This window comes from Petromyzon marinus, chromosome 64 (genome assembly GCF_048934315.1).
Source record: "Petromyzon marinus isolate PM22_M1 ecotype Great Lakes invasive population chromosome 64, UKy_Petmar_22M1.pri1.0, whole genome shotgun sequence".
NCBI lineage: Eukaryota > Metazoa > Chordata > Hyperoartia > Petromyzontiformes > Petromyzontidae > Petromyzon > Petromyzon marinus.
This window is the reverse complement of record NC_133730.1, coordinates 8,585,432-8,712,931: the sequence shown is the minus strand read 5'-3', so window position 1 is coordinate 8,712,931 and position 127,500 is coordinate 8,585,432. Positions and strand designations below refer to the sequence as shown.

General features: G+C 51.8%; 1 protein-coding gene across 1 annotated transcript; it reads left to right on the top strand.

The window, feature by feature from the left end:
• The first annotated feature begins 39,558 nt into the window (after positions 1-39,558).
• LOC116937870 (diacylglycerol O-acyltransferase 2-like) lies at positions 39,559-116,258 on the top strand. Its single transcript, XM_076054210.1, has 8 exons — positions 39,559-39,729; positions 66,278-66,469; positions 67,970-68,077; positions 80,596-80,666; positions 100,405-100,609; positions 106,541-106,724; positions 110,460-110,662; positions 112,241-116,258. Exons 1-8 carry the CDS (start codon positions 39,684-39,686, stop codon positions 112,393-112,395), a joined length of 1,164 nt encoding a protein of 387 aa, XP_075910325.1. The 5' UTR covers positions 39,559-39,683; the 3' UTR covers positions 112,396-116,258.
• The last annotated feature ends 11,242 nt before the right edge of the window (positions 116,259-127,500 follow it).

Genomic DNA, 127,500 nt, shown 5'->3' with positions numbered 1-127,500 from the left:
TGAGGCTCTTTGGCTGCCCCCTTGAGGCTCTTTGGCTGTCTCCTTGAGGCTCTTTGGCTGTCTCCTTGAGGCTCTTTGGCTGCCCCCTTGAGGCTCTTTGGCTGCCCCCTTGAGGCTCTTTGGCTGCCCCCTTGAGGCTCTTTGGCTGCCCCCTTGAGGCTCTTTGGCTGCCCCCTTGTGGCTCTTTGGCTGCCTCCTTGAGGCTCTTTGGCTGCCCCCTTGAGGCTCTTTGGCTGTCTCCTTGAGGCTCTTTGGCTGTCTCCTTGAGACTCTTTGGCTGCCCCCTTGCGGCTCTTTGGCTGCCCCCTTGAGGCTCTTTGGCTGCCCCCTTGAGGCTCTTTGGCTGTCTCCTTGAGACTCTTTGGCTGTCTCCTTGAGACTCTTTGGCTGTCTCCTTGAGGCTCTTTGGCTGCCCCCTTGAGGCTCTTTGGCTGTCTCCTTGAGACTCTTTGGCTGCCCCCTTGAGGCTCTTTGGCTGTCTCCTTGAGGCTCTTTGGCTGCCCCCTTGAGGCTCTTTGGCTGCCCCCTTGAGGCTCTTTGGCTGCCCCCTTGAGACTCTTTGGCTGCCCCCTTGAGGCTCTTTGGCTGCCCCCTTGAGGCTCTTTGGCTGCCCCCTTCAGACTCTTTGGCTGCCTCCTTGAGGCTCTTTGGCTGTCTCCTTGAGGCTCTTTGGCTGCCCCCTTGAGACTCTTTGGCTGCCCCCTTGAGGCTCTTTGGCTGTCTCCTTGAGGCTCTTTGGCTGCCCCCTTGAGGCTCTTTGGCTGTCTCCATGAGGCTCTTTAGCTGCCTCCTTGAGGCTCTTTGGCTGTCTCCTTGAGGCTCTTTGGCTGCCCCCTTGAGGCTCTTTGGCTGCCTCCTTGAGGCTCTTTGGCTGTCTCCTTGAGGCTCTTTGGCTGTCTCCTTGAGGCTCTTTGGCTGCCCCCTTGAGGCTCTTTGGCTGCCCCCCTTGAGACTCTTTGGCTGTCTCCATGAGGCTCTTTGGCTGCCCCCTTGGGGCTCTTTGGCTGCCCCCTTCAGACTCTTTGGCTGCCTCCTTGAGGCTCTTTGGCTGTCTCCTTGAGACTCTATGGCTGCCCCCCTTGAGACTCTTTGGCTGCCTCCTTGAGACTCTTTGGCTGCCTCCTTGAGACTCTTTGGCTGCCCCCTTGAGACTCTTTGGCTGTCCCCTTGAGGCTCTTTGGCTGCCCCCTTGAGACTCTTTGGCTGCCCCCTTGAGACTCTTTGGCTGTCCCCTTGAGACTCTTTGGCTGCCCCCTTGAGACTCTTTGGCTGCTCCCTTGAGGCTCTTTGGCTGTCTCCTTGAGGCTCTTTGGCTGCCCCCTTGAGACTCTTTCACTGTCCCCTTGAGGCTCTTTGGCTGCCCCCTTGAGACTCTTTGGCTGCCCCCTTGAGACTCTTTGGCTGTCCCCTTGAGACTCTTTGGCTGCCCCCTTGAGGCTCTTTGGCTGCCCCCTTGAGACTCTTTGGCTGTCTCCATGAGGCTCTTTGGCTGCCCCCTTGTGGCTCTTTGGCTGCCCCCTTGAGGCTCTTTGGCTGTCTCCTTGAGGCTCTTTGGCTGCCCCCTTGAGGCTCTTTGGCTGTCTCCTTGAGGCTCTTTGGCTGCCCCCTTGTGGCTCTTTGGCTGCCCCCTTGAGGCTCTTTGGCTGCCCCCTTGAGGCTCTTTGGCTGCCCCCTTGAGGCTCTTTGGCTGCCCCCTTGAGGCTCTTTGGCTGCCCCCTTGAGGCTCTTTGGCTGCCCCCTTGAGGCTCTTTGGCTGCCCCCTTGAGGCTCTTTGGCTGCCCCCTTGAGGCTCTTTGGCTGTCTCCTTGAGGCTCTTTGGCTGCCCCCTTGAGGCTCTTTCACTGCCCCCTTGAGACTCTTTGGCTGCCCCCTTGAGACTCTTTGGCTGTCCCCTTGAGACTCTTTGGCTGCCCCCTTGAGACCCTTTGGCTGCTCCCTTGAGACTCTTTGGCTGCCCCCTTGAGACTCTTTGGCTGCCCCCTTGAGACTCTTTGGCTGCCCCCTTGAGGCTCTTTGGCTGTCTCCTTGAGGCTCTTTGGCTGTCTCCTTGAGACTCTTTGGCTGTCTCCTTGAGACTCTTTGGCTGTCTCCTTGAGGCTCTTTGGCTGCCCCCTTGAGACTCTTTGGCTGCCCCCTTGAGGCTCTTTGGCTGCCCCTTTGGGGGGCAGCCGTGTTAAAAATAAAAATGCATCTTAAACGTAATTTAACGCAAAGATAATACATGCAATATGGCAGGGAAATTGGGGTCACTGTGGAATGTCTTAGGCAGTGACACACAACATTTACAGCCGTCAAATTGTACTCTGAAACAATAACTAAGCGAGGAGAAAATGAAACGAAATAAACGCAAGTTTAGTAAAGTCACCACGTAGAAGGGAAACAATAAAACAATAAAAATATTAAGCAATAAAATTCTCACGACGTTTCGACTGCAACACGAGCAATCATCATCAGGTGTGAAAACCACAACAAGAAAATTTGAACAAAGTGGCGGTTTTTTAACGTTAGCACCACGAAGAGCGTTTTGACAGTTTATTCAGATGGACGAGTCCATCTATGTTCGGAAAAGAGGAGGGGGAGAAACGAAAATTATGGATGCGGTCTGAAAACCACCTCAAGCGCGATCAATCAATTAAGACCCGAAATGGTTTATCAAATCTTTCCAATGATTGCTAAGCCAGAATCCATCTTCTCGGTTGAAATTGTCTCTGTGTTTGTATATGTGGATAGCCTCATGAACGAATCTCTCATGGTAGCCAGATGGCTTGCAGAGAACCTCTGTCTTGGAGAAGTCAATGTTGATAATTTACAGTCAGAACGTGTTGTTGTCGTCTTGCTGGATACAGGGACTCCTCGACTTACGAACGGGTTAGCTTCCAGAGTTCTGTGTTCGTAAGTCGATTTGCTCGTCAGTACAACGTTACTCCTGTCGGTTCCAAACACGTTATATGGCGTGTTCACTAAACACGGAGGAACGGCTTTAAAAGTTGTATAATCTCCTGTAGATTTAAATACCACTGGTTCTTGATGTTATGGAGATGTAGATGTCACTGGTTCTGTTCTGTAGATTTAGATGCCAGTGGTTCTTCACGTTCTGCAGATGTAGATGCCGCTGGTTCTTCGTGTTCTGCAGATGTAGATGCCACTGGTTCTTCACGTTCTGTAGATGTCACTGGTTTTTCACGTTCTGTAGATGTAGATGTCACTGGTTCTTCATGTTTGTAGATGTAGATGCCACTGGTTCTTTATGTTCTGTAGATTTAGATGCCAGTGGTTCTTCACGTTCTGTAGATGTAGATGCCACTGGTTCTTCATGTTTTGTAAATGTAGATGCCACTGGTTCTTCACGTTCTGCAGATGCAGATGCCACTGGTTCTTCATGTTCTGTAGATGTAGATGCCACTGGTTCTTCACGTTCTGCAGATGTAGATGCCACTGGTTCTTCATGTTCTGTAGATGTAGATGCCACTGGTTCTTCACGTTCTGCAGATGTAGATGCCACCGTTTCATCATGTTGTGTAGATGCCACTGGTTCTTCATGTTCTGTAAATGTAGATGCCTCTGGTTCTTCACGTTATACAGATATAGATGCCACTGGTTCTTCATGTTCTGCAGATGTAGATGCCACTGGTTCTTCACGTTCTGAAGATGTCGATGCCACTGGTTTTTCACGTTCTGTAAATGTAGATGCCACTGGTTCTTAATGTTCTGGAGATGTAGATGCCACTGGATCTTCACGTTCTAAGATGTAGATGCCACTGGTTTTTCATGTTCTGCAGATGTAGATACCACTGGTTCTTCATGTTCTGCAGATGTAGATGCCACTGGTTCTTCATGTTCTGCAGATGTAGATACCACTGGTTCTTCATGTTCTGCAGATGTAGATGCCACTGGTTCTTCATGTTCTGCAGATGTAGATACCACTGGTTCTTCACGTTCTGTAGATGTAGATACCACTGGTTCTTCACGCTTTGCAGATATAGATGCCACTGGTTCTTCACCTTCTGCAGATGTAGATGCCACTGGTTCTTCACGTTCTGTAGATGTAGATGCCACTGGTTCTTCACGTTCTGCAGATGTAGATGCCACTGGTTCTTCACGTTCTGCAGATGTAGATGCCACTGGTTCTTCACGTTCTGTAGATGTAGTAGCCACTGGTTCTTCACGTTCTGTAGATGTAGATGCCACCACCGCCATCTATTGCACGGCGGTTGAACTCACGACTCTCGGTCTGAACAGACAACTGGACCCACGGCCCAGGTTTGTTCGTATCTCTGAAAGTTCGTAAGTCGAATGTACGTCGGTAGAGGAGTCCCTTTCCCTGCTGTGTCTGTGTACAGGTAACTCTGCGCGTGAAAGTTCCAGGCACAGGTCCAGATAATTGTCACTGGTGTTGGTGCCAGTGTGCTAACCACAGTGCCACCGCTCCACACAGACCCCCACGTGCCACTTGCACTACGAAACCGGTGACCCAAGTTCGATTCCCGATTTTTTTTTTTACGAAACCAACAACGGTTGCGTAACATTTGAACCCGTCTTTGCCCTCCCCTTAGGTCGACTCAGCCTCAAATGAATACCTGGGTGGGGTGAGCAGTAAACATCGCCACTCGAGGAGACAAAGGCGGCCGGGCGTGGTGCTGGCCACCCACCCCCCTCGTGTGGCCGTGCCGACCTCTATAGCTGCCACTCGCTAACAACACTTGCACCATACAGTCTGTTAAGGCTACACGGGGGACCATTGTCTTTTTTTGTGTGCGCGCGTGGATTGCGGTGGTGTAGCGGTTAACGCGCTGCGCTACGAAGCCCCCTCCCCCAATCACCACCACCACCAGCAGCAGCAGCAGCACCTCGTGCCCGAGGCCACGCTGGGGATCTCTCTGTGATGTGTGGGCAGACACCGCGGGGGACCAGGGGAGGATGAGCGGCGAGTCTCGGACGCCGTCTGCGTTTACGGGAAAACGACCAACGCATCCGGGCCAGTTCCTGCGACTCTCTTGCGAAACTGCGCGAGTGTGCGGGCACGCTGGCTATGAGATGTTGACTACCTCGCGTGGTGTGCGGGAGGTCGTGGGTTCCATCTCGACCCTGACACTGCCTGCTGCTGTATATGTGGAGTCTGCGTCTCTCTCTCTCATCATCATCACGCTGGCTATAAGATGTTGACTACCTCGCCAGGTGTGCGGGAGGTCGTGGGTTCCATCTCGACCCTGACACTGTCTGCTGCTGTATATGTGGAGTCTGCGTGTTTCTCTCTCATCATCATCACGGTGGATAGGAGATGTTGACTACCTCGCCTGGTGTGCGGGAGGTCGTGGGTTCCATCTCGACCCTGACACTGCCTGCTGCTGTATACTTGGAGGTGGCGCGTTCCCCTCTCTCTCTCATCGTCATCACGGTGGATAGGAGATGTTGATTATCTCGCCAGGTGTGCGGGAGGTCGTGGGTTCCATCTCGACCCTGACACTGCCTGCTGCTGTATACTTGGAGGTTACGTCTCTCTCTCTCATCATCATCACGGTGGCTGAGATGTTGACTACCTCGCCAGGTATACAGGAGGTCATGGGTTCCACCCTAACCCCGACACTGTCTGCTGTCTATTTGGAGTTTGCTCGTCTCTCTGTCTCTCACATTTATAATCAACGTCTCTACGCGTTTAGAGTTATTTGGCGACTTTAAATGAATCGATTGGCGGTGACCCGGGTCACCATCGTGACCCGCGGGTGCCAAAACCTCCATAAATCCGAAACCAGAAGGCCTATGAGGACGGGAGATGTCACTGAGCCCGATACGCAAAGCCAAATATGGAAATAAAAAACACAAAACACCCACAAACAGGGGGGGCTGCTGGGGATTTGTGCGTGGCAACGGCTGTTTATTTGCTTGTTTTGAAAGTACATCGGGATGCTGGTCTGCTCATTCCCCCAGCACGTTCTGCTTCCTTACGGGGGCGGCCACCCCCCTTGTCTTTGTGAGCGAGACCACTCGGAGGCAATGGGGCACCAGGTGCTCATCTTGGTACGGCCGGCGGTCACGTTCGTGCTGGCGGGATCAACATCGTCGTCGTCCTCATCATCGCTCCGAGCGTCGCCCTCCGGCAGGACAGGGTGGTAGTACCCAGCGATGCTCCCAGAAAAAAAAACAAAAAACCTTAAACTATGCCCGGCCCACCGATATTTTGCGGTGACCCGGGCTACCGCCAATGGAATCGTGATGATGATGAGTCACTTTGAGATCGCCAGGTCGCTTTCGAAAAAAGCCACAGAACTCAGCGGGGCTTTCCCTGGTAACATAAAGAGTTTAGCTGATGAGTTTAGTCTAAGTAAACCGGCACTTGCTACTTACTGCAGCTTGTACTCACTCGTTCACAAAGACAAAGGCCCCCGTGTAGCCTCAACAGACTGTTGGGGCAAGTGCTGTTCTCGAGCAGCACGTATGAAGGCCGGCACGGCACACGAGGGGGTTGGGTGGCCAGCACCACGCCCGCTCCCTCCACATCTTTTACAATCGCCATTCGCCACTAAGTGGCGGTGACGTCACCACGACGCTTGTGCCAGGCCATGTGCACCTTGAGGTCACGTGAAGTGTCGAACGCCCGCTGGCAGGAAGTCACGGGGCAGACCCAAGTGCCACGGGTCGACTGACTGAGATGACTGGCTGATGCACTACCTTTGACCCCTACTGTGCCAACCTGCTGTGCTTTAGCCACCCGTTGCTCCGCTCGTTGTTGTGAGCGTCGCTCCTCCGCCCTCCGTTGTTGTTGGAGGGCGACTGCCTCCAACTGCTCAATGGCGTCCTTCACGAGCCTCCTCCACAGAGGCCAATCTTGACACCGCTGGTACCAGTCATCGGCAAGTCCACTCAGCTCCACGTCCTCCTGCACCACATCACTCTATCTCTTCTCTAGCCCATGCCGTGCCCGTTTAGCCCCCTCGATCCGGCCGAACAAAAGCTGTTTCGGCATGCGGCGGCTGGGCATGCGGCTACATGACCCAGCCAACGCAGCCTTGCCTGCCGGAGGAGCTCACCGATGGGACCTTGCCCAGATCTTTCAAGGATTTTTGAGCTCCTCACACAATCCAGCCTGGTTAAACCCAGGATGGATCGTAGGCAGGCCAGCCTAAATGTTTCCAACCGGCGAAGATGTTCTATTAGGGGGGTCCACGTTTCGCAAGCGTAGAGAAGGGAGGGAATGACCGTGGCCGGGAAGACCTGAAACTTAGTGCGGAGCGACAGACCAGGTAGCTTCCACACAGCGTTACGCAACCAATGAAAAGATATTGCTGCTCGACTGATTCGGAGTGAGACACCTGCTGTTAAACTGGAGCCGGTCATAAGCACACTGCCCAGGTATGATAAACTCTCCATTCTCTCCACAATTGCCCCATCACCGATTGGGAGTTGTGGGGGTGGAGTGTCCGATGGTACAAAATACCCAGGCAGGTGCTTAGTTTTAGTGGGGCTGATGGTAAGGCCCCATCTCTTAGTGGCACGCTCCAGTCTCAGCAGCAGCGTCTCCAACTCCTCCTCTGAATGAGCAACTATTACCAAATCATCAGCATACATAACGTGGTTGAGCAATAGGGAGCCATCCCTTGACCGCACCCGGGCATCAATCAGCCTCCCATTATATCTGTACCAAATGGAGATTCCCCCGGTACAGCTATTGAAGGCTTCACGAACGACGTGGTAAAAATAGATGTTAAATAATGTGGGAGCCAGAGGACATCCCCGTCGCACCCCAAGGTTAACAGGGAATGGCTCTGACTCCCGGCCACGTAGTTTTACCCGGGCCCGCTCACCATCATGAAGGTCCTTAATGATCGTGAGCAGAGGGTCAGGGACTCCAATAGCACGAAGAACAACCCAGAACCCAGGCCTACTGATGGTATCATAGGCCTTGACCAGGTCAATAAAGCAGAGATGTAGGTCTTGTTGGAATTCCCTACACCGCTGCTGTAGCAGACGGACAGAAAATATGGCATCTGTGCAAGACCGCCCTTTCCTGAAACCGCATTGGGGCTCCGCAAGCCTCTGCTCAGCGTGCCTGGCGAGGCGATGTTGAATAATCCTTGCCAGGACCTTTCCCGGCACACTGAGGAGTGAGATGCCCCTGTAGTTGTTACAGTCTGTGCGGTCCCCCTTCTTAAAGAGGGGGACCACCAGGGCATCCTTCCGATCCTGCGGAACCCGTCCAGTGGTCCAGACTGTTGTTATGATGTCTTATAGGGCAGCCTGTGCACAAACGCCACCCTCCCTCAGCATTTCGCTTGGGAGATCATCTCTGCCCGCTGCCTTTCCTGGTTTCAGGCTCCGGATCGCCTTCAGTACTTCTTCAACAGATGGTACTTCAGCCAGCCACTCACAGGGGGTGACTTCTTCCAATATTTGAGGCACTGCAGCCTCAGCAGGGTCATCCTAACTTTGTGCCACGATGTTTTCCTGGCTGAGGAATTTTCCCTCCCCCAGGATCTCACAGAAATGCTCAGCAAATCTGCAAACCTGTTCCTGGGGGTCGGAGATTGGATCACCATTTTTTCCCCTAATGATGGTAAAAGGTGTGGCGCTGCAGGTTACTTTTTTGATGGAGTTAAATATAGATTTGTGATCGCGGGCCACTGAGGCAGACTCCATCTCCTCAGCAACCCGCGACCACCACCCATCCTTGCAGCGCCTCACAGCTCTCCGAACCTCCGAGCGAAGGCTGAGGTAAGCCTCCTCATTCTCTGACGTGGGATTCTGTAGCCGATGACAGTGGGCCTGTCGCTTTTTCTCAACCATCCTGAACACCTCTTCTGTCAGCCAGGGTCTCTGGGGAGGTCTGGACCGCGTACCCAAAGCAGCCATTGCAGCTGCATGAGTCACAGTTCTAAACCTCGCCCATTTACCCTCGACATCAGGAGGAGTGGGGGACGATGCCAATCCCAGTCGCAAGCGATGATGAAATTCTCGCTTGCAACTTTCATCAGATAACTGAGACCAGGCCACTTTAGGTTGGAATGGGGTCCTGGGTGTACACCCACCACCGGAGTGGAAGAATGGCAGGCGCATCTTACAGATGACTAGTCGATGGTCAGAGGGCATACACATACACACACGCGCACACACCCTCAAACACACACACACACATACTCAAACACACACACATACTCAAACACACACACACTAAAACACACACACATACTCAAACACACACATACTCAAACACACACACACACATACCCTCAAACACACATCCTCAAACACACGCGCACACATCCTCAAACACACATACTCAAACACACACCAAATAAAAACAAAGACCCCCGTATAGCTTTAACAGGCTGTTGGGGCAAGTGCTGTTAGCAAGTAGCAGCATCTATGAAGGCCGGCACGGCACACGAAGGGGTGGGTGGCCAGCACCACGCCCGACCGCCTTTGTCTCCCTAGTGACGATATTTACTACACACCGCACCAGGTACTCATTTAAGTCTGAGTCGACCTAGGGGAGAGCCAGGACCCGTTCAGATAAACGTCAACCTGGTGTTGGTGGCCGAGAGTGGGAATCGAACTCGGGTCGCCAGGTTCATGGCAAAGCGCGCTAACCGATGCACCACCGTTCCCCATAATCCTCACACGACACACACACGACACACACACAGGACACACACACACAGCACACACACAGACGACACACACAGGACACACACACAGAACACACACACACAGGACACACAGACACACACACACGACACACACAGGACACACACACAGGACACACACAGACGACACACACAGGACACACAGACACACACACACGACACACACAGGACACACACACACAGGACACACAGACACACACACGACACACACACGACACACACACAGACACACACGACAAACACACACACACAGGACACACACACACACGACAAACACACACACACAGGACACACACACACAGGACACACACACACAGGACACACACACAGACACACACACACAACACACACACACACAGGACACACACACACACAGGACACACACACACACAGGACACACACACACAGACACACACACAGACACACACACGACACACACACGACACACACACAGGACACACACACAGACACACACACAACACACACAGACACACACAACACACACACACAGACACACACGACAAACACACACACACAGGACACACACACACAGGACACACACACAGACACACAACACACACAGACACACACACACAACACACACACAGACACACACACACGACATACGCGTGACTTTCAAAACGAAAGCACAAACAGCGGGGGTGGATTTCCTGTTCCACTCAGGATTCGCATTCTCGCTCATCTCCACATTCCAATGTCCCCCCTCAACCCCCCCCCCTTAAGGGGCCGTCCATAAATGACGTCACGTACCTAGGGGGGGGGGGCAGACATTTGAGACGACGTCACGTGAAAATGCGCAACTTTGAATGAATATAGACAGCACGTTTATATTCTTTGGTTTTTTCGGTAAAGTCACGTAGAATGAGAATAAAATAATAAATTAATAAAATAAAATAACACAATAAAATTCTCACGACGTTTCGGCCACAACACAAGTGGCCTTCATCAGCACAAGTGGCCTTCATCAGCACCTGATGAAGGCCACTTGTGTTGTGGCCGAAACGTCGTGAGAATTTTATTGTGTTATTTTATTTTATTAATTTATTATTTCATTCTCATTCTACGCGGTGACTTTACCGAAAGAACCAAAGAAAATGAATCCTTGCAGTCACGAAAGCTTTAAATCGAAACTTAACACGTTTATACGAATCTTCTTGGTTCTTTCGGTAAAGTCACCACCACGTAGAATGGAAATAAAATAATAGAAATAGAACGTAACAAAATAAAATTCTCACGACGTTTCGGCCACAACACAAGTAGCCTTCCTCAGGTGAAGAGACATAACTGTCGGGAAGACAAAGCGCTTCAGTGAACACTGCCAAGCTTGGCAGCGTCTTCTAAGCTGGGTGGGAGGAGCAGAGCGCCTTGACGAAGGAGTTTACATATCAACAGGAGGATTTAGCATTGAAATAGCTGTGTTAATGTGTTGGATTAGCAGGGTGTTAAAGTCAGAAATTAGCATGCGACTGGGAGATTAGCACCACGGACAGCGATGAGCTTTGTTCAGACGGACGAGTCCTTCTATGTTCGAGAACGGTGGGAGGGGGCAGATAATTTAGCATTGAAATAGCTGTGTTAATGTGTTGGATTAGCAGGGTGTTAAAGTCAGAAATTAGCATGTAACTGAATTCAATATAATTAAATATACTTCATAATAAATGTTTTCTCATACAACATCGGAGTGCAGCTCCACATTAAATACGCACTACAATGACAATAGTTTAAAGCGATTTGAAGCATTGGTTTTATTTTTTAGGGGAGGGGGGTGGCAGAGCTTTGTGACGTCATATTTGAGGGGGGGGGTCTGACTTTTTGTGACGAAGGGGGGTGGGGGGTGGGGTCAAAAATCGTCCAAAATCGCGTGACGTCATTTATGGACGGCCCTTAACCCCCACGGGGGGTTAAGGGTGGTGGTGGGGGGTGGGGGGTAAATATCGATTTGGAGAGATGTTTAACAACAGCCACCAGGGTGGGCTTAAGATTGTTGAACACGCATCAGGACCCTTTATCGGCCAATATCATCCATTATTGATTTGTTTACCGGGTGAGATCGCGTAAATTGATCAATATGTCGTTAAACCCGCCACCACCCGACGCAGCCAACCAGGAAGGGTTGTCGCTAAATGTGGAGGGGAGAAAAATCCACGCGACCACGGTGGGGGGGGGGGGGGGAGGGAGAAGGGAGAGAGCAGAGCGTGACATCTTTCGTGAAATATTTCATAAAAAAGGGGGGGGGGGTTAACATAAAGCAAAGCGTTAAAGAAAAAAAACCCTGAAATGATGAACGAAGCAAAGTGTCGACTACACCGAGCATCTGATTGTTCCCTCTCTGATCGTAAAGAAAAGAGAGACAACGACAGAGAACGAGAGAGAGAACGAGAGAGAGAGAACGAGAGAATGAGAGAGAGAACGAGAGAGAGAACGAGAGAGAGAGAACGAGAGAACGAGAGAGAGAGAATGAGAGAGAGAACGAGATGCAGCACTTGTCGTAGTTAAACAAAAACAGAGCGAGAGAGAGAAAGAGAGAGCGACATAGAGTAGGAAGAGAGGGGGTAGTGAGAGAGAGAGGGGGGTAGCGAGACGGGGTAGTGAGAGAGGGGGTAGAGAGAGAGTGGGGTAGCGAGACGGGGTAGAGAGAGAGGGGGTAGAGAGTGAGAGAGCGGGTAGCGAGACGGGGTAGAGAGAGAGGTGGAAGCGGTAAGGAGATCAGAGCGTGAAATCTTTTGTGAAATCTTTAATTTAAAGAGTAGGGGGGCACATAAAGCAAAGCGTTGGAGAACAAAAAAAAACTAAAAAAGACGAAATGATGAACGAAGCAAAGTGTCGTCAACCCCACCGGGCATCTTCTCGCTTCCTCTCTGATCGTACGAAGACAAAGGAGAGACGCCAACTCCAACTAAGCAGCAGAAGCAGCAGCAGCAGCAGGCGGCGTCAGGGTTGGGGTTGAACCCAGGCGCTCCTGCGTACCGGGCGAGGTAGTGAGTGACCCACCACGTGACAGATGGACGCGCGTGAGCGGTCCAATCAGCAAGGCGAATCGGCCCAGCTTCTTAAAGAGGAACCTCTTCAGGTCTGGTTTGGGGGGCCCAGATTATTAAGGAGGAACCTCTTCAGGTCTGGTTTGGGGGGCCCAGATTCTTAAGGAGGAACCTCTTCAGGTCTGGATTGGGGGGCCCAGCTACTTAAGGAGGAACCTCTTAAGGTCTGGTTTGGGGGGCCCAGATTATTAAGGAGGAACCTCTTCAGGTCTGGTTTGGGGGGCCCAGATTCTTAAGGAGGAACCTCTTCAGGTCTGGATTGGGGGGCCCAGCTTCTTAAGAAGGAACCTCTTCAGGTCTGGATTGGGGGGCCCAGCTTCTTAAGGAGGAACCTCTTCAGGTCTGGTTTGGGAGGCCCAGCTTCTTAAGGAGGAACCTCTTCCGGTCTGGTTTGTGGGGGCCCTGATCCTTAAGGAGGAATCTCTTCAGGTCTGGATTGGGGGGCCCAGATCCTTAAGGAGGAATCTCTTCAGGTCTGGTTTGTGGGGGCCCTGATCCTTAAGGAGGAATCTCTTCAGGTCTGGATTGGGGGGCCCTGATCCTTAAGGAGGAACCTCTTCAGGTCTGGATTGGGGGGCCCAGATCCTTAAGGAGGAATCTCTTCAGGTCTGGTTTGTGGGGGCCTTGATCCTTAAGGAGGAACCTCTTCAGGTGTGGATTGGGGGGCCCAGATCCTTAAGGAGGAACCTCTTCAGGTCTGGATTGGGGGGCCCAGATCCTTAAGGAGGAGCCTCATCAGGTCTGGTTTGTGGGGGCCCAGATCCTTAAGGAGGAACCTCATCAGGTCTGGTTTGTGGGGGCCCAGATCCTTAAGGAGGAACCTCTTCAGGTGTGGATTGGGGGGCCCAGATCCTTAAGGAGGAACCTCTTCAGGTGTGGATTGGGGGGCCCAGATCCTTAAGGAGGAACCTCTTCAGGTCTGGATTGGGGGGCACAGATCCTTAAGGAGGAACCTCTTCAGGTCTGGATTGGGGGGCCCAGATCCTTAAGGAGGAACCTCTTCAGGTGTGGATTGGGGGGCCCAGGTTCTTAAGGAGGAACCTCTTCAGGTGTGGATTGGGGGGCCCAGATCCTTAAGGAGGAACCTCTTCAGGTCTGGATTGGGGGGCCCAGATCCTTAAGGAGGAACCTCTTCAGGTGTGGATTGGGGGGCCCAGATCCTTAAGGAGGACCCTCTTCAGGTGTGGATTGGGGGGCCCAGATCCTTAAGGAGGAACCTCTTCAGGTCTGGATTGGGGGGCACAGATCCTTAAGGAGGAACCTCTTCAGGTCTGGATTGGGGGGCCCAGATCCTTAAGGAGGAACCTCTTCAGGTGTGGATTGGGGGGCCCAGGTTCTTAAGGAGGAACCTCTTCAGGTGTGGATTGGGGGGCCCAGATCCTTAAGGAGGAACCTCTTCAGGTCTGGATTGGGGGGCCCAGATCCTTAAGGAGGAACCTCTTCAGGTGTGGATTGGGGGGCCCAGATCCTTAAGGAGGAACCTCATCAGGTCTGGTTTGTGGGGGCCCAGATCCTTAAGGAGGAACCTCATCAGGTGTGGATTGGGGGGCCCAGATCCTTAAGGAGGAACCTCTTCAGGTCTGGATTGGGGGGCCCAGATCCTTAAGGAGGAACCTCTTCAGGTGTGGATTGGGGGGCCCAGATCCTTAAGGATGAAACCTCTTCAGGTCTGGATTGGGGGGCCCAGATCCTTAAGGATGAACCCTCTTCAGGTCTGGATTGGGGGGCCCAGATCCTTAAGGAGGAACCTCCATTCACGAAATAGTTGGCTGACAGCCAACCGTGGCTGTTGCCTGACGAAGCTCATCGTCTTCGTCGTTGTACTTACTGGCAAAACTTCACGGCATTAGAACTGTGAATGTTGTAGTGGGGTTTGCCTTCCAAAAACACAACCGGTTAGTGCAGGACTAGCGCAGAGGAGACTTGAGGTGGGTTAAGCAGGATCTTTATTTCCAAGGCAACTCACAGCGTACTTTCAACTCATCATCTAAAACCACCCCGAACCCGCCAACTCTTCTCCCGTATATAACCCTTCTCTCTCCACCCCCCCCCTTTCTCACAATCATTCCCTTCTCGGGTTATCCGCCCTTCAACCCTCCCGGGGTTGTGTTAGTAGTCCTTCTGGGGCCACTCAATAATCGGATTGCGCGTCGTACACTGCAGCCCTCCGGTCACCGTGAACCCGTAGGTTGTGTGGTGTTTGTGGGTGACGACGTCCCGGACATCATCGGCGTCGCTAACGAATTGGCACGCTTCCTTTACGCGATGAATCTTGATGATTTGCTGCGTTGGGTGGTGGCGGCTTCAACGACACATTTCTATTTACGCGATCTGCCCCCCCCCCACCCCCCCCCAAAAAAATACGTATTATGGTCCTTAACTACTATGATACAAAAAAGAGTTTAGTTTCATTTGTATACTTTGAAGCGATTTTTTGTTTAACCTATCTTAGACTTTACACATTCATCGTTAGTTTTTATTTTGTGTTGTTTTCACGTGATGACCCCGTGACCCTACTGGGCATCTGTCAATAAAAGAGCTTTACAGCTCATCAGATTCATCCAGGATAAACAAATATTCTGGTTCGGTGTTGACAGACTCAACACTGCACCTCCTCTAAACGGAGGTGCAGTGTTGAGTCTGTGGGTTAGTGTTGAGTCTATGGGCAGTGTTGAGTCTATGGGCTGTGTTGAGTCTATGGGCAGTGTCTATAGGTTGTGTTGAGTCTATGGGCAGTGCTGAGTCTATGGGCAGTGTTGAGTCTATGGGTAGAGTTAGTCTATGGGTAGAGTTAGTCTATGGGTAGTGTTAGTCTATAGGCAGTGTTGAGACTATGGGTAGTGTTGAGTCTATGGGCAGTGTTAATTCATGGGCAGTGTTAGTCTGTGGGCAGTCTATGGGTAGTGTTAGTCTATGGGCAGTGTTAGTCTATGGGTAGTGTTAGGTCTATGGGTAGTGTTGGGTCTATGAGCAGTGTTGAGTCTATGGGCAGTGTTGAGTCTATGGGCAGTGTTGAGTCTATGGGCAGTGTTGAGTCTATGGGCAGTGTTAGTCTATGGGCAGTGTTGAGTCTATGGGCAGTGTTAGTCTATGGGTAGTCTATGGGTAGTGTTAGTCTATGGGCAGTGTTGAGTCTATGGGCAGTGTTGAGTCTATGGGCAGTGTTGAGTCTATGGGCAGTGTTGAGTCTATGGGCAGTGTTGAGTCTATGGGCAGTGTTAGTCTATGGGTAGTGTTAGTCTATGGGCAGTGTTAATCTATGGGCAGTGTTAGTCTATGGGCAGTGTTTAGTCTATGGGCAGTGTTAATCTATGGGCAGTGTTAGTCTATGGGCAGTGTTGAGTCTATGGGTAGTCTATCATCTGGAGAATGAGCTCTGCATTTGGATAGAATGTTCTTCCACCTCTGATTCCGCCCACCACCGTAGCGCGTATCTGCAGGTGTGTTCCGTGACATATCCCCCAACGCAGGGACGCTGACGGTGATTCTGAGTTTAGTGTTGAACTAGAGCAGGGGTGGGCAAAATCATTTGGGTCTGGCACTGCCAAGGCAACCGCAGGCGGGGCTGGAAATTCAATAAATATAGGAGCAAACCTGGGAAAGCAGTTGCGAGGAGCAGCACCATCATCAATACCAGCTAACATCATCAACAATACCAGCTAACATCATCAATACCAGCTAACATCATCACACGCCTCGCCAAAGAGAAGCAGTTCCAGCCATCGCATTAGGGGCGAGTTAATTAAATGTTTGACCGAATATAAACGGGCATATTTGTAAGTTCGTAATTTTTTTATGGCCCGCGAATGATGTTACATAAATATCCAAATGTGCACTTGGCAGAAAAAAGGTTCCCCATCACTGAACTAGAGAGATGGAGGTCCCTGCCTAGGAACACGTGGGGTAGTTCACCAGCATTGTGGTCAAATCAAATCATCACTCTGCTGATGAGACACTGGATGTCGAAACCGGTCCAGACTTAAATTTTGATTTAAAGCTTTCGTGACTGCAGGGATTCATATTCTTGGTTCTTTCCGTAAAGTCACGCAGAAGGAAAACAATAAAATAATAAAAATATAAAATAATGAAATTCTCACGACGTTTCGACTGCAACACAAGCAATCATCATCAGGTGTGAAAACCACAGCGGTGTTGAGTCTGTGGGCAGTGTTGAGTCTATGGGTAGTGTTGAGTCTATGGGCAGTGTTGGTCTGTGGGTAGTGTTAGTCTATGGGCAGTGTTGAGTCTATGGGTAGTGTTAGTCTATGGGTAGTGTTAGTCTATGGGCAGTGTTAGTCTATGGGCAGTGTTGAGTCTATGGGCAGTGTTGAGTCTATGGGTAGTGTTAGTCTATGGGCAGTGTTGGTCTGTGGGTAGTGTTAGTCTATGGGTAGTGTTGGTCTATGGGTAGTGTTAGTCTATGAGCAGTGTTGGTCTATGGGTAGTGTTAGTCTATGGGTAGTGTTAGTCTATGGGTAGTGTTAGTCTATGGGCAGTGTTAGTCTATGGGCAGTGTTAGTCTATGGGTAGTGTTAGTCTATGTGTAGTGTTAGTCTATGGGCAGTGTTAGTCTATGGGTAGTGTTAGTCTATGGGTAGTGTTAGTCTATGGGTAGTGTTAGTCTATGGGTAGTGTTAGTCTATGGGTAGTGTTAGTCTATGGGTAGTGTTAGTCTATGGGTAGTGTTAGTCTATGGGTAGTGTAGTCTATGGGTAGTGTTAGTCTATGGGTAGTGTTAGTCTATGGGTAGTGTTAGTCTATGGGCAGTGTTGGTCTATGGGCAGTGTTGGTCTATGGGTAAGTGTTGGTCTATGGGTAGTGTTAGTCTATGAGTAGTGTTAGTCTATGGGTAGTGTTGAGTCTATGGGCAGTGTTGAGTCTATGGGTAGTGTTAGTCTATGGGTAGTGTTGAGTCTATGGGCAGTGTTGAGTCTGTGGGCAGTGTTGAGTCTATGGGCAGTGTTAGTCTATGGGTAGTGTTAGTCTATGGGTAGTGTTGGTCTATGGGCAGTGTTAGTCTATGGGTAGTGTTAGTCTATGGGTCGTGTTAGTCTATGGGCAGTGTTAGTCTATGGGCAGTGTTGGTCTATGGGTAGTGTTAGTCTATGGGTAGTGTTAATCTATGGGCAGTGTTAGTCTATGGGCAGTGTTAGTCTATGGGCAGTGTTAGTCTATGGGTAGTGTTAGTCTATGGGCAGAATGTATGTTGAACTTCTTTCACACTCATAATAAAGGTTTTTGGGTTAGATCGCGTTTATTTATAAATACATTACCCCCCCCCTCCGCCTCTAATCACTGCACCTGATGAGTTAAGTGATGACGTCACCCTGCTGCTCTATATAAAACCGGGAGCAAGCGAGGGCTTTACCATTCTGGCGAATTGCCCGATGATGCTGGAAGTATTTACCAGCGAAACGTCGTACTCAAACTGTAAATGTGGATTAACTCTTCAACACACCGGTGGGCTGAAGTAGTGAATTATTTGTCTTTTGTCAACGTGACACATTTTTGCTGATTGGCCGTGTCGGGTGGTGGAGGGTTACGACACATTTATAAATAAACGCGATCTAACCCAAAAACCTTTATTATGAATAATATTGGTCGCGAAAGCCTACGTGTTAAACTTCTTTCACACTGTACGTGGTTTTTCACACCTGATGACGATTGCGTGTGCTGCAGTCGAAACGTCGTGATAATTTTATTGTTTTATATTTATATTATTTGATTCTTTCCCTTCTACGTGGTGACTTTACCGAAAGAACCAAGAATACGGTCCAGAGTTGTCCTTGCTTTGAACCCAATGCAAGCGAGGCTGACCCTGCTGATGCGACAGTGAGTGTCGGAAACCGGTACAGAGATTTCGGTTTTTTTTAATGTTGAAACCAATGCTGCTGATAAGCAGACGCGCCCACTTCCATTTGGGGGGTTCGGGCGTCTGATGCGATGTGTTAAATGAGAACTTAGCGGTGTTTATTGACGCGGAGAGCGAGACGAGAGAGAGAGAGAGGGAGGGGAGACGGCCACTTAGTTGACCACCCCCCCCCCCCACAGGGCGAGGCGACTGTGGGGGAGTCGCGCCCCCTCGAGTTCACCCGGGGTGGTAAGGTCCCAGCAGGTGAACCACCCGGGTGGCAAGATCCCAGCAGTTGTACCACCCGGGTGGCAAGGACCCAGCACGTGTACCACCCGGGTGGCAAGGTCCCAGCACGTGTACCACCCGGGGTGGTAAGGTCCCAACAGTTGTACCACCCGGGTGGCAAGGTCCCAGCAGGTGTACCACCCGGGTGGCAAGGACCCAGCAGGTGTACCACCCGGGGTGGTAAGGTGGCAAGGACCCAGCACGTGTACCACCCGGGGTGGCAAGGACCCAGCACGTGTACCACCCGGGGTGGCAAGGACCCAGCACGTGTACCACCCGGGTGGCAAGGACCCAGCACGTGTACCACCCGGGGTGGCAAGGACCCAGCAGATGTACCACCCGGGGTGGCAAGGTCCCAGCAGGTGTACCACCCGGGGTGGCAAGGACCCAGCAGATGTACCACCCGGGTGGTAAGGACCCAGCAGGTGTACCACCCGGGGTGGCAAGGACCCAGCAGATGTACCACCCGGGGTGGCAAGGTCCCAGCAGGTGTACCACCCGGGGTGGCAAGGTCCCAGCAGGTGTACCACCCGCGGTGGCAAGGTCCCAGCAGGTGTACCACCCGGGTGGCAAGGTACCAGCAATTATCGCCGTCTTTGTGCACGTGGAACACGTTGGGGCAAGCGCTGTTAGGGAGCACCGATGGAGGCCGGCACGGCACACGAGGCGGTGCGTGGCCAGCACCACGCCCGGCCGTCTTTGTCTCCCCCTGTGGCGATGTTTTTAGACCTATGGGAGGCCCCAGGACCGGCTTGGACAATCGTCACTGTGTTGGTGTTGGCCGTGAGCGGGGATCGAACTCGGGTGGCCAGGTTCGCAGCGCGAGCGCCCTGACCGTCACGTCACTGCTCCTCTACGCACGCGCACGAGACAAAGGCAAAGGTCACCCGTACGGCCTTAAGAGACTGTTGGGGCAAAGTGCTGCTGGCGACCAGCGCCTGTGGAGGCCTCCACCAGAATTCTTCTTCGTCGAAAGGCGCCCGCGTCCCTCTGGCGTCCCCTGGCGGCCTTCAGTGCCCCCCCCCCCCCGACACTAAACAAAGAGTGAAGACGCCCCCCCAATCATCACCACCAACACCAACACCATCGTTCTGCTGCCAACCCCCGCCCCCTCCCCCGACACTAAACAAAGAGTGAAGACGCCCCCCCCAATCATCACCACCACCAACACCATCGTTCTGCTGCCAACCCCTGCCCCCCCCCAACACTAAACAAAGAGTGAAGACGCCCCCCCAATCATCACCACCAACACCATCGTTCTGCTGCCAACCCCCGCCCCCCCCCGACACTAAACAAAGAGTGAAGACGCCCCCCCAATCATCACCACCACCAACACCATCGTTCTGCTGCCAACCCCCTTCCCCGACACTAAACAAAGAGTGAAGACGCCCCCCCCAATCATCACCACCACCACCAACACCAACACCATCGTTCTGCTGCCAACCCCCGCCCCCCCCGACACTAAACAAAGAGTGAAGACGCCCCCCCAATCATCACCACCACCAACACCATCGTCGTTCTGCTGCCAACCCACCCCCCCCCCGACACTAAACAAAGAGTGAAGACGCCCCCCCAATCATCACCACCACCAACACCATCGTTCTGCTGCCAACTCCCCCCGCCCCCCAATGGGTTCAAATGTTGTTGCGGTCTTGATGTCTCATGGGCGAGAGTTGCACCCCCCCCCACCCCCCCCCCCCCCCCAGTTCCCTCTGAAAATAATTCTCGAAGAACACGGGGCCTACACGTACTCACGGAACACGTGCATGCGTACAAAGACAAAGACCCCCCCGTATACATGCTTAGTCACCACGTAGAAGGGAAACAATAATAAAATAATAAACATATAAAGCAATACAATTCTCGCGACGTTTCGACCGCAACACCAAGCAATCGTCATGATGATGATGATCGTGATGATCGTGATGATGATTGCTTGTGTTGCAGTCGAAACGTGGTGAGAATTTTATTGTTTCATATTTTTTTTATTTTTTATTGTTTCCCTTCTACGCGGTGGTGACTTTACCGAAAGAACCAAGAATATGAATCCCTGCAGTCACGAAACCTTTAAATCAAAATCCCCCGTATAGCCTCAGGGGCCGCCCATAAATGACGTCACGCACTTCGGGGGGGGGGGGGGGTTCAGACATTTGTGACGATGTGTGACGATGAGGGGGGGGGAGGGGGGTTGAGAAATGTGACGTCACATCAAAATGCGCAACTTAAAAAAAAAATATAGACAACACGTTCTAATCTTCTTTTGGTTATTTCGGTAAAGTCACCACGTAGAATGAGAATAAAATAATAAATTAATAAAATCAAACAACACAATAAAATTCTCACGACAGCTCTGTCGTCCCGACAGGTCTGTTCCTTTCACCTGAAGAAGGCCACTTGTGTTGTGGCCGAAACGTCGTGAGAATTGTATTGTGTCATTTTATTTCATTATTTTATTATTTTATTCTCATTCTACGTGGTGGTGACTTTACCGAAAGAACCAAAGAAGATGAATCCTTGCAGTCACGAAAAGCTTTAAATCGAAACACGTTCTAAATTTTCATTTAAAGCTTTCGTGACTTGCAGGGATTCATATTCTTTGGTTCTTTCGGTGAAGTCACCGCCACGTAGAAGGGAAACAATAAAATAATAATAATAAATAATTAAAAAATATAAATACATTGTTTTATATTTTTATTTTTCCCTTCTACGTGACTTTACCGAAAGAACCAATAATACAACACGTTCTACTTAATTAAATAGACTTTTTGAGAAATGTTTCTTCTACAACATCAGAGTGCAGCTGCACATTAAATTCGCACTACAATGACAATAGTTTAAAGTTATTTGAAGCATGTTTTATTTTTTTGGGGGGGGGGGCAGAGCTTTGTGACGTCATATTTGAGGGGGGGGTCTGACTTTTTGTGACGCCGTGTGACGATGGGGGAGGAAATCGTCCAAAATCGCGTGACGTCATTTATGGACGGCCCCTTAACAGACTGTAGGGGCAAGTGCTGTTAGCGAGCATCTATTAAGGCCGGAACGGTACACGAGGGGGTGGATGGCCAGCACCACGCCCGGCCGCCTTTGTCTCCCTAGTAGCGATGTTTACACACCGCACCAGGTACTCATTTGAGGCTGAGTCGACCTAGGGGAGACCCAGGACCGGTTCAGATAATCGTCACCGGTGTTGGCCGTGAGCGGGAATCGAACTCGGGTTGCCAGGTTCGTAGCGCAGCGCGCTGACCCGCTACACTATCGCTCCCCACTGTATACACACACGTGTACACACATACGCGTGTACACACACACACGCAACAACAACAACCGCCATTCGCCACTAAGTGGCGGTGACGTCACCACGACGCTTGTGCCAGGACATGTGCACCTTGAGGCCACGTGAAGTGTCGAACGCCCGCTGGCAGGAGGTCACGGGGCAGACCCAGGTGCCATGGGTCGACTGACTGAGATGTGTATATACGCACGTGTACACACTCACGTGTACACACACACACACGTGTGCACGTACACACACGTGTGTGTGTACACACACACGTGTGTGTGTGTGCACACACACACACACACGTGTACACGTGTACACACACACACGCGTGTACACACACACACGTGTGCACACACACACGTGTACACACACACACGTGTACACACACACGTGTACACACACACGTGTACACACACACGTGTACACGTGTACACACACACACGTGTGCATACACACGTGTACACGTGTACACACATACACGTGTACACACACACACGCGTGTACACACATACACGCGTGTACACACACACACGTGTGCACACCGCATCTAACACGTGCACACACACACACACGTGTACACACACACACACACACGTGTACACACACACACAGACACGTGTTAGATGCGGTGTTACCGTCTTTGCTGGAGGCGGGCATGAGTCCCGGGCTCTCGTGGTTCATGGTTCACGTCCTTTGACGAGATCAGCGGCGGGGTCACGTGGCCTCATTTGCGGCAGAGCGCTTTGTGGGTGAAAAGTGCGACCTGAACCGCGTGGGAGACCCTGGGACTCCATGTGAAATCCGAATCTTATTTTATTTGTATCGGAGAAATCCGATGAGCCGTCAAGCTCTTGTTCACAGATGTCCAGTTAAAAATAAAAAGAACCCCCCTCCAAACACTCGTGTCATCGTGAGAACAATTTGGTACCAATGTTGAAATCCTGGACACGTGGTGATCACACGATAGCTCTTCACGAGACAGGCAACGCGTTGACGTCTTGGGATATCAGAGGCATCGCAACACAAGCGATCATCATCAACTGAGAAAACCACAGCAAAATATATATATATATTTTAAATATAACCTCTTACCACGGCATGTCTCTTCCACTTCAGCAAAACAAAAATAATCATGTTGTGGTTTTCCCACCTGATGATGATCGCTTGTGTTGCGATCGAAACGTCGTGATTTATTTTATTTTATACCTACTACGTGACTTTACCGAAAGAACCAAAGAGTATGGATTCCTGCAGTCACGAAAGCTTCAACTTGCAATGCAACCTAAACTACATTTGTGTTTTATTTTACAACGTAAGGCCCTCTGAGCGACGCGGCTCTTTGGCCAGAAGCGACCAGGCGACAAAGTAACAGCCGAACGAAGTGGTGGATCATCATCATCATCAGCAACAACAACAACAGCAACGTGTGAATTGATCGCAGCAGCCAAAGACTCTAAACGCCGCTGAAGTTGATTCTAAATGTGGAGGGTAAACACCGGAGGACTCGGAGACAAATCCACGGGGAGAAAGAGAGAGAGAGAGAGAACCCACGACCTCCTGTATACCAGGCGAGGTAGTTAACATCTCCTAGCCACCGTGATGATGATGAGAGAGAGAGAGACACGCGCAAACTCCACATATACATCAGCAGGCGTCAGGGTTGGGATCGAACCCACGACCTCCTGTATACCAGGCGAGGTAGTTAATATCTCCTAGCCACCGTGATGATGAGAGAGAGAGAGACGCGCAAACTCCACATATACAGCAGCAGGCGTCAGGGTTGGGATCGAACCCACGACCTCCTGTATACCAGGCGAGGTAGTTAACATCTCCTAGCCACCGTGATGATGATGAGAGAGAGAGAGAGACGCGCAAACTCCACATATACAGCAGCAGGCGTCAGGGTTGGGATCGAAACCCACGACCTACTGTATACCAGGCGAGGTAGTTAACATCTCCTAGCCACCGTGATGATGATGAGAGAGAGAGAGACACGCGCAAACTCCACATATACATCAGCAGGCGTCAGGGTTGGGATCGAACCCACGACCTTCTGTATACCAGGCGAGGTAGTTAACATCTCCTAGCCACCGTGATGATGATGAGAGACGCGCAAACTCCACATATACAGCAGCAGGCGTCAGGGTTGGGATCGAACCCACGACCTACTGTATACCAGGCGAGGTAGTTAACATCTCCTAGCCACCGTGATGATGATGCTGAGAGAGAGACACGCAAACTTCAAATACACAGCAGCAGGCGTCAGGGTTGGGATCGAAACCCACGACCTCCTGCACACCAGGCGAGGTAGTTAACATCTCGCCGTAGACTAACGCCCCCAACTCCACCCAACACTTTCCAATGTCACCACGCCCATGGCAATGACCGCAAACACTGACGGTGAACGTCGACCCATCATCCCCCCCCCACGTGGCCTCTGTTAAGGTCGCTCATGTTGTGATTGTGTGTGTCTGTTCAAAATGTTTAGCATACTTCCCGACATGCAACAGACTTGAAATTTGCCGTGTGGGTACTTTCCAGACTGTACACCATGCAGCAATTATAAAAATACACTTTTTTTGGGGGGGGGGTGAGCTCAATAATGCATTTATTTTTTGCACGGCAAGTGAGCTGTGACGTCACATCTGTCACGTGACCCGCGCATGTGTAAGCGTAACGCATTGTAGTGTAGTGGTTAGCGTGCTGTGTGCGTGTATCTGTGTGTGTGTGGAAGTGTGTGTGTGTAATCTGTGTGTGTGTGGAAGCGTAACGCATTGTAGTGTAGTGGTTAGCGCTACGCCGCGCTAGGAACCCGCCGACCCGAGTTCGATTCCCGCTTACGGCTACCACCGGTGACGATTATTTTTTACCGGTCCTGGAGCCTCCCCTAGGTCGACTCAGCCTCAACCGCGTAACTGGTGTGGTGTGTGAACATCGCCACTGGGGAGACAAAGGCGGCCGGGCGAAGCCTGGCGGCAGTAAAGCTAGTACATAATCAATGAAGACATTACTTAACATCGTAAGCGTTATCAGGAAGACACTGCAGTTAGATATACTTTCAAATCTAGATGATTAATGTACCTCCGAATAGCACGGTTAGGCTGTGTACGGTGCGAAAGAAGTTCAACACACAGACACACACACAGGCAAATGTGTGTAGTTGTATGGCCGTTGTTCGGCAGGAGTGGGCGTGCGGACATCAGTTTCAGTTTGATTTATTTTGGTATAGCCCTGTGAGCCATTCGGCTCTTGAATCGGGTGCAACCACAACAAACAAAAAAAACTATAAAATAACACAATAAAATTCTCACGACGTTTCGGCCACAACACAAGTGGCCTTCTTCAGGTGAAAGGAACAGACCTGTCGGGACGACAGAGCTTCAATGAACGTTGTTAAGATTAACGTCGTGAGAATTTAATTGTGTTATTTTGTTTTATTAATTTATTATTTTATTCTCATTCTACGTGACTTTAACGAAAGAACCAAAGAAGAGCAAAAATATTCCTGAAAACAAAGCACCGTTCACCACCAACGCTGTGTGCAAAATAATCCCAGTGGGATGCAAGTCAAACAACAACAACAACAACCACAAGAAAACTTAGATTAAGGCCATCAGTCTAACTCCGTACTACAACAAAACAAACATGTCCAAACCAAAAAACTTTTCCAAATCACCAAAAAATAAAGCCATAATTGCAACGTAACAGTGATCACAGGGACTGTGACCGAATTTTTTTATAATAAACTACATAAATAACATGTAACACCAAGTCCTAGGGCCATAGCTGGCTGCATGAGTTACTCCACAACAACAGAAGCATCGGTCGGAGTATCAAATTCTTCAATGCACCTTTAAGATCAGCACGCTAAATCAAAATACAGATAATACTTTGCAGCGTCATCCGGAGCGAGATATTTTATTTTATTTTGATTGAAAGCTTTCGTGACTGCAGTGATTAATATTCTTGGTTCTTTCGGTAAAGTCACGTTGAAGGGAAACAACTTTACCGAAAGAACCAAGAATATATTTTATTTTACGCCAATGAATAGCCAATGAATAGCAGTGGCAGCTAGGGGTGTACGACTCCTGGTGATAGCCTGCAGTCACTCACTCACATCGAGTACATAAACACACGCGCATTTACATTATGAGACCTCCTTTGCCAGTAACAAGATATAGTAATAGGTTTTACGCTTTTAACTGGCACAAAAACTGACACCTTTATAAAGCAAGGAGTATTCAGCATAGATTCCTGCCGATATTTCAACGATGCATGTGTGTGCGTGTCTCTCTCTCTCTCTCTCTGTGTGTGTCTCTGCGTTATCTCCCTCTGCTTGTGTGTCTGTCTGTCTGTCTCCGGTTCTGTGCTTTGTCTTTCTCTCTCTCTCAAATTTAGCAATCGTTGGAAGAACGTCAATCAACCAGGTAGGGTGTTGACTGTTATGTTAGCCGACTCTCTGTGTTGTATTGCATTATATTTCTAAGTTTCCTAGGTTTGTTTCCTCGTTCATTTGTACCTGATGATGATTGCTTGTGTTGCAATCGAAACGTCGTATGCTATTATTTAATTTATTATTTTCTCTTTCTACGTGACTTTACCAACAGAACCAAAGAGCAATTCGTGCAGTCACGAAAGCTCCAAATCAAACAACAACAATCCCAGACCACAGCAAGACAACAACAACAACAGTTCCAGACCACAGCAAGACAACAACAACAATCCCAGACCACACCAAGACAACAACAACAACAACAGTTCCAGACCACAGCAAGACAACAACAACAACAATCCCAGACAACACCAAGACAACAACAACAACAATCCCAGAAAACACCAAGACCACACCACAACAACAACAACAACAATCCCAGACCACAGCAAGACAACAACAACAACAGTCCCAGACCACACCAAGACAACAACAACAACAACAACAACAGTCCCAGACCACACCAAGACAACAACAACAACAACAGTCCCAGACCACACCAAGACAACAACAACAATCCCAGACCACAGCAAGACAACAACAACAATCCCAGACCACACCAAGACAACAACAACAACAATCCCAGACCACAGCAAGACAACAACAACAATCCCAGACCACACCAAGACAACAACAACAACAACAGTTCCAGACCACAGCAAGACAACAACAACAACAATCCCAGACAACACCAAGACAACAACAACAACAACAACAACAATCCCAGGCAACACCAAGACCACACCACAACAACAACAACAACAATCCCAGACCACAGCAAGACAACAACAACAACAGTCCCAGACCACACCAAGACAACAACAACAACAGTCCCAGACCACACCAAGACAACAACAACAACAACAGTCCCAGACCACACCAAGACAACAACAACAACAACAACAATCCCAGACCACAGCAAGACAACAACAACAATCCCAGACCACACCAAGACAACAACAACAACAACAATCCCAGACCACAGCAAGACAACAACAACAATCCCAGACCACACCAAGACAAAAACAACAACAACAATCCCAGACCACAGCAAGGCAACAACAACAATCCCAGACCACACCAAATCAAACAACAACAATCCCAGACCACAGCAAGACAACAACAACAATCCCAGACCACACCAAGACAACAACAACAACAACAATCCCAGACCACACCAAATCAAACAACAACAGTTCCAGACCACACCAACACAACAACAACAGTCCCAGACCACACCAAGACAACAACAACAACAACATTCCCAGACTACACCAAGACAACAACAACAACAGTTCCAGACCACACCAAGACAACAACAACAACAGTCCCAGACCACACCAAGACAACAACAACAACAGTCCCAGACCACACCAAGACAACAGCAACAACAGTCCCAGACCACACCAAGACGACAACAACAACAGTCCCAGACCACACCAAGACAACAACAACAGTCCCAGACCACGCCAAGACAACAACAACAGTCTCAGACCACACCAAGACAACAAAAACAACAGTCTCAGAGCACACCAAGACAACAACAACAACAGTCCCTGACTACACCAACACAACAACAACAACAGTCCCAGACCACACCAAGACGACAACAACAACAGTCCCAGACCACACCAAGACAACAACAACAGTCCCAGACCACGCCAAGACAACAACAACAACAGTCTCAGAGCACACCAAGACAACAACAACAACAGTCCCTGACTACACCAAGACAACAACAACAGTCTCAGACCACACCAAGACAACAAAAACAACAGTCTCAGAGCACACCAAGACAACAACAACAGTCCCTGACTACACCAAGACAACAACAACAACAATCCCAGACCACATCAAGACAACAACAACAGTCCCAGACCACACCATGACAACAACAACAATCCCAGACCACACCAAGACAACAACAACAATCCCAGACCACAGCAAGACAACAACAACAATCCCAGACCACACCAAGACAACAACAACAATCCCAGACCACACCAAGACAACAACAACAACGATCCCAGACCACACCAAATCAAACAACAACAATCCCAGACCACAGCAAGACAACAACAACAATCCCAGACCACACTAAGACAACAACAACAACAATCCCAGACCACACCAAATCAAACAACAACAGTTCCAGACCACACCAACACAACAACAACAGTCCCAGACCACACCAAGACAACAACAACAACAACATTCCCAGACTACACCAAGACAACAACAACAACAGTTCCAGACCACACCAAGACAACAACAACAACAGTTCCAGACCACACCAAGACAACAACAACAACAACAGTCCCAGACCACACCAAGACAACAACAACAACAACAATCCCAGACCACACCAAGACAACAACAATCCCAGAGCACACCAAGACAACAACAACAACAATCCCATACTACACCAAGACAACAACAGTCCCAGACCACACCAAGACAACAACAACAACAAAACAACAACAGTCCCAGACCACACCAAGACAACAACAACAGTCCCAGACCACACCAAGACAACAACAACAACAACAAGAACAGTCCCTGACTACACCAAGACAACAACAACAACAACAGTCCCAGACCACACCAAGACAACAACAACAACAGTCCCAGACCACACCAAAACAACAACAACAGTCCCAGACCACACCAAGACAACAACAACAGTCCCAGACCACACCAAGACAACAACAACAACAGTCCCAGACCACACCAAGACAACAACAACAACAACATTCCCAGACTACACCAAGACAACAACAACAACAGTTCCAGACCACACCAAGACAACAACAACAACAACAGTCCCAGACCACACCAAGACAACAACAACAACAGTTCCAGACCACACCAAGACAACAACAACAGTCCCAGACCACACCAAGACAACAACAACAACAACAACAACAATCCCAGACCACACCAAGACAACAACAATCCCAGAGCACACCAAGACAACAACAACAACAATCCCAGACTACACCAAGACAACAACAGTCCCAGACCACACCAAGACAACAACAACAACAACAAAACAACAACAGTCCCAGACCACACCAAGACAACAACAACAGTCCCAGACCACACCAAGACAACAACAACAACAGTCCCAGACCACACCAAGACAACAACAACAACAACAGTCCCAGACCACACCAAGACAACAACAACAACATTCCCAGACCACACCAAGACAACAACAACAACAGTCCCAGACCACACCAAGACAACAACAACAACAGTTCCAGACCACACCAAGACAACAACAACAGTCCCAGACCACACCAAGACAACAACAACAACAACAATCCCAGACCACACCAAGACAACAACAATCCCAGAGCACACCAAGACAACAACAACAACAATCCCAGACTACACCAAGACAACAACAGTCCCAGACCACACCAAGACAACAACAACAACAAAACAACAACAGTCCCAGACCACACCAAGACAACAACAACAGTCCCAGACCACACCAAGACAACAACAACAACAACAACAGTCCCTGACTACACCAAGACAACAACAACAACAGTCCCAGACCACACCAAGACAACAACAACAACAGTCCCAGACCACACCAAAACAACAACAGTCCCAGACCACACCAAGACAACAACAACAACAACAGTCCCAGACCACACCAAGACAACAACAACAACAGTCCCAGACCACACCAAGACAACAACAACAACAGTCCCAGACCACAACAACAACAACAACAGTCCCGGACCACACCAAGACAACAACAACAACAGTCCCACACCACACCAAGACAACAACAACAGGCCCAGATCACACCAAGACAACAACAACAACAACAATCCCAGAGGAGCCGTACCCCTGGCTCTGCCAGCAGAAGGCTGTACACCATAGTGGAGACGAATCTCCACCTGCTCCAATTGCACGGGATCGAGTGTTCCCCCCTCGCACGCGTGGGGTTTTGTCCGAGTGCGCCGCTTTCCTCCCACGCGTATAATAAACAACTCGTCCGTTGTGTCGATACCACCCCCACATGTAGAGGACTGCAGAGCTTAGGAAGGTGACAATTGTTGGTCGCAGGCTCCTCGTCACGTGGCTGCTGCTGCGGCCTCCCTGATGGTCTGTGGCTCCTCCTCCTCCTGGCGCATCTGAGTCGTCCTCTCTCTCTGAGTCGTCCTCTCTCTGTCTCTCTGAGTCGTCCTCTCTCTGAGTCGTCCTCTCTCTCTGAGTCGTCCGCTCTCTCTCTCTGAGTCGTCCCCTCTCTCTCTGAGTCGTCCTCTCTCTCTCTGAGTCGTCCTCTCTCTCTGAGTCGTCCTCTCTCTGAGTCGTCCTCTCTCTCTCTCTGAGTCGTCCTATCTCTCTCTGAGTCGTTCTCTCTCTCTGAGTCGTCCTCTCTCTCTGAGTCGTCCTCTCTCTCTTTGAGTCGTCCTCTCTCTCTGAGTCGTCCTCTCTCTCTCTGAGTCGTCCTCTCTCTCTGAGTCGTCCTCATTCTCTGAGTCGTCCTCTCTCTCTGAGTCGTCCTCTCTCTCTCTCTCTGAGTCGTGCTCTATCTCCGAGTCGTCCTCTCTCTCTCTCTTTGAGTCGTCCTCTCTCTCTGAGTCGTCCCCTTTCCCTCTCTCTCTCTGAGTCGTCCTCATTCTCTGAGTCGTCCTCTCTCTCTGAGTCGTCCTCTCTCTCTCTCTGAGTCGTGCTCTGTTTCTCTCTCTCGGAGTCGGCCTCTGTGACAGAGACGCCTCTGTCCATCGATATCACTACTATACTACTATTATTATTAGGGGTGTCGCGGTGGCTATGAGATGTTAACTACCTCGCCTGCTGCTGTATATGTGGAGTTTGTGTGTCTGTCTCTCTCACATCATCATCACGGTGGCTAGGAGATGTTAACTACCTCGCCTGGTACACAGGAGGTCGTGGTTTCTATCCCGACCCTGACGCCTGTTGCTGTATATGTGGAGTTTGTGTGTCTGTCTCTCTCACATCATCATCACGGTGGCTAGGAGATGTTAACTACCTCGCCTGGTACACAGGAGGTCGTGGTTTCTATCCCGACCCTGACGCCTGTTGCTGTATATTTGGAGTTTGTGTGTCTCTCTCTCTCATCATCATCACGGTGGCTAGAAGATGTTAACTACCTTGCCTGGTACACAGGAGGTCGTGGTTTCTATCCCGACCCTGACGCCTGTTGCTGTATATTTGCAGTTTGAGTGTCTCTCTCTCTCATCATCATAACGGTGGCTAGGAGATGTTAACTACCTCGCCTGGTATACAGGAGGTCGTGGGTTCGATCCCGACCCTGACGCCTGCTGCTGCTGCTGTATATTTGCAGTTTGTGTGTCTCTCTCTCTCCCCGTGATCGCGTGGATTTGTCTCCAGGTCCTCAGGGTTTTCCCTCCACGTGCAGAATCGACATCTCTGGAGCATTTGCCAGCTGATATAAATGTACCACGTGATAAGCCACGTCGTGAAGCTATCATTCGTGGTCGATTCTACAAACGAAACTAATAGCTCAATGGGCTTTACCTGGTAAAAGACAATAGCTTAGTTGTATTGTATTTTCGCGATTTGTTGACCTATGCTATACTTTGCACTCCCGTCGTGTTTTAAAAAAAAAATGTTTCTCGTTGTAGCATTCTGTCCCGGTGTCCCAACTGGACATCGGAATCTTCCAGTAGAAATTAATATTCTGATTATGATCATGATTCTGATTATGATTCTGAAAAGAGCTACGTAACTCAATTGAGCCTAACCTGGTGGAAGAAAATGTTGCTTCAGTTTAATTTTATTTTAGTATAATCAATCTTGATTTAAAGCTTTCGTAATCACAGCAGTGAAACTGCTGGATTACATTTTTTCCCACCTGAGGACGGCCGCTTGTGTTGCGATCGAAACGTCGTGATAAATTGTTTTATTTAGTATTATTATTATTATCTTTGCGGCACTAATCTGGTACTAAGGCGGCCCTGTGGTATGGCCGAGTGACGCGGGGGCTATCATCTAAACTATTTTTTTTATTTTGGTTTTTATCAGATAAGGCCCCACTGACCTATACGGCTCTAACAAATTATCGCCCCAACGTGGAAATTTGGAGCAGCCAATTAGGAAATAATCGGAGGACCCGGAATAAAAAAAATCCACGCGATCACGAAGAGAGAGAGAGAGACACGCAGACTCCAAATATACAGCAGCAGGCGTCGAACCCACGACCTCCTGTACACCAGGCGAGGTAGTTAACATCTCATCAGGGTCGGGATCGAACCCACGACCTCCTGTACACCAGGCGAGGTAGTCAACATCTCATCAGGGTCGGGATCGAACCCACGACCTCCTGTAGACCAGGCGAGGTAGTCAACATCTCATCAGGGTCGGGATCTAACTCACGACCTCCTGTAGACCAGGCGAGGTAGTCAACATCTCATCAGGGTCGGGATCTAACCCACGACCTCCTGTACACCAGGCGATGTAGTCAACATCTCATCAGGGTCGGGATCTAACCTACGACCTCCTGTAGACCAGGCGAGGTAGTCAACATCTCATCAGGGTCGGGATCTAACCCACGACCTCCTGTAGACCAGGCGAGGTAGTCAACATCTCATCAGGGTCGGAATCTAACCCACGACCTCCTGTACACCAGGCGAGGTAGTCAACATCTCATAAGGGTCGGGATCTAACCCACGATCTTCTGTATACCAAGCGAGGTAGTTAACATCTCATTAGGGTCGGGATCTAACCCACGACCTCCTGTACACCAGGCGAGGTAGTCAACATCTCATCAGGGTCGGGATCGAACCTACGACCTCCTGTAGACCAGGCGAGGTAGTCAACATCTCATCAGGGTCGGGATCTAACCCACGACCTCCTGTACACCAGGCGAGGTAGTCAACATCTCATCAGGGTCGGGATCTAACCCACGATCTTCTGTATACCAAGCGAGGTAGTTAACATCTCATTAGGGTCGGGATCTAACCCACGACCTCCTGTACACCAGGCGAGGTAGTCAACATCTCATCAGGGTCGGGATCGAACCTACGACCTCCTGTAGACCAGGCGAGGTAGTCAACATCTCATCAGGGTCGGGATCTAACCCACGACCTCCTGTATACCAGGCGACGTAGTCAACATCTCATCAGGGTCGGGATCGAACCCACGACCTCCTGTACACCAGGCGAGGTAGTTAACATCTCATTAGGGTCGGGATCTAACCCACGACCTCCTGTATACCAGGCGAGGGAGCCAACATCTCCCAGCCACTGTGATGATGATGAGAGAGAGTGACACGTGAACTCCTGTAGACCAGGCGAGGTAGTCAACATCTCATCAGGGTCGGGATCTAACCCACGATCTCCTGTATACCAGGCGAGCTAGTCAACATATCATCAGGGTCGGGATCGAACCCACGACCTCCTGTAGACCAGGCGAGGTAGTAAACATCTCATCAGGGTCGGGATCTAACCCACGACCTCCTGTATACCAGGCGAGCGAGTCAACATCTCATCAGGGTCGGGATCTAACCCACGACCTCCTGTATACCAGGCGAGGGATTCAACATCTCATCAGGGTCTGGATCTAACCCACGACCTCCTGTATACCAGGCGAGGTAGTCAACATCTCATCAGGGTCGGGATCTAACCCACGCCCTCCTGTAGACCAGGCGAGGGAGTCAACATCTCATCAGGGTCGGGATCGAACCCACGACCTCCTGTAGACCAGGCGAGAGAGTCAACATCTCATCAGGGTTGGGCTCTAACCCACGACCTCCTGTATATCAGGCGAGGTAGTTAACATCTCATCAGGGTCGGGATCTAACCCACGCCCTCCTGTAGGCCAGGCGAGGTAGTCAACATCTCATCAGGGTCGGGATCGAACCCACGACCTCCTGTATACCAGGCGAGGGAGTCAACATCTCCCAGCCACTGTGATGATGATGAGAGAGAGTGACACGTGAACTCCTGTAGACCAGGCGAGGTAGTCAACATCTCATCAGGGTCGGGATCTAACCCACGACCTCCTCTATACCAGGCGAGGTAGTTAACATCTCATCAGGGTTGGGATATAACCCACGACCTCCTGTATACCAGGCGAGGTAGTCAACATCTCATCAGGGTCGGGATCGAACCCACGACCTCCTGTATACCAGGCGAGGTATTTAACATCTCATCAGGGTCGGGATCTAACCCACGACCTCCTGTATACCAGGCGAGGTAGTCAACATCTCATCAGGGTCGGGATCGAACCCACGATCTCCTGTAGACCAGGCGAGGTAGTCAACATCTCACCTAGCCACTGTGATGATGAGAGAGAGTGACACGTGACCTCCTGTATACCAGGCGAGGTAGTCAACACTTAGCTACTGTGACGATGATGAGAGAGAGTGACACGTGACCTCCTGTATACCAGGCGAGGTAGTCAACACCTAGCCACTGTGATGATGATGATGAGAGAGAGAGAGTGACACGTGACCTCCTGTACACCAGGCGAGGTAGTCAACACTTAGCCACTGTGATGATGATGAGAGAGAGTGACACGTGACCTCCTGTACACCAGGCGAGGTAGTCAACACCTCGCCACTGTGATGATGAGAGAGAGTGACACGTGACCTCCTGTACACCAGGCGAGGTAGTCAATATCTCACCTAGCCACTCTGATGATGATGAGAGTGACACGTGACCTCCTGTACACCAGGCGAGGTAGTCAACACCTCGCCACTATGATGATGATGATGATGAGAGTGACACGTGACCTCCTGTACCCCAGGCGAGGTAGTCAACACTTAGCCACTGTGATGATGATGATGAGAGAGAGTGACACGTGACCTCCTGTATACCAGGCGAGGTAGTCAACACCTCGCCACTGTGATGATGATGATGAGAGAGAGTGACACGTGACCTCCTGTATACCAGGCGAGATAGTCAACACATCGCCACTGTGATGATGATGATGAGAGTGACACGTGACATCCTGTACACCAGGCGAGGTAGTCAACATCTCGCCACTGTGATGATGATGATGAGAGAGAGTGACACGTGACCTCCTGTATACCAGGCGAGGTAGTCAACACCTCGCCACTGTGATGATGATGATGAGAGAGAGTGACACGTGACCTCCTGTATACCAGGCTAGATAGTCAACACATCGCCACTGTGATGATGATGATGAGAGTGACACGTGACATCCTGTACACCAGGCGAGGTAGTCAACATCTCGCCACTGTGATGATGATGATGATGAGAGAGAGTGACACGTGACCTCCTGTATACCAGGCGAGGTAGTCAACACATCGCCACTGTGATGATGATGATGAGAGTGACACGTGACCTCCTGTACACCAGGCGAGGTAGTCAACACTTAGCCACTGTGATGATGATGATGAGAGTGACACGTGACCTCCTGTATACCAGGCGAGGTAGTCAACACCTCGCCACTATGATGATGATGAGAGTGACAGGTGACCTCCTGTACACCAGGCGAGGTAGTCAACACCTAGTCACTGTGATGATGATGATGATGAGAGTGACAGGTGACCTCCTGTACACCAGGCGAGGTAGTCAACATCTCCCAGCCACTGTGGAGTCCCTTCCCTTTATTCTATTTGGCAACATCGCCTCTTGCTATTTATATTCATATAGTCTCATTGCAGCCATAGCAAGGGGGACCACTGCTCAGAGCGCTTACACGACACGGGGGGGGGGGGCGGAGGGGGGCGAGTGGGGGGCGAGGGGGGGGGCGGGGGGGGGGGGCGGGTGGGCGAGGGGCGGGGGGCGGGGCGGGGCGGGGGTCTCTGCGTTCGTCGAGAGTCTCGACAGCGTTGGCGCCCGTGGGGAGCGGTGGCGCTGCGGTTAGCGCGCGCCGCTGCCGCGCTACGACCCGACAGTGTACGGCGAACAGGTGCAGCGGTCCAGGCCACCTCCTCTAGGTCGACCCAGCCTGAAGTGAGTGTCCGTTGCAGTGCGCGCGCGTGCGTGTGTGTGTGGGGGGAGCGGTGGCGCAGCGGTTAGCGCCACGCTGCGCTGCTAAACCAGGAGACCCCAGTTCGATTCCCTGCTCGCGGCCAACACCGTCAATGACGATTATCTGAACCGGTACTGGGCCTCCGCTAGGTCGACTCAGCCTCAAATGAGTAGCTGGGTGCGGTGCGTAGTAAACATCGCCACTGGGGGGAGAGACAAAGGCGGCCGGGCGTGGTGCTGGCCACCCACCCCCTCGTGTGCCGTGCCGGCCTTCATAGCTGCTGCTACTCGCTAACAGCACTTGCCCCTACGGCCTGTCGAGGCTACACGGGAGACCTTTGTCTGTGTGAACGTCAGTCCTGGGGAGACAAAGGCGGCCGGGGCGTGGGGGGTGCCGCCGTGCGGGTCCCACGTCACGTGACGGCTGCCCGCGGTGGGGGCGGGAACTTTGTCTGTTGCGTGTGAGGGAGGCGTGGTCACAATTCCGCGCTCCCATTGGTCGACCGCCCCCTCGCCGCCCCCTCAAACCACCCCCTACCCCTCCCCCCCGTGTCCCCCTATCACCACGACGTGCGTGGCGCGCGCTGCACGCGTGGCGAGAGCGTGCGGAGGTCAAGAGGTCACGGTGACCCGGGGGGGGGAATAGTGGGCGGTGCAGGGGAGGTGTCAATTAATCATCATCGTCATCATCATTGGTAGCAGATGGATGATGTGATAGTATCATAGTAATCATCATCATCGGTAGCAGATGGATGATGTGATAGTATCATAGTAATCATCATCATCGGTAGCAGATGGATGATGTGATAGTATCATAGTAATCATCGTCATCATCATCATCATCATCGGTAGCAGATGGATTATGTGATAGTATCATAGTAATCATCATCATCATCATCATCGGTAGCAGATGGATGATGTGATAGTATCATAGTAATCATCATCATCATCGGTAGCAGATGGATGATGTGATAGTATCATAGTAATCATCGTCATCATCATCGGTAGCAGATGGATAAAGTGATAGTATCATAGTAATCATCATCATTATCGGTAGCAGATGGATGAGACGATAGTAGCATAGTAATCATCATCATCATCAATAGCAGAAAGATGATGTGATAGTATTATTGTTACCATCATCAGTACAGAAGGGTGATATGATAACATCATCGTCGTCATCATCATCAGTAGCAGTAATTCCTCGGTTTAAGTCGGGGATGAGTTCCTTAACGGTGCGACGACGAATCTCGGAACGTCCGCCAATCAAATGCTAATTTGTTTATGCTAATTCCGTTGTCAAGGCACCTTAATCCCTCTCACACAGCTTAAAGGCCGTGGTCTGAGCGTGGCTGTGTTTCACTCCAGCGCAGTCTTCGAGACAGCCTGGTCCCTTCGCTTGATGAAGGCCGCGTGCGTTGTGGCCGAAACGTCGTGATTTTTGTCGTTTTATTATTTACCTACGTGACTTTTCCCAATAGAACCAAAGAGTAAGGATCCTTGCAGTCACGAAAGCTTCAAATCTAGAATTCCTCCCCAACGTCCCCAAAACGCTGCGCGTAAATCACAGCATAATGTGCAGTCGACATCGCAGCGCGAGGTGCCTCGTGCACAGGGCTGTCGTGGGTTGCGACGTGGTGGTTAACGCCTGAGAGGCCACGGAAAGCGAGAAAGGAGGGGGACGATGCAAGCGACGCAAGCGACGCGGGGTTTTGGGGGGCGACGCAAATTTGGGGAGCGCGAGACATGGCCACATTTGAGTTGTCACGAAGTGACGACGCATTCGCGAAACGTCGTAGTTTATATATATATGTTAAAAAAGGGGGGGCTTTTCATAGCTCATCGGATTCCCGCAGTGCAAGTCAAACTTCCGATTCTGATGCCGCTGCAAGCGACGCAAGCGCGGGGTTTTGGGGGGGGGGGGGGGGGGGGTGAGGGCGACGCAAAATCGGCTCGCCTTCGGCGTTCGTGATGAAGCGACGACGCATTCGCGGAACGACGTTAACGTGGGAGAGATGTGCACACCTCGGGGTATTGGTGATGATGATCGGATGATGATGATCGGATGATGATGATGATCGTGATCATTATCATCATCAGCAACAGCAGTGATATTCAATTCATCATCGAGATCAGTGTGGGTCTTCTTCTTAACCTGGGGGTGCGAGACATGGACACGCACACGCGCGCGCGCGCGCGCACACAATGCGGTATCGATGTGGTGAGAGTTGTTAGCGAGGGAGTGGAGTTAGAGAGAGAGGGTGGTGAGGGAGTGGTGAGGGAGTGGTGATGGAGTGGTGAGGGAGTGGTGAGGGAGTGGAGTTATAGAGAGAGGGTGGTGAGAGGGTGGTGAGAGGGTGGTGAGGGAGTGGTGAGAGGGTGGTGAGGGAGTGGTGAGGGAGTGGTGAGAGGGTGGTGAGGGAGTGGTGAGATGGTGGTGAGGGAGTGGTGAGGGAGTGGTGAGAGGGTGGTGAGGGAGTGGTGAGAGGGTGGTGAGGGAGTGGTGAGGGAGTGGTGAGAGGGTGGTGAGGGAGTGGTGAGGGAGTGGTGAGAGGGTGGTGAGGGAGTGGTGAGAGGGTGGTGAGGGAGTGGTGAGATGGTGGTGAGGGAGTGGTGAGGGAGTGGTGAGAGGGTGGTGAGGGAGTGGTGAGAGGGTGGTGAGGGAGTGGTGTTAGAGAGAGAGGGGGGTTGAGAGAGAGAGAGGGTAGAGGTGAGTGGGAGGGGAGAGGGTGGAGCTGAGAGCGGTGGAGGGAGCTGAGTGGGTGGGAGGGAGCTGAGTGGGAGGGAGTTGAGTGGGAGGGAGGAGGGAGCTGAGTGGGTGGGAGGGAGCTGAGTGGGTGGGAGGGAGGAGGGAGCTGAGTGGGAGGGAGGGAGTTGAGTGGGAGGGAGGGAGGAGGGAGCTGAGTGGGTGGGAGGGAGCTGAGTGGGAGGGAGGGAGGAGGGAGCTGAGTGGGAGGGAGGAGGGAGGGATGAGTCCCATTATAAACGGAGCTCATGGGGCAGAGAACGCGCGCCGCTGTGATCGAGGCCTCACCTGAACCCCGCTCTCACCTGAGCCCCCCTCCCCGCCCCATCCCACCTGAGCCCCCCAACTCACGTGAGCCCCCCCCCTCCCCTCTCTCACCATGAAGACCATCATCGCTGCTGCGTACAACTCCGTCGACTTGGCAGGTGAGCGGCTTCGCGGGGGCTCGCCGCGGTTCGTCACAAAGAAACCGGCGGGCCGCCCCGGTCAACGCCTGGCTCGCGTCTGTGGCGTGCGCCGTGAAGAAGGGACATTGGCCCGAAACGTCGCCCGTTTTATTACAGCGCTTACAGGTTGCGTCGGTAATCTGCGGCATGGGGCTCTTTGGCTGCTACACCCGCCCCCCCCCACCCCCCCCCCCCCGTTTTAAAGTGAATGAAACTAATCGTTAAACCTTAAAAACCGTAATTTAGCGTAAAGATAATAAAGGTGGGAGTAGGGGGATCACTGTGGGATGTCTTGGTTAGAGACGCACAGAACGTCGGGCAAACAGTCGCACACTGCCTTGTTCGAATAACAAATCGAGCAAGTGTATTCCAGCCTCGGACACGTTTATTGGCGTGAGAGTGTGGCTGTGTTTGTTGTTGTTGTTGTTTGCCAGCGGTGTTTGTGTAGCTCCGCGCGCGCGCTCTCACGAATTATGTTTGCGTCGAAGGCAAACAAACTTTCAAAGCATTGCTCTGCCGCTATTGGCGCTTGCTCTTCTGATGCTGCTGATGCTTCTTCGAAAGATTTCGCCGAACTCCGCTCTACACTTGCGTCCGCCGTTCGCTTTTGATGTCATAGCCGTTTTTGTTGTTGTTGTTGTTGACACGTTGCGGTTGTTGTTGGTTGTTGGTTGTTGTTGTTGGTGCGCCACTGCAAACTCGGTAAGCGGCGGCAATCAACAAAGTAATTCCAGACTTAGGACTTTGACCAAAATGACTTCAAGTATTTAGTCGGCGTGGATCAACACTTACTCTCTCTGCTGAAGCAGACACACACATTGTAGCTGTGTGTGTAGCTGTGTGTGTACCAGTGTGTGTGTGTGTACCAGTGTGTGTAGTTGTGTGTGTGTACCAGTGTGTGTGTGTAGTTGTGTGTGTACCAGTGTGTGTGTGTGTAGTTGTGTGTGTACCAGTGTGTGTACCAGTGTGTGTGTGTAGCTGTGTGAGTACCAGTGTGTGTGTACCAGTGTGTGTGTGTAGCTGTGTGAGTACCAGTGTGTGAGTACCAGTGTGTGTGTGTAGCTGTGTGTGTACCAGTGTATGTGTGTGAGTACCAGTGTGTGTGTGTAGCTGTGTGTGTACCAGTGTATGTGTGTGTGTACCAGTGTGTGTGTGTAGCTGTATGTGTACCAGTGTGTGTGTAGCTGTGTGTGTACCAGTGTGTGTGTAGCTGTGTGTGTACCAGTGTGTGTGTAGCTGTGTGTGTACCAGTGTGTGTGTAGCTGTGTGTGTACCAGTGTGTGTGTAGCTGTGTGTGTACCAGTGTGTGTGTGTACCAGTGTATGTGTGTGTGTACCAGTGTGTGTGTACCAGTGTATGTGTGTGTGTACCAGTGTGTGTGTAGCTGTGTGTGTAGCTGTGTGTGTACCAGTGTGTGTGTAGCTGTGTGTGTACCAGTGTGTGTGTAGCTGTGTGTGTACCAGTGTGTGTGTAGCTGTGTGTGTACCAGTGTGTGTGTAGCTGTGTGTGTACCAGTGTGTGTGTAGCTGTGTGTGTACCAGTGTGTGTGTAGCTGTGTGTGTACCAGTGTGTGTGTAGCTGTGTGTGTACCAGTGTGTGTGTAGCTGTGTGTGTACCAGTGTGTGTGTAGCTGTGTGTGTACCAGTGTGTGTGTAGCTGCGTGTGTACCAGTGTGTGTGTGTGTAGCTGCGTGTGTACCAGTGTGTGTGTGTAGCTGTGGGGAGCGGTAGTGTAGCGGTTAGTGCGCTGTGCTATGAACCTGGCGACCCGGGTTCGATTCCCGCTCACGGCCAACACCAGTGACGATTATCTGAACCGGTACCGGGCCTCCCCTAGGTCGACTCAGCCTCAAATGAGTACCTGGTGCGGTGTGTAAACATTGCCACTAGGGAGACAAAGGCGGTCGGGCGTGGTGCTGGCCACCCACCCCCTCGTGTACCGTTCCGGCCTTCATAGGTGCTCGCTAACAGCACTTGCCCCTACAGTCTGTTAAGGCTGTATGGAGGATCTGTCTTTTTTGTACCAGTGTGTGTGTAGTTGTATGTGTACCAGTGTGTGTGTGTGTAGTTGTATGTGTACCAGTGTGTGTGTGTGTGTAGTTGTATGTGTACCAGTGTGTGTGTGTGTGTAGTTGTATGTGTACCAGTGTGTGTGTGTGTAGTTGTATGTGTACCAGTGTGTGTAGTTGTATGTGTACCTGTGTGTGTGTAGTTGTATGTGTACCTGTGTGTGTGTAGTTGTATGTGTACCTGTGTGTGTGTAGTTGTATGTGTACCTGTGTGTGTGTGTGTGTAGTTGTATGTGTACCTGTGTGTGCGTGTGTGTAGTTGTATGTGTACCTGTGTGTGTGTGTGTAGTTGTATGTGTACCTGTGTGTGTGTGTGTGTAGTTGTATGTGTACCTGTGTGTGTGTGTAGTTGTATGTGTACCAGTGTGTGTGTGTGTGTGTAGTTGTATGTGTACCAGTGTGTGTGTGTGTAGTTGTATGTGTACCAGTGTGTGTGTGTGTAGTTGTATGTGTACCAGTCTGTGTGTGTGTGTAGTTGTATGTGTACCAGTCTGTGTGTGTGTGTAGTTGCATGTGTACCAGTCTGTGTGTGTGTGTAGTTGCATGTGTACCAGTCTGTGTGTGTGTGTAGTTGCATGTGTACCAGTCTGTGTGTGTGTGTAGTTGCATGTGTACCAGTCTGTGTGTGTGTGTAGTTGCATGTGTACCAGTCTGTGTGTGTGTGTAGTTGCATGTGTACCAGTCTGTGTGTGTGTGTAGTTGCATGTGTACCAGTCTGTGTGTGTGTGTAGTTGCATGTGTACCAGTGTGTGTGTGTGTGTAGTTGTATGTGTACCAGTGTGTGTGTGTGTAGTTGTATGTGTACCAGTGTGTGTGTGTGTAGTTGTATGTGTACCAGTGTGTGTGTGTGTAGTTGTATGTGTACCAGTGTGTGTGTGTGTAGTTGTATGTGTACCAGTGTGTGTGTGTGTAGTTGTATGTGTACCAGTGTGTGTGTGTGTAGTTGTATGTGTACCAGTGTGTGTGTGTAGTTGTATGTGTACCAGTGTGTGTGTAGTTGTATGTGTACCAGTGTGTGTGTGTGTAGTTGTATGTGTACCAGTGTGTGTGTGTGTAGTTGTATGTGTACCAGTGTGTGTGTGTAGTTGTATGTGTACCAGTGTGTGTGTGTAGTTGTATGTGTACCAGTGTGTGTGTGTAGTTGTATGTGTACCAGTGTGTGTGTGTGTAGTTGTATGTGTACCAGTGTGTGTGTGTAGTTGTATGTGTACCAGTGTGTGTGTGTAGTTGTATGTGTACCAGTGTGTGTGTGTAGTTGTATGTGTACCTGTGTGTGTGTGTGTAGTTGTATGTGTACCTGTGTGTGTGTGTGTAGTTGTATGTGTACCTGTGTGTGTGTGTAGTTGTATGTGTACCTGTGTGTGTGTGTAGTTGTATGTGTACCTGTGTGTGTGTAGTTGTATGTGTACCTGTGTGTGTGTGTGTAGTTGTATGGGTACCTGTGTGTGTGTGTGTGTAGTTGTATGGGTACCTGTGTGTGTGTGTAGTTGTATGGGTACCAGTGTGTGTGTGTGTAGTTGTATGGGTACCAGTGTGTGTGTGTGTGTAGTTGTATGTGTACCAGTGTGTGTGTGTGTAGTTGTATGTGTACCAGTGTGTGTGTGTGTAGTTGTATGTGTACCAGTGTGTGTGTGTGTAGTTGTATGTGTACCAGTGTATGTGTGTGTAGTTGTATGTGTACCAGTGTGTGTGTGTGTGTAGTTGTATGTGTACCAGTGTGTGTGTGTGTGTAGTTGTATGTGTACCAGTGTGTGTGTGTGTGTGTAGTTGTATGTGTACCAGTGTGTGTGTGTGTGAAGTTGTATGTGTACCAGTGTGTGTGTGTGTAGTTGTATGTGTACCAGTGTGTGTGTGTGTAGTTGTATGTGTACCAGTGTGTGTGTGTGTAGTTGTATGTGTACCAGTGTGTGTGTGTGTGTAGTTGTATGTGTACCTGTGTGTGTGTGTAGTTGTATGTGTACCAGTGTGTGTGTGTAGTTGTATGTGTACCTGTGTGTGTGTGTAGTTGTATGTGTACCTGTGTGTGTGTGTAGTTGTATGTGTACCAGTGTGTGTGTGTAGTTGTATGTGTACCAGTGTGTGTGTGTGTGTAGTTGTATGTGTACCAGTGTGTGTGTGTGTAGTTGTATGTGTACCAGTGTGTGTGTGTGTGTAGTTGTATGTGTACCAGTGTGTGTGTGTGTAGTTGTATGTGTACCAGTGTGTGTGTGTGTAGTTGTATGTGTACCAGTGTGTGTGTGTGTGTAGTTGTATGTGTACCAGTGTGTGTGTGTGTGTAGTTGTATGTGTACCAGTGTGTGTGTGTGTGTAGTTGTATGTGTACCAGTGTGTGTGTGTGTAGTTGTATGTGTACCAGTGTGTGTGTGTGTGTAGTTGTATGTGTACCAGTGTGTGTGTGTGTAGTTGTATGTGTACCAGTGTGTGTGTGTGTAGTTGTATGTGTACCAGTGTGTGTGTGTGTGTAGTTGTATGTGTACCAGTGTGTGTGTGTGTAGTTGTATGTGTACCAGTGTGTGTGTGTGTAGTTGTATGTGTACCAGTGTGTGTGTGTGTGTAGTTGTATGTGTACCAATGTGTGTGTGTGTGTGTAGTTGTATGTGTACCAATGTGTGTGTGTGTGTGTAGTTGTATGTGTACCAATGTGTGTGTGTGTGTGTAGTTGTATGTGTACCAATGTGTGTGTGTGTGTGTAGTTGTATGTGTACCAATGTGTGTGTGTGTAGTTGTATGTGTACCAATGTGTGTGTGTGTGTGTAGTTGTATGTGTACCAGTGTGTGTGTGTAGTTGTATGTGTACCAGTGTGTGTGTGTGTAGTTGTATGTGTACCAGTGTGTGTGTGTGTAGTTGTATGTGTACCAGTGTGTGTGTGTGTAGTTGTATGTGTACCAGTGTGTGTGTGTGTAGTTGTATGTGTACCAGTGTGTGTGTGTGTAGTTGTATGTGTACCAGTGTGTGTGTGTGTGTAGTTGTATGTGTACCAGTGTGTGTGTGTGTGTAGTTGTATGTGTACCAGTGTGTGTGTGTGTGTAGTTGTATGTGTACCTGTGTGTGTGTGTAGTTGTATGTGTACCTGTGTGTGTGTGTAGTTGTATGTGTACCAGTGTGTGTGTGTAGTTGTATGTGTACCAGTGTGTGTGTGTGTGTAGTTGTATGTGTACCAGTGTGTGTGTGTGTGTGTAGTTGTATGTGTACCAGTGTGTGTGTGTGTGTAGTTGTATGTGTACCAGTGTGTGTGTGTGTGTGTAGTTGTATGTGTACCAGTGTGTGTGTGTGTGTGTAGTTGTATGTGTACCAGTGTGTGTGTGTGTGTAGTTGTATGTGTACCAGTGTGTGTGTGTGTGTAGTTGTATGTGTACCAGTGTGTGTGTGTGTGTAGTTGTATGTGTACCAGTGTGTGTGTGTGTGTAGTTGTATGTGTACCAGTGTGTGTGTGTGTAGTTGTATGTGTACCAGTGTGTGTGTGTGTGTGTAGTTGTATGTGTACCAGTGTGTGTGTGTGTGTGTAGTTGTATGTGTACCAGTGTGTGTGTGTGTGTGTAGTTGTATGTGTACCAGTGTGTGTGTGTGTGTAGTTGTATGTGTACCAGTGTGTGTGTGTGTGTAGTTGTATGTGTACCAGTGTGTGTGTGTGTGTAGTTGTATGTGTACCAGTGTGTGTGTGTGTGTAGTTGTATGTGTACCAGTGTGTGTGTGTGTGTAGTTGTATGTGTACCAGTGTGTGTGTGTGTAGTTGTATGTGTACCAGTGTGTGTGTGTGTGTAGTTGTATGTGTACCAGTGTGTGTGTGTGTAGTTGTATGTGTACCAATGTGTGTGTGTGTAGTTGTATGTGTACCAGTGTGTGTGTGTGTGTGTAGTTGTATGTGTACCAATGTGTGTGTGTGTGTAGTTGTATGTGTACCAATGTGTGTGTGTGTGTAGTTGTATGTGTACCAATGTGTGTGTGTGTGTAGTTGTATGTGTACCAATGTGTGTGTGTGTGTAGTTGTATGTGTACCAATGTGTGTGTGTGTGTAGTTGTATGTGTACCAATGTGTGTGTGTGTGTAGTTGTATGTGTACCAGTGTGTGTGTGTAGTTGTATGTGTACCAGTGTGTGTGTGTAGTTGTATGTGTACCAGTGTGTGTGTGTGTAGTTGTATGTGTACCAGTGTGTGTGTGTGTGTAGTTGTATGTGTACCAGTGTGTGTGTGTGTAGTTGTATGTGTACCAGTGTGTGTGTGTGTGTGTAGTTGTATGTGCACCAGTGTGTGTGTGTGTAGTTGTAAGTGCACCAGTGTGTGTGTGTGTGTGTAGTTGTATGTGTACCAGTGTGTGTGTGTGTAGTTGAATGTGTACCAGTGTGTGTGTGTGTAGTTGAATGTGTACCAGTGTGTGTGTGTGTAGTTGAATGTGTACCAGTGTGTGTGTGTGTGTGTAGTTGAATGTGTACCAGTGTGTGTGTGTGTAGTTGAATGTGTACCAGTGTGTGTGTGTGTAGTTGAATGTGTACCAGTGTGTGTGTGTGTAGTTGAATGTGTACCAGTGTGTGTGTGTGTAGTTGAATGTGTACCAGTGTGTGTGTGTGTAGTTGAATGTGTACCAGTGTGTGTGTGTGTAGTTGAATGTGTACCAGTGTGTGTGTGTGTAGTTGAATGTGTACCAGTGTGTGTGTGTAGTTGAATGTGTACCAGGTGTGTGTGTGTGTAGTTGAATGTGTACCAGTGTGTGTGTGTAGTTGAATGTGTACCAGTGTGTGTGTGTAGTTGAATGTGTACCAGTGTGTGTGTGTGTGTGTAGTTGTATGTGTACCAGTGTGTGTGTGTGTGTGTAGTTGTATGTGTACCAGTGTGTGTGTGTGTGTGTAGTTGTATGTGTACCAGTGTGTGTGTGTGTGTAGTTGTATGTGTACCAGTGTGTGTGTGTGTGTGTAGTTGTATGTGTACCAGTGTGTGTGTGTGTGTGTAGTTGTATGTGTACCAGTGTGTGTGTGTGTGTGTGTAGTTGTATGTGTACCAGTGTGTGTGTGTGTGTGTGTAGTTGTATGTGTACCAGTGTGTGTGTGTGTAGTTGTATGTGTACCAGTGTGTGTGTGTGTAGTTGTATGTGTACCAGTGTGTGTGTGTGTGTGTAGTTGTATGTGTACCAGTGTGTGTGTGTGTGTGTAGTTGTATGTGTACCAGTGTGTGTGTGTGTGTGTAGTTGTATGTGTACCAGTGTGTGTGTGTGTGTAGTTGTATGTGTACCAGTGTGTGTGTGTGTGTAGTTGTATGTGTACCTGTGTGTGTGTGTGTGTGTAGTTGTATGTGTACCTGTGTGTGTGTGTGTAGTTGTATGTGTACCTGTGTGTGTGTGTAGTTGTATGTGTACCAGTGTGTGTGTGTAGTTGTATGTGTTCCAGTGTGTGTGTGTGTAGTTGTATGTGTACCAGTGTGTGTGTGTGTGATGTTGTATTTATGTGTACCAGTGTGTGTGTGTGTAGTTGATGTTACCAGTGTGTGTGTGTGTAGTTGTATGTGTACCAGTGTGTGTGTGTGTAGTTGTATGTGTACCAGTGTGTGTGTGTGTAGTTGTATGTGTACCAGTGTGTGTGTGTGTAGTTGTATGTGTACCAGTGTGTGTGTGTGTAGTTGTATGTGTACCAGTGTGTGTGTGTGTAGTTGTATGTGTACCAGTGTGTGTGTGTGTAGTTGTATGTGTACCAGTGTGTGTGTGTGTAGTTGTATGTGTACCAGTGTGTGTGTGTGTAGTTGTATGTGTACCAGTGTGTGTGTGTGTAGTTGTATGTGTACCAGTGTGTGTGTGTGTAGTTGTATGTGTACCAGTGTGTGTGTGTGTAGTTGTATGTGTACCAGTGTGTGTGTGTGTAGTTGTATGTGTACCAGTGTGTGTGTGTGTAGTTGTATGTGTACCAGTGTGTGTGTGTGTAGTTGTATGTGTACCAGTGTGTGTGTGTGTAGTTGTATGTGTACCAGTGTGTGTGTGTGTAGTTGTATGTGTACCAGTGTGTGTGTGTGTAGTTGTATGTGTACCAGTGTGTGTGTGTGTAGTTGTATGTGTACCAGTGTGTGTGTGTGTAGTTGTATGTGTACCAGTGTGTGTGTGTGTAGTTGTATGTGTACCAGTGTGTGTGTGTAGTTGTATGTGTACCAGTGTGTGTGTGTGTGTGTAGTTGTATGTGTACCAGTGTGTGTGTGTGTGTGTAGTTGTATGTGTACCAGTGTGTGTGTGTGTGTGTAGTTGTATGTGTACCAGTGTGTGTGTGTGTGTGTAGTTGTATGTGTACCAGTGTGTGTGTGTGTAGTTGTATGTGTACCAGTGTGTGTGTGTGTAGTTGTATGTGTACCAGTGTGTGTGTGTGTGTAGTTGTATGTGTACCAGTGTGTGTGTGTGTGTAGTTGTATGTGTACCAGTGTGTGTGTGTGTGTGTAGTTGTATGTGTACCAGTGTGTGTGTGTGTGTGTAGTTGTATGTGTACCAGTGTGTGTGTGTGTGTGTAGTTGTATGTGTACCAGTGTGTGTGTGTGTGTGTAGTTGTATGTGTACCAGTGTGTGTGTGTGTGTGTAGTTGTATGTGTACCAGTGTGTGTGTGTGTGTGTAGTTGTATGTGTACCAGTGTGTGTGTGTGTGTGTAGTTGTATGTGTACCAGTGTGTGTGTGTGTGTGTAGTTGTATGTGTACCAGTGTGTGTGTGTGTGTGTAGTTGTATGTGTACCAGTGTGTGTGTGTGTGTGTAGTTGTATGTGTACCAGTGTGTGTGTGTGTGTGTAGTTGTATGTGTACCAGTGTGTGTGTGTGTGTGTAGTTGTATGTGTACCAGTGTGTGTGTGTGTGTGTAGTTGTATGTGTACCAGTGTGTGTGTGTGTGTGTAGTTGTATGTGTACCAGTGTGTGTGTGTGTGTGTAGTTGTATGTGTACCAGTGTGTGTGTGTGTGTGTAGTTGTATGTGTACCAGTGTGTGTGTGTGTGTGTAGTTGTATGTGTACCAGTGTGTGTGTGTGTGTGTAGTTGTATGTGTACCAGTGTGTGTGTGTGTGTGTAGTTGTATGTGTACCAGTGTGTGTGTGTGTGTGTAGTTGTATGTGTACCAGTGTGTGTGTGTGTGTGTAGTTGTATGTGTACCAGTGTGTGTGTGTGTGTGTGTAGTTGTATGTGTACCAGTGTGTGTGTGTGTGTGTGTAGTTGTATGTGTACCAGTGTGTGTGTGTGTGTGTAGTTGTATGTGTACCAGTGTGTGTGTGTGTGTGTGTAGTTGTATGTGTACCAGTGTGTGTGTGTGTAGTTGTATGTGTACCAGTGTGTGTGTGTGTGTGTGTAGTTGTATGTGTACCAGTGTGTGTGTGTGTGTGTGTAGTTGTATGTGTACCAGTGTGTGTGTGTGTGTGTAGTTGTATGTGTACCAGTGTGTGTGTGTGTGTGTAGTTGTATGTGTACCAGTGTGTGTGTGTGTGTGTAGTTGTATGTGTACCAGTGTGTGTGTGTGTGTGTAGTTGTATGTGTACCAGTGTGTGTGTGTGTGTGTAGTTGTATGTGTACCAGTGTGTGTGTGTGTGTGTAGTTGTATGTGTACCAGTGTGTGTGTGTGTGTGTAGTTGTATGTGTACCAGTGTGTGTGTGTGTGTGTAGTTGTATGTGTACCAGTGTGTGTGTGTGTGTGTAGTTGTATGTGTACCAGTGTGTGTGTGTGTGTGTAGTTGTATGTGTACCAGTGTGTGTGTGTGTGTGTAGTTGTATGTGTACCAGTGTGTGTGTGTGTGTGTAGTTGTATGTGTACCAGTGTGTGTGTGTGTGTGTAGTTGTATGTGTACCAGTGTGTGTGTGTGTGTGTAGTTGTATGTGTACCAGTGTGTGTGTGTGTGTGTAGTTGTATGTGTACCAGTGTGTGTGTGTGTGTGTAGTTGTATGTGTACCAGTGTGTGTGTGTGTGTGTAGTTGTATGTGTACCAGTGTGTGTGTGTGTGTGTAGTTGTATGTGTACCAGTGTGTGTGTGTGTGTAGTTGTATGTGTACCAGTGTGTGTGTGTGTGTGTAGTTGTATGTGTACCAGTGTGTGTGTGTGTAGTTGTATGTGTACCAGTGTGTGTGTGTGTGTAGTTGTATGTGTACCAGTGTGTGTGTGTGTGTAGTTGTATGTGTACCAGTGTGTGTGTGTGTGTGTAGTTGTATGTGTACCAGTGTGTGTGTGTGTGTGTAGTTGTATGTGTACCAGTGTGTGTGTGTGTGTGTAGTTGTATGTGTACCAGTGTGTGTGTGTGTGTGTAGTTGTATGTGTACCAGTGTGTGTGTGTGTGTGTAGTTGTATGTGTACCAGTGTGTGTGTGTGTGTAGTTGTATGTGTACCAGTGTGTGTGTGTGTGTGTAGTTGTATGTGTACCAGTGTGTGTGTGTGTGTGCAGTTGTATGTGTACCAGTGTGTGTGTGTGTGTGTAGTTGTATGTGTACCAGTGTGTGTGTGTGTGTGTAGTTGTATGTGTACCAGTGTGTGTGTGTGTGTAGTTGTATGTGTACCAGTGTGTGTGTGTGTGTGTAGTTGTATGTGTACCAGTGTGTGTGTGTGTGTGTAGTTGTATGTGTACCAGTGTGTGTGTGTGTGTGTAGTTGTATGTGTACCAGTGTGTGTGTGTGTGTGTAGTTGTATGTGTACCAGTGTGTGTGTGTGTGTGTAGTTGTATGTGTACCAGTGTGTGTGTGTGTGTGTGTAGTTGTATGTGTACCAGTGTGTGTGTGTGTGTGTGTAGTTGTATGTGTACCAGTGTGTGTGTGTGTGTGTAGTTGTATGTGTACCAGTGTGTGTGTGTGTGTGTAGTTGTATGTGTACCAGTGTGTGTGTGTGTGTGTAGTTGTATGTGTACCAGTGTGTGTGTGTGTGTGTAGTTGTATGTGTACCAGTGTGTGTGTGTGTGTGTAGTTGTATGTGTACCAGTGTGTGTGTGTGTGTGTAGTTGTATGTGTACCAGTGTGTGTGTGTGTGTGTAGTTGTATGTGTACCAGTGTGTGTGTGTGTGTGTAGTTGTATGTGTACCAGTGTGTGTGTGTGTGTGTAGTTGTATGTGTACCAGTGTGTGTGTGTGTGTGTAGTTGTATGTGTACCAGTGTGTGTGTGTGTGTGTAGTTGTATGTGTACCAGTGTGTGTGTGTGTGTGTAGTTGTATGTGTACCAGTGTGTGTGTGTGTGTGTAGTTGTATGTGTACCAGTGTGTGTGTGTGTGTGTAGTTGTATGTGTACCAGTGTGTGTGTGTGTGTGTAGTTGTATGTGTACCAGTGTGTGTGTGTGTGTAGTTGTATGTGTACCAGTGTGTGTGTGTGTGTGTAGTTGTATGTGTACCAGTGTGTGTGTGTGTGTGTGTAGTTGTATGTGTACCAGTGTGTGTGTGTGTGTGTAGTTGTATGTGTACCAGTGTGTGTGTGTGTGTGTAGTTGTATGTGTACCAGTGTGTGTGTGTGTGTGTAGTTGTATGTGTACCAGTGTGTGTGTGTGTGTGTAGTTGTATGTGTACCAGTGTGTGTGTGTGTGTGTAGTTGTATGTGTACCAGTGTGTGTGTGTGTGTAGTTGTATGTGTACCAGTGTGTGTGTGTGTGTGTAGTTGTATGTGTACCAGTGTGTGTGTGTGTGTGTAGTTGTATGTGTACCAGTGTGTGTGTGTGTGTGTAGTTGTATGTGTACCAGTGTGTGTGTGTGTGTGTGTAGTTGTATGTGTACCAGTGTGTGTGTGTGTGTGTGTGTAGTTGTATGTGTACCAGTGTGTGTGTGTGTGTGTGTAGTTGTATGTGTACCAGTGTGTGTGTGTGTGTGTAGTTGTATGTGTACCAGTGTGTGTGTGTGTGTGTAGTTGTATGTGTACCAGTGTGTGTGTGTGTGTGTAGTTGTATGTGTACCAGTGTGTGTGTGTGTGTGTAGTTGTATGTGTACCAGTGTGTGTGTGTGTGTGTAGTTGTATGTGTACCAGTGTGTGTGTGTGTGTGTAGTTGTATGTGTACCAGTGTGTGTGTGTGTGTGTAGTTGTATGTGTACCAGTGTGTGTGTGTGTGTAGTTGTATGTGTACCAGTGTGTGTGTGTGTGTGTAGTTGTATGTGTACCAGTGTGTGTGTGTGTGTGTAGTTGTATGTGTACCAGTGTGTGTGTGTGTGTGTAGTTGTATGTGTACCAGTGTGTGTGTGTGTGTGTAGTTGTATGTGTACCAGTGTGTGTGTGTGTGTGTAGTTGTATGTGTACCAGTGTGTGTGTGTGTGTGTAGTTGTATGTGTACCAGTGTGTGTGTGTGTGTGTAGTTGTATGTGTACCAGTGTGTGTGTGTGTGTGTAGTTGTATGTGTACCAGTGTGTGTGTGTGTGTGTAGTTGTATGTGTACCAGTGTGTGTGTGTGTGTGTAGTTGTATGTGTACCAGTGTGTGTGTGTGTGTGTAGTTGTATGTGTACCAGTGTGTGTGTGTGTGTGTAGTTGTATGTGTACCAGTGTGTGTGTGTGTGTGTAGTTGTATGTGTACCAGTGTGTGTGTGTGTGTGTAGTTGTATGTGTACCAGTGTGTGTGTGTGTGTGTAGTTGTATGTGTACCAGTGTGTGTGTGTGTGTGTAGTTGTATGTGTACCAGTGTGTGTGTGTGTGTGTAGTTGTATGTGTACCAGTGTGTGTGTGTGTGTGTAGTTGTATGTGTACCAGTGTGTGTGTGTGTGTGTAGTTGTATGTGTACCAGTGTGTGTGTGTGTGTGTAGTTGTATGTGTACCAGTGTGTGTGTGTGTGTGTAGTTGTATGTGTACCAGTGTGTGTGTGTGTGTGTAGTTGTATGTGTACCAGTGTGTGTGTGTGTGTGTAGTTGTATGTGTACCAGTGTGTGTGTGTGTGTGTAGTTGTATGTGTACCAGTGTGTGTGTGTGTGTGTAGTTGTATGTGTACCAGTGTGTGTGTGTGTGTGTAGTTGTATGTGTACCAGTGTGTGTGTGTGTGTGTAGTTGTATGTGTACCAGTGTGTGTGTGTGTGTGTAGTTGTATGTGTACCAGTGTGTGTGTGTGTGTGTAGTTGTATGTGTACCAGTGTGTGTGTGTGTGTGTAGTTGTATGTGTACCAGTGTGTGTGTGTGTGTGTAGTTGTATGTGTACCAGTGTGTGTGTGGCTGTGTGTGTAGTTGTATGTGTACCAGTGTGTGTGTGGCTGTGTGTGTAGTTGTATGTGTACCAGTGTGTGTGTGGCTGTGTGTGTAGTTGTATGTGTACCAGTGTGTGTGTGGCTGTGTGTGTAGTTGTATGTGTACCAGTGTGTGTGTGGCTGTGTGTGTAGTTGTATGTGTACCAGTGTGTGTGTGGCTGTGTGTGTAGTTGTATGTGTACCAGTGTGTGTGTGGCTGTGTGTGTAGTTGTATGTGTACCAGTGTGTGTGTGGCTGTGTGTGTAGTTGTATGTGTACCAGTGTGTGTGTGGCTGTGTGTGTAGTTGTATGTGTACCAGTGTGTGTGTGGCTGTGTGTGTAGTTGTATGTGTACCAGTGTGTGTGTGGCTGTGTGTGTAGTTGTATGTGTACCAGTGTGTGTGTGGCTGTGTGTGTAGTTGTATGTGTACCAGTGTGTGTGTGGCTGTGTGTGTAGTTGTATGTGTACCAGTGTGTGTGTGGCTGTGTGTGTAGTTGTATGTGTACCAGTGTGTGTGTGGCTGTGTGTGTAGTTGTATGTGTACCAGTGTGTGTGTGGCTGTGTGTGTAGTTGTATGTGTACCAGTGTGTGTGTGGCTGTGTGTGTAGTTGTATGTGTACCAGTGTGTGTGTGGCTGTGTGTGTAGTTGTATGTGTACCAGTGTGTGTGTGGCTGTGTGTGTAGTTGTATGTGTACCAGTGTGTGTGTGGCTGTGTGTGTAGTTGTATGTGTACCAGTGTGTGTGTGGCTGTGTGTGTAGTTGTATGTGTACCAGTGTGTGTGTGGCTGTGTGTGTAGTTGTATGTGTACCAGTGTGTGTGTGGCTGTGTGTGTAGTTGTATGTGTACCAGTGTGTGTGTGGCTGTGTGTGTAGTTGTATGTGTACCAGTGTGTGTGTGGCTGTGTGTGTAGTTGTATGTGTACCAGTGTGTGTGTGGCTGTGTGTGTAGTTGTATGTGTACCAGTGTGTGTGTGGCTGTGTGTGTAGTTGTATGTGTACCAGTGTGTGTGTGGCTGTGTGTGTAGTTGTATGTGTACCAGTGTGTGTGTGGCTGTGTGTGTAGTTGTATGTGTACCAGTGTGTGTGTGGCTGTGTGTGTAGTTGTATGTGTACCAGTGTGTGTGTGGCTGTGTGTGTAGTTGTATGTGTACCAGTGTGTGTGTGGCTGTGTGTGTAGTTGTATGTGTACCAGTGTGTGTGTGGCTGTGTGTGTAGTTGTATGTGTACCAGTGTGTGTGTGGCTGTGTGCTTAGTTGTATGTGTACCAGTGTGTGTGTGGCTGTGTGCTTAGTTTTTTTTTGGTGGGGCTGATGGTAAGGCCCCATCTCCTTGTGCCACTAAGATATGGGGCCTTACCATCGGCTCCATCAAAACTAAGCACCTGCCTGGGTATTTTGTACCATTGGACACTCCACCCCCACAACTCCCAATCGGTGATGGGGCAGTTGTGGAGAGAGTGGAGAGTTTCCCATACCTGGCAATGTGCTTATGACCGGCTCCAGTTTAACAGCAGAGGTCTCACTCCGAATCAGTCGAGAGGCATTATCTTTTCATCGGTTGCGTAACGCTGTATGGAAGCTGCCTGGTCTGTCGCTCCGCACTAACCTTCAGGTCTTTTCGCCCACGGTCATGCCCTCCCTTCTCTACGCTTGCGAAACGTGGACCTCCCTAATAGAACATCTTCGCCCGTTAGAAACATTTAGGCTAGCCTGCCTAGCGATCCATCCTGGGTTTATCCAGGCTGGATTGTGTGAGGAGCTCACAAATCTTTGATATATCTGGGCAAGATCCCATCGGTGTGCTCCTCCAGCAGGCAAGGCTGCGTTGGCTGGGTCATGTAGCCCGCATGCCCAGCCACCGCATGCCGAAACAGCTTTTGTTCGGCCGGATCGAAGGGGCTAAACGGGCGCGGCACGGGCTAGAGAGGAGATGGAGTGATGTGGTACAGGAGGACGTGGAGCTGAGTGGACTTGCCGATGACCGGTACCAGCGGTGTCAAGATCGGCCTCTGTGGAGGAGGCTCGTGAAGGATGCTACTGGGCTGTTGGAGGCAGTCGCTCTCCAACAACAACGGAGGGCTGAGGAGCGACGCTCACAACAACGAGCGGAGCGCCGGGTAGCTAAAGCACAGCAGGTTGGCACAGTAGGGGGCACAGGTGGTGCATCCGCCAGTCATCTCAGTCAGTCGACCCGTGGCACCTGGGTCTGCCCCATGACCTCCTGCCAGCGGGCGTTCGACACTTCACGTGGCCTCAGGGTGCACATAGCCTGGCACAAGCGTCGTGGTGACATCACCGCCACTTAGTGGCGAATGGCGGTTGTTGTCTGTATAGCTGTGTGTACCTGTGTGTTTGTGTAGCTGTATGTGTACCTGTGTGTGTGTGTAGCTGTATGTGTACGTGTGTGTGTGTAGCTGTATGTGTACCTGTGTGTGTCCGTGTAGCTGTATGTGTACCTGCGTGTGTCCGTGTAGCTGTATGTGTACCTGCGTGTGTCCGTGTAGCTGTATGTTATGTGTACCTGCGTGTGTCCGTGTAGCTGTATGTGTACCTGCGTGTGTCCGTGTAGCTGTATGTGTACCTGTGTGTGTCCGTGTAGCTGTATGTGTACCTGTGTGTGTCCGTGTAGCTGTATGTGTACCTGTGTGTATTTGTGTAGCTGTATGTGTACCTGTGTGTGTTTGTGTAGCTGTATGTGTACCTGTGTGTGTTTGTGTAGCTGTATGTGTACCTGCGTGTGTCCGTGTAGCTGTATGTGTACCTGCGTGTGTCCGTGTAGCTGTATGTGTACCTGCGTGTGTCCGTGTAGCTGTATGTGTACCTGCGTGTGTCCGTGTAGCTGTATGTGTACCTGCGTGTGTCCGTGTAGCTGTATGTGTACCTGCGTGTGTCCGTGTAGCTGTATGTGTACCTGCGTGTGTCCGTGTAGCTGTATGTGTACCTGCGTGTGTCCGTGTAGCTGTATGTGTACCTGCGTGTGTCCGTGTAGCTGTATGTGTACCTGCGTGTGTCCGTGTAGCTGTATGTGTACCTGCGTGTGTCCGTGTAGCTGTATGTGTACCTGCGTGTGTCCGTGTAGCTGTGTGTGTACCTGCGTGTGTCCGTGTAGCTGTGTGTGTATCTGCGTGTGTCCGTGTAGCTGTGTGTGTACCTGCGTGTGTCCGTGTAGCTGTGTGTGTATCTGCGTGTGTCCGTGTAGCTGTGTGTGTACCTGCGTGTGTCCGTGTAGCTGCGTGTGTCCGTGTAGCTGTATGTGTACCTGCGTGTGTCCGTGTAGCTGTATGTGTACCTGCGTGTGTCCGTGTAGCTGTATGTGTACCTGTGTGTGTGTGTAGCTGTATGTGTACGTGTGTGTGTGTAGCTGTATGTGTACCTGTGTGTGTCCGTGTAGCTGTATGTGTACCTGCGTGTGTCCGTGTAGCTGTATGTGTACCTGCGTGTGTCCGTGTAGCTGTATGTTATGTGTACCTGCGTGTGTCCGTGTAGCTGTATGTGTACCTGCGTGTGTCCGTGTAGCTGTATGTGTACCTGTGTGTGTCCGTGTAGCTGTATGTGTACCTGTGTGTGTCCGTGTAGCTGTATGTGTACCTGTGTGTGTTTGTGTAGCTGTATGTGTACCTGTGTGTGTTTGTGTAGCTGTATGTGTACCTGCGTGTGTCCGTGTAGCTGTATGTGTACCTGCGTGTGTCCGTGTAGCTGTATGTGTACCTGCGTGTGTCCGTGTAGCTGTATGTGTACCTGCGTGTGTCCGTGTAGCTGTATGTGTACCTGCGTGTGTCCGTGTAGCTGTATGTGTACCTGCGTGTGTCCGTGTAGCTGTATGTGTACCTGCGTGTGTCCGTGTAGCTGTATGTGTACCTGCGTGTGTCCGTGTAGCTGTATGTGTACCTGCGTGTGTCCGTGTAGCTGTATGTGTACCTGCGTGTGTCCGTGTAGCTGTATGTGTACCTGCGTGTGTCCGTGTAGCTGTATGTGTACCTGCGTGTGTCCGTGTAGCTGTATGTGTACCTGCGTGTGTCCGTGTAGCTGTATGTGTACCTGCGTGTGTCCGTGTAGCTGTATGTGTACCTGCGTGTGTCCGTGTAGCTGTATGTGTACCTGCGTGTGTCCGTGTAGCTGTGTGTGTACCTGCGTGTGTCCGTGTAGCTGTGTGTGTACCTGCGTGTGTCCGTGTAGCTGTGTGTGTACCTGCGTGTGTCCGTGTAGCTGTGTGTGTATCTGCGTGTGTCCGTGTAGCTGTGTGTGTACCTGCGTGTGTCCGTGTAGCTGCGTGTGTCCGTGTAGCTGTATGTGTACCTGCGTGTGTCCGTGTAGCTGTATGTGTACCTGCGTGTGTCCGTGTAGCTGTATGTGTACCTGCGTGTGTCCGTGTAGCTGTATGTGTACCTGCGTGTGTCCGTGTAGCTGTATGTGTACCTGCGTGTGTCCGTGTAGCTGTATGTGTACCTGCGTGTGTCCGTGTAGCTGTATGTGTACCTGCGTGTGTCCGTGTAGCTGTATGTGTACCTGCGTGTGTCCGTGTAGCTGTATGTGTACCTGCGTGTGTCCGTGTAGCTGTATGTGTACCTGCGTGTGTCCGTGTAGCTGTATGTGTACCTGCGTGTGTCCGTGTAGCTGTATGTGTACCTGCGTGTGTCCGTGTAGCTGTGTGTGTACCTGCGTGTGTCCGTGTAGCTGTGTGTGTATCTGCGTGTGTCCGTGTAGCTGTGTGTGTACCTGCGTGTGTCCGTGTAGCTGTGTGTGTCCGTGTAGCCGTATGTGTACCTGTGTGTGTCCGTGTAGCCGTATGTGTACCTGTGTGTGTCCGTGTAGCTGTATGTGTACCTGTGTGTGTCCGTGTAGCTGTATGTGTACCTGTGTGTGTGTTTGTGTAGCTGTATGTGTACCTGTGTGTGTGTTTGTGTAGCTGTATGTGTACCTGTGTGTGTGTTTGTGTAGCTGTATGTGTACCTGTGTGTGTGTGTTTGTGTAGCTGTATGTGTACATGTGTGTGTGTTTGTGTAGCTGTATGTGTACCTGTGTGTGTGTGTTTGTGTAGCTGTATGTGTACCTGTGTGTGTGTGTGTTTGTGTAGCTGTATGTGTACCTGTGTGTGTGTTTGTGTAGCTGTATGTGTACCTGTGTGTGTGTGTGTGTGTGTTTGTGTAGCTGTATGTGTACCTGTGCGTGCACTGTGTAGCTGTATGTGTACCTGTGCGTGCCCTGTGTAGCTGTATGTGTACCTGTGCGTGCACTGTGTAGCTGTATGTGTACCTGTGCGTGCACTGTGTAGCTGTATGTGTACCTGTGTGTGCACTGTGTAGCTGTATGTGTACCTGTGTGTGCACTGTGTAGCTGTATGTGTACCTGTGTGTCTCTGTGTAGCTGTATGTGTACCTGTGTGTGTCTCTGTGTAGCTGTATGTGTACCTGTGTGTGTCTCTGTGTAGCTGTATGTGTACCTGTGTGTCTCTGTGTAGCTGTATGTGTACCTGTGTGTGTCTACCTCCTCGCGGTGCCGGACGGGCAACTCTGTCGTGGACAGCGCTGTGGGGGGAGATCCAATTTTGATTGGCTCCTCCCCTCATGGCATATGTGTCCACCACAGGGGCTAAACGGGGGCTCTGGACGGGTGCGAGGGGCTGGTAACCCCTCCACCTTCAATTAATTACCACGAAACTACGAATTAAACTGAAATATGTAACAACTAAGCTTGTGCCGGAGGCCCCGGGGGGCCAGGCGTCTATGACGTCTCCTGGCCAAACGCCAATTGGCGGAGCCAGGAGATTGAATACCTACCCTCGGGGCTACTCCAGAAACAACAAAAAGCCACTACGGTTGGCCACGTGGAATGTTCGAACGCTCACTGCAGAGGAGAGGCTGCCACTCCTCTGTCGGGAGCTGGACCGGTACCGCCTGGATCTATGCGGCATTCAGGAGGTCCGGTGGACCGGCTCTGGCTCCTGCCACCATGAGGGGTGGACAGTCCTCTACTCGGGGCAGCAGACTGCCAAACAACAGGGTGTGGGTCTTCTTTTGAACAAAAGTATGAAGGGGGCGTGGGAGCGTGGCGGTGAGGTGTGGGAAGCTGTAAGCCCCAGGCTACTTTGGGCTCGCCTTCCCATCAACCGGAGGCGAGGAATGGTGGTCGTGGTTACTTATGCCCCCACCGAAGATGAACATCCGTGGAGGGATGCAGGCAAAGCCGATGAGTCAGATGCCTTCTATGACCTCCTGTCACAGGTGCTGGCTAAAGTGGCCCCTCGGGATACAGTCATCATGTTGGGTGACTTCAATGCCCGAGTTGGTCATGATACTGGCACCTGGTCTGGAGTGATTGGAGGGCATGGGCCAGATCAGCTCAATAACAACGGTAGGAGGCTGCTAGATTTTTGTGCAGCCCATGGGCTTGTAATTACCAACACGCTGTTCCGGCATCGGCGCATCCACACAACATCATGGATGCATGCCGGGTCCAAGCAAGAACATCTGCTGGACTACATAGTGACGGACCAGCGAATGCGAGCCCATGTCCTTGACACCAGGACCTACCGTGGAGCTGATCTGCCCTCTGACCATCGACTAGTCATCTGTAAGATGTGCCTGCCATTCTTCCACTCCGGTGGTGGGTGTACACCCAGGACCCCATTCCAACCTAAAGTGGCCTGGTCTCAGTTATCTGATGAAAGTTGCAAGCGAGAATTTCATCATCGCTTGCGGCTGGGATTGGCATCGTCCCCGACTCCTCCTGATGTCGAGGGTAAATGGGCGAGGTTTAGGACTGTGACTCATGCAGCTGCAATGGCTGCTTTGGGTACGCGGTCCAGACCTCCCCAGACACCCTGGATGACAGAGGAGTTGTTCAGGATGGTTGAGAAAAAGCGACAGGCCCACTGTCATCGGCTACAGAATCCCACGTCAGAGAATGAGGAGGCTTACCGCAGCCTTCGCTCGGAGGTTCGGAGAGCCGTGAGGCGCTGCAAGGATGGGTGGTGGTCGCGGGTTGCTGAGGAGATGGAGTCTGCCTCAGTGGCCCGTGATCACAAATCTCTATTTAACTCCATCAAAAAAGTAACCTGCAGCGCCACACCTATTACCATCGTTAGGGGAAAAAACGGTGATCCAATTTCCGACCCCCAGGAACAGGTTCGCAGATTTGCTGAGCATTTCTGTGAGGTCCTGGGGGAGGGAAAATCCCTCAGCCAGGAAAACATCGTGGCACAAAGTGAGGATGACCCTGCTGAGGCTGCGGTGCCTCAAATATTGGATGAAGTCACCCCCTGTGAGTGGCTGGCTGAGGTGCCAGCTGCTGATGAAGTATTGAAGGCGATCCGGAGTCTGAGACCAGGAAAGGCAGCGGGCAGAGATGATCTCCCAAGCGAAATGCTGAGGGAGGGTGGCGTTTGTGCACAGACTGCCCTATATGACATCATAACAACAGTCTGGACCACTGGACGGGTTCCGCAGGATTGGAAGGATGCCCTGGTGGTCCCCCTTTTTAAGAAGGGGGACCGCACAGACTGTAACAACTACAGGGGCATCTCACTCCTCAGTGTGCCGGGAAAGGTCCTGGCAAGGATTATTCAGCATCGCCTTGCCAGGCACGCTGAGGAGAGGCTTGCGGAGCCCCAATGCGGTTTCAGGAAAGGGCGGTCCTGCACAGATGCCATATTTTCTGTCCGTCTGCTACAGCAGAGGTGTAGGGAATTCCAACAAGACCTACATCTCTGCTTTATTGACCTGGTCAAGGCCTATGATACCATCAGTAGGCCTGGGCTCTGGGTCGTTCTTCGTGCTTTTGGAGTACCTGACCCTCTGCTCACGATCATTAAGGACCTTCATGATGGTGAGCGGGCCCGGGTAAAACTACGTGGCCGGGAGTCAGAGCCATTCCCTGTACACCTTGGGGTGCGACAGGGATGTCCTCTGGCTCCCACATTATTTAACATCTATTTTGACCACGTAGTTCGTGAAGCCTTCAATAGCTGTACCGGGGGAATCTCCATATGGTACAGATATAATGGGAGGCTAATCGATGCCCGGGTGCGGTCAAGGGATGGCTCCCTATTGCTCAACCACGTTATGTATGCTGATGACTTGGTAATAGCTGCTCAGTCAGAGGAGGAGTTGGAGACGCTGCTGCTGAGACTGGAGCGTGCCACTAAGAGGTGGGGCCTTACTATCAGCCCCACCAAAACTAAGCACCTGCCTGGGTATTTTGTACCATCGGACACTCCACCCCCACAACTCCCAATCGGTGATGGGGCAGTTGTGGAGAGAGTGGAGAGTTTCCCATACCTGGGCAGTGTGCTTATGACTGGCTCCAGTTTAACAGCAGAGGTCTCACTCCGAATCAGTCGAGCGGCAATATCTTTTCATCGGTTGCGTAACGCTGTGTGGAAGCTACCTGGTCTGTCGCTCCGCACTAAGCTTCAGGTCTTCTCGGCCACGGTCATTCCCTCCCTTCTCTACGCTTGCGAAACGTGGACCCCCCTAATGGAACATCTTCGCCGGTTAGAAACATTTAGGCTGGCCTGCCTACGATCCATCCTGGGTTTAACCAGACTGGATTGTGTGAGGAGCTCACAAATCCTTGAAAGATCTGGGCAGGGTCCCATCGGTGAGCTCCTCCGGCAGGCAAGGCTGCGATGGCTGGGTCATGTAGCCCGCATGCCCAGCCACCGCATGCCGAAACAGCTTTTGTTTGGCCGGATTGAGGGGGCTAAGCGGGCGCGGCACGGGCTAGAGAAGAGATGGAGTGATGTGGTACGGGAGGACGTGGAGCTGAGTGGACTTGCCGATGACTGGTACCAGCGGTGTCAAGATCGGCCTCTGTGGAGGAGGCTCGTGAAGGATGCTACTGGGCAGTTGGAGGCAGTCGCCCTCCAACAACAACGGAGGGCGGAGGAGCGACGCTCACAACAGCGAGCGGAGCGCCGGGTGGCTAAAGCACAGCAGGTTGGCACAGTAGGGGGCACAGGTGGTGCATCAGCCAGTCATCTCAGTCAGTCGACCCGTGGCACCTGGGTCTGCCCCGTGACCTCCTGCCAGCGGGCGTTCGACACTTCACGTGGCCTCAGGGTGCACATAGCCTGGCACAAGCGTCGTGGTGACGTCACCGCCACTTAGTGGCGAATGGCGGTTGTTGTTGTTGTTGTTGTCTCTGTGTAGCTGTATGTGTACCTGTGTGTGTCTCTGTGTAGCTGTATGTGTACCTGTGTGTGTCTCTGTGTAGCTGTATGTGTACCTGTGTGTGTCTCTGTGTAGCTGTATGTGTACCTGTGTGTGTCTCTGTGTAGCTGTATGTGTACCTGTGTGTGTCTCTGTGTAGCTGTATGTGTACCTGTGTGTGTCTCTGTGTAGCTGTATGTGTACCTGTGTGTGTCTCTGTGTAGCTGTATGTGTACCTGTGTGTGTCTGTGTGTGTATGCGAGTAGCGGTAGTGTAGCGGTTAGCGCTCCTTTGCACTACGAACCCGGCCACCCGAGTTCGAATCCCACTCACGGCCAGAACCAGTGCCTATTATTTGAACCGCTCCTGGGCCTCCCCTAGGTCCACTCGGCCTCAAATTAACACCTGGTGCGATGTGTAGTAAACATCGCCACTGGGGAGACAAAGGCGGCCGGGTGCACGTGTCGGCCATCCACCACCCTCGTGTGCCGTGCCGGCCTTCCTTCATAGGTGCTGGCTACTCGCTAACAGCACTTGCCCCGACAGTCTGTTAAGGCTACACGGGGGATCTTTGTGTTGCACGTAACAATGCCCTCCTCGTCCCATCATCATCGTCATCATCGTCGTATTTCGTAACTGTTTGTTGTTGTAACGTTCTGACCCCGTGTCACTTCTGGACATCTGTGAAAGAAAAATAGCTTCCATAGCCCACCGGATTCCTCCTGCAGCCATGAATACAGATGCTGATTCTGACCATCGGCATCATTGTCGACTCATCTCCCCCACGCTCTTAGAACAACAACAGTGTCTAGTGTAGTGTCTAGTAGTGCAGTGTATAGTGTAGTGTAGTTCATAGTGGTGTATAGTGTAGTGCAGTACATAATAGTGGTATAGTGTAGTGTAGTTTATAGTAGTGTGTAGTGCAGTTTATAGTAGTGTGTAGTGTAGTTTATAGTAGTGTGTAGTGTAGTTTATAGTAGTGTGTAGTTCATAGTGGTGTATAGTGTAGTTCATAGTAGTGTGTAGTGCAGTTCATAGTAGTGTGTAGTGCAGTTCATAGTAGTGTGTAGTGTAGTTCATAGTAGTGCGTAGTGTAGTTCATAGTAGTCTATAGTATAATGTAGTGTAGTTTATAGTAGTGTATGGTGTAGTGTGGTTTATAGTAGTGTATGGTGTAGTGTGGTTTATAGTAGTGTATGGTGTAGTGTAGTTTATAGTAGTGTATAGTGTAGTTTATAGTAGTGTGTAGTGTAGTTTATAGTAGTGTATAGTGTAGTTTATAGTAGTGTAGTGTATGGTGTAGTGTAGTTTATAGTAGTGTATGGTGTAGTGTAGTTTATAGTAGTGTATGGTGTAGTGTAGTTTATAGTAGTGTATGGTGTAGTGTAGTTTATGGTAGTGTATGGTGTAGTGTAGTTTATAGTAGTGTATGGTGTAGTGTAGTTTATAGTAGTGTATGGTGCAGTGTAGTTTATAGTAGTGTATGGTGTAGTGTAGTTTATAGTAGTGTATGGTGTAGTGTTGTTTATAGTAGTGTATGGTGTAGTGTTGTTCATAGTAGTGTATAGTGTTTACAGTAGTGTGTAGTGTAGTGTATAGCCTCGCTCAGCCCTACTCTTCTGTTGCGACTCTGTTTAAAGTGATGCTTAATGTTACTGGCCGCTTGGCGTTTTAACATTCCTGCGGAGGGAGCTCGTAGGAACGTTGGTTTGCTCGGTTAATGGCCAGGATCAACGGCGGCACCACGTGGTGTATTCCGCAAATATGCCCAACTGTGAGGGCGGGCACAAGCCGGCGTGAGTCGGTTAAAAGTTGAGTTTTATAAGGGCACCACGGGGTGACCAGCCCCTCCCCACCCCCCACCCCTCCCCACACCCCTCCCTACCCCCCACCCAGCCCCACCCTCCCCACCCAGCCCCACTCCTCCCATTTTATCAGGGTGTTCGGACACACGTGGACAGACATCCACAGACATACACAATTAATCCCCTGCCTCCTGTGAATTAATCCCGGTTGGGCTTCCAGTCCAATACGTTTCCTACCAGTAATACATCAATCAACCCAATCATCTTGACGCCAGAAAGGTTAAAGCACCCCCCCCCCCCCCCATCATTGTGTGATAGGACTGCCAAACGAGTCCCGTCGGCGTTAACTGCTGGACCTGAGCTACGAACGCTCCGACGCTTGCCTTGACTTCCTTTCTGTTCGCCTTTTGGCGTTCTCTGGTCTCACAAGGCCACAATGCAGGCTCGACACCGCAGTCGCACTGCTGCGTCTGTGTCTGTCATGTATCGCCTGAGTCTCGATGGGTTGCTATCTAGATCGATGCATCTCTTTGAGTCTCTGTATCTGTTTGAGTCTCTCTGGCTCTCTATGCATCTCCGTATCTCGTTTGAGTCTCAATGGGTCTCTATAGATCGATGCATCTCTTTGAGTCTCTGTGTCTCTTTGAGTCTTTATGCGTCTCTGGGTATCTATGGGTCTCTATGTGTGTCTATGGGTCTCTGAGTATATATGTATCCTATATGTTTATATGGGCCTCTGGGCATCTATGGGTCTCAATTGGGCTCTGTGTATCTCCGTGTTTCAATGGGTTTCTACGAGAGTCTGTGTCCCTATGGGTATCTATGGGTCGCTATGAGTATCTATGAGTCTTAATGGGACCCTGTGTATCTATATGTGCATGGGTTTCTATGAGTATCTGTCTCTTTATGGGTATTCATGGGTCTCTATGTGTTCCTATGTGTCTCTGAGTCTCAATGTGGCTCTGTGTATCTCTGTGTTGTCTATGGGTCTCTATGAGTATTTGTGGGTCTCTATGGGATTACTGTGCGGTCCATAGTGTGGGTTGCATGTGGGCACGGCCACTCTGCTTTGGCTTCTCTTTCATGTACCTCTATGAGTATCTGTTAGTCTATCTGTATGTGGTGCAATGTTTGGGTTGCATCGCTATAGTCGCACGAATATGGCTATCTTTCATTTTCAATTCATGAAGGCGATTTGTGCATCAGCCTGGTGATGTTGTGATGCAGTTGATGGCTCCACCAGTGGTGAACGGGTGACTGGGTGAGTGAATTGTTGAGCGAGTGATTTGATGGTTACACCAGTGGTGAGGGAGTAGGTGACTTTGGTCAGGTTGGGTGAGTGAGTGGGTGTGTGAGCGGTTGGGTGGGTGAGCGAGCGGGTGGGTGGGTGAGCGGGTGGGTGGGTGAGCGGGTGGGTGAGCGGGTGAGCGGGCGGGTGGGTGGGTGAGCGAGTGGGTGGGTGGGTGGATGAGCGAGTGGGTGGGTGAGCGAGCGGGTGGGCAGTCGAGCGGGTGGGTGAGTGGAGGAGGCTCGTGGAGTTCCGGGCGGCTAAGATGCAGCAAGTTGGCATAGTAGGGGGTACAGCTTGTGGATTTGCCAGTTATTTCAGCCAGTCAACCCCTGGCACCTGAGTGGACTTGCCGAAGACTGGTGCCAGCGGTGTCAAGATTGCCCTCTGGTGGAGGAGGCTCGTGAAGGACGCTGCTGCTGCTGCTGGTGGGCAGCTGGAGGCAGTCGCTCTCCAGCAACAACGGAGGGCGGAGGAGCGATGCTCACAACAACGAGCGGAGTGGATAAAATTCAGCAGGTCAGCACAGTAGGGGGCACAGCTGGTGGGTGCATCTGCCATTCACCTCGGTCAGTCACCCCATGGCACCTGCTGGGTCTGTCCCGTGACCTCCTCCTGTCAGCTGAGAGCCTTCGACACTTCACGTGGCCTCGGCGTGCACGTGGCCTGGCACGGCGCGCCGTGGTGACGTCACCGTCGCTTAGTGGCGAACGGGCGGTTGTATTGGACGAGTGAGCGAATTGTGAATTGGTGAGTGAGTGGGTGGGCGAGTGAATGGTGTTAAACTGAGTTTGATGGTTTCACCAGTGGTGAGTGAGTCGGTGACTTGGCCAGCGGGTGACTGACTGGGTGGGCGAGCGAGCGAGTGAATTGGTGAGCGAGCGGGTTTGAGTTTGACGGTTTCCCTCGGTGTCATAGAGGAGGAGCGGATGATGTCTGGGTCTCGAACGAGGCCCAGAGGGAGAGGGCTAGTGGGGGGGGGGGGGGGGTTTCGACGTGCACGTACACTTGAACTTCTTTCGCACCGTGCGTGGCCAAGCGTGTGCTTATCGTCAAGGATGGTGATCGCATCTACTCCCCGGGGCATGGAACATTTTTGTCTTTCGTGCAGTCGGCAGCGGCGGCGTCAGCGGCGTCGGCGGCGTCAGCGGCAGCGGCGGCGTCAGCGGCGTCGGCGGCGAGCGGGACAATGGCGCTTGCGGCAAGTGGAGCGTGCCCGGCGCCCGTGGCGTGGTGCACCGGCTGCGCTCGCACGTCGAAGCGCTGGCGGTCCTGCAGTGGGAGCTCACCTTTCTACTGGCGGGTAAGCGCTCGCCCGTGTGTGTGTGTGTGTGCGTGTGTGTGTGTGTGTGCGTGTGTGTGTGTGCATGTGTGTGTGTGTGTGTGCGTGTGTGTGTGTGCGTGTGTGTGTGTGTGTCTCTGTGTGTGTGTGTGTGTGCGTGTGTGTGTGTGTGTGTGCTCGCCCGCGTGTGTGTGTGTGCGCAGGATGCTGCTGGCGCACGTGTGCACGCGATCGCACCGGCACACGTACACGCACGTTCCTGCTGGCACGTGCACGTACGCGATACTACCGGCACACGTGCCTATGCGGAACTACTGGCGCACACACGCGCACACAGGCACACACGCACACACACACACGCGCACACACGCACGCACACACACGCGCACACACACACGCGCACGTGTACAAAGAGACGTTCTGCTAGCACACGCACACACACACACACGTTTTCCCCATACGGGAACATTGTAGAGACACAATCCTACAGGCACGTGCACGTGACATACGACGTCACTGCTGTGTCGGGACTGTACGAGCGTAGGGACATATGACGTCACTACCGTGTTGGCTCGGTATGGGCGCTGTTGGCGGGGAGTCACGTGGTGGGGGGGGGGGTCGTGTCAGCCCGTGACACTCCGCGTGAACCCAACAAGACACGTGACCGGACAAAGCGGGGAGGGCAAGGGGCCTCAGGGGAGGAGCTTGGGGGTCACGTGGTTGGGGGCGTGGCCTGGGGCGGAGCCACAGGAGTTATAAGCAGGTGGGGAGGTGGGCGTGAACAGAGTGCTGGGCTGTTCAAGCCCGGGATGGAGACGCCACCAGCGGACCAGGCAGCCCGTCACCTGGCCCGGTCACGCTGTGCACTACTCCCCCGGGTGCGAGTGAGATGAGCAACGGGTGGGGTCACCGCCCTGTGTATGAAGTTCGCGTTGGTTGCTACGCGTTCATCAAGAGTGTTGCCTCCAACAGTCGAGTGCGTGCCTCCAATTGAACCCCCGCGTATGCGACCGACCGACTGGCACATACGCAGCGCACACGCGCCTTGGACGAGCGCCCGCTGCGGGCACCGGGGAGACAAAGGCGGCGGGGTCGGCGAGTAGCGGTGCCCGCACCACACAACCAGCGCTAGCGGTGCTTGCCCCCATGGCTTGCAGAGGCTACCTGGAGCCCTGGAGCCCTTTGTCTGCGTTCTGGTAGTGTAGCGGTGAAGCCCGGTCGAGCCGAGTTCGATCCCCGCCCACGATCAACACCGGTGACGATTATCCGAACCAGTTCTGGGCCTCCCCCCCCACACCCCCCCCCCCCCCGGAGTTCAACTCAGCCTCAAATGAGTACCTGGTGCGGTGTGTCGTAAACATCGCCACTGGGGGAGACAAAGGCGGTCGGGCGTGGCGCTGGCCACCCGCCACCTCGTGTGCCGTGCCGGCCTTCATAGGCGCTCGCTACTCGCTAACAGCACTTGCCCCTACGGTCTGTTAAAGTCTACCTGGGGGATCTTTGTGTGTGCGTGCCCCGTAGGGGTGGTGTGCCCCCTGCTGATGGTGGTGCTGCTGTGCACCGCCCTGTGGCCGGTCGCCACCCTGTACCTGGCCTGGCTCGTGCTGGACTGGAGGACCCCACACAGAGGTGATGGCTCGCACACCCGTCCTGCTCACCCGTGTCTCCTATCTGTGTCTCTCACCTGTGTCTCTCACCTGTGTCTCTCACCTGTGTCTCCTACCTGTGTCTCCTACCCGTGTCTCCTACCTGTGTCTCCTACCTGTGTCTCCTACCTGTGTCTCTCACCCGTGTCTCCTACCTGTGTCTCCTACCTGTGTCTCCTACCTGTGTCTCCTACCTGTGTCTCCTACCTGTGTCTCTCACCTGTGTCTCCTACCTGTGTCTCTCACCTGTGTCTCTCACCTGTGTCTCCTACCCGTGTCTCCTATCTGTGTCTCCTACCTGTGTCTCTCACCCGTGTCTCCTACCCGTGTCTCCTACCTGTGTCTCCTACCTGTGTCTCCTACCTGTGTCTCCTACCTGTGTCTCTCACCTGTCTCTCACCTGTCTCCTACCTGTCTCTCACCTGTGTCTCCTACCTGTGTCTCCTACCTGTGTCTCCTACCTGTGTCTCTCACCTGTGTCTCCTACCTGTGTCTCCTACCTGTGTCTCCTACCTGTGTCTCCTACCTGTGTCTCCTACCTGTGTCTCTCACCTGTGTCTCCTACCTGTGTCTCCTACCTGTGTCTCCTACCTGTGTCTCTCACCTGTGTCTCCTACCTGTGTCTCCTACCCGTGTCTCCTACCTGTGTCTCCTACCTGTGTCTCCTACCTGTGTCTCTCACCTGTCTCTCACCCGTGTCTCCTACCTGTGTCTCTCACCTGTCTCTCACCTGTCTCTCCTACCTGTGTCTCCTACCTGTGTCTCCTACCTGTGTCTCCTACCTGTGTCTCTCACCCGTGTCTCTCACCCGTGTCTCCTACCTGTGTCTCTCACCTGTCTCTCACCTGTCTCTCCTACCTGTGTCTCCTACCTGTGTCTCCTACCTGTGTCTCCTACCTGTGTCTCTCACCCGTGTCTCCTACCTGTGTCTCTCACCTGTGTCTCCTACCTGTGTCTCTCACCCCTATAACCTGCCTCACCTGTGTCTCTCACCTGCCTCACCTGTGTCTCTCACCTGTGTCTCTCAGCCCTATAACCTGCCTCACCTGTGTCACCTGCCTCACCTGTGTCTCTCACCTGTGTCTCTCACCTGTGTCTCTCACCTGTGTCTCTCACACCTATAACCTGTTTCACCTGTGTCTCTCACCTGTGTCTCTCACCTGTGTCTCTCACCTGTGTCTCTCACCTGTGTCTCTCACACCTATAACCTGTTTCACCTGTGTCACTCACCTGTGTCTCTCACCTGTGTCTCTCACCTGTGTCTCTCACACCTATAACCTGCTTCACCTGTGTCTCTCACCTGTGTCTCTCACCTGTGTCTCTCACCCCTATAACCTGTTTCACCTGTGTCTCTCACCTGTGTCTCTCACCTGTGTCTCTCACCCCTATAACCTGTTTCACCTGTGTCTCTCACCTGTGTCTCTCACCTGTGTCTCTCACCCCTATAACCTGTTTCACCTGTGTCTCTCACCTGTGTCTCTCACCTGTGTCTCTCACACCTATAACCTGTTTCACCTGTGTCTCTCACCTGTGTCTCTCACCTGTGTCTCTCACACCTATAACCTGTTTCACCTGTGTCTCTCACCTGTGTCTCTCACCTGTGTCTCTCACACCTATAACCTGCCTCACCTGTGTCTCTCACCTGTGTCTCTCACCTGTGTCTCTCACCTGTGTCTCTCACCCCTATAACCTGTTTCACCTGTGTCTCTCACCTGTGTCTCTCACCTGTGTCTCTCACCTGTGTCTCTCACCTGTGTCTCTCACACCTATAACCTGTTTCACCTGTGTCTCTCACCTGTGTCTCTCACCTGTGTCTCTCACCCCTATAACCTGCTTCATCTGCCTCACCTGTGTCTCTCACCTGTGTTTCTCAGCTGCCTCGCCTGTGTCTGTCACCCGTCCATCTCACTTACCTTGCCTGTGTCTCTCACCTGTGTCACCTACCTCACGTGCCTCACCTGTGTCTCTCACCTGTGTCTCTCACTTACCTTGCCTGTGTCTCTCGCCTCATGTACCATGGGTCGTATCTGAGACTCACCTGTCTTAGCCTGCGTCGCTCACCTGTGCCACCTCACCCCTCACCCTGATCATTTCAAACTCAAAATATCGACCGTGCTGGATCAATGTCTCTGAGACAAACTCTAGCCAGACACTCAGATCCAGGGCTTGAACCCAGGTTGTTGTCAATACTGGCTCCGTGTCTCTGACACTGCCATTGTGAACCCTAATGTGAGAGAGAGAGACACAGAGGTCTGAGCAGACAATCAGACCCAGGGCTTGAACCCAGGTTGTTGTCAATACTGGCCCCGTGTCTCTGACACTGCCATTGTGAACCCTAATGTGTGAGAGAGAGAGAGAGAAACTCTAGCCAGACACTCAGACCCAGGGCTTGAACCCAGGTTGTTGTCAATACTGGCCCCGTGTCTCTGACACTGCCATTGTGAACCCTAATGTGAGAGAGAGAGAGACAAACTCTAGCCAGACACTCAGACCCAGGGCTTGAACCCAGGTTGTTGTCAATACTGGCCCCGTGTCTCTGACACTGCCATTGTGAACCCTAATGTGAGAGAGAGAGAGAGAAACTCTAGCCAGACACTCAGACCCAGGGCTTGAACCCAGGTTGTTGTCAATACTGGCTCCGTGTCTCTGACACTGCCATTGTGAACCCTAATGTGAGAGAGAGAGAGACAAACTCTAGCCAGACACTCAGACCCAGGGCTTGAACCCAGGTTGTTGTCAATACTGGCCCCGTGTCTCTGACACTGCCATTGTGAACCCTAATGTGAGAGAGAGAGAGAGACAAACTCTAGCCAGACACTCAGACCCAGGGCTTGAACCCAGGTTGTTGTCAATACTGGCTCCGTGTCTCTGACACTGCCATTGTGAACCCTAATGTGAGAGAGAGAGACAAACTCTAGCCAGACACTCAGACCCAGGGCTTGAACCCAGGTTGTTGTCAATACTGGCTCCGTGTCTCTGACACTGCCATTGTGAACCCTAATGTGAGAGAGAGAGACAAACTCTAGCCAGACACTCAGACCCAGGGCTTGAACCCAGGTTGTTGTCAATACTGGCCCCGTGTCTCTGACACTGCCATTGTGAACCCTAATGTGAGAGAGAGAGAGAGACAAACTCTAGCCAGACACTCAGACCCAGGGCTTGAACCCAGGTTGTTGTCAATACTGGCTCCGTGTCTCTGACACTGCCATTGTGAACCCTAATGTGAGAGAGAGAGACAAACTCTAGCCAGACACTCAGACCCAGGGCTTGAACCCAGGTTGTTGTCAATACTGGCCCCGTGTCTCTGACACTGCCATTGTGAACCCTAATGTGAGAGAGAGAGAGAGAGACAAACTCTAGCCAGACACTCAGACCCAGGGCTTGAACCCAGGTTGTTGTCAATACTGGCCCCGTGTCTCTGACACTGCCATTGTGAACCCTAATGTGAGAGAGAGAGAGACAAACTCTAGCCAGACACTCAGACCCAGGGCTTGAACCCAGGTTGTTGTCAATACTGGCTCCGTGTCTCTGACACTGCCATTGTGAACCCTAATGTGAGAGAGAGAGACAAACTCTAGCCAGACACTCAGACCCAGGGCTTGAACCCAGGTTGTTGTCAATACTGGCCCCGTGTCTCTGACACTGCCATTGTGAACCCTAATGTGAGAGAGAGAGAGAGAGACAAACTCTAGCCAGACACTCAGACCCAGGGCTTGAACCCAGGTTGTTGTCAATACTGGCTCCGTGTCTCTGACACTGCCATTGTGAACCCTAATGTGAGAGAGAGAGACAAACTCTAGCCAGACACTCAGACCCAGGGCTTGAACCCAGGTTGTTGTCAATACTGGCCCCGTGTCTCTGACACTGCCATTGTGAACCCTAATGTGAGAGAGAGAGAGAGAGACAAACTCTAGCCAGACACTCAGACCCAGGGCTTGAACCCAGGTTGTTGTCAATACTGGCTCCGTGTCTCTGACACTGCCATTGTGAACCCTAATGTGAGAGAGAGAGACAAACTCTAGCCAGACACTCAGACCCAGGGCTTGAACCCAGGTTGTTGTCAATACTGGCTCCGTGTCTCTGACACTGCCATTGTGAACCCTAATGTGAGAGAGAGAGACAAACTCTAGCCAGACACTCAGACCCAGGGCTTGAACCCAGGATGTCATCAGTGCTGGCAATGTCTCTGACATGGCCATTGTGAAGCAACGTCCGTATCCGCCGATGACGCGAGCTCAACCCCCCCCCCCCCCGATGAACCCCTATTACTACCCCTAGTACTACCCCTATTACTACCCATATCATTACCCCTATCACTAGCCTTTCACCCTATCACTACCTCTTTACCCCTATCACTACCCCTTAGTACTACCCCTATTACTACCCCTATTACTACCCCTATTACTACCCCTATTACTACCCCTATTACTACCCCTATTACTACCCCTATTACTACCCTATTACAACCTCTATTACTACCCCTATTACTACCTCTATTACTACCCCTATTACTACCCCTATTACTTCCCCTATTACTACCCCTATTACAACCCCTATTACAACCCCTATTACAACCTCTATTACAACCTCTATTACTACCCCTATTACTACCCCTATTACTACCCCTATTACAACCTCTTACTACCCCTATTACAACCTCTATTACTACCCCTAGTACTACCCCTATTACTACCCCTTCACCCCTATTACTACCCCTATCACTACCCCTTCACCCCTATTACTACCCCTATCACTACCCCTTCACCCCTATTACTACCACTATTACTACCCCTTCACCGCTATTACTACCCCTTCACCCCTATCACTACCCCTATTACTGGCCATATCATTACCCATACACCTATCACTACCCCTATTACTGGCCATATCATTACCCATACACCTATTACTACCCCTATCACTGGCCATATCATTACCCATACCCCTATTACTACACCTATCACTACCCCTTCACCCCTATTACTACCCCTATTACTACCCCTATCACTACCCCTTCACCCCTATTACTACCCCTATTACTGGCCATATCATTACCCATACCCCTATTACTACCCCTTCACCCCTATTACTACCTCTATTACTGGCCGTATCATTTCCCATACCCCTTATCACTACCGCGGCGCAGAAACCGTACAACGTGCATAGACGCAATGTCCCGATCCACAAGTAACAATGGAGGAGACATCACGGCGATGATGAATGATGTTGATGATGATCCACTACTACTCCGACTACTCCGACTACTGCTCCTGCTGACGCGGCTTGGCCGCTGGCATGGTCCACCTGAATGTGAAATTGCAGCTGTTGCTCTGAATCTACATCGGCAGCCCGTGCGGAAGTAGTAGATGAAGATTGTGAACCCTCAGAGAGAGAGAGAGAGAGACGGCCAGATCCAGGGATTGACTCTCACGTGTCCCCGTTTGTCATGGCTAACATCTGTAGGAATGGCATCCCTCATAACCGCACGTGTGCGTATATATATATATAACTAGATGTACTACCCGGCTTCGCCCGGGACTTGGATCCACCACGCCCGGCCGCCTTTGTCTCCCCAGTGGCGATGTTCACACACCACACCAGTTACTCGTTAGAGGCTGAGTCGACCTAGGGGAGGCTCAGGACCGGTTGAAATAATCGTCACCGGTGGTGGCCGTGAGCAGGAATCGAACTCGGGTCGCCGGGTTCGTAGCACAGCGTAGCGCTAACCGCTACACTACAATGCGTTACTCTTCCACACACACACAGATTACACACACACAGATTACACACATACAACAACAACAACCGCCATTCGCCACTAAGTGGCGGTGACGTCACCACGACGCTTGTGCCAGGCTATGTGCACCCTGAGGCCACGTGAAGTGTCGAACGCCCGCTGGCAGGAGGTCACGGGGCAGACCCAGGTGCCACGGGTCGACTGACTGAGATGACTGGCTGATGCACCACCTGTGCCCCCTACTGTGCCAACCTGCTGTGCTTTAGCCACCCGGCGCTCCGCTCGCTGTTGTGAGCGTCGCTCCTCCGCCCTCCGTTGTTGTTGGAGGGCGACTGCCTCCAACTGCCCAGTAGCATCCTTCACGAGCCTCCTCCACAGAGGCCGATCTTGACACCGCTGGTACCAGTCATCGGCAAGTCCACTCAGCTCCACGTCCTCCTGTACCACATCACTCCATCTCTTCTCTAGCCCGTGCCGCGCCCGCTTAGCCCCCTCAATCCGGCCAAACAAAAGCTGTTTCGGCATGCGGTGGCTGGGCATGCGGGCTACATGACCCAGCCATCGCAGCCTTGCCTGCCGGAGGAGCTCACCGATGGGACCCTGCCCAGATCTTTCAAGGATTTGTGAGCTCCTCACACAATCCAGTCTGGTTAAACCCAGGATGGATCGTAGGCAGGCCAGCCTAAATGTTTCTAACTGGCGAAGATGTTCCATTAGGGGGGTCCACGTTTCGCAAGCATAGAGAAGGGAGGGAATGACCGTGGCCGAGAAGACCTGAAGCTTAGTGCGGAGCGACAGACCAGGTAGCTTCCACACAGCGTTACGCAACCGATGAAAAGATATTGCCGCTCGACTGATTCGGAGTGAGACCTCTGCTGTTAAACTGGAGCCAGTCATAAGCATACTGCCCAGGTATGGGAAACTCTCCACTCTCTCCACAACTGCCCCATCACCGATTGGGAGTTGTGGAGGTGGAGTGTCCGATGGTACAAAATACCCAGGCAGGTGCTTAGTTTTGGTGGGCCTGATGGTAAGGCCCCACCTCTTAGTGGCACGCTCCAGTCTCAGCAGCAGCGTCTCCAACTCCTCCTCTGACTGAGCAGCTATTACCAAGTCATCAGCATACATAACGTGGTTGAGCAATAGGGAGCCATCCCTTGACCGCACCCGGGCATCGATTAGCCTCCCATTATATCTGTACCATATGGAGATTCCCCCGGTACAGCTATTGAAGGCTTCACGAACTACGTGGTCAAAATAGATGTTAAATAATGTGGGAGCCAGAGGACATCCCTGTCGCACCCCAAGGTGTACAGGGAATGGCTCTGACTCCCGGCCACGTAGTTTTACCCGGGCCCGCTCACCATCATGAAGGTCCTTAATGATCGTGAGCAGAGGGTCAGGTACTCCAAAAGCACGAAGAACGACCCAGAGCCCAGGCCTACTGATGGTATCATAGGCCTTGACCAGGTCAATAAAGCAGAGACGTAGGTCTTGTTGGAATTCCCTACACCTCTGCTGTAGCAGACGGACAGAAAATATGGCATCTGTGCAGGACCGCCCTTTCCTGAAACCGCATTGGGGCTCCGCAAGCCTCTCCTCAGCGTGCCTGGCAAGGCGATGCTGAATAATCCTTGCCAGGACCTTTCCCGGCACACTGAGGAGTGAGATGCCCCTGTAGTTGTTACAGTCTGTGCGGTCCCCCTTCTTAAAAAGGGGGACCACCAGGGCATCCTTCCAATCCTGCGGAACCCGTCCAGTGGTCCAGACTGTTGTTATGATGTCATATAGGGCAGTCTGTGCACAAACGCCACCCTCCCTCAGCATTTCGCTTGGGAGATCATCTCTGCCCGCTGCCTTTCCTGGTCTCAGACTCCGGATCACCTTCAATACTTCATCAGCAGCTGGCACCTCAGCCAGCCACTCACAGGGGGTGACTTCATCCAATATTTGAGGCACCGCAGCCTCAGCAGGGTCATCCTCACTTTGTGCCACGATGTTTTCCTGGCTGAGGGATTTTCCCTCCCCCAGGACCTCACATAAATGCTCAGCAAATCTGCGAACCTGTTCCTGGGGGTCGGAAATTGGATCACCATTTTTTCCCCTAATGATGGTAATAGGTGTGGCGCTGCAGGTTACTTTTTTGATGGAGTTAAATAGAGATTTGTGATCACGGGCCACTGAGGCAGACTCCATCTCCTCAGCAACCCGCGACCACCACCCATCCTTGCAGCGCCTCACGGCTCTCCGAATCTCCGAGCGAAGGCTGCGGTAAGCCTCCTCATTCTCTGACGTGGGATTCTGTAGCCGATGACAGTGGGCCTGTCGCTTTTTCTCAACCATCCTGAACAACTCCTCTGTCATCCAGGGTGTCTGGGGAGGTCTGGACCGCGTACCCAAAGCAGCCATTGCAGCTGCATGAGTCACAGTCCTAAACCTCGCCCATTTACCCTCGACATCAGGAGGAGTCGGGGACGATGCCAATCCCAGCCGCAAGCGATGATGAAATTCTCGCTTGCAACTTTCATCAGATAACTGAGACCAGGCCACTTTAGGTTGGAATGGGGTTCTGGGTGTACACCCACCACCGGAGTGGAAGAATGGCAGGCGCATCTTACAGATGACTAGTCGATGGTCAGAGGGCAGATCAGCTCCACGGTAGGTCCTGGTGTCAAGGACATGGGCTCGCATTCGCTGGTCCGTCACTATGTAGTCCAGCAGATGTTCTTGCTTGGACCCGGCATGCATCCATGATGTTGTGTGGATGCGCCGATGCCGGAACAGCGTGTTGGTAATTACAAGCCCATGGGCTGCACAAAAATCTAGCAGCCTCCTACCGTTGTTATTGAGCTGATCTGGCCCATGCCCTCCAATCACTCCAGACCAGGTGCCAGTATCATGACCAACTCGGGCATTGAAGTCACCCAACATGATGACTCTATCCCGAGGGGCCACTTTAGCCAGCACCTGTGACAGGAGGTCATAGAAGGCATCTGACTCATCGGCTTTGCCTGCATCCCTCCACGGATGTTCATCTTCGGTGGGGGCATAAGTAACCACGACCACCATTCCTCGCCTCCGGTTGATGGGAAGGCGAGCCCAAAGTAGCCTGGGGCTTACAGCTTCCCACACCTCACCGCCACGCTCCCACGCCCCCTTCATTCTTTTGTTCAAAAGAAGACCCACACCCTGTTGTTTGGCAGTCTGCTGCCCCGAGTAGAGGACTGTCCACCCCTCATGGTGGCAGGAGCCAGAGCCGGTCCACCGGACCTCCTGAATGCCGCATAGATCCAGGCGGTACCGGTCCAGCTCCCGACAGAGGAGTGGCAGCCTCTCCTCTGCAGTGAGCGTTCGAACATTCCACGTGGCCAACCGTAGTGGCTTTTCGTTGTTTCTGGAGTAGCCCCGAGGGTAGGTATTCAATCTCCTGGCTCCGCCAATTGGGGTTTGGCCAGGAGACGTCATAGACGCCTGGCCCCCCGGGGCCTCCGGCACAAGCTTAGTTGTTACATATTTCAGTTTAATTCGTAGTTTCGTGGTAATTAATTGAAGGTGGAGGGGTTACCAGCCCCTCGCACCCGTCCAGAGCCCCCGTTTAGCCCCTGTGGTGGACACATATGCCATGAGGGGAGGAGCCAATCAAAATTGGATCTCCCCCCACAGCGCTGTCCACGACAGAGTTGCCCGTCCGGCACAGACACAGCACGCTAACCACTACACTACAATGCGTTAGGCTTCCACACACACACAGACACATACAGATACACACACAGATACACACACACACAGATTACACACACACAGATTACACACACACAGATTACACACACACACAGACACACACACAGACACAGCACGCTAACCACTACACTACAATGCGTTACGCTTCCACGTGCGCGGGTCACGTGACAGATTTGACGTCACAGCTCACTTGCCGTGCAAAAAATCTATGCATTATTGAGCTCACCCCCCCAAAAACCAAAGTGTGTTTTTATAATGTTTGCATGGTGTACAGTCTGGAAAGTACCCACATGGCAAATTTCAGGTTTGTTGCATGTCGGGAAGTACGCTAAACATTTCGAAAAGACACACACAATCACAACTTTGCCTTTTTATATATATGAAGACGTGTCTTCTGAGTGTGTCTATGCGTGCGTCTGTGTGGGGAGCGGTGGCGCAGCGGTTAGCGCTACGCTGCGCTGCTAACCCGGCGACCCGAGTTCGAATCACGCTCACGGCCAACACCAGTGACGATGATCTGAACCGGGAGATAAAGTTTGGTCGGGCATGGCGCTGGTCTGGCCACCCACCCCCCCTCGTGCACCGTGCTGGCATTCATAGGTGCTCGCTAACAGCACGTGCTCGCTAACAGCACTTGCCCGAACAGCCGCTGTAGGCTACACGGGGGATCTTTGTTATTGCCATGCATGTGTGTGCGTATTTTCCATAATACAAGTTTGTCTGGGCTATGTAGCGTAAATATGTACGCGATCGAACCCAAAAAAACGCCTGTATTATGGGTATTGCTCGCGAAAGCCTACGTGTTAAACACGCAAATAAATGCACGCTTGTTTAATGTGTATATATATAAAATACCTTGTTCGTGTTTTGAGTGATAAACCATCAGCAGATATCGAAGATTAACTTGAAAACAAGCACTCCTTCGTTCTCTCGGTAAAGTGACGTAAAAAAAAATCAAATGAAATAACAACAGAATACGGCGTTTCGGTTGCAATGCAAGCAACCGCCATTGGGTAAGAATTGATGAGAAAAAACAAACAAACGTAGCGAACTTAGAAACGCAATGCAACAACGCAACACAGAGAGCCGGCCAACGCAGCAGCCAACACCCCCACCTGGCTGACCGACGCTCCTCCAAAGATTGGCGAACAGAAAGACAGCTCCACTGTGTCGAGGCTTTAAATAGAGAGAGAGGGGGGGGGAGGGCAGAGAGAGGGGGGGTGGGGTAGAGGACAGTGAGAGAGTTGTGTGGAATTCCGGACCATAGTTGCCGGAGGAGAGACAATGGACTATAAACAAATCAGCACGGCAATACTTGGAGCAAGAAAATCGGAAGTTTTTAGGAAACAAATTTCGTAAAATATATATTCTTGGTTCTTTCGGTAAAGTCACCACGTAGAAGGGAAACAAGAAAATAAGACAAATATAAAACAATACAATTATCGCGACGTTTCGACTGCAACACAAGCAATCATCATCAGGTGTGAAAACCACAGCAAGAACATTTGAAAAAAGTGGCGTTTTGTTCTTAACGTTAGCACCACGGAGAGCGATTTGGCAGTTTATTCAGATGGACGAGTTCATCTATGTTCGGAAAAGAGGAGGGGGGGAGACGAAAATAATGGATGCGGTCTGAAAGCCACCGTAAGCGTGAACAATCAATTAAGATTGATTGTTCACGCTTACGAAAGTTTGGGGTACCACTACTTTTTCAAGTAGTGGTACCCCAAACTTTTGCAACTTCTTAAAATTCCCTTTTCACACCATCAATATGTAAACTCCCCCTGGCCGGCCTGCACATGTTCACCCCCTCTACACCGTTCATCATGCTAAGTCCGCCAATTAAATGCTAATTTTTATGGTAATTCCTTTGTCAAGGCACCTTAATTCCTCTCACAGCTTAAAGGTCGCGGTCTGAGCTTGGCTGTGTTCACTCCAGCGCTGTCCTCGAGACAGTCTGATCCCTTCACCTGATGAAGGCCACTTGTGTTGTGGCCGAAACGTCGTGATTTTTGTTGTTTTATTTTTTACCTACGTGACTTTACCGAATAGAACCAAAGAGTATGGATCCTTGCAGTCACGAAAGCTTCAAATCTAGAATCAATTAAGACCCGAAATGGTTTATCAAATCCTTCCAATGATTGCTAAGCCAGAATCCATCTTCTCGGTGGAAATTGTCTCTGTGTTTGTATATGTGGATAGCCTCATGAATTTAATCTCTCACGGTAGCCAGATGGCTTGCAAAGAACCTCTGTCTTGGACTTTACCCGAAAGAACCAAGAATATGAATGCCTGCAGTCACGAAAGCTTTAAATCAAAATGTAGTAAAATTAACAAGTGTAATGCAATGCAACAAAGAGAGTCGGCTAACACACAGTTAACGCATAGCCTGGCTGATTATATTCTCCCAAAGATTGCTAATATTAGAAGTTACGTGTGGGTTGTGATTAAACCCTCCCCGTGGAGGTGGTTCACACTCGATTCGAAGCTTCTGTGACTGCCGGAATTACTCTTTGCTTCTTTCGGCAAAGTCACGTGGAAAATGACGCAAACAGTCTGAAAACATCATTAACATCAGCATCGATGTTGTTATCATCGCCATTCCTTGAGCTATCGAAGTTAAGATAACGGGACTTTAGCCGAGCAAACACGTGCATACACACGCACACACAAACAAATACAAAGATCCCCCGTATAACCTGAACAGACTGTTGGGGCAAGTGCTGTTCGCGAGCACCTATGATGCCCGGCACGGGACACGAGGGGTGTGGGTGGCCAGCACCACTCCCGAACGCCTTTGTCTCCCCAGTGGCGATGTTTACGACACACCGCACCAGGTTCTCATTTGAGGCTGCGTCGACCTAGAGGAGGCCCAGGACCGGTGCAGATAATCGTTAACGGTGTTGACCGTGAGTGCGAATCCAACTCGTTTCGCCGGGTTCATAGCGCAGCGCGCTAACCGCTGCGCCACCGCTCCCCCCCCCCCCCCCCCCCCCACTCCCCTCCTCACCTCCCGAACTCAGGAGGTCGGAGGACGAACTGGGTGCGGAACTGGGATGTGTGGAACTACTTCCGAGATTACTTCCCCATAAAGGTTGGTCTCTCCACCAGCGAATCGGCCCATCACTCACCCACACACCCCACACATACAAAGGTCCCCCATGCAGCTACACAGGCTGCTGGGCCAAGTACTGCTAGCACTTGGCACGGCGCATGAGTGGTGCGGCCAGGAACCTTTCCCGGCCGTCTTTGCCTTCCTAGCGTTGATGTTTAATGCTGCGGAACCCGTCCTGTGGTCCCAGGAGTCGTGCTGATGTCTCGCAGCGCAGCCTGCACACAGCTGCCACTCTCCCACAGCAGTTCGCTCACCTACTCACTCAGATCCTGAATCTGGGGAGTTGGCGATCAGATCCTGATTCTGTGGAGTTGGCGATCAGATCCTGATTCTGGGAGTTGGTGATCAGATCCTGATTCTGTGGAGTTGGTGATCAGATCCTGATTCTATGGAGTTGGCGATCAGATCCTAATTCTGGGAGTTGGTGATCAGATTCTGATTCTGGGGAGTTGGCGATCAGATCCTGATTCTGGGAGTTGGTGATCAGATCCTGATTCTGGGAGTTGGCGATCAAAACCTGATTCTAGGGAGTTGTTGGTCATAAATTGATTCTGGTAGTTGGTGATCAGATCCTGATTCTGGGGAGTTGGTGATCAGATTCTGATTCTGGGAGTTGCCGATCAAAACCTGATTCTAGGGAGTTGTTGGTCATAAATTGATTCTGGTAGTTGGTGATCAGATCCTGATTCTGGGGAGTTGGCAATGAGATCACCGCATCTTCTGGTTCAGGACGAGGGGGGTGGCACCGCAGGTCACGTAAGCGACGGTCGGGCGATTGGCGACCACGGGGCTGACCAACACAGCTTTCATCTCCTTCGCAAAAACCGCGGACCACCCAACTCAGTGCTTGGAGTGCCACACGCCTCTCTGAACCTGCGTGTCGTAAAGGTGGGGGGGGGGGGGAGTGGGTGTGGGTTGTTGTCGTTGCTGTCTGGAAAATTTGGTCCCCCATCTGGGCAAACCTGGCGGGAGTATAAGTCGAGTAGTGATCGAGTGTAAATCAACTAGAACTCACCTTTTTGTATTTTACCGGGTAAGGCCCCACTGAGCTGTGTGTAGCTCTTTTTCAGAAACTGCGATGGTGGGTGTCCACCTAGCCCCAGCGCAAGTGATAGCTCAGCGAAGTGGCTTACGGCGTAGAAATTTACAGCAGCCAAATGCTCTCAACGCTTGACGTCGATTCCAAAATGTGGTGGGGAAAAACCGGAGGACCCGGAGGAAAAATCCACGTGGCCACCTGAAAGAAATGGACGCAAACTCCAAATATGCAGCAGCCGGCATCGTCGGGGGTCGAGATCGAACCCACGCCATCCTGCATGCAGAGGCGAGGTAGTCAACGTCTCCTAGCCACCACGCAGTGAGGCGCCGCATCCGCGTCGCGATCGACCAACGGGATCCCTGGATTGGGTAGCGATTTAAATCGGCAACTCCTGCCACCAATTTATTTGGCCGACCAAAACCATGCGCGTAACGAAATCTCCAATGCCGGTGTGTGTCTGTGTGTGTGTCTGTGTGTGTGTGTGCGCGCGTGAGCCGGAGGTCCGGAGAGGACATGCGATCAGCGATATGCCCTGGCGATACTCCCCCCCCCCCCCTCCACCATCCCCCACCCCCCCCCCCCCCACCGAGCTGGTGGTGCCAGGGCAACTTAAGCCACTGGCGCTCAGTGGCCTCCAGCAAACAACAGCAACAACGGGCGACTGTTGCGGCCCGGCCACGTGGAATGTTCTCATGCTTGCCAGGAAGAGGGGTGGCAGGGGGGCGGCGGGGGGAGCAAGGACCGGGCCACCGGACCCCCCCCCCCCCCGCCCGTGTCGGTGTGTGCGACCTCTGTGCTTGACACATGGAGAGCGGTGGCACAGCCGCTGCGCTACGAACCCCGGCAACCCGAGTGAGATTCCAGCTCACGGCCACCACCAATAACGATGATCCGAACCGGTTCTGGGCCTTCCCCGAGGTCGACTCGGCCTCGTATGAGTGCCTTGTGCAATGCGTAAACATCGCCACCAGGGAGACAAAGGTGGCCCGGTGTGGTGCTGGCCATCCACCCCCTCGTGTGTCGTGCCGGCCTTCGTAGGTGCCGCCGCTTGCTACGAACAGCACTTGCCCCAACAGTCTGTCGAGGCTATACGAGGGGACGGGTCTTTGTCTGTTGTTCTGGACACATGGAGTCGATTTATCCACTGACCATTGGCTCGTCGTCTGCAACGATGCCACCTGGTATTGATTACTCTGTTGGAGCTGGACCGGTACAATCAGTGGCGTAGCGGAACTCCTGTGAGCTGGTTGTGGCTCCAGTCACCACGAGGGATGGACATTCCTCCACTCGGTCCCCCTAGTCGGCGCAGGGTAGCATCAAACAACAGGGCGAGTTGCTCTCCTGATTAAGAGACTGAGAAGGCAGTGTGGGAGCTTGGCGGTGTGGAAGAGGAAGCAGCGAGTGGGCTCGCTTTCCCGTCAACAGGAGGCGAGGAATGGTGGTGGCTTACGGCCCCTCGCCATAGACGAAGGCCAGTGGAGGGATGTAGGCAATGCCGATGGATCAGAGCCCAATTCTATGACTTCCTGTCACAGGTGCTAGCTAAAGTGGCCCGTCGGGATAGAGACATCCTGTAGGGTGACCTGAATGCCCGATTGGGTCACGGTACAGGCACCTTGGGCCAGAGTGATTTTTTTTTTTGGAAGTCATGGGCCACATCAGCTCAATAAGAACGTTAGCAGGTGCCTGCTGCCGCTGCTGCTGCTGCTAGACTTATGCAGTCACCAGCACGCTGTTACCATCGCCAGGGCAACATCGACACGGCATTCTGGGTGCATGCCAGATCCCGGATGGAACATCTGCTGGCCTGCGTAGTGATGGAAGAGTTAACGGGAGGCCACTGCGCTCCACACGTGGAGTTGAGTTATCCACTGACCACCGGCTCGTCATCTGCCGGACGCCCCTGGTATTCTTGCATTGCGATGGTGATGGTGGGTGTCCACCGAGGACCCCCACTAGGCCCGGCATTGGATGTTTGCTAGCGAGGATTAGACAATACCCTGCAGCTGGAGTTGGCATCATTCCCCCCACCCACTCTCCTCATCTACCTCCTCCTGACTCCGAGAGGAAAATGGATGAGGTTCAGGATTGTCGCTCATGCAGATGCTAGGGCACCACTGGGTGCCTGGTCCACTGGGTGCCTGGTCCAATGCGTGCCTGGTCCACTGGGTGCCTGGTCCACTGGGCGCCTGATCCACTGGGTGCCTGGTCCACTGGGCGCCTGATCCACTGGGTGCCTGGTCCACTGGGCGCCTGATCCACTGGGCGCCTGGTTAGTTGGATGCCTGGTCCACTGGGTGCCTGGTCCACTGGGCGCCTGGTTAGTTGGGTGCCTGGCCCACTGGGTGCCTGGTCCACTGGGAGCCTGGTCCACTGATTGCTTGGTCCACTGGGCGCCTGGTCCACTGGGTGCCTGGTCCACTGGGTGCCTGGTCCACTGGGCGCCTGGTCCACTGGGCGCCTGGTCCACTAGGTGTCTGGTCCACTGGGTGCCTGGTCCACTGGGTGCCTGGTCAAATGCGTGCCTGGTCCACTGGGTGCCTGGTCCACTGGGTGCCTGGTCCACTGGGCGCCTGGTTTGTTGGGTGCCTGGTCCACTGGTTGCCTGGTCCACTGGGAGCCTGGTCCACTGGGAGCCTGGTCCACTGGGAGCCTGGTCCACTGGGCGCCTGGTCCACTGGGCGCCTGGTCCACTGGGCGCCTGGTCCACTGGTTGCCTGGTCTACTGATTGCCTGGTCCACTGGGTGCCTGGTCCACTGATTGCCTGGTCCACTGGTTGCGTGGTCTACTGGTTGCCTGGTCTACTGATTGCCTGGTCCACTGGGTGCCTGGTCCACTGGTTGCCTGGTCCACTGGTTGCGTGGTCTACTGGTTGCCTGGTCTACTGATTGCCTGGTCCACTGGGTGCCTGGTCCACTGATTGCCTGGTCCAGCACCAGTTACTCATTTGAACAATCCCAGGTGAGGCCAGATTTCACGAATCAAACTCGGCTCCCCGGGTTCGTAGCACAATGCACGAACCACTACACCGCTGCTTCCCAAATATATGCGCATACGCACAAAGGCAACGATTTCCCGTGTAGTCGTACCGACAGTTGGGGCAATGCTGTTAGCGAACACCTATTAAGGCGGGCTCGGCACACGCTCGGCCGCCTTTGTCTCCCCATGCATGTAGCACTCGCCCGGTGCATGGGGGATTCATTGACTCCCGGCGCGATAAAAACAAACTATCCCCTGGTTGTTACAAAAACGCAGCATTCACAAACACCACGACCCTGACCCTTGACCCCAACTCATCCCCCACCCCACCCCCACCTCGCCCCAGAGTTCCCACAGCTCAGCCCCTACTACCCCACCACTACCCCACCATTAGCCCCCACTACCCCCCACTACACTACCCCCCACTAGACCCCATTAACACCCACTACCCCCGCACTAGACCCCATTAGCCCCCACTACCCCCCACTACACTACCCCCCACTAGACCCCATTAACACACACTACCCCTGCACTAGACCCCATTAGCCCACACTACCACCCACTAGATCCCATTAGCCCACACTACCCCCCACTACACTACCCCCCACTAGACCCCATTAACACCCACTACCTCCGCACTAGACCCCACTAGCCCACACTACCACCCACTAGATCCCACTACCACCCACTAGACCCCACTAGCCCACACTACCACCCACTACCCCCCCTACCCCCACTTCGCCCCACTAGATCCCACTTCCACCCACTACCACCCACTAGACCCCACTAGCCCACACTACCACCCACTACCCCACCTACCCCCACTTCCCCCCACTAGATCCCACTACCACCCACTACCACCCACTAGACCCCACTACCCCCACTAGACCCCACTAGACCCCCAGTACTCCCTACCAGACCCCCACTAGACCCCCATTACCCCCCACTACCCCCCACAAACCAAAACAGGAGCAGCAGGTGACCTTTGCACTGTGGCCAGGGAGATTTGGACAGAGCATACGTACACACACGTACACACACGTACACACACGTACGTGCACGTGTGTACGGGTGTGTACGTGTGTGCACACCGTACACACACGTACACACGTATACACATGTGTGCACACCGTACACACACGTACACACACGTACACACACGTACGTGCACGTGTGTGTACGGGTGTGTACGTGTGTGCACACCGTACACACATGTACACACATGTATACACATGTGCACACCGTACACACACGTGCACACCTGCACGTACACACACGTGCACGTACACACATGTACGTGCACGTGTGTGTACGTGCGTACGTGTGTGTACGTGCGTACGTGTGTGCACACCGTACACACACGTACGCACGTACACACACGTACACACGTGTGCACACCGTACACACACGTACACACATGTACACGTACACACACACACACGTACGCACGTGTACACACATGTATACACATGTACACACAAAGGCAAAGATCCCCCGTGTAGCCTTCACAGACTGTTGGGGCAAGTGCTGTCAGCGAGCAGCACCTATGATGTCCGGCACGGCACGTGAGGGGGTGGGTGGCCAACACCACGCCCGGCCGCCTTTGTCTCCCCAGTGGCGATGTTTACTACACACCGTAACAGGTACACATTTGAGGCTGAGTTGACCTAGGGAAGGCCCAGGACCGGTTCACATAATCGTCACTGGTGTTGGCCGTGAGCGGGAATACAACTCGGGTAGCCAGGTTCGTAGCGCAGCGTAGCGCTAACCGCTACACCACCGCTCCCCACACACATACACACACACACCACACTTCCACACACACATGCACACACGTTCACGCACGTTAACGCGACTGTATTATGCACGCGGAGACGTAATCTCTGCTGAACGTGCCAGGCTACGTTCACTTAACATAAACTCGCACACACACACACAACATAAATACACATACACAAACACACGCACAAACAAACACCCACAGTCACGCACACAAACACGCGCGCACACACACACAACATAAACAAACACGCACAAACACACACAAACAAAAACAACCACACACAGAAACAATCACACACAAACACGCACACACACAAACACACAAACAACCACACACACACAAACACACACACAACCACACACACAAACACACACACAACATAAACAAACACGCACAAACACACACAAACAACCACACACAAACACAAACACACACAAACACGCACGCACACACAAACACACACACGCACGCACACACAAACACACACAAACACACACACAAACACACACACACACACACGCGCGTCATGTATTTGGGATCGTGGACAGCTCAGCACTGCCAACTTTAACGACTCCAGATTTCCCAATCATTGAATTCACTCTCTGGACTCATTATCTTGGATCGGAGGGTGGGGGCTAGGGGGGGGTGGGGGCTAGGGGGGTGGGGGGCTAGGGGGGGTGGGGGCTGGGGGGGTGGGGGCTAGGGGGGTGGGGGGCTAGGGGGGGTGGGGGCCAGGGGGGGTGGGGGCCATGTACATTGCCCATACAGGTGGAGGTGTCTCGCCTCCCTCCCACCACCGCCTTATCGTTTGACCTTTAAGCGCCTGCGACTGACGACCTAAATAGCTGTGGGGGGGGGGGGGGGTGAAGCCGCTGCTGTTGATGGGTGGGGAGATGTAGGGAGAGAGACACGGGGGAGGGAGAGAGACACGGGGGAGGGAGAGAGACACGGGGGAGGGAGAGAGACACGGGGGAGGGAGAGAGACACGGGGAGGGAGAGAGACACGGGGGAGGGAGAGAGACACGGGGGAGGGAGAGAGACACGGGGGAGGGAGAGAGATACGGGGAGGGAGAGAGACACGGGGGAGGTAGAGAGACACGGGGGAGGGAGAGAGACACGGGGGAGGGAGAGAGACACGGGGGAGGGAGAGAGACACGGGGGAGGGAGAGAGACACGGGGGAGGGAGAGAGACACGGGGGAGGGAGAGAGACACGGGGGAGGGAGAGAGACACGGGGGAGGGAGAGAGAGAGACACGGGGGAGGGAGAGAGAGAGACACGGGGGAGGGAGCGAGAGACACGGGGGAGGGAGAGAGAGAGACACGGGGGAGGGAGAGAGAGACATGAGGGAGGGAGAGAGAGACATGGGGGAGGGAGAGAGAGAGACACGGGGGAGGGAGAGAGAGAGACACGGGGGAGGGAGAGAGACACGGGGGAGGGAGAGAGACACGGGGGAGGGAGAGAGACACGGGGGAGGGAGAGAGACACGGGGGAGGGAGAGAGATACGGGGGAGGGAGAGAGATACGGGGAGGGAGAGAGACACGGGGGAGGTAGAGAGACACGGGGGAGGGAGAGAGACACGGGGGAGGGAGAGAGACACGGGGGAGGGAGAGAGACATGGGGGAGGGAGAGAGACACGGGGGAGGGAGAGAGACACGGGGGAGGGAGAGAGACACGGGGGAGGGAGAGAGACACGGGGGAGGGAGAGAGACACGGGGGAGGGAGAGAGAGACACGGGGGAGGGAGAGAGAGAGACACGGGGGAGGGAGCGAGAGACACGGGGGAGGGGGAGAGAGAGACACGGGGGAGGGAGAGAGAGAGACATGAGGGAGGGAGAGAGAGACATGGGGGAGGGAGAGAGAGAGACACGGGGGAGGGAGAGAGAGAGACACGGGGGAGGGAGAGAGACACGGGGGAGGGAGAGAGACACGGGGGAGGGAGAGAGACACGGGGGAGGGAGAGAGAGAGACACGGGGGAGGGAGAGAGACACGGGGGAGGGAGAGAGACACGGGGGAGGGAGAGAGAGAGACACGGGGGAGGGAGAGAGAGAGACACGGGGGAGGGAGAGAGACACGGGGGAGGGAGAGAGACACGGGGGAGGGAGAGAGACACACGGGGGAGGGAGAGAGACACGGGGGAGGGAGAGAGACACGGGGGAGGGAGAGAGACACGGGGGAGGGAGAGAGACACACGGGGGAGGGAGAGAGACACGGGGGAGGGAGAGAGACACGGGGGAGGGAGAGAGACACGGGGGAGGGAGAGAGACACGGGGGAGGGAGAGAGACACGGGGGAGGGAGAGAGACACGGGGGAGGGAGAGAGACACGGGGGAGGGAGAGAGACACGGGGGAGGGAGAGAAACACGGAGGAGGGAGAGAGAGACACGGGGGAGGGAGAGAGAGACACGGGGGAGGGAGAGAGACACGGGGGAGGGAGAGAGACACGGGGGAGGGAGAGAGACACACGGGGGAGGGAGAGAGACACGGGGGAGGGAGAGAGACACGGGGGAGGGAGAGAGACACACGGGGGAGGGAGAGAGACACGGGGGAGGGAGAGAGACACGGGGGAGGGAGAGAAACACGGAGGAGGGAGAGAGACACGGGGGAGGGAGAGAGAGACACGGGGGAGGGAGAGAGACACGGGGGAGGGAGAGAGACACACGGGGGAGGGAGAGAGACACGGGGGAGGGAGAGAGACACGGGGGAGGGAGAGAAACACGGAGGAGGGAGAGAGAGACACGGGGGAGGGAGAGAGAGACACGGGGGAGGGAGAGAGAGACACGGGGGAGGGAGAGAGAGACACGGGGGAGGGAGAGAGAGACACGGGGGAGGGAGAGAGAGACACGGGGGAGGGAGAGAGAGACACCGGGGAGGGAGAGAGACACACGGGGGAGGGAGAGAGACACACGGGGGAGTGACAGAGACACACGGGGGAGTGAGAGAGACACGGGGGAGAGAGAGAGAGACACGGGGGAGGGAGAGAGAGACACGGGGGAGGGAGAGAGACACGGGGGAGGGAGAGAGACACGGGGGAGGGAGAGAGAGACACGGGGGAGAGAGAGAGACACACGGGGGAGAGAGAGAGACACGGGGGAGGGAGAGAGACACACGGGGGAGGGAGAGAGACACGGGGAGGGAGAGAGACACGGGGGAGTGAGAGAGACACGGGGGAGGGAGAGAGAGAGACACGGGGGAGGGAGAGAGACACGGGGGAGGGAGAGAGACACGGGGGAGGGAGAGAGAGACACGGGCGAGAGAGAGAGAGAGACACGGGCGAGAGAGAGAGACACACGGGGGAGAGAGAAAGACACGGGGGAGGGAGAGAGACACGGGGAGGGAGAGAGACACGGGGAGGGAGAGAGACACGGGGGAGGGAGAGAGACACGGGGGAGGGAGAGAGAGACACGGGGGAGAGAGAGACACACACGGGGGAGAGAGAGAGACACGGGGGAGGGAGAGAGACACGGGGAGGGAGAGAGACACGGGGAGGGAGAGAGACACGGGGGAGGGAGAGAGACACGAGGGAGAGAGAGAGGGAGACACGGGGGAGAGAGAGAGAGACACGGGGGAGGGAGAGAGACACGGGGAGGGAGAGAGACACAGGGAGGGAGAGAGACACGGGGGAGTGAGAGAGACACGGGGGAGGGAGAGAGAAAGACACGGGGGAGGGAGAGAGACACGGGGGAGGGAGAGAGACACGGGGGAGGGAGAGAGAGACACGGGGGAGAGAGAGACACACACGGGGGAGAGAGAGAGACACGGGGGAGGGAGAGAGACACGGGGAGGGAGAGAGACACGGGGGAGGGAGAGAGACACGAGGGAGAGAGAGAGGGAGACACGGGGGAGAGAGAGAGAGACACGGGGGAGGGAGAGAGAGGGAGACACGGGGGAGAGAGAGAGAGAGACACGAGGGAGAGAGAGAGACACGGGGGAGGGAGAGAGACACGAGGGAGAGAGAGAGGGAGACACGGGGGAGAGAGAGAGAGACACGGGGGAGGGAGAGAGAGAGACACGGGGGAGGGAGAGAGACACGGGGGAGGGAGAGAGACACGGGGGAGGGAGAGAGACACGGGGGAGGGAGAGAGACACGGGGGAGGGAGAGAGACACGGGGGAGGGAGAGAGACACGGGGGAGGGAGAGAGACACGGGGGAGGGAGAGAGACACGGGGGAGGGAGAGAGAGACACGGGGGAGGGAGAGAGAGAGACACGGGGGAGGGAGAGAGAGAGACACGGGGGAGGGAGCGAGAGACACGGGGGAGGGAGAGAGAGAGACACGGGGGAGGGAGAGAGAGAGACATGAGGGAGGGAGAGAGAGACATGGGGGAGGGAGAGAGAGACACGGGGGAGGGAGAGAGAGAGACACGGGGGAGGGAGAGAGACACGGGGGAGGGAGAGAGACACGGGGGAGGGAGAGAGACACGGGGGAGGGAGAGAGAGAGACACGGGGGAGGGAGAGAGACACGGGGGAGGGAGAGAGACACGGGGGAGGGAGAGAGAGAGACACGGGGGAGGGAGAGAGACACGGGGGAGGGAGAGAGACACACGGGGGAGGGAGAAAGACACACGGGGGAGGGAGAGAGACACGGGGGAGGGAGAGAGACACGGGGGAGGGAGAGAGACACGGGGGAGGGAGAGAGACACACGGGGGAGGGAGAGAGACACGGGGGAGGGAGAGAGACACGGGGGAGGGAGAGAGACACGGGGGAGGGAGAGAGACACACGGGGGAGGGAGAGAGACACGGGGGAGGGAGAGAGACACGGGGGAGGGAGAGAAACACGGAGGAGGGAGAGAGAGACACGGGGGAGGGAGAGAGAGACACGGGGGAGGGAGAGAGAGACACGGGGGAGCTAGAGAGAGACACGGGGGAGGGAGAGAGAGACACGGGTGAGGGAGAGAGAGACACCGGGGAGGGAGAGAGACACACGGGGGAGGGAGAGAGACACACGGGGGAGGGAGAGAGACACACGGGGGAGTGAGAGAGACACGGGGGAGTGAGAGAGACACGGGGGAGTGAGAGAGACACGGGGGAGAGAGAGAGAGACACGGGGGAGGGAGAGAGAGACACGGGGGAGGGAGAGAGAGACACGGGGGAGGGAGAGAGACACGGGGGAGGGAGAGAGACACGGGGGAGGGAGAGAGAGACACGGGGGAGAGAGAGAGACACACGGGGGAGAGAGAGAGACACGGGGGAGGGAGAGAGACACACGGGGGAGGGAGAGAGACACGGGGAGGGAGAGAGACACGGGGGAGGGAGAGAGAGAGACACGGGGGAGGGAGAGAGACACGGGGGAGGGAGAGAGACACGGGGGAGGGAGAGAGACACGGGCGAGAGAGAGAGAGACACGGGCGAGAGAGAGAGAGACACGGGCGAGAGAGAGAGACACACGGGGGAGAGAGAAAGACACGGGGGAGGGAGAGAGACACGGGGGAGGGAGAGAGACACGGGGAGGGAGAGAGACACGGGGAGGGAGAGAGACACGGGGGAGGGAGAGAGACACGGGGGAGGGAGAGAGAGACACGGGGGAGAGAGAGACACACACGGGGGAGAGAGAGAGACACGGGGGAGGGAGAGAGACACGGGGAGGGAGAGAGACACGGGGAGGGAGAGAGACACGGGGGAGGGAGAGAGACACGGGGGAGGGAGAGAGACACGAGGGAGAGAGAGAGGGAGACACGGGGGAGAGAGAGAGAGACACGGGGGAGGGAGAGAGACACGGGGAGGGAGAGAGACACAGGGAGGGAGAGAGACACGGGGGAGTGAGAGAGACACGGGGGAGGGAGAGAGAAAGACACGGGGGAGGGAGAGAGACACGGGGGAGGGAGAGAGAGACACGGGCGAGAGAGAGAGACACACGGGGGAGAGAGAAAGACACGGGGGAGGGAGAGAGACACACGGGGGAGGGAGAGAGACACGGGGAGGGAGAGAGACACGGGGAGGGAGAGAGACACGGGGGAGGGAGAGAGACACGGGGGAGGGAGAGAGAGACACGGGGGAGAGAGAGACACACACGGGGGAGAGAGAGAGACACGGGGGAGGGAGAGAGACACGGGGAGGGAGAGAGACACGGGGGAGGGAGAGAGACACGAGGGAGAGAGAGAGGGAGACACGGGGGAGAGAGAGAGAGACACGGGGGAGGGAGAGAGAGGGAGACACGGGGGAGAGAGAGAGAGAGACACGAGGGAGAGAGAGAGACACGGGGGAGGGAGAGAGACACGAGGGAGAGAGAGAGGGAGACACGGGGGAGAGAGAGAGAGACACGGGGGAGGGAGAGAGAGGGAGACACGGGGGAGAGAGAGAGAGACACGAGGGAGAGAGAGAGAGACACGGGGGAGGGAGAGAGACACGGGGGAGGGAGAGAGAGACACGGGCGAGAGAGAGAGACACACGGGGGAGAGAGAAAGACACGGGGGAGAGAGAGAAAGACACGGGGGAGGGAGAGAGACACACGGGGGAGGGAGAGAGACACGGGGAGGGAGAGAGACACGGGGGAGGGAGAGAGACACGGGGGAGGGAGAGAGAGACACGGGGGAGAGAGAGACACACACGGGGGAGGGAGAGAGACACGGGGAGGGAGAGAGACACGGGGGAGGGAGAGAGACACGAGGGAGAGAGAGAGGGAGACACGGGGGAGAGAGAGAGAGACACGGGGGAGGGAGAGAGAGGGAGACACGGGGGAGAGAGAGAGAGACGGGGGAGGGAGAGAGACACGGGGGAGGGAGAGAGAGACACGGGGGAGGGAGAGAGACACGGGGGAGGGAGAGAGACACGGGGGAGTGAGAGAGACACGGGGGAGGGAGAGAGGGTGGTAGATGCGTTCCATAAACACCAGCGCACAAAGCGAAACCGCACGAGGAGGCAGGCTGGTCTGCCGAGTAGGGCACAGTACACACACAGTACACACACAGTACACATACAGTACACACAGTACACACACAGTACACACACAGTACACACAGTACACACACAGTACACATACAGTACACACACAGTACACACACAGTACACACACAGTACACATACAGTACACACAGTACACACACAGTACACACACAGTACACATACAGTACACACACAGTGCACACAGTACACATACAGTACACACACAGTACACACACAGTACACATACAGTACACACAGTACACACACAGTACACATACAGTACACACACAGTACACACAGTACACATACAGTACACACAGTACACACAGTACACACACTACACACACTACACACACAGCACACACTACACACACACAGCACACACACAGTACACACACAGTACACACAGCACACACAACACACACACAACACACACACAGTAAACACACACAACACACACACAACACACACTAAACACACACACTACACACACAGCACACACACAGTACACACACACTACACACACACAACACACACACTACACACACACTGCACACAACACACACACAGCACACACTACACACACACACACAACACACACAGTACACACACAGTACACACTACACACACACTACACACACAACACACACAGCACACACACAGTACCGCGCCCTTCTAGCAACCCCACCTCTCTCCGGCCAAGTGGGAAGCTGCTTGGGGCGTGCGGTGGCTTGGGCATGTCGGGCAACGTGGTTCACCAGGGCCATGTGGGAGACACAACGCTAGCCGCATTGCAGGCCACATTCACTCACCGCAGGTGGGATCATTGATTCAGGACAGAGCCACCCGCAATGTTAACGAAGCACGGAGGAAACCGATTGCTCCCGTAAGCCTGGAAGTAACGTGGAAGTTACTTACAGCAGCAGCAGCAACAGCAGCAATACGACTCAACACGCTCTTTGTCAAGAGTGATACCCCGCGTGTGTGTGTGTGGGGACTTGCAGGGAGCGGTGGCGCAGCGGTTAGCGCTACGAACCCGGCGACCCGAGTTCGATTTGCCGCTCACGGCCACGAACACCACGTGACGATTATCTGAAACCGGTCCTGGGCCTCCCCCTTGGTCGGGGGAGACAAAGGCGGTCCGGGCGATGGTGCTGCTCGCCGAGAGCACTTGCCCCTTCAGTCTGTTACAGGCTATACGGGGGATCTTTGCCTTAAGCTTAGGGAGCGGTAGTGTAGCGTATAGCCCGACGCGCTGCGAACACAGAGGCCCGAGTTCGAGTCCTGCTCACGGCCACCAACACCAGCGACGATCATCTGAACGGCTCCTGGGCCTCCTCCTCCTCCTCCCCCCTAGGTCGACTCGGCCTCAAATGAGTACGTATGTCTCGACTTCGATCGCACCGTACGTAGCCACCAACGGTGCTGCGTCGGAGGGGCGATGTGTGAACATCGCCACTGGGGAGACAAAGGCGGCCGGGGGTGGTGGTGGTGGTGCTATCAGCCCTTGCCCCCCCTCCCGAGCTGAGAAGTGAATGATTTGGGTCCAGAGCCAAAACCATTGCGAGGTTTCGGGTTCCACAGAGGCATGGGTACACGTGGTGAGACACGTGTGTGTGTGTATATATAGATACATATAGAGACGCACACGAAGGCAAAGATCCCCCGCATAGCCTTTATCAGGCTGTTGGGGCAAGAGCATTTGTGGTAGGCCGCCACGGCACACGAGGGGGTAGGTGGACCCCACCACGCCCGGCCGCCTTTGTCTCCCCAGTGGCGATGTCGTCGCCCTGAACCGGGTACTCATTTGAGGCCGAGTCGACCTAGGGGGAGGCCCAGGGCCGATTCAAACAATCGCCACTCGGCGTTGATGGCCCGTGAGCGGGAATGGAACTCGGGCGGCCCCCGGGGCTCGCAGCTCGTCGTGCTGACCGCTGCGCCACCGCTCCCCGCAATGGAGACGCAAGCCAGCAAGTGGCGGTGGCGGCACCGTGGCGCTCGTGCCAGGCTAGGTGCACTCGAAGGCCACGTGAAGGCCCGCTGCTGGCAGGAGTTCACGGGACATACCCAGGTGGTGCCAATGGGATTATTGACGACTGGCAGATGCGCCACCCTGCGGTGCCCAGCTGTTTTGCCAAGCCGAAGCGTCTTTCACGTGCGTGCTCGGCACCTCCGCCCGTTGTTGCGAGCGTCGCTCCTCCGCCCTCAGCGATTTGCCGGAGGGGCTGCTGCCTCACAACTGCCCAGTAGCAGCAGCGTCCTTCACGAGCCTCCTCCACGGAGGCCGATCTGGACACCGTGCTGGTAGCGGTCTTCAGCTCATCATGCCGCCCTATCAGGCCAAACAGATGCTGCTTTGGGGCACGCGGTGGCTGGGCATGGGGGGGAGGGGGGGGGGCTTCGTGACCCGGCCAACGCAGCCTCGCCTGCGATGGGAATGTGTCCAGATCTTCCAAGGACCTGTGAGCTCCTCGCACAAATCCAGTCCGGTTAAACCCAGGATGGATCGCGGGCAGGTCCAGCCGGAGTGTTTCAGATCAGCGCGCGGATGTTTCTTGAACGATCTCCACGTTTCGCGTCGAGCAGCGAGGGGCACGACCTGTAGGCTAGAAGACGCCGAGCCTCGTGTGGAGCGACAGACCAGGTAGCTTCCACGCAGCAGCGTTACGAGGCCGATGGAAATGTAAATGCAACTCGAGTGATTCGTTCGGAGTGACACCTCGTATTTGCAAAACTGGAGCTGATCGTGAGCACACTGCCCAGGTACTGCCCCCGTCCATCAAGTCGTGAGCAGGAGGAGAGTGATTGATGATGACATCAAGTACCCAGGCAGGTGCCTCTATGTTTTGTGGGGCTGATGGTAAGGCCCCCCTCAACCACCCCCAGCTCTGAGTGGCACGCTCCGGGCTCAGCGGCAGCGTCTCCAACTCCTCCTCAGAGTGAGCGGCGCTCAGCCGCTCACTCTGCCGCATCGTGGCACGGCTGACCAATAGGGAGCCGCCCCTTGACGCGCATTGTGCACCTGTACCACATGGACATCCCTCCGCTACATCCATGGGAAGCATGGAAACACGCTAGCACACGGAGACGCTCGGAGACGAAGATCCCTCCGCATCGCCCTGGACGAGGCTGCCGGGGCAAGTGACGTTGGCGAGCAGCAGCACCTACGAAGGCCGGCATGGCACAAGAAGGGGTGGGTGGCCAGAGAGCATGCCCCGGCCGCCTTTGTCTCCCCAGCTGCGATGTTTTGACTGCACAGGACCGGCAACTCCTTTGAGGCCGAGTCGATCTAGGGGAGGCCCAGGACCCGGTTCAGATATTCGCCACTGGATGCTGACCGCTGGATTCGAACTTGGGTTGCCGGGTTCGCGTGGCGGAGCGCTAACCATTGCACCACCGCTCCCCACACACGCGCACACACACAGAGACACGTGTGTGTGAGTGTGTGGGTGTGTGTAGATGCAGCACCTATGAAGGCCGGCACGGCATCACGATGAGGTTGGGTGGCCAGCAGCATCCCCCTGCCGCGTTTGTCTCCCCGGTGTTTACTACGCACCGCACCGGGCACTCATTTGAGGTTGAGCCGACCCTAGGGGAGGCCCAGGACCGGTTCAAACATTCGCCACTGTTATTGGCCGTGAGCCGGAATCGAACCCGGCTCTCCAGGTTCGTAGCTCAGTCGGCTAACCACTACGCTACCGCTCCCCCCCCCCTATCAACTTAGACGCACCCACACACAATGTGAGTGTCGGGTTACACACAGACAGACAGATATGTGAACACCGAGACACACAGACAGACAAATATGTGAACACCGAGACACACGGACAGGGGGTGGGACGGGGAGCGGTGGTGCAGCGGTTGGCGCTGCGAAAACCCCCGCGAGCCACGGTTCGATTCCCGCTCACGTGTGAACCGATCCTGGGCGTCCCCTAGGTCGACTCGGACTCAAATGAGTACCTGGTGCGATGTGTAGGCATCGCCGCGAGGGATACAAAGGCGGCCACGGGGCGTGGTGCTGGCCACCCACCCCCTCGTGCGCCGTCCCGGCCTTCATAGCTGCTCGCTAACAGCACTTGCCCCAACAGTCTGTCAAGGCTACACTGGGTTGGAGGGGTGTCTTTGTCTTTGTAGGGTGCAGGGTTCTGGGGGGGGGGGGGGGGTTAGGGGTCCTGTCGGGGTTAACGGTCAATGTTGGTCACGCTGATTGGGCGCAGATTGAGTCGGCTGGGAGCAGCCTGCGATCAATTACAGACATGCGGGGTCCCAGACATGTTGCGCCACACATCCCGACCCACTCATCACCTCGCTACCCCCTGCCACCTCCTCTCCCTGCCACCTCCTCCCCCCTGCCACCTCCTCTCCCTGCCACCTCGCTACCCCCTGCCACCTCGCTACCCCCTGCCACCTCCTCCCCCCTGCCACCTCCTCCCCCCTGCCACCTCCTCCCCCCTGCCACCTCCTCCCCCCTGCCACCTCCTCCCCCCTGCCACCACCTACCCCCTGCCACCTCCTCCCCCCTGCCACCTCCTCCCCCCTGCCACCACCTACCCCCTGCCACATGTCTCACACCCACAGACCGACGTGGCCCCGACCCCTGGAGCGCGTTGATTGTGTGTCTGTGTGCTGGTATGTAAATGTCTGTATGTATGAAAATGTGTGTGTGTGTATGTATGTTAGTGTGTGTGTGTGTATGTCAGTGTGTGTGTGTGTATGTATGTCAGTGTCTGTGTGTGTGTGTGTATGTATGTCAGTGTCTGTGTGTGTGTGTGTATGTATGTCAGTGTGTGTGTGTGTATGTATGTCTGTGTGTGTGTATGTATGTCAGTGTGTGTGTGTATGTAAATGTGTGTGTGTGTATGTCAATGTGTGTGTGTATGTATGTCAATGTGTGTGTGTACGTCAATTTGTCGTTGCGTGTGTTGGAGGCAGTCGCCCTCCAGCAACAACAGAGGGCACAGGAGCGACGCCCACAACAACGAGCGGAACCCTGAGGCGGTTAAAGTGAAAGGAAATTGGCACAGTAGGGGGTCCAGCTGGGTGCATCTGCCATTCACTTCGGTCAGTCACCCCCGATGGCACCTGCTGGGACTGTCCCGTGACCTCCTCCTGTCAGCAGCGAGCCTTCGACACTTCACGTGGTAGCCTCAAAGTGCACCTAGCCTGGCATAGGCGTCACCGTCACTTAGTGGCAAATGGCGGGTACTGGTATGTTAATGTGTACGTGTATGTTAATGCGTGTGTGTGTGTGTGTATATATAAATGCGTGTGTCTGTGTGTATGTATGTTGATGTGTGCGTGTGTGTGTACGTCAAGACTCGAAGAGATAGAGACCCATAGAGACTCAAATAGATACAGAGACCCACAGAGACTCTGAGAGATATAGAGACCCACCAAGACTCGGAGAAATACAGAGACCCATCGAGACTCTTATAGATACAGAGACCCATAGACTCAAATAGATACCGAGACCCATAGAGACCCACAGAGACTCCGTGAGATACAGAGATCCATAGAGACTCCGTGAGATACAGAGACCCATAGAGACCCACCAAGACTCCGAGAGATACAGAGACCCATAGAGACCCACCAAGACTCGGAGAGATACAGAGACCCATAGAGACTCAAATAGATAGAGACCCACAGAGACTCCGAGAGATACAGAGACCCATAGAGACCCACCAAGACTCGGAGAGATACAGAGACCCATAGAGACTCAAATAGATACAGAGACCCACAGAGACTCCGAGAGATACAGAGACCCATAGAGACCCACAGAGACTCCGAGAGATACAGAGACCCATAGAGACCTACAGAGACTCGGAGAGATATAGAGACCCACCAAGACTCTGAGAGATATAGAGACCCACCAACCTTTCTTTCTGCCAAGGGCCATTAGGATATTAATAACATAATTTGCGGGCCATACAAAATCATCAACTTAAAAATTAGCCCGTTATATTTGGTCAAACATGTAATTAACTCACCCCTAATGCGTTGGCTGGAACTGCTTCTCTTTGGTGAGGCGTGTGATGATGTTAGCCGGTATTGATGATGTTGCTGCTACTCGCAACTGCTTTTCCAGGTTTGCGCCTAGATTTATTGAATTTCCAGTCCCGCCTGCGATTGCCTTGGCAGGGCCAGAGACCAAATGATTTCGTGGGCCCTATACGGCCCGCGGGCCGGACCTTCCCTACCCCTGCCACAGAGACTCAAAGAGATAGAGACCCATAGATACCCACCGAGACTCCGTGAGATACAGAGACCCACAGAGACTCCGTGAGATACAGAGACCCACAGAGACTCAAAGAGATACAGAGACCCATAGAGACCCACCGAGACTCCGTGAGATACAAAGACCCATAGAGACTCAAAGAGATACAGAAACCCATAGAAACCCACTGAGACTCCGTGAGATATAGAGACCCACCGAGACTCCGTGAGATATAGAGACCCACCAAGACTCCGTGAGATACAGAAACCCATAGAGACCCACCGAGACTCCGTGAGATACAGAGACCCATAGAGACTCAAGTAGATACAGAGACCCATAGAGACCCACCGAGACTCCGTGAGATACAGAGACCCACCAAGACTTTGTGAGATACAGAGACCCACCGAGACTTTGTGAGATACAGAGACCCACAGAGACTCCAAGAGATATAGAGACCCACCGAGACTCCGTGAGATACAGAGACCCATAGAGACTCATGTAGATACAGAGACCCACCGAGACTCCGTGAGATACAGAGACCCACCGAGACTCCGTGAGATACAGAGACCCATAGAGACCCACCGAGACTCCGTGAGATACAGAGACCCATAGAGACCCACCAAGACTCAGAGAGAGACCCACCGAGACTCAAAGAGATGCAAGGCACAGCCACAGCGCTGCAACTGTGGCCGTGCAAGCCACACTGCGTGGGGAGGGCCTTGACCTGTGACCTCGCCCTTGACCTGTGACCTCGCCCTTGACCTGTGACCTCGCCCTTGACCTGTGACCTATGCCCTGTGCCTGTGACCCTTGCGTGGCAGCTGGTCAAGACGTGCGAGCTGAGTCCGTCACGCAACTTCGTGATTGGCTACCACCCCCACGGGGTGATGTGCATTGGGGCGTTCATAAACTTCTGCACCGAGGCAACCGGCTTCGCGCAACTCTTCCCCGGGATACATTCCTACGTGGCGACCCTGGCGGGAAACTTCCGAATTCCACTCTACCGAGAGTATCTAATGGCAGGCTGTGAGTACATTTACTTATATATATGTGTGTGTGTGTGTGATGGTGGTGGTGGTGATGACGATCGTGATCGCATCCAGAACTTGCGTAGAGAGCCTTGGAGTTACACAGAGACTCGTAGAGTTACACAGAGACTCGTAGAGTTACACAGAGACTCGTAGAGTTACACAGAGACGCATAGAGTTACACAGAGACTCATAGAGTTACACAGAGACTCATAGAGCTATACAGAGATCCATAGAGTTACATAGAGATCCGTAGAGTCACACAGAGATCCATAGAGCTACACAGAGATACATAGTTACATAGATATCCAGAGAGTTACATAGAGTTCCATAGAGTTACACAGAGATCCATAGAGTTACACAGAGATCCATAGAGTTACACAGATCCATAGAGTTACACAGAGATCCATAGAGTTACACAGATCCATATAGCTACACAGAGATCCATATAGCCACACAGAGATCCATAGAGTTACACAGAGATCCATAGAGCTACACAGAGATACACAGATTCACCCAGATACATAGAGTTACACAGAGATCCATAGAGTTACACAGAGATCCATAGAGTTACACAGAGATCCCTATAGCTACACAGAGATCCATAGAGTTACACAGAGATCCATAGAGTTACACAGAGATCCATAGAGCTACACAGAGATACACAGACTCACCCAGATCCATGGAGGTACACGGCAGCTCTGACAGAGGCGGTGGAAGCTACAGGGCAGGCCAGCCTGAGCACGTGGAGAACTGATGACCTAAGAGGCTTTAAATGGCCTCACCCCGCATTGCCTCGGCAAGGAACTTAGACATTTTATATATTCCATCAAGGTCCTTCGGATCTTCCAATCTGCTCAGCACCCCCAGGGCGATCTTGCAAGCGCCGCTCCCGCCCAGTGGATCGTCTTGCCGCTTGGAATCTGCGCGATCGGAGTCGCCTTTCATGCTTCGCGCATTGGGATCCTCGGATTGAATGCCGCGTTTTATATTTGAATCATTATCCTGTGTAGGAACCTCCTGGTTACTACACCACCACCAGCCCACAGGGGATTATTGTGTCCGTCCGTCCGTCGTCCATCCAAACATGGGAGGGGTGGGGCTGGGTGGGGAGGGGCTGGGTGGGGAGGGTGGGGAGGGGCTGCTCACCCCGTGGTGCCCTTATAAAACTCAACGTTTAACCTACTCACGCCGGCTTGTGCCCGCCCTCACAGTCGGGCATATTGTACGGAATACACCACGTGGTGGTGCCGCCGTTGTTGACCCTGGCCATTGACCGAGCAGCCCGACGTTCCTACCAGCTCCTTTTGCAGGAGAATGTGTTCATTAACTTAACCTTTACTCGGAGCCTTGGACCCGTTTGGTGCTCAATGGTAATGAAAAATGTAGTAATGTTAATGAACACATCGGAGTTTCATGATAGAAGGTAAGTTGTAACTTGACGTGCCCGTGCCTTGATTTGTGTTTTCGATTATTTGACCTTCTAGAAACAACAAGTGTGGCCTCGTCCTCCCTAGCACAGAAAGGGCATCTCGCTCCCCCCACGTTAAGAACAACTGCTGTAGTGTAGAGTGTAGTGTAGAGTGTAGTGTGAAGTGTATAGTGTGTTGTGTAGTGCATTAGCAGCATCATCCTCATCATTAGCATCATCACCATTACCATCAGCAGAAGCATTATCATCATCATCAGCAGCAGCAGCATCATCATCACCATCATCATCAGCAGCAGCAGCATCATCATCACCATCATCATCAGCAGCAGCACCAGCATCATCACCATCAGCAGCAGCACCAGCATCATCACCATCATCATCAGAAGCATCATCATCACCATCATCATCAGCAGAAGCATCATCATCACCATCATCAGCAGCAGCAGCATCATCACCATCAGCAGAAGCATCATCATCATCAGTAGTAGCAGCATCATCATCATCACCATCATCAGCAGTAGCAGCATCATCATCATCACCATCATCATCAGCAGCAGCACCAGCATCATCACCAGCAGCAGCAGCATCATCATCACCATCATCATCAGCAGAAGCATCATCATCACCATCATCATCAGCAGCAGCATCATCATCACCATCATCATCAGCAGAAGCATCATCATCACCATCATCATCAGCAGCAGCATCATCATCACCATCAGCAGCAGCAGCATCATCATCGCCATCATCATCATCAGTAGTAGCAGCAGCATCATCATCGCCATCATCATCATCAGTAGTAGCAGCAGCATCATCATCACCATCATCATCAGCAGCAGAATCATCATCACCATCATCATCAGCAGAAGCATCATCATCACCATCATCATCAGCAGAAGCATCATCATCACCATCATCATCAGCAGCAGCATCATCACCATCAGCAGAAGCATCATCATCGTAATAATCATCATCAGCAGCAGCATCATCAGCAGCAGCATCATCATCAGCAGCATCACCACCATCAGCAGCAGCAGCATCATCATCATCACCATCATCATCATCAGCAGCAGCATCATCATCACCATCATCAGCAGCAGCATCATCATCACCATCATCATCAGCAGCAGCATCATCATCACCATCATTATCAGCAGCAGCATCATCATCACCATCATTATCAGCAGCAGCATCATCATCACCATCATTATCAGCAGCAGCATCATCATCACCATCATTATCAGCAGCATCATCACCATCACCATCATTATCAGCAGCATCATCACCATCATTATCAGCAGCATCATCACCATCAGCAGCACCAGCAGCATTATCACCATTGGCAGCAGCATCATCACCATCGGCAGAAGCATCATCATCACCATCATTATCAGCAGCATCTTCACCATCAGCAGCACCATCACCATCAGCAGCACCATCATTATCAGCAGCATCATCACCATCAGCAGCACCAGCAGCACCACCAGCACCATCATCACCACCATCATTATCAGCAGCAGCATCAGCAGCACCATCATCATCATCATCACCGTCAGCAGCACCAGCAGCACCACCAGCACCATCATCATCATTATCACCATCAGCAGCACCATCATCATCATCATCAGCAGCACCAGCAGCACCATCATCATCATCACCATCAGCAGCACCATCACCACCAGCATCATCATCATCAGCAGCAGCACCATCATCACCAGCACCATCATCATCATCAGCAGCAGCACCATCACCACCAGCACCATCATCATCATCACCAGCACCAGCACCATCATCACCACCAGCACCACCAGCACCAGCAGCACCATCAGCACCATCATCATCATCACCATCAGCAGCACCATCATCATCACCACCATCGGCACCATCACCACCAGCACCAGCAGCACCATCATCACCATCATCAGCAGCACCATCAGCAGCACCATCATCATCATCATCAGGGCCAAGCCGTCGTCCCACCCGGACTCACGGTGCTCGCTCCCTGTCCGCTGTCCCCACGTCGCTCTCCGAGCCCCGCGTGGTCGAAGCGCGCCCCCTCGCGGTCCGCCTCCACCACAGCACCCAGCCCACACAGTCCCATCTCACACACACACACAAACGTCTCACACACACATCTCTCACACACACACAAACATCTCACACACATCTCACACACACACACATCTCACACACACACACACACACAAACATCTCACACACATCTCACACACACACACAAACATCTCACACACACACACAAACATCTCACACACACACACACAAACATCTCACACACATCTCACACACACACACAAACATCTCACACACACACACAAACATCTCACACACACACACACAAACATCTCACACACACACACAAACGTCTCACACACACATCTCTCACACACACAAACATCTCACACACATCTCACACACACACACATCTCACACACACACACAAACATCTCACACACACACACACAAACATCTCACACACACACACAAACATCTCACACACACACAAACATCTCACACAAACATCTCTCACACACACACAAACATCTCACACACATCTCACACACACACATCTCACACACACACACACAAACATCTCACACACATCTCACACACACACAAACATCTCACACACACACAAACATCTCACACACACACACACAAACATCTCACACACACACACAAACATCTCACACAAACATCTCACACACACACAAACATCTCACACAAACATCTCTCACACACACACAAACATCTCACACACACATCTCACACACACACACATCTCACTCACACACACATCTCACACACACACATCTCACACACACATCTCACACACACATCTCACACACACATCTCTCACACACACACACAAAGATCTCACACGCACGCACACACACACTCACACACACAAACATCTCACACACACACAAACATCTCACACACACACAAACATCTCACACACACACAAACATCTCACACACAAAACACATCTCACACACAAAACACATCTCATACACACAAAACACATCTCACACACACACAAACATCACACACACACACAAACATCTCACACGCACACACAAACATCTCACACGCACACAAACACATCTAACACACAAACATCTCACACACACACACACAAAGATATCTCACACACACAAAGATATCTCACACACACAAAGATATCACACCCATACAAACATCACACACACACACACAAAGATCTCTCACACACACAAAGATCTCACACACACACACAAACATCTCACACACACACACAAACATCTCACACACACACACAAAGATCACACACAAAGATGGCGCACACACACACAAAGATCGCACACACAAAGATCTCACACACACAAAGATCTCACACACACACAAAGATCTCACACACAAAGATCTCACACACACACACAAAGATCTCACACATCACACACAAACATCTCACACACACACAAAGATCTCTTTCACACGCACAAAGATCTCACACACACACATCACACACACATCACACACACACAAAGATCTCACACACACACAAAGATCTCACACACACGCACAAAGATCTCTCTCACACGCACAAAGATCTCGCACACAAAGATCTCACACACACATCACACACACACAAAGATCTCGCACGCAAAGATCTCACACACAAAGATCTCACACACAAAGATCTCACACACACACATCACACACACACAAAGATCACACACACATCACATCACACACACAAAGATCACACACACACATCTAACACACACACACATCTCACACACACACACATCACACACACACACATCATACACACACACAAAGATCACACACACACACATCACACACGTCACACACACACACGTCACACACACACACATCACACACACACATCACATCACACACACATCACACACACATCACACACACACATCACACACACATCACACACGTCACACACACACATCATTCACACACACATCACACACATCACACACACACACATCACACACACACATCACTCATCACACACATCACACACATCACACACATCACACACACACACATCACACACACACACATCACACACACACACATCACACACACACACATCACACACACATCACACACACACATCACACACACACATCACACACACGCACAAAGATCCCCGCGTATCCTCTGACACACACAGAGTGTTGGGGCCAGGCGCTGTGTTGCTGTGTTGACCTGTGAAGGCCGGAACGGCACACGAGGGCGTGGGTTGGTAACACCACGCCCGGCCGTCTTTGTATCCCAGGTCGTGATGTTTACGCAGCGCACGAGGAACTCATTGTCTCCCCGTGCCCCCCCTTGCCACCCCTTGCCCCCCGTGCCCCCCCCGTGCCCCCCCCCGTGTCCACCCCGTGCCCCCCCCCGTGCCCCCCGTGCCCCCCCCGTGCCCCCCCGTGCCCCCCACGTGCCCCCCCCGTGCCCCAGGCCTGTGCCCCGTGAGTCGGGGCGCCATCGACCACCTCCTGTCCCGCGGCCCCCCAGGGAACGCCGTGGTGATCGTGGTGGGGGGCGCCGCGGAGTCCCTGCAGGGGGGGGCCCTCGGGGACAGCCACCACCGCGTGGTGCTCAAGGGCCGCAAGGGGTTCGTGCGCATCGCTCTGCAGCAGGGGTAAGGGGGGGGGGGTACGTGGGGGGGGGGGGGGGTGGTGGGGAGGAGTCGAAGAGACACACACACAGAGAGACACACACACAGAGAAACACACACACAGAGAAACACACACAGAGAAACACACACAGAGAAACACACACACAGAGAAACACACACACAGAGAAACACACACACAGAGAAACACACACACAGAGAGACACACACACAGAGAGACACACAGAGAGACACACACACAGAGAGACACACACACACAGAGACACACAGAGAGACACACAGAGAGACACACACACAGAGAGACACACACACAGAGAAACACACACACAGAGAGACACACAGAGAGACACACACACAGAGAGACACACACACAGAGAGACACACACACAGAGAAACACACACACAGAGAGACACACACACAGAGAGACACACACACAGAGAAACACACACACAGAGAAACACACACACAGAGAGACACACACACAGAGAAACACACACACAGAGAAACACACACACAGAGAGACACACACACAGAGAGACACACACACAGAGAAACACACACACAGAGAAACACACACACAGAGAGACACAGAGAGACACACACACAGAGAGACACAGAGAGACACACACACAGAGAGACACACAGAGAAACACACACACAGAGAAACACACACACAGAGAGAGACACAGAGAGACACACACACAGAGAGACACACAGAGAGACACACACACAGAGAAACACACACACAGAGAGACACACACACAGAGAGAGACACACAGAGAAACACACACACAGAGAAACACACACACAGAGAAACACACACACAGAGAAACACACACACAGAGAAACACACACACAGAGAAACACACACACAGAGAAACACACACACAGAGAGACACACAGAGAGACACACACACAGAGAGACACACACACACAGAGACACACAGAGAAACACACACACAGAGAGACACACACACAGAGAGACACACACACAGAGAGACACACACACAGAGAGACACACACACAGAGAGAGACACACACAGAGAAACACACACACAGAGAAACACACACACACACAGAGAAACACACACACACAGAAACACACACACAGAGAGACACACAGAGAGACACACAGAGAGACACACACAGAGACACACACAGAGACACACACAGAGAGACACACAGAGAGACACACAGAGACGCACAGAGAGACACACAGAGAGACACACAGAGACACACACACACAGAGAGAAACACACAGAGAGAAACACACAGAGAGAAACACACAGAGAGAAACACACAGAGAGAAACACACAGAGAGAAACACACAGAGAGAAACACACAGAGAGAAACACACAGAGAGAAACACACAGAGAGACACACAGAGAGACACAGAGAGAGACACAGAGAGAGACACAGAGAGACACACAGAGAGACACACAGAGAGACACACACAGAGACACACACAGAGACACACACACACAGAGACACACACACACACAGACACACACACACACAGACACACACACACACAGCGACACACACACAGCGACACACACACAGCCACACACAGAGAGACACGCAGAGACACGCAGAGAGAGACAAACAGAGAGAGACAAACAGAGAGAGACAAACAGAGAGAGACAAACAGAGAGAGACAAATAGAGAGAGACAAATAGAGAGAGACACACACAGAGACACACACAGAGAGACACACAGACACACAGACACACAGACACACAGACACACAGAGAGACACACACACAGAGAGACACACACACAGAGACACACACACAGAGACACACACACAGAGACACACACACAGAGACACACACAGAGACACACACAGAGACACACACAGAGACACACACAGAGACACACAGAGAGACACACAGAGAGACACACAGAGAGACACACAGAGAGACACAGAGAGACACACAGACACACAGAGAGACACACAGACACACAGAGAGACACACAGACACACAGAGAGACACACAGACACACAGAGAGACACACAGACACACAGAGAGACACACAGACACACAGAGAGGCACACAGACACACAGAGAGACACACAGACACACAGAGAGACACACAGACACACAGACACACAGAGAGACACACAGACACACAGAGAGACACACAGACACACAGAGAGACACACAGACACACAGACACACAGAGAGACACACAGACACACAGACACACAGAGAGGCACACAGACACACAGAGAGACACACAGACACACAGACACACAGAGAGACACACAGACACACAGACACACAGAGAGACACACAGACACACAGAGAGACACACAGACACACAGACACACAGAGAGACAGAGAGACACGCAGAGAGAGAGAGACACACAGAGACACACAGAGAGAGACACACACAGAGACACACACAGAGACACACACAGAGACAACAACAACAACCGCCATTCGCCACTAAGTGGCGGTGACGTCACCACGACGCTTGTGCCAGGCTATGTGCACCCTGAGGCCACGTGAAGTGTCGAATGCCCGCCGGCAGGAGGTCACGGGGCAGACCCAGGTGCCACGGGTCGACTGACTAAGATGACTGAGATGACCGGCTGATGCACCACCTGTGCCCCCTACTGTGCCAACCTGCTGTGCTTTAGCCACCCGGCGCTCCGCTCGTTGTTGTGAGTGTCGCTCCTCCGCCCTCCGTTGTTGTTGGAGGGCGAATGTCTCCAACTGCCCAGTAGCATCCTTCACGAGCCTCCTCCACAGAGGTCGATCTTGACACCGCTGGTACCAGTCATCGGCAAGTCCACTCAGCTCCACGTCCTCCCGTACCACATCACTCCATCTCTTCTCTAGCCCGTGCCGCGCCCGCTTAGCCCCCTCAATCCGGCCGAACAAAAGCTGTTTCGGCATGCGGTGGCTGGGCATGCGGGCTACATGACCCAGCCAACGCAGCCTTGCCTGCCGGAGGAGCTCGCCGATGGGACCTTGCCCAGATCTTTCAAGGATTTGTGAGCTCCTCACACAGTCCAGTCTGGTTAAACCCAGGATGGATCGTAGGCAGGCCAGCCTAAATGTTTCTAACCGGCGAAGAGAGACACAGAGAGACACAGAGAGACACAGAGAGACACACAGAGACACACACAGAGAGACACACAGAGACACACAGAGACACACAGAGAGACACAGAGACACACAGAGAGACACAGAGAGACACACAGAGAGACACACAGAGAGACACACAGAGAGACACACAGAGAGACACACAGAGAGAGACACAGAGACACAGAGACAGAGACACACAGAGAGAGACACAGAGACACACAGACAGAGACACACAGAGACACACAGACAGAGACACACAGACAGAGACACACAGACAGAGACACACAGAGACACAGAGACAGAGACACACAGAGACACAGAGACACAGAGACACACAGACAGAGAGACACAGAGACACACAGACAGAGAGACACAGAGACACACACAGACAGAGAGACACACAGAGAGACACACAGAGAGACACACAGAGAGACACACAGAGAGACACACAGAGAGACACACAGAGAGACACACAGAGAGACACAGAGACACACAGAGAGACGCACAGAGACACACACAGAGAGACACAACTCCTCTTCCTTGACGAATACTTCCATTACGAACTCTGTTCACAAACCGGGGGACCCCCCCCCCCATCCTCCTCCCCCCGCTCGCCCCCCCCCGCCCCCGCTCCCCCATCAGGGCTGACCTGGTTCCCGTGTACTCGTTTGGCGAGGGGGCCACCTTCAAGCAGCTGGTGTTCGCCGAGGGGACGTGGAAGCGCCGAGCCCAGGTGGCCTTCCAGAAGGCCATGGGGTTCGCGCCGTGCATCTTCCACGGCAGGGCGGTCCTCAACCCCGACTCGTGGGGGGTCCTGCCGCTCCCCACGCCCATCCTCACCGTGGGTGAGTGGTGCCGAAACGACCCCTCGCTCGCTCGCTCGCTCGCTCGGCCTGCTCACCCGCTCGCCCACACATCCACCCAACCACTCACTCACTCGCCCACTCGCCCACACATCCACCAAGTAGCCCACACATCCACCAACTCACCCAGCCACCCACCCACTCACCCAGCCACCCACCCACCCACTCGCCTACTCACCCACACATCCACCAACTCACCCAGCCACCCACCCACTCACCCACTCATCCACCAACTCACCCAGCCACCCACCAACTCGCCCAGCTACCCACCCACCCACCCACTCACTCGCCCAATCGCCCACACATCCACCAACTCACCCAGCCACCCTCCAACTCACCCAGCCACCCACCAACTCACCCAGCTACCCACCAACCCACTCACTCACTCGCCCACTCGACCACACATCCACCAACTCGCCCACACATCCACCAACTCACCCAGCCACCCACCCACTCGCCCACTCGCCCACTCGCCCACACATCCACCAACTTGCCCACACATCCACCAACTCACCCAGCCACGCACCCACCCACTCGCCCACCAACTCGCCCACACATCCACCAACTCACCCAGCCACCCACCCACCCACTCGCCCACTCACCCACTCACCCACACATCCACCAACTCACCCAGCCACCCACCCATTCACCCAGCCACCCACCAACTCACCCAGCCACCCACTCACCCACTCGCCCACACATCCACCAACTCACCCAGCCACCCACCCACCCACTCGCCCACTCGCCCACACATCCACCAACTCACCCAGCCACCCACCCATTCACCCAGCCACCCACCAACTCACCCAGCCACCCACTCACCCACTCGCCCACACATCCACCAACTCACCCAGCCACCCACCAACTCACCCAGCCACCCACCACCTCACCCAGCCACCCACCCACCCACTCGCCCACTTGCCCACACATCCACCAACTCACCCAGACATCTGCTCACCCACCCACCCACACACCCACCCACCAACTCACCCAGCCACCCACCAACTCACCCAGCCACCCACCCACCCACCCACTCGCCCACTTGCCCACACATCCACCAACTCACCCACACATCTGCTCACCCACCCACCCACACACCCACCCACCAACTCACCCAGCCAACCACCCACCCACTCACTTGCCGACCTCATCATCCGCGCACTCACCTGCCCACTCACCCTCACCCCCTGACTCACCTGCTCACTCACCCACACATCCACCAACCCACCCACCCATTCACTCACCCGCCCACTCACCTACTTACCCACCCATCGAATCGCCCACATATACACCTACCTACCCACCAATTCACCCACGCACTCACCCACCCATCCACCTATTCTCCCACCCACCTACTCACCCATCCACTCACCCATCCACTCACCCATCCACTCACCAACTCGCTCACCAACTCACTCACCCACCCATTCATCCACTTACCCACCCACTGAAACTCCCACTCACAAACCCTCTTAAACCAATGTTCCTTCTCCCGCCTCCCATCACCGCCACCCCCCTGCCCCCCCCCCCTGCCCCCCCTCTGCCCCCCCTGCCCCCCAGTGGGGGAGCCCATCACGGTCCCCCACATCCCAGAGCCCACGGCAGAGGAGGTGGACCGCTACCACGCGCTGTACGTGAGCGGCCTGCAGCGGGTGTTCAACGCGCACAAGGTGGCCTACGGCCTCGCCGAGAGTGACAATCTCATCATCCAGTGACACACACACAGTGACACACACACAGTGACACACACAGTGACACACACACACAGTGACACACACAAACACAGTGACACACACACACAGTGACACACACAGTGACACACACACACAGTGACACACACACAGTGACACACACAAACACAGTGACACACACACAGTGACACAGTGAAACAGTGACACACACACAGTGGCACTCACACAGTGACAAACACAGTGACACAGTGACACACACACACAGTGACACACACAGTGACACACATAGTGACACACACAGTGACACACACAGTGACACACACAGTGACACACACAGTGACACACACACACAGTGACACACACAGTGACACACACACAGTGACTCACACAGTGACACACACAGTGACACACACACAGTGACACACGCACAGTGACACACACACAGTGACACACATAGTGATACACACACAGTGACACACACACAGTGACACACATAGTGACACACACACAGTGACAAACACAGTGACACACACACACAGTGACACACACTCAGTGACACACTCAGTGACACACTCAGTGACACTCACACAGTGACACACACACACACACAGTGACACACACAGTGACACACACAGTGACAGTGACACACTCAGTGACACACTCAGTGACACACTCAGTGACACACACAGTGACACATTGATACACACACAGTGACACACATAGTGACACAGTGATACACATAGTGACACAATGATACACATAGTGACACAGTGACAAACACAGTGACACATAGTGACATACACAGTGACACAGTGACACACACAGTGACACATTGACACACACACATAGTGACACACAGTGACACAGTGACACACACAGTGACACTTTGACACACACACAGTGCCACACACAGTGGCACACACATTGACACACACATTGACACACACATAGTGACACACACAGTGACACAGTGACACACACAGTGACACAGTAACACACACAGTAACACACACAGTGACACCGTGCAGATTGTGAAATGAAAGTCAACAACAACAACAACCAGAACAACAACAACCAGAACAACAACAACAACAACCAGAACAACAACAACAAAGACCCCCCCCCCACACCCCAAAAGAGACGACTCCAATCTCTCTCTGCTGCTCTTCTGTCGCCGCACAAAGACAAAGCTCCCCCGTGTAGCCTGCAACAGACTGCAGGGGCAAGTGCTGTTAGCGAGTAGCAGCAGCTACGAAGGCCGGCACGGCGCACGAGGTGGGTGGGTGGCCAGCACCACGCCCGGCCGCCTTTGTCTCCCCGAGTGGCGATGTTCACTACGGCACCGCACCCCACCGGGTCACTCGTTTGGGGCCGAGGCGACCCAGGGACCGGTTCGGACAATCGTCACCGGGGCGTTCGTTGGGGCTGGAACTCGGACCCTTCCTCCTGCACACAGTCCCGGCACACCACGTCCAGCATCACCGCCGCTTGTCTCAAGTCTCGCAAAGGGGCAAGAAGTCGCCGGCTCGAGCATCCTGTTGGGGCGTGCGTCCTGAGGTTCCGGCGATGATCATGATCAACGATCATAAATCACGATCAACGAGCATGAATCACGATCATGATCAATGAGCATGAATCACAAAATGATCAACAATCATAAATTACGATGATGAATCACGATCACGATAAACGATCATGAATTACGATCATAAATCACGATCATGATCAACGATCATAAATCACGATCATGATCAACGATCATAAATCACGATCACGATCAACGATCATAAATTACGATCATGATCAACGATCATAAATTACGATCATGATCAACGATCATAAATTACGATCATGATCAACGATCATAAATCACGATCATGATCAACGATCATAAATTACGATCATAAATCACGATCATGATCAACGATCATAAATCACGATCATGATCAACGATCATAAATTACGATCATGATCAACGATCATAAATCACGATCATGATCAACGATCATAAATCACGATCATGACCCTTAGGAGTGTCCTTTGCCGATCATAGACTTCAGTGCCGTGAAGCTGCTGGGTGGGACGGGGTGATAGGGAGGGGGATATTTAACAATCTTGAACTATTGATTCGTCACCTGCCGCGCCCGGAGGTCGAGTCGAACCGGCACTGTGGCAGCATTGTGTTGTCCTGTACTTGCGTGCAGTATGTTGAACTTCTTTCACACCGTACGTTAGCCAACCGCGCTAAACGGAGCGGCAGTCCTCACCGAACGAGTTTGTCATTCGAGATGCCGATTTGAAAGTGCCTAGTTCCCACTGGGTTCTGACCCCCGTGCAGAGAATAAAAAAGCGCTTCATAGCTCATCGGATTCCTCGAGTACGGATGAAGATCCCTATTCTGGCTTCCTAATGTCGGCGAGGAAGAGAGCATTCCAGACGGCCGCTGCAGCGCATTCAAAAAGCGGTTGGACGGGTAGCCACTGCTGCATCGTCACGTGACTCTATCGTCGTTTTTACTTCTTGAACACGTGCCCAGACTGGACTTCTGTGAATAAGGGAGGGGAGGGGGGGTAAAATGTGGGTAACTTTGAGCGTGAGTGAATGTGTCGTAAGCCCTCCACCACCCAACGCGGCCGGGAAGGTTCGTCGCGTAAACAAAACGAGTCTGGCAAATCGCCCGCTGATGCCGGACAGTGTAATTGGCGGCGAAACGTCGTACTACTCGAGTTGTGAATGTACACTACACTATGCACTACACTACTATACACTATACACTACTATACACTACACTACTACACACTACACTACTATACATTACACTACTATACACTACACTACTATACACTACTATACACTACACTACTATACTATACACTACACTACTATACACTACACTACTATACACTACACTACTATACACTACACTACTATACACTACACTACTATACACTACTATACACTACACTACTATACACTACTATACACTACACTACTATACACTACACTACTATACACTACACTACTATACTATACACTACTATACTATACACTACACTACTATACTATACACTACTATACACTACACTAATATACACTACACTAATATACACTACACTACTATACACTACACTACTATACACTACACTACTATACACTACACTACTATACACTACACTACTATACACTACACTACTATACACTACTGTACACTACACTACTATACACTACTATACACTACTGTACACTACACTATACACTACTATAAACGATACCAGCAACGAATTTCCGCATCTTGTGTACGTTACAAACCTTAGTGGCTGTCGGGTGGTGGAGATTCACGACACATTCAACCTTGCGCGATCTACCTCCCCCCCTACCCCCCCCAAAAAAAGAAATCCTTGATAATGATGAACAACTTCCAGTGAGCTATTCCAGAACCGCGTTTCAATGCACAGCGAATGCAACGTCGAGGCTACGCGAATCCAGCACACCACCACACCACACACCACCACGGTTCGAGCCCCTGCTATGGACCACGTCAAGGCCGTAATTATAATATAAATTGTGACACACACACACACCCCCAATATTCAAATATGCTAAAAATGCCCCCCCCTCGATATGTTGCTATAAAAATTGATTGTTTAGTATGCTATGTAAATAACAATTTGCTAAACCTTGGCCACAATGTGGACTTGCCTTCCAATAAATCAATGCATAGATTTCTGTTCGTACGATCGTGGTTATGTACTCCATTAATCCCTAATCTCTGCCATTGCATACAATGAATCAAGAAATGTTTTAAAAAAAAAGTCAAAGCAGAGCCATGTGATACAATACACTCTTAGACATTCTTGTAACAAAAATAAAATAAAAAGTCCATCCTATGGTGTAAGTGATTTTTTTTATTATTTTAAATATTTTAGGCAGGAAATGAGTTTTCAAATGTAGATTTTTTTTTTTGGGTTGGGGGGGGGGACCCGGGGGGGACCCCCCCCCAGACTCCCAGGAAGATTTGCCCCCCCAGAATGTTCACTCCACGGCTACGGCCTTGCACCACGTGAGACGTTCGGGGCCAGTGCCGTCAGCGAGCACCGCTGTTTGAAGTCCCCGCAGGGCGGGGGGGGGGGATGTGTGGCAAGGGGTCACGTGCTCCCGGCCGCCTTTGTCTCCCCCACCCCCCGTTGCTCTCGTTCACCAGCTGTCCCCACCCCCCTTCCACCACGTGGTGCGGCAGCAGCAGCAGCAGCAGCCTCCAACACCAAACTAGTTACTGCCTGGCCAAGCCTTAATGAGATACTCTTATGGAAAGGGAGAGAGATAAAAACGAACTTTAAACGTTCGGATAGCTACAGGGTTGGAATCGCTTGGACAGCGAATCGCCAGATGATACATGTGATGGTTGTGCGCGCATCACGAGCATGCACAATGTGGGTTGATCGCACATTGTGCATGCTCGTACTATACACTACACTATACACTACACTATACACTACACTATACACTACACTATACACTACACTATACACTACACTATACACTACACTACACACTACACTATACACTACACTATACACTACACTATACACTACACTATACACTACACTATACACTGCTATACACTACACTATACACTACACTATACACTACACTATACACTACACTATACACTATACACTACACTATACACTACACTATACACTAGTGCTGTACTAGTATTCTACATTATACACTAGACGATACACTACACTATACACTACTATACACTACTATACACTACACTATACACTACACTATACACCACTATACACTACACTATACACTATACTATACACCACTATACACTACACTATACACTACACTACACTATACACTACTATACACTACTATACACTACTATACACTAGTGCTGTACTAGTATTCTACACTATACACTACATTATACACTTACATTATACACTACACTATACACTACTATACACTACACTATACACTAGTGCTGTACTAGTATACTACATTATACACTACACTATACACTACTATACACTACTATACACGACACTATACACTAGTGCTGTACTAGTATTCTACATTATACACTAGACGATACACTACACTATACACTACTATACACTACACTATACACCACTATACACTACACTATACACTATACTATACACTACTATACACTACACTATACACTACTATACACTACACTATACACTACTATACACTACTATACACTAGTGCTGTACTAGTATTCTACACTATACACTACACTATACACTTACATTATACACTACACTATACACTACTATACACTACACTATACACTAGTGCTGTACTAGTATACTACATTATACACTACACTATACACTACTATACACTACACTATACACCAGTGCTGTACTAGTATACTACATTATACACTAGACTATACACTACTATACACTACACTATACACTACTATGCACTACACTATACACTACACTATACACTAGTGCTGTACTAGTATACTACATTATACACTACACTATACACTACTATACACTACACTATACACTAGTGCTGTACTAGTATACTACATTATACACTACACTATACACTACTATACACTACACTATACACTACTATGCACTGCACTATACACTACACTATACACTAGTGCTGTACTAGTGTTCTACACTATACACTACACTATACACTAGTGCTGTACTAGTATACTACACTATACACTACACTATACACTTTTATACAATACACTATACACACTAGTGCTGTCCTAGTATACTACACTATACACTACACTACACACTACTATACACTACACTATACACAACACTATACACTATACTATGCAATACACTACTATACACTACACTATACACTTTTATACACTACACTATACACTAGTGCTGTACTAGTATACTACACTATACACTACACTATATACTAGTGCTGTACTAGTATACTACATTATACACAACACTATACACTACACTATACACTACACTACTATACACTACACTATACACTACACTATACACTAGTGCTGTACTAGTGGTCTACACTATACACTACACTACACACTAGTGCTGTACTAGTAACTAATTGGGCACGTTCTGTTTACGTGACAACCCCCACGAGTTGGCTGGTGGCGGGTTTCACGACACACATTTTAAAATCTGTTTCCGCGATCTCACCCAAGCAGACCTCTGCCCACGTATCGCACCTGGTGATGCATCGTGGACATTCCACCAATCAGAACATCGCCCACGCTGCCCCTCCCCCAAAGGCCCTCCCACTCCTTGCCGGCCCTCCCCTGCAGCGTCGACCGTGACCCATGACGTCAGAATCTGAGTCTTTATTTTGTTTTGCACTGGAGGAGGAGCAGGAGCAGGAGGAGGAATCCAATGAGATACGAAGGTCTTCTTTTATTTTTGTTACGATCAAGAAGATGCCCGGTGGAGTCGGCACTTTGGTTCGTTCATCATTTCAGTTTTTTTTTTAATGCTTTGCTTTATGTAAACTCTCCCCTCCCCCCTTTTAAATGAAAGATTTCAGAAAAGATTTCACGCTCTGTTCTCCTTACCCCTTCCCTCTCTCTACCCCCCCCCCCCTCTATCTACCCCCTCTCTTCCTACTCCATGCCGCTCTCTCTCGCTCACTCTCGCTCGTTCTCTCTCTTTTTAAAACTACGACAAGTGCTGCATCTGCACGCAGTCCCACGTCCTCCGACGGCTAGCTCACAATCTGCACGCACAGAGCTCTCCACCGTCATCCGCCACCGAGCACAAGGCCCTCCTCCTCCAGCGCCCCCACCGCTCCCTGAAGGCCGGCACGGCGTGGGTCAGCAGACGTCCAGTTGGGGCCAACGGGGTCAGAACGTTACAACAGCTCACAAACAACAACAACAACAACAACAACGACGACGAACAGTTACAAAAACACGACGATGATGGTGGTGATGGTGATGATGATGATGGGAGGAGGAGGAAGAGGGCATTGTCACGTGCAACACAAAGATCCCCCGTGTAGCCTTCACAGACTGTCGGGGCAAGTGCTGTTGACGAGCAGCACCCGTAAAGGCCACCGGCACTGTGGAGCACGAGGGGGTGGGGGTGGCCGGGGCAACCACGCCCCGGCCGCCTTTGTCTCCCCGGTGGCGAAGTTTACAGCGCACCGCACCAGTTGCTCGTTTTGAGGCCGAGTCGACCTAGGGGAGGCCCAGGACCGTGAGCGGGAATCGAACTCGGCTCGCCGGGTTCGTAGCAAAGTCGAGGTTCAAGGTAGTCGAACTTAAAAAAAAAAAATTCTAGATTTGAAGCTTTCGTGACTGCAGGGATCCACGCTCTTTGGCTCTATTGGGTAAAGTCACGTAGTAGGTAAAAATAAATAAATTAAAACAACAATAATCACGTTTCGGCCACAACACAAGTGGCCGAAACGTCGTGATTTTTGTTGTTCTAATTTTTTTTTTTACCTACTACGTGACTTTACCCAATAGATCCAAAGAGTATTAAAAAAATATTCATGCAAATAAAACGAAACGCTTATATACACATATATATTTTTTTATATCTTACCAAGTAAAGCCCCACTAAGCTAGTGACTTTGGAAGCGACCTGTCCACCCCACACAAACCACCCCCCCCACCACCACGGCGTTCTCATCGTCGCCACGTGGAGATGTCCAGCGGCGATTCGATCCCGACACTGTCCACGTGACATCTCAATCCGTCATTTTCACTGCGTTGCCCGCTTTGGCGGTTCCTTGTTCTGTTTGTAACGGCGTTAAGGGCCTCGGCGTTGACGAAGACGCCGCATGTACCAATGCAAACTAAGGGACCCTGCGCTGAAGCGCCCTCCAAAAGAGCCGCTGATGTCGTCCGTGGCCAGAAGTTGAACTCGCCCGTTGTGTTTGCAGAGCGCAGCGCGCTAACCGCCGCGCCACCGCTCCTCAAATGTACCCCATCCCCCACCTTCCCACCCCCTCTCCAGATACTGATTAATTGTTACGTGATTTACACCGCTGACGATTGTGACGAGTTTTCCTAACGCGTGATCGTCTTCCCAATGAATCGCTTGACCTTAAAAAGGAAGGGGGGAAAAAAAAACCCGCGTAAATGGGCGACGTTTCGGGCAACGGGCCCATTTGCCCCCTTTCTTTCAAGGGCACGTCTTCGTTTGCACGCGCCGCCTGAAGAAGAGCCATCGGCCGAAACGTCGCCCATCAAAGATATTTTTTTTGCGTTCCCCTTTAAACGCCACCGTGGTTTATTTTTCCCTTCCTGCTGATCGGACTCCGCACGGCAGCGTCCCCACGTGATTGACGCTGGCGGAAGGAATGCGAATCCGATTAAAGACGCATCCGGGACACGTGACCTCTGACGCTGCCGCTCGTGGCTGCACGAGCCGGATCGGCTCCGGAACGGAGGGTTTAGTGCACCAGCTGTGTCCGAATGTCGGCTCAATGATTAAGTGTAATAATAATAATAGTCGTCGTCGTCGTCAGAGACCCATAGACTCGCACAGAGACCCATAGACTCACACAGAGAGCCATAGACTCACATAGTGACCCATAGACTCACACAGAGACCCATAGACTCACATAGTGACCCATAGACTCACACAGAGACGAATAGAGTCACACAGAGACCCATAAACTCACACAGAGACCCATAGACTCACACAGAGACCCATAGACTCACACAGAGACCCATAGACTCGCACAGAGACCCATAGACTCACATAGTGACCCATAGACTCACACAGAGACCCATAGACTCGCACAGAGACCCATAGACTCACATAGACACCCAGAGACTCGCAGAGAGACCCAAAGACCCACACAGAGAACCATAGACTCGCACAGAGACCCATAGACTCACATAGTGACCCATAGACTCACACAGAGACCCATAGACTCACACAGAAACCCATAGACTCGCACAGAGATCCATAGACTCACACAGAGACCCATAGACTCGCATAGAGACCCATGGCTTTACACAAACCCATAAACTCACGCAGAGACCCGTAGACTCGCACAGAGACCCACAAACTCGCACAGAGACCCAGAGTAACGTAGGGAGACCACCCATAGGGTCACACAGAAACCCATAGACTCGCACGGAGACCCACAAACTCGCACAGAGACCCATAGCCACGTACGGAGACCACCCATAGGCTCACACAGAAACCCATAGATTCGCACAGAGACCAATAGACTCGCACATAAACCCATAGATTAGCATAGAGACCCATAGACTCACACGGAGACCCAGAGACTCACACGGAGACTCATAGACTCGCACAGAGACACGTAGACCCGCACAGAGACCCATAGACTCGCACAGAAACCCAGACTCACAGAGACCCACAGACTCGCACGGAGAACCATAAACTCGCACGGAGATTCATAGACTCACACAGAGACCCATAGACTCGTACAGAGATCCATAGACCCGCACAGAGACCCATAGACTTGCACAGAGACCCATAGGCTCACACAGAGACCAAAAGACCCGCACAGAGACCCACATACTGGCACGGAGACCCATAGACTCATACAGAGACCCAGAGACTGGCAAAGAGATCCATAGACTCACACAGAGACCCCATAGACTCACACAGAGACCGATAGACTCGCACAGAAACCCAGAGATTAGCATAGAGACCCATAGACTCACACGGAGACCCAGAGACTCACACGGAGACTCATAGACTCGCACAGAGACACGTAGACCCGCACAGAGACCCATAGACTCGCACAGAAACCCATAGACTCACACAGAGGCCCACAGACTCGCACGGAGAACCATAAACTCGCACGGAGATTCATAGACTCACACAGAGACCCATAGACTCGTACAGAGATCCATAGACCCGCACAGAGACCCATAGACTTGCACAGAGACCCATAGGCTCACACAGAGACCAAAAGACCCGCACAGAGACCGACATACTGGCACGGAGACCCATAGACTCATACAGAGACACAGAGACGGGCAAAGAGATCCATAGACTCACACAGAGACCCCATAGACTCACACAGAGACCCATAGACCCGCACAGAGACCCATAGACTCCCACAGAGACTCAGACTCACACATAGATCAATAGACCCGCACAGAGACCGAGATACTCACACAGAGACCCATAGACTCGCACAAAACCCATAGACTCGTACAGAGATCCATAGACCCGCACAGAGATCCATAGACTTGCACAGAGACCCATAGGCTCACACAGAGACCAAAAGACCCGCACAGAGACCCACATACTGGCACGGAGACCTATAGACTCATACAGAGACCCATAGACCCGCACATAGACTCATAGACTCCCACAGAGACCCATACACTCACATAGAGACCCATAGACTCGCATAGAGACCCATAGACTCGCACAGAGACCCATAGACTCGCAAAGAGACCCATAGACTCACATAGAAACCCATAAAATTGCATAGAGACCCATAGACTCGCATAGAGACCCATAGACTCGCACAGAGACGTGTAGACTCACATATAGACCCATAGACTCGCACAGAGACCCATAGACTCGCAAAGAGATCCATACACTCGCACAGAGACCCGTAGACTCACATAGAGACCCATAGACTCGCATAAAGACTCATAGGCTAGCATAGAGACCCGTATACTAGCATAGACATCCATAGACTCACATAGAGACCCATAGACTAACAGAGACCCGTAGACTCACATAGAGACCCGTAGACTCACATAGAGACCCATAGACTCACATAGAGACCCACAGACTCACATAGAGACCCACAGACTCGCACAGAGACCCGTAGACTCGCACAGAGACCCGTAGACTCACATAGAGACCCACAGACTCACATAGAGACCCACATACTCACATAGAGACCCATAGACTCGCATAGAGACCCACAGACTCGCACAGAGACCCATAGACTCGCATAGAGACCTACAGACTCACACAGAGACCCACAGACTCACACAGAGACCCGTAGACTCGCATAGAGACCCACAGACTCGCACAGAGACCCACAGACTCGCACAGAGACCCACAGACTCGCACAGAGACCCACAGACTCGCACAGAGACCCACAGACTCGCACAGAGACCCACAGACTCGCACAGAGACCCACAGACTCGCACAGAGACCCACAGACTCGCACAGAGACCCATAGACTCACATAGAGACCCACACACTCGCATAGAGACCCGTAGACTCGCACAGAGACCCACACACTCGCATAGAGACCCGTAGACTCGCACAGAGACACATGACCGACTGCCGCTGCAGGCAGCAATGTGACGTCACTTCACCCAATTGCAGCCTTCACTCTGACGCCGTCGAGTCGCAGTTTATACCACGTGGGTCGCATGGTGGCAGCACCGTGGTGGTGGTTGGGTGGTGGTGGTGGTGTGGTGGTGGTGGTGTGGTGGTGGTGGTGTGGTGGTGGTGTGGTGTGGTGGTGGTGGTGTGGTGGTGGTGGTGGTGGTGATGGTGGTGGTGGTGTGGTGCTGGTGGTGTGGTGGTGGTGGTGTGGTCGTGGTGGTGGTGGTTTGGTGGTTGTGGTGGTGGTGGTGTGGTGGTGCGGTGTGGTGGTGGTGTGGTGGTGATAGTGGTGGTGGTGGTGTGGTGTGGTGGTGGTGGTGTGATGTGGTGGTGGTGGTGTGGTGGTGGTGGGATGTGGTGGTGGGATGTGGTGGTGTCGGTGGTGGGATATATAGTATATATGTATAGTAGTGTAGTGGTATATTAGTGTATAGTGTAGTGTATAGTGTAGTGTATAGTAGTGCAGTGGTATAGTAGTGTATAGTGTAGTGTATAGTAGTGTAGTGGTATATTAGTGTATAGTGTAGTGTATAGTGTAGTGTATAGTAGTGTAGTGGTATATTAGTGTATAGTGTAGTGTATAGTAGTGTAGTGGTATATAGTGTAGTGTATAGTAGTGTAGTGTATAGTAGTGTAGTGGTTTAGTAGTGTATAATGTAGTGTATAGTGTGTAGTGGTATAGTAGTGTATAGTGTAGTGTATAGTAGTGTAGTGTATAGTAGTGTAGTGGTATAGTAGTGTATAGTGTATAGCATATATGTATAGTAGTGTCGTGGTATAGTAGTGTATAGTGTAGTGTATAGTAGTGTAGTGGTATAGTAGTGTATAGTGTAGTATATAGTAGAGTAGTGGTATAGAAGTGTATAGTGTAGTGTATAGTGTAGTGTATAGTAGTGTAGTGGTATAGTAGTGTATAGTGTAGTGTATAGTATATATGTATATTAGTGTAGTGGTACAGAAGTGTATAGTGTGGTGTATAGTATTGTAGTGGTATAGTAGTGTATAATGTAGTGTATTGTAGTCCTATAGTAGTGTATAGTGTAGTGTATAGTAGTGTAGTGGTATAGTAGTGTGTAGTGTAAAGTGTAGTGTGTAGTAGTGTATTGGTATAGTAGTGTATAGTGTAGTGTATAGTAGTGTAGTGGTATAGTAGTGTATAGTGTAGTGTATAGTAGTGTAGTGGTATATTAGTGTATAGTGTAGTTTTAGTGTAGTGGTATCGTAGTGTATAGTGTAGTGTACTAGTACAGCACACCGGTGTTTTGGAGAGCCAAGCCACATCATTTACAATCTGTTTACGTGACAACCCTTACTAGTTGGCCGTGTCGGGTGGTGGCCGGTTTGACGACACATTAACGCGATCCTACCCAAAAATCCTCCACTCTGGATCATACCTGAGACGCGATGTGTGACCACCGCTGCCGCCTCGCCTGGCAGCTCGTCTCACTCTCCCTGCGTCTTCCGTGGGCTGGGGAGCGTGGGGGACTTCAATCGCAATCCCCTTCGTCCTCATTCAAGGCGGTCACTCCCCTTCACTGGGACCGAGGCGAGTTGGGGGGGAGGCGTCCCCTTTCACCCGGCTCTCAAATCGGCACCCCCTCCACCGATGTTTCGTCGATGAGGCCAACTAACAGCAGAGTACCCTCGACGCAAAGTTAGCTACATATGTAGTAGCTCATAGTACGTGTAGTAGCTACACATGTAGCAGCTAGGGTAGGGGAGAAGACGAGTGATGGTTGTAGCGTCCGCGATATTTTTCGTGATTCATTTTTTGTTTTTAAACGAGCCGGCCCAGCTACCACACCACCACCATCATCACCACCACACCACCATCACCACCAACCCCAACATCCACCACCACCACCAACCCCAACATCCCACCACCACCACCAACATCCACCACCACCATCAACCCCAACATCCACCACCACCAACCCCAACATCCACCACCACCACCAGCACCACACCACCACCACCAACCCCAACATCCACCACCACCACCACCATCATCACCACCACCACCACCACCACAACCACCACCACCAACCCCAACATCCACCACCATCATCACCACCACCACAACCACCACCACCAACCTCAACATCCACCACCACCACCACCACCAACCCCAACATCCACCACCAACCCCAACATCCACCACCACCACCAACCCCAACATCCACCACCACCACCACCAACAACCCCAACATCCACCACCACCAACCCCAACATCCACCACCAACCCCAACATCCACCACCACCACCACAACCCCAACATCCACCACCACCACCAACCCCAACATCCACCACCACAACCCACCACCAACCCCAACATCCACCACCACCACCACCACCAACCCTAACATCCACCACCACCACAACCACCACCACCAACCCCAACATCCACCACCACCACCAACCCCCAACATCCACCGCCACCACCATCACCACCAACCCCAACATCCACCACCACCACCAACCCCAACATTCCACCACCACCGCCACCACCACCACGCAGCGCCTGATCCACCCGCGGCAATGATGCTGCCAACACTCCTGTCGTGAGAAACAGTTTGGTGGATCGCGTGGAGTTTGCAAAAAAAAATCCCAAAGAATGCAGGGTTTTCGCGAAACAGAAATATTAATTAAGTAAAGTCACGTAGAATGAGAATAAAATAATAAATTAATAAAATAAAATAACACAATAAAATTCTCACGACGTTTCGGCCACAACACAAGCGGCCTTCTTGAGATGAAGCTCTGTCGTCCCGACAGTCTCGTCCCTTCACCTGATGAAGGCCGCTTGTGTTGTGGCCGAAACGTCGTGATAATTTTATTGTGCTATTTTATTTTATCAATTTATTATTTTATTCTCATTCTACGTGACTTTACCGAAAGAACCAAAGAAGATGAATCCTTGCAGTCACGAAAGCTTTAAATCGAAAATTAATTAAGAAAAAAAACATATATACAGGGTGGCCCAAAAGTCAGGACACAGGGTTATATTTATTTCAACAAATCACATCGGGATATTTGGTACATTTTTACGTTTTAAACGGACTACCATCAACATGAACGAATGATGCAACGAATTTTTTTTTTAATGAATTTAGGACTTTTAAAAAAAAAATTGCAGTTGCCTTTGTTTTTAGAACACATAATAACGAATTGAATCGTTCGACTTACGAGTAAATTTCTTTACATTTTTAAATAGTTTTTTTGTAGCTTTATTTTGGTCTGGTTGTGGTGTAATAGTTTTCTGCGGTTGCACCCGACTTAAGAGCCGCATGGCTCACAGGGCTATACCTAATACATGAAACTTGAAAACTTGAAACTTTAAGCTACGGGCCCCCCCCCCCCACTTTCAAGGGCATCGCGCTGAACACTTTCAAGCTATCAATTCCGGGTTCAGCGATTCTGCACAAGCGCTAATTGCTATAGTACTACACCGCCTTCAACTTGCGTGAACGACCTGGCGTTTAAGGTTAGCGATTTGTCGAATTATCTGGCTGCATAGCAAATTTAAAAAAAAAATACAATTACTTTACTGTGCAAGTAAAAAAAAACAGCTTTTAGAATCTTTGTGTTATTTTTATTAGGGGCAACTTCATCACATGTGCTACAGACTCCCCCCTCCACGAGCTTCGTCCGATACTGCTCAACGCTCGAACCAGCGTCCTGGACCCCACCACCTCCACCGCCCTCCTCCCAACTCCACCACCTCCTCCCAACTCAACCCAGCCCCTTGCCTCTCTCCTGCCGTCTGCTTGCCCGCCTCTGCCCCCCTCTTCAGCCA

Coding starts and splice junctions, on each gene's coding strand:
- LOC116937870 (XM_076054210.1), top strand. CDS start 39,684: ATGAAGACCATCATCGCTGCTGCGTACAACTCCGTCGACTTGGCAG. Junction 39,730..66,277: donor CAACTCCGTCGACTTGGCAG/GTGAGCGGCTTC, acceptor TCTTTCGTGCAG/TCGGCAGCGGCGGCGTCAGC. Junction 110,663..112,240: donor CACGCCCATCCTCACCGTGG/GTGAGTGGTGCC, acceptor CCTGCCCCCCAG/TGGGGGAGCCCATCACGGTC.